This window comes from Hyla sarda, chromosome 8, assembly GCF_029499605.1.
Source record: "Hyla sarda isolate aHylSar1 chromosome 8, aHylSar1.hap1, whole genome shotgun sequence".
In the NCBI taxonomy this organism is placed as follows: domain Eukaryota; kingdom Metazoa; phylum Chordata; class Amphibia; order Anura; family Hylidae; genus Hyla; species Hyla sarda.
The window spans coordinates 119,121,544-119,265,722 of record NC_079196.1 but is presented as its reverse complement, the minus strand read 5'-3'; the positions used below and the strand labels follow the sequence as shown (position 1 = coordinate 119,265,722).

At 42.9% G+C, this 144,179-nt stretch overlaps 3 protein-coding genes and 1 long non-coding RNA gene across 5 annotated transcripts; 3 read left to right on the top strand and 1 right to left on the bottom strand.

Moving 5' to 3' along the window:
• The first annotated feature begins 3,342 nt into the window (after positions 1-3,342).
• LOC130285297 (gamma-crystallin 2) lies at positions 3,343-15,247 on the top strand. The gene is made up of 3 exons (XM_056536652.1): positions 3,343-3,428; positions 12,454-12,718; positions 14,972-15,247. Exons 1-3 carry the CDS (start codon positions 3,343-3,345, stop codon positions 15,245-15,247), a joined length of 627 nt encoding a protein of 208 aa, XP_056392627.1.
• A 20,120-nt stretch (positions 15,248-35,367) lies between these two features.
• Positions 35,368-106,764, bottom strand: LOC130284451 (uncharacterized). The gene is made up of 4 exons (XR_008847040.1): positions 106,619-106,764; positions 81,175-81,240; positions 77,608-77,718; positions 35,368-35,504 (listed from the first exon to the last, which is right to left on the bottom strand). It is a non-coding gene; the product is annotated as an uncharacterized LOC130284451 (long non-coding RNA).
• Positions 76,685-80,836, top strand: LOC130284450 (gamma-crystallin 1-like). The gene is made up of 3 exons (XM_056534803.1): positions 76,685-76,693; positions 77,254-77,496; positions 80,561-80,836. The coding sequence occupies exons 1-3, from the start codon at positions 76,685-76,687 to the stop codon at positions 80,834-80,836; spliced, it is 528 nt and encodes a 175-aa protein (XP_056390778.1).
• A 30,497-nt stretch (positions 106,765-137,261) lies between the features above and the next one.
• LOC130284142 (gamma-crystallin 1-like) lies at positions 137,262-141,101 on the top strand. 2 transcript variants are annotated; one of them, XM_056534191.1, is made up of 4 exons: positions 137,262-137,270; positions 138,906-139,152; positions 140,324-140,333; positions 140,843-141,101. In XM_056534191.1, the coding sequence occupies exons 1-4, from the start codon at positions 137,262-137,264 to the stop codon at positions 141,099-141,101; spliced, it is 525 nt and encodes a 174-aa protein (XP_056390166.1). The 2 variants fall into 2 exon arrangements, with proteins under 2 accessions (XP_056390166.1, XP_056390165.1); XM_056534190.1 differs by lacking the exon at positions 140,324-140,333 and having other exon boundaries at positions 138,906-139,148; positions 140,826-141,101.
• Positions 141,102-144,179: the final 3,078 nt, after the last annotated feature.

Here is a 144,179-nt window from a genome sequence, read left to right as displayed (position 1 = left end):
GAATCACTGGCGTAGAATACCCCTATGTCCACCCCTATGCAATCCCTAATTTAGGCCTCAAATGCGCATGGTGCTCTCACTTTGGAGCCCTGTCGTATTTCAAGGCAACAGTTTAGGGTCACATATGGGGTATGTCCGTACTTGGGAGGAATTGCCTAACAAGTTTTGGGGGGTATTTTCTGCTATTACCCTTTTTAAAAATGTAAAATTTTTGGGAAAACAAGCATTTTAGGTAAAAAAAATATATATTTTTTTACATATGCAAAAGTCGTGAAACACCTGTAGGGTATTAAGGTTCAAACTACCCCTTGTTACGTTCCCCGAGGGGTCTACTTTCCAAAATGGTATGCCATGTGTTTTTTTTGCTGTCCTGGCACCATAGGGGCTTCCTAAATGCGGCATGCCCCCAGAGCAAAATTCGCTTTCAAAAAGCCAAATGTGACTCCTTCTCTTCTGAGACCTGTAGTGCGCCAGCAGAGCACTTTTCACCCCCATATGGGGTGTTTTCTGAATCGGGAGAAATTGGGCTTCAAATTTTGGGGGGTATTTTCTGCTATTACCCTTTTTAAAAATGTAAACATTTTGGGAAAACAAGCATTTTAGGTAAAAAAATATTTTTTTTTTTACATATGCAAAAGTCGTGAAACACCTATAGGGCATTAAGGTTCACATTACCCCTTGTTACGTTCGCCAAGGGGTCTAGTTTCCAAAATGGTATGCCATGTGTTTTTTTTTGCTGTTCTGGCACCATAGGGGCTTCCTAAATGCGGCATGCCCCCAGAGCAAAATTTCCTTCAAAAAAGCCAAGTGGGACTCCTTCTCTTCTGAGACCTGTAGTGCGCCAGTGGAGCACTTTTCACCCCCATGCGAGGTGTTTGCTGTATCGGGAGAAATTGGGCTTCAACTTTTGGGGGGTATTTTCTGCTATTACCCTTTTTAAAAATGTAAAATTTTTGGGAAACCAAGCATTTTAGGTAAAATATATATATATTTTTTTTACATATGCAAAAGTCGTGAATCACCTGTAGGGTATTAAGGTTCACTTTACCCCTTGTTACGTTCCCTGAGGGGTCTAGTTTCGAAAATGGCATGCCATGTGTTTTTTTTTTGCTGTCCTGGCACCATAGGGGCTTCCTAAATGCGGCATGCCCCCCAAAAACCATTTGTCGCTCCTTCCCTTCTGAGCCCTCTACTGCGCCCGCTGAAAAATTAACATAGACATATGAGGTATGTGCTTACTCGAGAGAAATTGGGTTTCAAATACAAGTAAAAATTTTCTCCTTTTAACCCCTTGCAAAAATTCTAAAATTGGGTCTACAAGAACATGCAAGTGTAAAAAATGAAGATTTTGAATTTTCTCCTTCACCTTGCTGCTATTCCTGTGAAACACCTAAAGGGTTAATACACTTACTGAATTTCATTTTGAATACTATGGGGGTGTAGTTTTTATAATGGGGTCTTTTATGGGGTATTTCTAATATGAAGACCCTTCAAATCCACTTCAAACCTGAACTGGTCCCTGAAAAATAGCGAGTTTGAAAATTTTGTGAAAAATCGGAAAATTGCTGCTGAACTTTGAAGCCCTCTGGTGTCTTCCAAAAGTAAAAACTCATACATTTTATGATGCAAACATAAAGTAGACATATTGTATATGTGAACCCAAAAAAATATATTTTGAATATCCATTTTCCTTACAAGCAGAGAGCTTCAAAGTTAGAAAAATGCTAAATTTTCATTTTTTTCATCAAATTTTGGGATTTTTCACCAAGAAAGGATGCAAGTTACCATAAAATTTTACCACTAAGTTAAAGTAGAATATGTCACGAAAAAACAATCTCGGAATCAGAATGATAACTAAAAGCATTCCAGAGTTATTAATGTTTAAAGTGACAGTGGTCAGAATTGCAAAAAACGCTCCGGTCCTTAAGGTGTAAAATGGCCTGGTACTTAACGGGTTAATACACCGGCAGGTGTAGAACGTGTGGCATATCACTGAATTTAGCACAGAGACAGAGTAACAGGTGAAAATTGTTAAAAAGGCACTAAAGTCCACACTACTGACTTATTTCTGAACAGCAGCAGGACCCAACAGTGCAGCACCACAAAAAAAAAAAAAAAAATCCAGGAATTAAACCCTAAATTGCACTCTGTCACACAATTCTGAGCAGCAGAAGATTTGTGGAGAAAAAAAAACTCAATAAAGCTGAAAAATGAGGAGATGAGATGCTTCAGAAAGTTCAGGCAGCTTGGAGATCTGTATGAGGCAGCTGACAGCTATCTGCCCCTCTCTGCTGCAATGCTCAATAACGTGAATAGGAGGTTTAGCTATCAATGATCCTTCCCAGTGTAACAGCAAAGCACTCTGCACTCCTGTCTTTCCCTAATGCTGATGTGACTAGCAGTTGCAGTGTAACTCTGTGGTATGAGCTATTCACACACATGCAGTCCTGTCCTCTCCATCTGAGTGCATAGATGAAATGAAGTGAGGCAAGATGGCCGCCAATTATATAGGGGCTGTGACATCACAGGGGTCAGTGAACACTGATAGGCTGCATCTCACATGTGGTTCTGGGTCAGCCCGCCTAACTTCATTCCCGCCACTGTTTCCCGCCCTCCCATAATCCCCTGCCCCATGTACCCACATGTGGATCCACCATCTTAGCTCTACAATAGCCTGGAATGCTGTAAAATGGAGTTTAATGAAGCGATTCGTGCGATAGAATCGCGGCGATATTCGTATTCGTTGCGAATAGAACTTTTCATGAAATTCGTAACAAATTCGGGTTCGTCAAGTTCGATTCGCTCATCTCTAATTGATATAATACGGATATGTATATATATATATATATATATATATATATATATATATATATGTTAGCTAAAGTTATATAGTGTATTAGTTAATAAACCTTTGTATTGTTATCCCTGTGTTGGGAATTCCTTAAACCGTACAATTTACATAGGGAAACTAGAGAAGGTTGTTAACACTTGGAAAAGGAAGGAAGGCAGGAGGAATAGTATACAATATTTATATCAATATTTATATGTCCTATATTAGTATTATATGCACTCCTTATATCCTCTTTATCATTGGCGATATCCTTTATCACAGTGGTACAAAATGAGCCATCTTAGAGAAACGATCAACAGCCTCCCAGATAACTGTGCAATTGGAGGAAGACGGCAAATCGGTGATAAAATTTATGGCAATTTGGGTCCACGGACACTCAGGGACAAGCAGAAGCTGTAAGAGGCCTGACGGTTTGCTACGAGGCGTCTTGTCATGGGCACAAATTACGCAGGTGAAGCAAAATCGCGCTCCAGGTTCGGCCACCAATAATGATGGGTGATGAGCAAAGTGGATTCCTTACTCCTGGGTGGCCAGCCAATAAGGAAGTTTGTCCCCAGTTCAACTCCTTAGCCCTAAGGTGAGTGGGCACAAAAGTCTTTCCCGGGGGAACTTGCTGAAGAACGATCGGTGCTGCCGGACAGCAGGAGCGCTCATTACAGCATTTATGATTATTTTTATTTTTTGTAATGAGGGCTCATTACAAATTTTTACTCATAATTCTTGAAAGGTTTGTGGCTAAGTGTGTGCTGATAGATTAACCCCTTAACTACCAAGGACGTATATTTACGTCCTTGGCTGGCTCCCGCGATATAATGCGGGGTCACGCGGTGCCGCGTGCTATTAACCCTTTAGACGTGGCGTTCAAAGTTGAACGCCGCGTTTAAACCGAAAGTGAAAGCTGCCTGGCTGCTCAGCGGGGCTGATCGGGACTACCACAGTGAAAATGCGGTGTCCCGATCAGCTGGGACACGAGCGGAGGTCCTCTTACCTGCCTCCGGCGTGTCCCCTCGGCAATTGATTGCTCCAAGCCTGAGATGCAGGCTTGAGCAATCGACCGCCGATAACGCTGATCATTGCAAAGCTATGGCTTTGCAGTGAACAGTGCTGGCAATCAGTGTTTGCAGTGTTATAGGTCCCTATGGGAGCTATAACACTGCAAAAAAAAGTGTAAAAATAAAAGTTAAACAATGTAATTTAACCCTTTCATTAATAAAAGTTCAAATCACCCCCCTTTTCCCATAAAAAAAACACCATGTAAATAAAAATAAATATAAACACATGTGGTATCACCGCGTGCGGAAATGTCTGAACTATAAAAATACATCATTAATTAAACTGCACGGTTAATGGCGTACGCGCAAAAAAATTCTAAAAAGTCCCAAATAACGTATTTTGGGTCGCTTTTTATATCATGAAAAAATTAATAAAAAGCGATCAAAAAGTCCAATCAATAAAAAAATGGTACCGCTAAAAACTTCAGATCATGGCGCAAAAAAAAGAGCCCTCATACCGCCCCATATATAGAAAAATAAAAAAGTTATAGGGGTCAGAAGATGACAATTTTAAACGTATACATTTTTCTGCATGTAGTTATGATTTTTTACAGAAGTACAACAAAATCAAACCTATATAAGTAGGGTATCATTTTAACCGTATGGACCTACAGAATAAAGATCAAGTGTCATTTACCGAAAAATGTACTGCGTAGAAACGGAGGCCCCCAAAATTAACAAAATGGCGTTTTTCTTCAATTTCGTCACACAATGATTTTTTTTTCTGTTTCGCCATAGATTTTTTGGGTAAAATGACTGATGTCACTGCAAAGTAGAATTGGTGGTGCAAATGGTGGCCATTATATGGATTTTTAGGTGCAAAATTGAAAGGGTTATGATTTTTAAAAGGTGAGGAGGAAAAAAACGGAAGTGCAAAAACGGAAAAACCTGTGGTCCTTAAGGGGTTATTGGCATTTATCATCTGCCTAAAAATTATTTTTGTGCAAAAAATTGCATAAGTATACTCCTGCCCTACATAACCCATACTGTCAGAAATTTGTTGTTGCGCATCTTCTCCCCCATTTTCAATACTACAAAAAGTTTGTAGAAAAATCTGTAGAAAAGGGATAGGTAACAACAACAGTCTAGATACCAATGACTTAGATCAAGGTAACTAGTAGTATAAAAATTGTCTTAGCAAAGAAAAAGGAACAATTGGGGTCAAGATCTAATAGATATGGGGCAAATCACATAAATTGATAACAAAATGTATTAAAAGATGCAATAGCAGCATAATTCGTATGCACCAGAAGGGCCATTGCTGGTGGAAATACTAAGTATATACAAATAGCTTATAAAATAGTATAAAATATTATATTTAAAATAAACCATAAGGAATTAGATACAATAGATAATTAATAGCACATTTGCTTGTGTGCAAATAAATGTTCCTGTGCAAATACGCAAAAACAGTCTTTGAAGCGATGGTAGTTTATAGTAATGTCTGTACAAGTTCAATAACTTCCTTGGAGTCACTTTAAAGTATCCACAATTAAAGGGGTAGTCCAATGGTAAAAAACGTATGCCCTATCCTAAGGATAGGGGATAAGTTTCAGAACGTGGGGGGTCCAACCACTGGGGCCCCCCGCGATCTCTCTGTACGGGGCCCCAGCTCGCTGGCCAGATTGGGTGAGTGGCAAGCAAGTGCCTGTGTCTTCCCCTTACAGGAATTATATCAACACAGCAGGTCCTTTTCAGATGGACTTCCTAATTTTCATTCCCGTAACAGGTGTTCACTATTCCCCCGCACAGAACCATTTTATATCTGGCAGAGTGAGAGACAAAGACAGCCTGGCACTGCTTCTGCATACACCTTGTCAGGATCCGGACTGGTGGCTGGTGAGGACACAGGAGGTGGACCCTCTGTGCCAGAGAGGCAATGGCGCGGGTTGCACTGGAGGATCGGTTCTAAGTAGTTACTGGTGTTCACCAGAGCCCGCCGCCAAGCGGGATGGACTTGCTGCGGCGGTAACTACCAAGTCGTGCCCCCCAGTAGCGACTCGACCTCTTTGGCAGCTGAGACTGGCGCAGTACACAAGGACTAGACAGAGGCGAGTTCAGACGTAGCAGAAGGTCAAGTCAGGCAGCAATGGTTCGTAGTCAGGGGCAACAGCAGAAGCTCTGGATACACAGGCAAGGGAATACACTAAACGCTTTCTCAAGACACAAGGCCACAAGATCCGGCAAGGACAGGAAGGGGAAGTAGGTTTTTATGTGTAGAAGTGATTAGGAACTGATTGGACCAGGCACCAATTAATGGTGCACTGGCCCTTTAAATCTGAGAGACCCGGCGCACGCGCGTCCTAGAGAGCGGGGCTGCGCGCGCTGGGACTGAGCAGGAGGACGGGGCAGGTGAGATGATCGGGATCCCCGCCGGATCGCATCCCCCCCGGGGGACACAGAGAAGCGCTCCCGGTCAACGAGTCTGACCAGGGCGCTGCAAGCATGAACAGACCGCTGCGAGTGCTACGGGGGAGGAGTGGGACCCAGAGCGCTCGGCGTTACACACCTGTAGGATGTTATGTATAATGAACCCTTACTTGCAGCGTGGTTTTCTGGCAGCGAGTAGTGGTGCAAACTTGTTAATGCAAGAACTCCAAGTCCATATTATCCAATAACGTAGAAAAAGGAAATAAGTGCACTCACCACGGTAGCTGCTTTATCCATGAAGTTTATTCAAAGTCCACATCAGAGGTATGCATTGCAGGGGGACGACATGAGGAGGAGGTGAGCGTGGACTACGGACCCGTCTCGCGCTACAAGCGCTTCATAAGGCCTTATTACCATCTTGCCCCTGTGACAGAAGTTTTATTGTTCATTCCGCTTATTGTACACTTCTTTCAGGACGGACGCTAATATCCTTAAGGGCAATATTTATATTTAGTTGTCTGTTACTTCTTTTTATAGGTTCTAAAACAGCTTAGTTGCCAGTAGACATATTGTCATATTGCTAGATTCCATATTATTGCTACATATGATATTGTATAATATTCTACTGTTTCTATGACCGATCATTGTGAAACTTTTATATGCCAATACCATTTACTCTCCAAAGCTTATACTGGTGATATAATTTTTACCTATTTGTGCTTACTATATCGCACAGCGTAGGCCCCTGCGGCTGTGATTTTTTTAACTTTTATCTGAATATATCATTTTTCTTGATATTAAATCATACACTATTACCTATTGGTTTGGAAGTCTATTATTATTACCCAATTGAACCATACATCCATCCTACGCTCGTTTTTTGAGTGATACAGCTGAGGACTGAGTAATCCCTTTTTTTATCTATTTTTCTAGTAATTCTTTCTTTGGTTGTGAGAACATCTCAGTTAACCTCGCATATTTTTCAGTGAGCTACACTTATCTATATTTCTACTTATATATAACACCTGGATCTGCAATTGGTCAGACCAGGAGGTTAAAGGGGTTCTCCGGTGCTTACACATCTTTTCCCCTATCCAAAGGATAGGGGATAAGATGCCTGATCGCTCCGGGACTGATTACAGGCCTCCGCCCCCGTGTGATGTCACGCTCCGCCCCTCAATGCAAGCCTACGGAAGGGGGCGTGATAGCTGTCACGCCCCCTCCCGTAGGCTTGCATTGAGGGGCGGAGTGTGACGTCACACGGGGGCGGAAGCGTGATGTCACACACCGCCGGCCCGGTGGTCGCCTGTAATCAGTCCCGGAGCGAACATGCTCCGGGGACTGATTACAAACGGGGTGCCACGTGCATGATCCCGGGGGTCCCCAGCAGCGGGACTCCCGCAATCAGGCATTTTATCCCCTATCCATTGGATAGGGGAAAAGATGTGTAAGCAACGGAGAACCCCTTTAAGAATAAAGACTGGCATGGAAAAATATAAGGAATGGGATTGCAATTAGGTGATACATATCCTTATATATAAGGTAATATATAGTACATAACGTGTGATTTTTTATATAACACCTGGATATTTCAAGGAAAACACTATAATGTATTATTACACATAAGCAATTAGACATGAATGACATATATATAGTAAACTAGGTAGTGGGCGATGGGTGCCAAGTGAGGCTAACATCCATGTCCGATAGAAGCGCTGGTAAAACAGCCTGCCATCGATGAGTCATGGGTGGGAACCACAACAAGGAAAGATCACGTTTTATCAAGGAAACCGAATAATTTGATTTGAAAACTGGTTTTACCATCTCTTTAAAAATAAATTCTATGTAGTGCCCTGACTTTCTTTAATGATTTGTCCTGTATCTATTAGATCTTAAGCACTAGTTTTTCCTTTTTTCCAAAGAATAATAATCAGTTTATTTGGCTTCTTTAGATTATGGCTTTTGTTCAATATCATGCCAAAGCTTAACAAATTGATGCATACATGCCTTTGAAATTAAAATTTTACAGGCCAATCAGGTGGCCAAAGAAGGGTGTCATGCTTTGAAAGGAATTTAAGATTTTTTTTTATAATAATATCATTTTTAGTTTTAAAATATTCAGAAATAAGTAAAATGTTTTCAAAAATAATAATTGAAAGCAGTCATCATTTATTTCCTCTGTGAATATTACATATTTTAACGACTAACGACTTTATTGTAAGAGAATACTGCTTATTTAACAAATGAACTCAATTGATCTAGCAATTACATTTCAAATACTTTTATTTCAATTACCATTGTCTGTATTCAACACTTTTCATTCAACTGAAAAAAGCAATGCCAGCTGTGTTAGTTAAACAGTCCAGCCTATTGTTGTTTTATGTACGGTATAATGATAATGAACATGTTTTATCAAGAGAGATTACACCGCCAGAGCTTTCTTCTCTATAACCAAGGGGGATTGCTGCCAGTGTGGCCTGTTGCAAATCACTACTGTGTCTAGAAAACCAATATGTACTCTATTGTATATATTTAAATTTTAAGAAATAAAGAATAAATCACCTGAAAAACAGGAGAGTACAAGTACATCTAGTGTAATATACTCTATGGGGGGAATTCCTGGCCACAGTGCAGAGTAGAAAAATGCGCAAATTTTTTTTCGCAAGCTCTGTCGTTGCGCAAAAAATTGTTGTGCAAACTCCCACTGTACGCAACATAGTTTACACAAATCCAAGATGTCTGGGAAAAATTTTGCCCAGTTTTGCCACTCTGCACTGGCACAGGAAATTATAATTGTTTTTAAATATTCAATGTATCAATAACTGCCATCATTTTTTTTAGAACATAGCTTATTTATCATCTTTGGGTATCCAAGATGCTTGTCCTGCTATGGTATACACAGTGTCAGGTTGGATCTGTCTTCCTAACAGCCTGGTTCTGTGCTATGACAGGGATATAAAAAAAGTTAATCCTTAAGGACATTTTCACTTTTGCTTGCCTTTTAAGAGACATAACTAATTTTTTTTTTCATTAACAGGGCCATGTGAGGGCTTATTTTTTTGGATGGCCAAATGTATGCACATTTGAAATCAGTATACATAGAAGAAGAGGTTTAGTCTTTGGGGTAAAGGTTATGCATCATATAAACTGCCTTAAAAACGTAGCATTAAATAAAATGAGAAAAAGTGTTTTTTTTGCTCAAGACAAATAATATAAAAAGTAATATCCACACATTTACAAATTAGATGTTGATTCAAACCAACCTGATGTATGCAGGTTATGAATGTGTTTTACAGGGCAGCGCACACCTCAATCCCCAGCTGTCAAATCCTCAGGAGGGAGACAAAGTGCAGTCCAAACTTTTGATTTCTCTGGACAACATACCAAAAGTTCAATCATGGTACCTGAGTTTTTTTGTTTTTTTTATTCCCATGTTCCTAGGGATATGTTAAAAGTTTTGATTAGATGGGGTCTGTGTGTTAAGACCCTGATCAATCACTAGACAGGGCAAGAAGAGAATCGGTCTACCTCAAAGTTCCTTTATTGCTCTGTGGTATAGATTTATCAAAAGTAGGAGAGAGGCCAAACTGGAAACTCTGGGATCTTGTGCAAAATAGCTTGAAAAGCAATATGTTTTAAATATCTTTTTCCACAACATACCAGAGTTTCCAGCTTGGTGGAATCTTATTGATTATTATAGACAACTACACCATTCTTTCTCTACACATTTTTGCAAGCGAGACCCTTGATTGACTACAAAAGGCCTACAACATGATTTGATGTCAGCAGGCACTGAGGTCTCTATTTGAACAATAAGACTATGTTGACACTGCAAAAAAGGTGCCATCTTATAGATGGCATTGCATTTCCTAGCAGAATTTACAAAAAGAGTAGACATGTCTATTCTTTCTCCGGATGCCATAATCGGGATCGAAAATACTGCAATGTGCACAGTGCACCAGAATCCCATTGAAATATCCCTGCGGAAATCCGCTCGGAAATGCTGTCATGTGAATATAGCCTTAGGCCTTAGCAGTAAAGGTCTGCATGCCTGAACTTTAGGGCCAGGTGCATATTTTGTATAATTTTGTGGTGTGAAACATTTTGTGAATTAAAATAAGCCACTAAATTTTATTTAAAAAAAAAAAAAAGCATTAAAAGCTTTAAAGAAAAGCATTATGTCTAGATGGGGAAGATGAGAATGATTCAGATTCTAAAAAGAACACCCTGCCTACAATAAAGCATGGGACAACAGGATAATAATTCCAAACATACCACAAAGTTCACTAAGACCTGTTTTCAAAAGTTCAAGAAGATTCTGAAGTAGTTGTCACAGGCCCCTGACATGAACTCCATAAAAAATATTTGGAGGGTTTTAAAGGGGTATTCGGGCAAAAACATCTTATCCCCTAACCAAAGGATAGGAAATAAGATGTCTGATCGCAGGGGGCCCGCTGCTGTGACCCCCCGCAATCTCCCTGCAGCACTCGCATTCTATGCAGGGCTGCCTCTCCAGTTTCGGTTTCCGGGACTGGGCATATGATGTCACACCACGCCCCCTCCATTCTTGTTTATGGGAGGGGGCGTGATGGCCATCATCCCCCTCCCATAGACATGAATGGAAGGGGTGTGGCGTGACATCACGTCCCCAGTCCGGTAACCTGGATGTTCCGAAACTGGAGACCCAGCCCCGCATAGAATGCGGGTGCTGCAGGGAGATTGCGGGGGTCCCAGCAGCGGGCCCCCCGCAATCAGACATCTTATCCTCTATCCTTTGGATAGAGGATAACATGTTTTTGCCCAGAATACTCCTTTAAGAAGGTAGTTACAGAATGCAAGCTTAGGAATATTAATGTATTGGAGGAAATTGCCCGTGAGAAAACAAACATTTCTTAGGAAGCTGATGTCTAGCTATGTATTGCAGGTCATTACAACAATAGTGATAAAATAAGGCCAGGGCTACATTGACTTTTTGTAGTGCCACAGTCCACAATTTTGTGACACTACAGATTGATAAATAATTAAAGGGGTACCCACTGGAAAACATTTTTGCCAGAAAGCTAAACAGATCTGTAAATTACTTCTATTTAAAAATCTTAACCCTTCCAGTACTTATCAACTGCTATATACTACACAGGAAGTTCTTTTCTTTTTGCATTTCCTTTCTGTCTGACCACAGTGCTCGCTGCTGACGTCTCTGTTTTTTTTTTTTTTTTAACTATACAGAGCAAGATAGGTTTGCTACTACTCTGGAAAGTTCCAAAAATGGACAGAGGTGTCAGCAGAGAGCACTGTGGTCAGACAGAAAGGAAATTCAAAAAGAAAATAAATTCCTGTGGAGCAAATAGCAGCTGATAAGTACTGTAAGGATAAAGATTTTTAAACAGAAGTCATTTACAAATCTGTTTACAAAACTTTCTGGCACCAGCTAATTTAAAAAAATAATAATAATCCCGCAGAGTACCCCTTTAAGATAAATTGGTAGTGCTACGAAAGTGTAGCCCTAGTTTATTTCTAAGCCTTTCTAAGTGACATTTTGTGTTGAAGTTTGAAAAACCACTTGTTATTTTAGTTGTGTTGAGCTTTTAAAATTATTCTTCAGTTGTTTTTAGAAAGGGTCGGTTAATTTTATTTGCAATTATATGAGTGATCGCAATGTGTATTAGTCCTCAAACTTAAAAATGTTTGTGTATATATGTATATATATATATATATATATATATATATATATATATATATATATATATATATATAGTGGAAATAACAACTAGAATCTTTAAAATCTGTGTTTAATGTCAATTACCCCACCAAATAGTAAAAATAGAATGTGGAGGGAAAATTTCCCTGACAGCACAGAATTGTTTCCCTTTGTTAAATTCTGCAGATCAAGCATGGATGTGATATATATAAGAGCTACAAGGTAGTGCACTAGGTACTGGGAATAGCATTTAAAGTCCAGCTAAAATGGGAAAGGTAAAACAAAATATATTACATTTTTTAGTATGGAGCTTTTTAATAATTGTATTAAATACTAAAACTGTTAAATAATACAGATAACTAATTGTTAAATAATACAGATAAAGATACAATAGATCAGAAATGTATTTTTTAAGACTTCAGAATTTTCTGAAATAGGCAATTTTATCGTAATTGACATTATTTTATTTCATATACTTAAAGCTTTTATCTTTCCTTTACTAAGATCATCTTCTTTGAGGACAGGAACTTCCAGGGTCGCTGCTATGAATGCAGTGGCGACTGTGCCGACCTCCATTCCTACTTCAGCCGCTGTAACTCCATCCGAGTAGACAGTGGTTGCTGGATGCTGTATGAACGTCCTAACTATTTGGGTAACCAGTATTTTCTTAAGAAGGGAGAGTATCCTGACTATCAGAAATGGATGGGATTCAGCGATTCCATCAGGTCTTGTCGTGTTATACCACAGGTACATAGTATCTATTATACATCCATAAAACAGTACATGCAGTGATACTACACCCCACTACTATAAAACATGGTAACTGTCTGCTGTCACAAACAACATTTATTTTCTTCATCTGAAACAGAATCTTTCAAAAACTAAAATTCTTGGGGGGAGATAATGAAAAACTGACTAATAGTAAAACTATCTTTGTTGCCTTTAGCATCCAATCAGGGAGCAGCTTTTATTTTATCAGAGCTTGTTAAGATATGAAAACTGAGTTCTGCTTGGTTATTATAGGCAACAAAGAAAGTTTTTCTAGAGTTTGTACTCATATGAGTAGCATGCTTATGCTAGCTGTGCCTCAAAAATATATGCAGAATTCCCCCTTTTTTACTGTTGAAATAGACAAAATTGCAACCAATCACAGTGTAGCTTTGATCTTTTCACAACAATATCATATGAAAACTACACTGTGATTGGTTGCTATGGGAAATAACAACCTCTTCTTTTAGACAGTTTTATCTCCCCCTTAGTGTTACTTTGATTCATTCTCTTCTTGATTTCTATGCAATTAAGCTCTCCTTCAGAAAGCTGTCTCTTTAATGACAATAATTTGACATACTGGTTCTTAACCCTCATTAGTATAGAGCAGAATACTGGTTTGTTGGGTGAGAGGCTTTTGATGTATGTCATGAGGAATAATGTTTCTACTTGTGGAGGCTACTAGATGGAATAGTGAGTCCTGTTTGTAGTGATTCTTGTTTACCTGATAATCCCTAGTCATGTTTTTATGGCTCTTTTATGAGTTGTACATTATCTTATAGGGTAGCTACTTCTAATAGGTTGCATCAGAGTGACAACAAGATCATTTTATATCTCCTTTCCCAGGGAGCATTACCTTGTCAGACTTCCTATGCAAGCTGGCATTTTTTTACAAGGAGAAACACTACCCAACAAGACTTACATATTGAGACTTACTACTAATCGGTCTTTCCCTCTGTAAACCATCCCTTCTGGAATCTATCCTGGATGTTACAGCTAGCCTTATCTTTCTGTCAAACCAATACACCTAAAACTTTACCCTGTGCAAGCCAATGCACTGGTTGCCCATTTATTGTAGAATACGATTTGAGCTTTCTATTCTCACCCAAAAAACTCTCCATAGTGCTGCACTTTCCTAATTTCTCTATCTATTATTCTACCTGTGCTCTACATTCTACCAACAATCAGAATATTACATTCTGTCATGATCACAGCTCTAAGACTTTTCAACACCAGTTCTCTGGAATGCATTACCTGAATAATTAGAAACATTCTCAGCATTCCCAATACTTTTAGACAAGCCCTAAAAACACAATGGCCCTCATTTACTAAGAAAATCGGGTTGTAAGTCTATGTTGCTTTCTTACCCGACTGCTTTTTTTCCCCTGGTATTTATTATTATGTCGCATCCTGTTTGTCGCACGTGGGTTTTGTAGGTTTTGGTTTCCAACTCCTCTGAGCTGTCGGGAAAAAATCCACAACAATTCAACAAATTCGGGTTGGAAACCTTAATAAATACGTGGGAAAGCTCAGAAATGTCGGGTTACGCCCCTTTTTCGGGTTTGGGAGAATCCACATCGGGTCCGTCGGGAAAAAATATCGCATAGTGTCGCAGACTGGCGCACGATGTCTGCGACATGGCGCAGACAAAGATGCGCCAAAAAAAACCAACAAAAGAGGTCGGGTTTAGAATAGTAAATGAGGGCCAATGTGTATCGCCCTATTGTTTTAAAAATGATGGACCAAAAAAAGCACTGTTTACCTTTTGTGTCATCCCCATTTCTTAACCTTAACCAATTCACCATATTCTGACATGTAAGATGTGAGATTACCAGCTTTTCACAACAACATGGTTTCACAAGACTCTGTCACTAGATATGTTTGTCAATGTGTGAACATACAGTGATTGTTATGTAAGTGTAGACTTTTGAGTGTTCTGACTGCATTCCATGATATTGTATTGAAGGGCTTCTTGAAACATTGGAGCCCCAAACAAAATAAGATACAGGGACACATCTGAAGTTTAGAAGTTCTTGCAAGCAGGGCCCTCACTCTTCTTGTTTTAATGATAAATGACTTCTTACCATAACATCTCTAATTTTGTTTGAATATGTATTGTCTGAATACTTGCTGTGGTATATGTTGGCACTAAAAAATAAATAAAGATTATTATTATTTCAATTCTTATTTAAAAAAATAATATAGATATATATACATTTTCTACTATTGTAGCAAAGAGGACCTCACAAACTAAGGATTTATGAGAAAGAAGAGTTTAAAGGTCAAATGCTGGAAGTTTTAGAAGACTGTCCTTCTGTCTTGGAGCTCTTTAAAAATCATGATATCAACTCTTGTAATGTGCTTGAAGGTCACTGGATATTTTATGAGCAGCCCAACTATCAGGGAAGGCAATACTTTCTGAAACCTGGAGAATACAAGCGTTTCAGCGACTGGGGATCCCTCAATGCTAAAGTGAGTTCCTTCAGAAGAGTGCTGGATGTCTGCTAAATTGCCTGATACTGAAAAAGATGATACTACATCTTTAAAAATAATTAAAAATAAAAGCTTCTGAAACTAATAACAATGTATATGTCATTATTTATACCAATGAAGATGTACTAAAGTAGCAGTATAAGGGAAAACAAAATGTATTTTTAATTAAATGTCACACAACATTTAGGTAAAATGTCTCTAAAAAGTGGTATCCATAATGTATTAATTGCCCAATTAATAACACACTATTTCACAGTGCCAATGTAGAAAATAAAAATACCTTCTGAGACCAGATAATTAGCACAAAAGATTTTTTTTATTTTTTTTATTCAAATTACAAAATTACAATAATGCATTTCAAAAATCGCTTTTTACAGTATAAACAATCCCACCCACAACCCTGTCCCCCAACCCACTACCAGCTAGGATGCCTCATCCCATTTCTTCCACTCATTTTCAACTTTTTGACCTATCTTTTTTCCCTGATAATAAATGGCTTCAAATCTTCTCATTTGTTGAACTTCCCTCTGCCACTCAACCCAACATGGGCCCTGGGGAGCAAACCATCTCCTAAGAATAATTATTCTAGCTAATCCGAAAGCCTTAATCAGAACACTGTTCTTACACTGCACCCTAAGTCCTATCCCTAGAATGGCAGTTTTAATATCAAAGCTTATCTTAGTACCCAATTTCGTTTCTACCATCTTGTATACCCCTGTCCAAAATGAAAGCAGTTTTGGGCAGCTCCACACCATGTGTAACAAATCTGCACCTTCCATACTACATTTCGGACATTTAGAGTCAAGTCTTTTTCCTATCTTATGCAAGAACCCCGGCGTATATGGGATCCTGTGTATCAGCTTTATCATAGAAGTTTTATGGATCATATTGAGAGATGATTGGGAGATATTTATAAACACTTCCCTCCATTCTTCCCCATCAATCTGACCCTCCACTTGCTTCCATTTATCCCTACTCTTTGGAGGAAATTTTTCAATGGAAAATCTAACCAGGCCCTTATATAAGTTACCTAATACCTTTGTCGAGGAGGACCGAAGCCCAAACATAAAGTCAATTAACTTATGTCTATTTATTGCCCATCTAGGGTTGTTCTTCTCCTTCTCAAAAGCGCTTTTAATTTGTAAATATGAAAAATAATCGCTCTGACTAATACTAAATTCCCTATTGAATGTTTTCCACTCTTTTAACGTGCTTTCTATCACAAAATCTTTAACTCTAACAACCCCATTTCTTTCCCAAATAACATATTCCTTTAATTTCAGCATTTCTGGAAAATATCCATTACCCCACATTAATGTGTAGTGCATACTACCCTTGATCCCTAATAAACGTCTCGTGAATCTCCATACTTTATTAAACATATTGCAAGTGGGGATTTTTCCCCTCTCCATGTGCAAACATCTTCCCCCTTCAATTAGCTCCAAAGTGCTATCCCCCCCTAATACCTAGTTTAGAAAAGAAAACTTTTAAAACGTCATCGTCCTTTATCATGTATTCAATTTGATCCGCTATATAATATAGTTGCATATTTGGTATACCCAAACCACCACTACTCAAAGGAGGACTCAAAAATGTGTGTTTCATCCGTGTTTGTTTTCCGTCCCATAAAAAATCATTGATCTCACTCTGTATTTTATTAAAATGGTGTTCCCCTAACCATACTGGTGCTGCTCTGATCACATGCAAAACCATAGGGAAAATAATCGTCTTTATCAGAGTAATTCTTTCAGCCATATTCAAGTGCAACTTTTTCCATATTTGGATTTTATTTCTTACTTTCTGTCTCAATGGAATAATATTCAGCTGGGCAAACTCTTCTATATTTCTCGAAATCTTAATTCCTAAGTATTCCAGGGCCTCATTTTCCTGCAAGACATGTATCACTCCCTGGCAGCCCTGGCTATCACCTGACAACATTAATAATCCTGATTTATTCCAGTTTATCTGAAAGCCAGAATATTTACCAAAATCCTTTATCAAATCGATAATACTAACAAGCTTTCTACCAGGATCTGTGACAAACAATACAACATCGTCTGCATAAAGCAATATTTTCTCCTCCTCTCCCTCGACACCAAACCCATCAAACAAGCTGGAAGATCTAATCAACTGCGCGAGTGGTTCAATGGAGAGGGAGAAGAGGAGCGGTGATAGAGGGCATCCCTGCCTAGTTCCTCTCTGCAGAGTCACTACCTCCCGGGAAATAATATTATTAATATTAACTTTGGCTTTGGGGGATCTATATAGGGCCCTAAGCCCCTGCAAGAAGCCTTCTCCAAGATTCATATGTTCTATTATTTTAAAGAGGAAGCCCCACTCCACCCTGTCAAATGCTTTTTGAGCGTCAAGAGACAGGATGGAGTGGGGGCCCCCATCACCCCTTACCTGCATATTAAGAAAAACTCTTCTAATATTATTATAGATATTTCTTCCCTGCATAAATCCTTACTGTTCCTTCCCTATTAGCTTATCCATCACTCGTTGCAAGCGCCTGGCCCTTATTTTAGCTAGTATTTTCTGGTCTGTGTTTAGGAGTGAAATTGGCCTAAAATCATCCGTTACGCCACTTTCCCTACCTTTCTTAGGAATCAGTACAATAATGGCTTCAGCCATAGTTGGGGATAACTCCCCCCTACTCAAGGATTCATTATAAACCTCTAAAAGGTATGGCAGTAGCACACCCCCAAAACATTTGTAGACTTCAATGACCAGACCATCCGAGCCCGGGGCGGAGTTATGTACGAAGGACTTTAGGGCAGATTCCATTTCTCCTATACTAATACCTTCCCCCATCTTTGCCTTTTCTTCCTCACTGATACTAGAGAGCCCTATTTTCTTCAAAAAAGTGTCAATTTCATCATCTGACACTTTCCCTGGAATATAAATCCTGGTAAAATTGAGTTGCCACGCTTGCTATATCCTCCTGTTAATACATTCCCTACCCTCTTTATTTTTTATCCCAATAATAGTTTTTTTCCCCTTTCTGGTTAATAATTCCCATAAGTGTTTTATTTGGTTTACCTGTTTCAACATATTGTCTCTGTTTCCTGAAAAAAATAGCATGTTGGGCCTTCTCTAGGGCAATTTTACTGTACATGTCTTGCAGCTTTTTAAGATGGTCCCAGTTCTCCGAATTAGGATTAATGCCATATAAGCTTTCGGCTGCCACTATTTTCCCCAATATAGCATTTTCCTTCTCCTTACATTTCCTTTTAAACCTAGCGATATTCCTAATGAGAAGCCCTCTCAAAAAAGCTTTTAATGTATCCCATACTATCAGAGTATCAGTTGTGCTTTTGTTTATTTCCCAAAATTATCTAATCTCGGAGCTTACCCCCTTTGTTACGTCCTCAATTTTTAACCAATGGGGATTTATATACATACTCCTAGAGGCTTCTTGTGTCTTCACCTAGAGTTTTTGATGGATAAATTGTTAGGACCCTTTTATATAGAATATTATTGGCTAAACAGCCTTGTGAAATACCATTCAGCTTGTTAGTTTATTATATTTTTGTGCAAACCTAAAAATCATTGTTTGCCAGTTAAACATCTCTCCATGGGAATAGGGGATGTATTTCTGACAATTAGGGAAGGGAACAGCTACATGAATGATTTAGCAATTATTTGTGCACATCGAGGTTGTTTAAATTGTATATTTAAGTAGTCCTGATTGAGTTGTATATAGTCAATCAGAAATGTTGATATACACAGTCATGGCCATAAATGTTGTCACCCCTGAAATTTTTCTAGAAAATTAAGTATTTCTCACAGAAATGGATTGCAGTAACACATGTTTTGCTATACAAATGTTTATTCCCTTTGTGTGTATTGGAACTAAATCAAAAAGGGAGGGAAGAAAGCAAATTGTTGATAATGTCACACCAAACTCCAAAAATGGTCTGGACAAAATTATTGGCACCCTTAACGTAATATTTGGTTGCACACCCTTTGAAAAAAATGACTGAAATCAGTCACTTCCTATAACTATCAATCAGCTTCTTACACCTCTCAGCTGGAATGTTGGACCACTCTTCCTTTGCAAACTGCTCCAGGTCACTCTTATTGGAAGGGCACCTTTTCCCAACAGCAATTTTAAGATCTCTCCACAGGTTTTCAATGGGATTTAGATCTGGACTAATTGCTGGCCACTTCAGAACTCTCCAGCGCTTTGTTATCATCCATTTCTGGGTGCTTTTTGATGTATGTTTGGGGTAATTGTCCTGCTGGAAGACCCAAGATCACGGAAGTTAACCCAGCTTTCTGACACTGTGCTGTATAGTGCAACCCAAAATCTGTTGGTAATCCTCAGATTTCATGATGCCTTGCACACATTCAAGGCACCCAGTTCTTCATTGAACCTCCACCATACTTCACTGTAGGTACTGTGTTCTTTTCTTTGTAGGCCTCATTTCCTTTTCGGTAAACAGTAGAACAATGTGCTTTACCAAAAAGCTCTATCTTGGTCTCATCTGTCCTCAAGACATTTTCCTAGAAGGATTTTGGCTCAGTCAAGTTCATTTTTATGTCTCTCTGTCAGCAGTGGGGTCCTCCTCGGTCTCCTGCCATAGCATTTCATTTCATTTAAATATCGACAGATAGTTCACACTGACACTGATGCTCCCTGAGCCTGCAGGACAGCTTGAATATTTTTGGAACTTGTTTGGGGCTGCTTATGCACCATCCGGACTATCCTGCGTTGACACCTTTCATCAATTTTTCTCGTCCACCCACGCCCAGGGAAATTAGCTACAGTGTCTTGGGTTGCAAATTTCTTGATAACGTAGACATAGACAAATCTAGATCTCTGGAGATGGACTTGTAACCTTGAGATTGTTGATATTTTTCAACAATTTTGGTTCTCAAGTCCTCAGTCACTTCTCTTCTCCTCTTTCTGTTGTCCATGCTTAGTGTGGCACACACAGACACCCAATGCAAAGACTAAGTGAACTTCTCTCCTTTTTTATCTGCTTTCAGGTGTGATTTTTATATTGCACACACCTGTTACTTGCCCCAGGTGAGTTTAAAGGAGCATCACATGCTTGAAACAATCTTATTTTTCCACAATTTTGAAAGGATGTCAATAATTTTGTCCAGCCCATTTTTGGAGTTTGGTGTGACATTATGTCTAATTTGATTTTTTCCTCCTTTTTTTGGTTTAGTTCTAATACACACAAAGGGAATAAACATGTGTATAGCAAAACATGTGTTACCTCTTTTCTGTGAGAATTACTTAATTTTCTAAAAAAAAAATTCAGGGGTGCCAACATTAACGACCATGACTGTATATTACTTCTTAAGTTTCAGTTTTTCATTCTAGAAAATAATTTTGCCCTGTTTGTTAAATGATATGTCATGACATACACAGTGAATTCAAATAATCAGGCATAAGAAATAATCTTATGTGTTAAAGGAAATCTGTCATCAGAATCACCCACACTAAACCTTTTAAATATGCTTGAAGTGCGGGTGATCCTGATTAAAACGCTTCTTACCAGGTTAAAAATGGTTCAGCGGTTCTTCAGATATCTTCATCTTTAGTTTTCTGTTATTCCCTGGCTTGGGACTCAGTGGGAGGTCTTATCAGCTCGGACTCGGCTATACATCATCCCAGCCGGGCGGAGCGGCCGCCAGGCTCACGAATATTCATGAACTTGGTCAAGTGGGGAGGGCCGCGCATGCACCGCGTTCCGTACACCCAGAAGCGACGTTCTCCCCCCGGCTTAACTCGAGCTGCGGCCCAATACAAGTAAGAAGACGGGCCGCAGCTCGAGTTAAGCAGGGGGGAGAACGCCGCTTCCGGGTGTACGGAACGCGGTGCATGCGGTGCCCTCCCCACGTGACCTAGAAAAAGGAGTTAGACTACGATGATAAGTTCATGAATATTCATGAGCCGCTCCACCCAGCTAGGATGACTTATAGCCGAGTCCGAGCTGATAAGACCTCCCACTGAGTCCCAAGCCAGGGAATAACAGAAAACTAAAGATAAAGATATCTGAAGAACCGCTGAACCATTTTTAACTAGGTAAGAAGCGTTTTAATCAGGATCACCTGCACTACAAGCCTGTGTAACAGGTTTAGTGTGGGTGATTCTGATGACAGATTTCCTTTAAAACTAGAGATGAGCGAACATTAGAAAAATTTGATTCGGCCGATTCGCCAAATTTTTCGAAAAAACTTGGTTCAATCTGAATTTATTTGCAGCAAATCTATGTTAAAAATGGCTATTTCTGGACTACAGAGAGCCTCAATAGGGGTGTAGAACACTTTGCATTGTTCTAACACACATATGGAGTGTGCTAGGGTAGTGAAATAATACTGCTATTCAGAATGATATGCAGACTACAGGCATCACTTTTAGAATCACTGCCGCAGAGTGGCACAATGACAGAGCCTGGAAATGGCATCAGTATGAGGAGACCAAAAGGTGCTGAATGACACAGCGTGGGGGTGTTGGCAGCATGAGGAGACCATACAGTGGCTAAATGACACAGTGTGGAGTTGTTGACAGCATAAGAAGACCATATAGTGGCTGAATGACACAGCTTGGATGTGGCCGAAGCACGAGGAGACCATATAGTGGCTGAATTACACCGCGTGGAGGTGTTGGCAGCATGAGGAGACCATATAGTAGCTGAATGACACAACTTGGATGTGGCTGTAGCAAGAGGAGACCATATAGTGGCTGAATGACACAGCCTTGAGCTGGCAGCAGCTTGAGTAGACACTAGGGCTTCACAATCCCTAAGATTAAAAGATGAATTTTAAAATTTTAATTGAAGATTTATTGAAGATTTATGGCAGCACTAGTGCTACCATAAAAAATATTTAGGCTCAGGCCCAGCAGCATCAGTAAACCATATATTGGCTGAATGACACAGCCTGGAGGTGGCTGAAGCATGAGTAGACCATATAGTGCCTGAATGACACAGCCTGGAGTTGGCTGAAGCATGAGGAGAACATTGAGATTTATGATTTTGAAATTTAAATTGAGGAATTTGAAATTGATGATTTTTAAATTGAAATTTTAACTCCCTAGTTTAAGTTTCCCGGGCGCCGGCATGTGGGTACAAAGGACCAAATTTAACATGGAGTCACATGGCAGCACAATCACAGAGCCTGGAGGTGGCATCAGTATGAGGAGACCATATAATGGCTGAATGACTGCCTGGATTTTGTGGCAGCATGAAGAGTCCATATAGTGGCTGAATGGCACAGGCCGAAGGTGGCTGAAGCATGAGGATACCATATAGTGACTGAATGAGACAGCCTGAAGGTGGCAGCATCAGCAGTCCTTAAAGTGACCCTAATGCAGACACATTTCTAAAACTGGGGACCAGCACCTTAATTATGTTTTTCAGTATCCATGGGAGTACAATGAGAGAGCATGGAGGTGGTAGCATCAACATGAAGACACCATAGAGCAGCACAATTAGAGAGCCTGGAGGGGGCAGCATCAATACAAGGAGACCATATGGTGGTACAATGACAGTGCCTAGAGGTGGTAGCATAAGCATAAGGAGACCATATGGCGGCACAATGACAGAGCCCGGAGGTGGTAGCATCAGCATGAGGAGACCATATGGTTGCGCAATGACTGAGCGTGGAGGAGATAGCATTAGCATAAGGAAACCATAGAGCAGCACAATGAGAGAGCCTGGAGGTGGCAGTAGCAGCATGAGGGTCATGCTAAGTGAGGGTTGAGTCTGAGGAACCCACCGACTGTTGACTGGGGTAGTGGGATGTCACTTAGGATGAAGTAGATGACCTCTGCCTGCACCTGAAGAATTTAGGCCTCTGACACTCCACTGTGCACGTCCTGGCACTACTCTGCCTGACATACTTATTGCATATATCAGGCGAGTACAATACGTTTCCCTGTGCTTAAAACAGTATTTATCTAGAACAGCAGCAGGTGTGTACTATTAGCTGTCATTTCACAGTATATAGGCCCTTGAAAGATTAACAGGTACAAAATAGTACGCTACTTAGATGTGCGTATGTGGTACGTAATTATGAGGGCAGAAAAATGTGCTACAGTACACTTAAAAAAGTACCTGAGTACAACACCAGCCAATGAGTACTTTTGCCTGGACTATCACAGTATGTAGGTCCTTGAAAGATTAAGAGGTACAAAATAGTACACTACTTAGATGTAGGTTTGTGATAAGGTATGCACTTATGAGGGCAGAAAAATGCGGTACAGTACGCTTAAAAAAGTATTTTAGTAAAACACCAGCCGGTGATTGCTTTTACCTGGACTTTCACAGTATGTAGGCCGACGACAGATTAGCAGGTAAAAAATAGTACACTACTTAGAGATGTAGGTATGTGGTATGCACTTATGAGGGCAGAAAAATGTGCTATGGTACGCTTAAAAATACATATTTTTGTAAAACACCAGCCAGTGATTATTTTTTCCTGGACTTTCACAGTATGTAGCGACAAATGGACTTCAAAAGGTGTGGTGGGTCTTTTGCGGTGCTGACTCGGAACAGGCACATCAGGTGAGTCCATTTGTCGCTATCTACTTGGTTGGGAGGCTGCAGACCGGGCTCTAACAATCCTTACACGCTGTCCGTTGTTGTGTGTGAGCTCACACAACCACCTGGGGTAAGAGGCTTTAAAAAAAATCCTTCTACCAAAACCTACCCAGTCGGTTTTACGTTATGGAGTGCTCTCTTTTATATTTTTAGTTTTCACAGTGTATAGGCCCACGATCGTTTAGCAGGTAACAAATAGTAAACTACTTAGATGTACGTATGTGGTATGCACTTATGAGGGCAGAAAAACGCGGCACAGTACGCTTAAAAAATTAGTTGAGTAAAACACCAGCCGGTGATTACTTTTGGCTGTCCTTTCACAGTATCTAGGCCCTTGACAGATTAACAGGCACAAAATAGTACACCACTTAGATGTAGGCATGTGGTATGTACTTATGAGGGCAGAAAAATGAGCCTCTGTACACTTAAAAAAGTATATAAGTAAAAACACCAGCCGGTGAGTACTTTTACCTGGACTTTCACAGTGTCTAGGCCCTTAACAGATTATCAGGTTTAAAATAGTACACTACTTAGATGTAGGTGTGTGGTATACCCTTATGAGGGCAGAAAAATGTGCTATAGTAAGCTTAATTAACATACTGGAGTAAAAACACTAGTCAGTGAGTACTTTTACCTGTCCTTTCACAGTATGTCGGGCCTTGACAGATTAACAGGAACAAAATAGTATACCACTTAGATGTAGGTATGTGGTATGCACTTATGAGGGCAGAAAAATGTGGTACAGTATGCTTAACAAAATGTATTTTAGTAAAACAGCAGCCGGTGATTACTTTTGCCTGGACTTTCACAGTATTTAGGCCCTTGACAGATTAACAGGTACAAAATAGTAAATTTCTTAGATGTACGTATATGGTATGCACTTATGAGTGCAGAAAAATGTGGTACAGTACACTTAAAAAACTTATTTTAGTAAACCACCAGCCGGTGATTACTTTTGCCTGGACTTTCGAAGTATCTAGGCCCTTGACAGAATAACAGGTACAAAATAGTGCACTACTTAGATGTACGCATGCGGTATGCAGTTATGAGGGCAGAAAAATGCGGTACAGTACGCTTAGTAAAAACATATTTTTGCACAACACCAGCAGTAAACAACATTGCTGTAGCACAAAAAAGCTGTGTACTAAACACAAAATTGCACTCTGTCAAAGACTATTAGGTTTGTACTGCTGGGGATTATACCGTGTACAGACTAGTATAACCAGCAGATGATTTGTTGTGGAACAAAAACAGAATTGCGCAGAATTTTTTTTCCTGCCTCCTCTGAAGTTGAGGAAGCTTGTTGAAATGTATGAGGCAAAACACAGCTATCTGCCCATCTCTATAATACAATGCTGAAGAAATTGACTGGGAGGTTAATGGCTGCGGTAAAAATCCTTATTAGTGAAAAAAAACACTGCTCTCTGTCCACCAGAATGCTGATGTGACTAGTATGTGGAACGCTGCTGGAATTAGCTTTTCTGTGTAACACACACAGTGATGTCCTTCTATCTCTCTACAGTGTAATGATTGATATGATGAGCCGCAAAATGGCTGCCCAATATACAGTGCTGTGACATCACAGGGGTGACTACTGCTGATAGGTTGCATCCTGCAAGTAATTTAGGGTCATCCCGCCTACTTTCTTCCCGCCTTGCCTTCCCACCTTCCCAGCGTTCCTTGTCCCATGTACTGACATGTGGATCTGCAATTTTAGATGCCCTGGAGCCTGGACCGCAGTAAATAGAATTTAATAAAGAGATTCACGCGATAGAATCATGGTGAAAATTACATTCGTTGCAAATCGAATATTTCATGCAATTCTTAACAAATTTGGGTTCGTCAGCTTCAATTTGCTCATCTCTAGACAAAAGTATAAGAAAAGTCAAAAGTAAACAATCACAGTAGAGCTGAGTGTCTAAAATAAAGGATAAGTTATGACTGATAGCTCTGGTTAGCATATACAGTTTTACTGTTTAAAAATGTCCATAAATGAAATAAATATGAAGCCTATTTGGGTTTCTCATTGTTATAATATGGATCTCTGAGCCACAATCTGTCCTGTCTGGCTAGACTAGGGTTTTGAATATATCTGTTCTTCACTCTTAAAGGAGTACTCCGGTGGAAAACTTTTTTTTTTTAAGTGAACTGGTGCCAAAAAAGTTAAACAGATTGTAAATGACTTCTATTAAAAAATCTTAATACTTTTAATACTTTTTAGCAGCTGTATGCTACAGAAGAAATTCTTTACTTTTTGAATTTCTTTTTTGTGTTGTCCACAGTGCTCTCTGGCCCAGAGGATCCACCACCTGCTGTGACCCTTAAAGTAAGATCCGGCCATGGATCCCGCTGGGGTGCCTTTGTCAGATGTCTCAGATCTTTCAACCATCGTGGCTCAGCAGTGGCAGCAGTTAGTCCGTCAGGTGCAACAACTGAATCAACTTTCAGCCATGGTGCAAAAGCTTCTTGCAGCTCAGCAGCAACAACAGCAACAGCAGCAGCCACCTGTTCCTGAGCCTCCTCCTGTGTTTGCAGCTTCTCCCGGGACCAAACTTCATTTGTCCTTGCCTTCAAAGTATGAACGAGATCCCAAGCTGTGTAAAGGCTTTGTGACACAGTGTTCTATCCATCTAGAACTCATTGCGGATCTGTTCCCGATGGTGCGTGCTAAAGTGGCATTTGTGGTCAGTTTACTGTCTGGAAAAGCTTTAGCCTGGGCTACTCCTCTCTGGGATCGTAGAGATCTGGTCTCTTTGAACCTGTTAGCCTTCCTTGCAGAATTCCGAAATGCATTTGAAGAACCCGCGCAAGCCTCCTCTGCCGAGACGGCTCTTCTAGACCTCTGCCAAGGGAACTCCTCCGTTGGCGACTAGGCAGTTCAGTTCCGCACTCTTGCCTCTGAACTTGCTTGGAACAACGAAGCCTTGTGTGCTTCCTTTAAAAAAGGACTTTCCTCTAGAATCAAAGATGCTCTCGCTGCACGAGATTCTTTGACTAACCTCAGCGAACTTATCCATTTTAGCCACTCAAATTGATGCTTTGCCGAGAGGCAGAAATAATTAATTACCTTTGGAAAAAGTACCTGCCCGAACACAACGATTACCTTGGCTGGCACCCGTGTTCCAACATCCATCTTTACTGCCTTCTTTGCCTCCTGTTGAAGAGACTATGGAAGTGGACCATTTTCTCTTAACGCAGCAGGAAAGATCCTGTCGACGCAATGAGAATTTGTGCCTACATTGTACCAGTCCGGAGCACTATCTCAAATACTGTTCTATACGTCCTCTGCATCCGAGAGAAAGCTCTCATCTTGGACAAGTAGGAGCGGCATCCCTAGATGTGAATATTACCTCTCCTTGCTTCACCACGATGGTTCAAGTTTTTCCCTCTGCCAAGACTTCTTACATTGCTTCTGCTTTTTTGAACTCTGGTTCCACTGGCAACTTCATTGGTGCCTCCCAGGTCCATAAACACTGTCTTCCAGTGAAGCCTCTTGTTATGCCCTTCTACATTTCTTCTGTTGATGGACAAAATCTGAACTGTAAGGTGCAGTTCCGCACTGAACCCCTTGTCATGCATGTAGGGGAATTACATAAGGAAACATTTGAGTTTTATGTGCTACCACATTGTACTTCGGAGCTTCTTCTTGGTCTTCCTTGGCTTCAACATCATTCTCCACAACTTGACTGAAAATCTGGTGAAATCACTTGTTGGGGACAATATTGCCAAGATCACTGTCTTGTGCCTCCTCTTAGGCCTGCTAATAAAAGCGTAAGAGCTGATGCTCTTTCCAGATCCTCCGATGTCACAGGATTGGACTCCATGCCAAGGCATAATGTTCCTCCTATGATATCTTCTGTGCCTGTTAAACTGAGAAGTAAAGTCTTGAATTGGGGACATTAATCTTTGCCAGTTGGTCATCTTAGAAGATGGAAGACTCCGCTCCCTGGCACGGCTCACGTCATCATCCACACAGGCCCAGAGGATCCACCACCTGCCATGACCCTTACAGTTTATTTTATTATTATTAGCATTTATTTCAGATAACTGAAATTAAAAATGTATTAAACTCAAAAATTCTGATAATACAATTTTACAAAGACTACAAAAAAAAAGTAGGCGGGGAAATGCATTTTGGGTTTTAGTTTTTGGTTTTTGGCCAAGCACAGATTAAATTTTCAGTTTTGGCCCAAAATTTCCCTTCTGGTACATCCCCAGCAATAAGTGTTCTTAAGAAAAATCTTGTTCGGGGTCATTCCCAACGGAGAATCAAAAAGTACTAATTGTAACATTACCTAAACAGGGGAAGGACCCCGATGCACTACAAAATTTTCGACCAATCTCATTATTTAATGGGGACCTCAAAGTATATGCCAAAATTATATCTAATAGAATAGCTCATGTAGAAAAACAGCAGCACTCCAGGATATAAGTGAATAATGTGTGGCTTTATTCACCAAAACATCAGAGGTTGCGACGTTTCAGCCTTCTCAAAAAGCCTTTGTCAAGCAGTGATAAGTACAGGGTGTGTGATATTTATATCATACAGGTGTGATTCAATTAATGACGTCATATGTTTACAAATGAGTATCAACACAAACGCAGTGACAGTATGATCATACGTGGACAGACAAATCACAAACACTGCATATACATCAGATGTCTGCCACGTATGAAATAAGCAAATCCATAACAAACTAAAACACAATATTCATAAAGTCCATAAACGCAATGTGCATAATGGCGTGATGAGTGTACCTTCTGGTGGAGGCGGAGTCCCGGCACATGTGGCGCACACCGGAGCTAGTGGAAACGCTGTACGGGATGGTGCAATGGCGTTTGCACCGTTTCCGGTCTGAAGGCGGAAGTGACGTATGTAAACAGAAGGTCCATGTGGAGCCACTAGCGCATGCGCCCTTCTATGCCGTTTGGGCGTGCGCCATCTTGGAACCTGGCAGCACCTTGCTAACTGGTGTCATTACAAGCTTCTGTACAGCCGTTCACTGGTTATACCAGCACAACGTGGGGGTGGGGGATTACCCATTATGATGGGCGATTGTCATAGAACGGAACCCGTTCTTCTAGACTTACCCGATCTAGCGTCAGTCCCGGTGGGCAACCATCCGAGCGACAGCACATCGGTCCGCTCACTTGTATGGGTCATCCAGGCATCCACTATCCCATCTTTGTTCCTGGCTGTCTGCTTGTTGCCCGAGTATCCAAGGGTGCACAGGTATGGTGGCTTTGTTGAAAAAAGATAAAAAAGAGAGATTCCTCCGACAGCGTTCCTCTTGTCCAGTGTGTTTCTTCATGCGCCGCTCCCCATCTCCAACTATAGAAGGAAAAATATATATGATTACACACGTGAAAAGTTACAAAAAGGTACTACAGATTACATCAGGGGGTACAGAGACATCCTGTTACTTAAGTTACTGTCACGATGCCGGCTGGCAGGTAGTGGATCCTCTGTGCCAGAGAGGGATTGGCGTGGACCGTGCTAGAGGATCGGTTCTAAGTCACTACTGGTTTTCACCAGAGCCCGCCGCAAAGCGGGATGGTCTTGCTGCGGCGGTAGTGACCAGGTCGTATCCCCTAGCAACGGCTCAACCTCTCTGGCTGCTGAAGATAGGCGCGGTACAAGGGAGTAGACAGAAGCAAGGTCGGACGTAGCAGAAGGTCGGGGCAGGCAGCAAGGATCGTAGTCAGGGGCAACGGCAGAAGGTCTGGAATCACAGGCAAGGAACACACAAGGAACGCTTTCACTGGCACTAGGGCAACAAGATCCGGCGAGGGAGTGAAGGGGAAGTGAGGTGATATAGGGAAGTGCACAGGTGTAAACACTAATTGGAACCACTGCACCAATCAGCGGTGCAGTGGCCCTTTAAATCGCAAAGACCCGGCGCGCGCGCGCCCTAGGGAGCGGGGCCGCGCGCGCCGGGACAGAACTGACGGGGAGCGAGTAAGGTACGGGAGCCGGGGTGCGCATCGCGAGCGGGCGCTACCCGCATCGCGAATCGCATCCCGGCCGGAGGTAGTAACGCAGCGCCCCGGGTCCGTGGAACCGACCGGGGCGCTGCAGTGAGGGAAGTGTAGCGAGCGCTCCGGGGAGGAGCGGGGACCCGGAGCGCTCGGCGTAACAGTACCCCCCCCCTTGGGTCTCCCCCTCTTCTTGGGGCCTGAGAACCTGAGGATCAGACTTTTGTCCAGGATATTGTCCTCAGGTTCCCAGGACCTCTCTTCTGGACCACAACCCTCCCAATCCACTAAAAAAAAAGTTCTTCCCCTGACCTTTTTAGAGGCCAGAATCTCTTTGACAGAGAAGATGTCCGAGGAGCCGGAAACAGGAGTGGGAGGAACAGATTTGGGAGAAAAACGGTTGAGGATGAGAGGTTTAAGAAGAGAGACGTGAAAGGCATTAGGGATACGAAGAGAAGGAGGAAGAAGAAGTTTGTAAGAGACAGGATTAATTTGACACAAAACTTTAAAAGGACCAAGATAGCGTGGTCCCAACTTATAGCTCGGGACACGGAAACGGACATATTTAGCGGAGAGCCATACCTTGTCTCCAGGGGAAAAAATGGGAGGAGCTCTTCTTTTCTTATCTGCGAATCTCTTCATGCGAGAAGAAGCCTGTAAGAGAGAATTTTGGGTCTCTTTCCATATGGTGGAAAGATCACGAGAAATTTCATCCACAGCGGGCAGACCAGAGGGCAAGGGGGTAGGGAGGGGGGGAAGAGGGTGACGGCCGTACACCACGAAAAACGGAGATTTGGAGGAAGATTCAGAGATTCTGAAATTATACGAGAATTCGGCCCAAGGTAGAAGATCTGCCCAGTCATCCTGGCGGGAGGAAACAAAATGTCGTAAATAGTCACCCAAGATCTGGTTAATTCTCTCTACTTGTCCATTGGATTGAGGATGGTATGCAGAAGAAAAATTTAATTTAATCTTGAGTTGTTTACAGAGAGCCCTCCAGAATTTAGACACAAATTGGACGCCTCTATCCGAGACGATCTGTGTAGGCAACCCGTGAAGACGAAAAATGTGTACAAAAAATTGTTTAGCCAACTGAGGCGCTGAAGGAAGACCAGGAAGAGGGATGAAATGTGCCATTTTGGAGAATCGATCAACGACCACCCAAATAACAGTGTTGCCATGGGATGGGGGTAAGTCAGTAATAAAATCCATACCAATCAGAGACCAAGGTTGTTCGGGGACAGGTAGAGGATGAAGAAAACCAGCGGGCTTCTGGCGAGGAGTCTTATCCCGGGCACAGATAGTGCAGGCTCGTACAAAGTCCACCACATCAGTCTCTAGAGTCGGCCACCAATAGAAGCGAGAGATGAGTTGCACAGATTTCTTGATGCCCGCATGACCTGCGAGATGGGAGGAGTGACCCCATTTGAGGATCCCAAGGCGTTGGCGTGGAGAAACAAAGGTCTTTCCTGGAGGAGTTTGCCTGATGGAGGCTGGAGAAGTGGAAATCAGGCAGTCAGGAGGAATGATGTGTTGAGGAGAGAGTTCAATTTCAGAGGCATCTGAGGAACGAGAGAGAGCATCGGCCCTAATGTTTTTATCAGCAGGCCGAAAGTGAATTTCAAAATTAAATCGGGCAAAGAACAGAGACCACCTGGCCTGACGAGGATTCAGCCGTTGGGCAGACTGGAGGTAGGAGAGGTTCTTGTGATCGGTGTAAATAATAACTGGAAATCTTGATCCCTCCAGCAGATGCCTCCATTCCTCAAGTGCTAATTTAATGGCTAGAAGCTCTCGATCCCCGATGGAGTAGTTCCTCTCCGCCGGAGAGAAGGTCCTGGAAAAAAAACCACAAGTAACAGCATGCCCGGAAGAGTTTTTTTGTAGAAGGACAGCTCCAGCTCCCACTGAGGAGGCATCAACCTCCAATAGGAAGGGTTTAGATGGGTCAGGTCTGGAGAGCACGGGAGCCGAAGAAAAGGCAGACTTGAGTCGTTTAAAGGCGTCTTCCGCTTGAGGAGGCCAAGACTTGGGATCGGCATTTTTTTTTGTTAAAGCCACAATAGGAGCCACAATGGTAGAAAAATGTGGAATAAATTGCCTGTAATAATTGGCGAACCCCAAAAAACGTTGGATGGCACGGAGTCCGGAGGGGCGTGGCCAATCTAAGACGGCAGAGAGTTTATCTGGGTCCATTTGTAGTCCCTGGCCAGAGACCAAGTATCCTAGAAAAGGAAGAGATTGGCATTCAAACAGACATTTCTCTATTTTGGCATAGAGTTGATTATCACGAAGTCTCTGAAGAACCATACGGACATGCTGGCGGTGTTCTTCAAGATTGGCAGAAAAAATCAGGATATCGTCCAGATATACAACAACACAGGAGTATAGTAGATCACGAAAAATTTCATTAACAAAGTCTTGGAAGACGGCAGGGGCGTTGCATAGACCAAAGGGCATGACCAGATACTCAAAGTGTCCATCTCTGGTGTTAAATGCCGTTTTCCATTCATCCCCCTCTCTGATGCGGATGAGATTATAAGCACCTCTTAAGTCCAGTTTGGTAAAAATATGGGCACCTTGGAGACGATCAAAGAGTTCAGAGATGAGGGGTAGGGGGTAGCGGTTCTTAACCGTGATTTTATTAAGACCGCGGTAGTCAATGCAAGGACGTAGAGAGCCATCTTTTTTGGACACAAAGAAAAATCCGGCTCCGGCAGGAGAGGAGGATTTACGGATAAAGCCCTTTTTTAAATTTTCTTGGACGTATTCAGACATGGCAAGAGTCTCTGGGACGGACAGAGGATAGATTCTGCCCCGGGGTGGAGTAGTGCCCGGGAGGAGGTCAATGGGACAATCATAAGGCCTGTGAGGAGGTAGAGTCTCAGCTTGTTTTTTGCAAAAAACGTCCGCAAAGTCCATATAGGCCTTAGGGAGACCGGTTACATGAGGAAGCACAGGGACACGGCAAGGTTTACTGGGAACCGGTTTTAAGCAGTCCTTGGAACAAGAGGGCCCCCAACTCTTGATCTCCCCAGTGGACCAATCCAGGATTGGGGAATGGAGTTGAAGCCAGGGAAGTCCAAGAAGGATTTCAGAAGTGCAATTGGGGAGGACCAACAGTTCAATCCTCTCGTGATGAGATCCGATGCACATTAGAAGGGGCTCCGTGCGGAAACGTATAGTACAGTCCAATCTTTCATTGTTTACACAATTGATGTAGAGGGGTCTGGCGAGACTGGTCACCGGGATGTTGAACCTGTTGACGAGAGAGGCTAAGATGAAATTTCCTGCAGATCCAGAGTCCAAGAAGGCCACAGCAGAGAAGGAGAAGGCAGAGGCAGACATCCGCACAGGCACAGTAAGACGTGGAGAAGCAGAGTAGACATCAAGGACTGTCTCATCTTTGTGCGGAGTCAGCGGACGTCTTTCCAGGCGGGGAGGACGGATAGGACAATCCTTCAGGAAGTGTTCGGTACTAGCACAGTACAGGCAGAGATTCTCCATGCGGCGTCGTGTCCTCTCTTGGGGTGTCAGGCGAGACCGGTCGACCTGCATAGCCTCCACGGCGGGAGGCACAGGAACAGATTGCAGGGGACCAGAGGAGAGAGGAGCCGGGGAGAAGAAACGCCTCGTGCGAACAGAGTCCATATCCTGGCGGAGCTCCTGACGCCGTTCGGAAAAACGCATGTCAATGCGAGTGGCAAGATGGATGAGTTCATGTAGGTTAGCAGGGATTTCTCGTGCGGCCAGAACATCTTTAATGTTGCTGGATAGGCCTTTTTTAAAGGTCGCGCAGAGTGCCTCATTATTCCAGGATAATTCTGAAGCAAGGGTACGGAACTGTACGGCATACTCGCCAACGGAAGAATTACCCTGGACCAGGTTCAACAGGGCAGTCTCAGCAGAAGAGGCTCGGGCAGGTTCCTCAAAGACACTTCGAATTTCCGAGAAGAAGGAGTGTACAGAGGCAGTGACGGGGTCATTGCGGTCCCAGAGCGGTGTGGCCCAAGCCAGGGCTTTTCCAGACAGCAGGCTGACTACGAAAGCCACCTTAGACCTTTCAGTGGGGAACTGGTCCGACATCATCTCCAAGTGTAATGAACATTGGGAAAGAAAGCCACGGCAAAACTTAGAGTCCCCATCAAATTTATCCGGCAAGGATAGTCGTATTCCAGAAGCGGCCACTCGCTGCGGAGGAGGTACAGGAGCTGGCGGAGGAGATGATTGCTGGAGCTGTGGTAGTAACTGTTGTAGCATAACAGTCAGTTGAGACAGCTGTTGGCCTTGTTGCGCAATCTGTTGTGACTGCTGGGCGACCACCGTGGTGAGGTCAGCGACAACTGGCAGAGGAACTTCAGCGGGATCCATGGCCGGATCTACTGTCACGATGCCGGCTGGCAGGTAGTGGATCCTCTGTGCCAGAGAGGGATTGGCGTGGACCGTGCTAGAGGATCGGTTCTAAGTCACTACTGGTTTTCACCAGAGCCCGCCGCAAAGCGGGATGGTCTTGCTGCGGCGGTAGTGACCAGGTCGTATCCCCTAGCAACGGCTCAACCTCTCTGGCTGCTGAAGATAGGCGCGGTACAAGGGAGTAGACAGAAGCAAGGTCGGACGTAGCAGAAGGTCGGGGCAGGCAGCAAGGATCGTAGTCAGGGGCAACGGCAGAAGGTCTGGAATCACAGGCAAGGAACACACAAGGAACGCTTTCACTGGCACTAGGGCAACAAGATCCGGCGAGGGAGTGAAGGGGAAGTGAGGTGATATAGGGAAGTGCACAGGTGTAAACACTAATTGGAACCACTGCACCAATCAGCGGTGCAGTGGCCCTTTAAATCGCAAAGACCCGGCGCGCGCGCGCCCTAGGGAGCGGGGCCGCGCGCGCCGGGACAGAACTGACGGGGAGCGAGTAAGGTACGGGAGCCGGGGTGCGCATCGCGAGCGGGCGCTACCCGCATCGCGAATCGCATCCCGGCCGGAGGTAGTAACGCAGCGCCCCGGGTCCGTGGAACCGACCGGGGCGCTGCAGTGAGGGAAGTGTAGCGAGCGCTCCGGGGAGGAGCGGGGACCCGGAGCGCTCGGCGTAACAGTTACATCAGGAGATACCTATAGTTATTCAGGGGTTACAGATTTTATGACTAATCTTGAAGTCCATGTTGAGACCCTCTGGTTTCAGGGAATTTAAAGTATAGATCCATCTGAGCTCTCTTCTTTTCAACAGGCTCACCCTGTCACCACCTTTCTTTAGTGGAGGAATGTGATCTATCAACATAAAGTGTATGTTTTTTTTCAGTATGCCCAGCATCGTCAAAATGTTTAGCAACTGGGAGGTCCTTTCTCTTTTTCCTGATTGTGTATCTATGATGATTTATCCTAGTTTTAAAATCCCAGGTTGTCTCCCCTATATATAACAACTTACAGGGGCACCAGAGGGCATAGACCACGTAGGTAGAGTTACATGTTAGACAATGTTTTAGTATGGAGATCCCTCTTTCCTGCATATGCCATCAGCCCGGGATTTACAAAGGAGATATGAATATGAATCCAAACGGCTTCTGTGCCTTAACTTACATTTTGCTACATTGAGCGAATATCATCGCCAGCACCGCACACCCAGAGGGATGCGGACACAGCCTCGGGAGAACAGCTATGCCACAGATTTGGATTTCAGAACCAGGTATGAACAGATTTCCAATAAATATTCATTAGACTTGATCCTACTGAATCTCGAATATCTACACAAAGACATTAAAAGCACTAATGTTAAAATTACTGAATTGGAGGTTCTCCTCAAATCTACCTTACCTGATGATAAAGGGAACAAATTCCTAGAGAAGCAACACAGAGAATTCCTAGAGAAGCTATGAGCCCCATTGCCTCTTGACAAAGCCGTGTGAACGGTGAAACATGTCGAGGGGGGCTGCTATCTGATTTTAAACACAGAGGTATCTCTTCCTATCTGTATGGCACACTGCAGGTGCATACAGCAAATTAACAATTGAGCTACATCGTACTCAGTGACAATTCTACATAAGGAGAGAAAGACACCCTGATTTTTTAATCTAGTGTGTGAATTAATAAAGTTATACCTTTTTAATATATGGGAAATTAGGGAATTAGTGGATCACTGTGGTGATCTTTTGGTGAATTATTGGTGTATAACACGCAGATAGACTTAAGGCTAAAAATTTTAGCCCAAAAAATGCGTGTTATATGCCGATAAATACGGTACTAATGGAATGATCTCTGAAGTCTTTAACATTTCAAACGGAACCCGACAGCAGGGCCGGCGTTAGGGTGGGGCATCCTATGCATTTGCCTAGGGCCCCCCTCAAAAAGGGGGCCCCTGAAAAGCTTTAGGGCATTACTAACAATACTCCATTTTGCGCAAAATTGCGGTAAAATCGCAGCGCTTTCGCCATGATTTTACCGCAAATTTGTGCAAAGTGCAGTATTAAGGGCCTAAGGCACTAACACTCCTCCCCCTGTCCTGAGCATTCTGGAGGAGCGCTGCTTGCGCTCAACTTATCAGACGTCACCACGCTCAGAGGAACGCGGCAGGCAACGCTCCACTAGTAAATCCCCCTCACATCCTGCTTGCGCTCCACTGCTCGGGGGCCCGGGCAATCGCTGCCAGCACTTTTTTTTTCCTTCTACTATGTGCGGCCCTGCAGGGCTGAGGAGGCCAGGGGCTGCTGGGAGCTCCTACTGACGTGACCCTGGCACAGAAGCAAGGCAGCCTCAGCCAACCCGATCTCCAGCAATCACCTCCTGGGGTAAGGAGAGGCTTTGGGTTGGGGATGTGTATTGTATATATATGCATATGTTTTTGTATGATGTGTGTATATGTATTATGTGTGCATGATAGATTTATGTGTATGTATGATGTGTGTATGAGGTTTGTTACAGTGTATCACCCCAATAGTAAGTAGATTACATGAGGAGGAGGTTTGTTACAGTGTTTCACCCCAGTAGTAAGGTGATTACATGAGCAGGAGGTTTGTTACAGTGTGTCACCCCAGTAGTAAGGAGATTACATGAGGAGGAGGTTTGTTACAGTGTGTCACCCCAGTAGTAAGGTGATTACATGAGTAGGGGGTTTGTTACAGTGTGTCACCCCAGTAGTAAGAAGATTACATGAGGAGGAGGTTTGTTACAGTGTGTCACCCCAGTAGTAAGGAGATGACATGAGGAGGGGGTTTGTTACAGTGTGTCACCCCAGTAGTTAGGAGATTACATCAGGAGGAGGTTTGTTACAGTGTGTCACGCCAGTAGTAAGGAGATTACATGAGGAGGGGGTTTGTTACATTGTGTCTCCCCAGTAGTAAGGAGATTACATGAGGAGGGGGTTTGTTACAGTGTGTCACCCCAGTAGTATGCTAATTACATGTGAAGGGGGCTTGTTACAGTGTGTTACCCCAATAGTAAGGTGGGGTGTGTCAAAGGGCGGAGTGAAGGGGTGGCAAAATTAGCTTTTTGCTAGGGTTGCAAAAATGTCCGGGGGGGGGACAAAAAAAATGGCCCTGGCAGTATTGGTAGTATAAGTATCAGTGGCAGATCGGGGGGGGTTTCGATGGGGCAATTGCCCAACCCCCCCCCCCCCCAGATTAATTTCCCCCATCATTATTGAGGACATCCCTATGTCCCGAAAGATCTTTTCGGGACACAAGGTTTCCCCCATTAACTCTCTGCGGCCGTGCATTAGCTTTAAAAATGCAGGGGCCGCCGGGAGATAGCGGACGTCACTGACATCCCGTGCATACGCTATACTATACTGCCAACCTAATGGGGGGGAACATACTGCCAACCTAATGTGGGGGGAACTATACTGCCAACCTAATGTGAGGCGGGGGAAGGCGGGGGAAGGGGAGTGGCAACAGCTGGAGGCACAAAATGGGTCGGGTCACCGGAGGATGCACAGGTGTTTCCGGCACGGAAATTCCATTTTCTGTGTCCGCACAGAATGCATGGCTGTCTGAGACGGCGCATTCCTGTGCAGTCCTAGTGGTGGCATATTATGACGGTGTCCTCCAGTTTGCGGAATATCTGCACGGAGATTCTCCATGTGGACATTCTGTCTGTGAACTTATAGTATATGTGGGCGCTATTACTGATAGGTAGCATTGAGATCACTGTTTATCTGTTTATCTGTGTGCGGTGACTATTACTGTATAAAGAACAAGGTTACAATATAAAGTTAGGGCTACATGGCAAAAATGGGTCGCACAGTCAAAGATTGTCATGTTGTTCTCCTTGAATCGTGCTGAATCTCAGCTAATGTAAGTAAATGTGGTCACACATAGAGAAATCCAGCACAAATTAGTTCTTGCTCTTTAGGTGGTTGATTAAACCCTTAAAACAGCATCATAAAATGTATGGCTTTCTGTGACCATGTGTTTTCCTGTGACCATACATTTTATGATGCCGTTTTGTGCTGGATTTCTCTACGTGTGCGCTTACAAGTTGCTGTTGCTCAACAGCTGTCCATGCACTTCGCTCTTGCAAAGGGGGGAGCTGATCTGCACTAAATGGGATCACATTGTGACCCCAAATTGCCACAGCCACAAATTCATCCTGGATGGAATTATTACGTTTCTCATCTTGTAGTCAGAGCCATTTGTGGTTTGCAGCGCAGTCTCATTTACTCGCATTGGCCGAGATGCAGCACAATACAGGGGGCGCAACATAGTGATCATTTTTGCCCAGGGCCACACTTAGTCTAAAACCGGCCCTGCCCGACAGGGTTTTCCCCGTCCCCATTAGTTTTTATATTGTCCATAGAACCCTTAGTTCAACTTATTAGGGACATTCCAGACATATCGGGCATAAAAATTGGAATACTGACGCACACCCTATCCTTATATGCAGATTATATTATTCTAACATTATCGAATAGTTACATCAATGAAAAGAGTCTTAGATCTATTAGATAATTTTGGATTAGTTTCATATTACTCAATAAATAAAGCAAAATCACAAGCTCTCCCCATAAACCTCCCAACCGTAATTAAATCTTCACTTAAGTCCTCACATCAATTAGACTGGCAGACAACTCAAATCAAATATCTGGGAATTTGGATTACAACACCATTTGGTTTACTCTATTAAATGAACTATATACCATATATTAAACAATTACAATTAGATTTAGAACAATACAAAAACGTAGAAGTATCCTGGTTGGGGAGAATTGCTGCATTTAAAATGATGCTGTTACCAAAACTTCTTTATCTATATAGGGTTCTCCCAATCAGGATTCCAGCATCTTTCTTTAGAAAAGTTAAAATGATGATAACTAGATATATTTGTCTAAACCATAGAGTAAAATATTTTATGATGACCAAGAATAGGGCAGCAGGGGGCCTTGGCTTACCCAACATTTTTCACTACTATATAGCAACAGTAGTGAAACAAATTAAGGCCTGGTGGACACGCTCACATGATATCCACTGGGTACAGATTGAACAAACCTACATTGAGAGTAGGGACACATGCTGCTTATTCTTTTTCCCATTTTGGAATTTTGGATACATGAAAAAATAAAAGACATGACACCATTGATGGTCAATGGGATACTCTGTTGAGAGATAAGTTACAGATTAGTAGGAAACATTTCAATGGAATACAGGGACCACACTCCTTTACAATTTCTCTCATGTAAAATTAAAGATTTTAATTTACAGGGATGGATGAAAACTGGAATAGCACAAATTAAACAATTATATATAAAAAACAAGATAATATAATTTCCGGAATTACAGAGTAAATATGGTTTACTGTCAAGGGAGTTATTTGGATATCTTAGAATCAAAAATTTTGGGAAACTAGCAAACCTACTCCATGTTATTGTTCACCGATCTTGATCTCTTTCTTAACCCATTAAGGACTGAGCCCTTTTTCACCTTAAGGACTCGGCCATTTTTTGCAAATCTGACCACTGTCAATTTAAACATTAATAACTCTGGAATGCTTTTAGTTATCATTCTGATTCCGAGATTGTTTTTTCGTGACATATTCTACTTTAACTTAGTGGTAAAATTTTTTGGTAACTTGCATCCTTTCTTGGTGAAAAATCCCAAAATTTGATGAAAAATTTAGCATTTTTCTAACTTTGAAGCTCTCTGCTTGTAAGGAAAACGGATATTCCAAATAATTTTTTTTAATTCACATATACAATATGTCTACTTTATGTTTGCATCATAAAATTGATGAATTTTTACTTTTGGAAGACACCAGAGGGCTTCAAAGTTCCGCAGCAATTTTCCAATTTTTCACAAAATTTTGAAACTCGCTTTTTTTCAGGGACCAGTTCAGGTTTGAAGTGGATTTGAAGGGTCTTCATATTAGAAATACCCCATAAATGACCCCGTTATAAAAACTGCACCCCCCAAAGTATTCAAAATGACATTCAGTAAGCGTTTTAACCCTTTAGGGGTTTCACAGGAATAGCAGCAAAGTGAAGGAGAAAATTCACAATCTTCATTTTTTATACTCGCATGTTCTTGTAGACCCAATTTTTGAATTTTTGCAAGGGGTAAAAAGGAGAAAATTTTTACTTGTATTTGAAACCCAATTTCTCTCGAGTAAGCACATACCTCATATGTCTATTTTAATTGTTCGGCTGGCACAGTAGAGGGCTCAGAAGGGAAGGAGCGTCAAATGGTTTTTGGGGGGCATGTCACCTTTAGGAAGCCAATATGGTGCCAGAACAGCAAAAACTATTTTGGAAACTAGACCCCTCGGGGAACGTAACAAGGGGTAATGTGAACCTTAATACCCCACAGGTGATTCACGACTTTTACATATGTAAAAAATTTTTACCTAAAATGCTTGGTTTCCTTAAAGTTTTACATTTTTAAAAAGGGTAATAGCAGAAAATACCCCCCAAAATTTGAAGCCCAATTTCTCCCGATTCAGAAAACACCCCATATGGGGGTGAAAAGTGCTCTGCTGGTGCACTACAGGTCTCAGAAGAGAAGGAGTCACATTTGGCTTTTTTGAAAGACATTTTGCTCTGGGGGCATGCCGCATTTAGGAAGCCCCTATGGTGCCAGGACAGCAAAAAAAAAAAAAACACATGGCATACCATTTTGGAAAGTAGACCCCTCGGGGAACGTAACAAGGGGTAAAGTGAACCTTAATACCCTACAGGTGTTTCACGACTTTTGCATATGTAAAAAAAAATGAAAAAAATGTACCTAAAATGCTTGGTTTCCCAAAAAATTTACTTTTATACAAAGGGTTAAAGCAGAAAATACCCACCAAAATTTGAAGCCCAATTTCTCCCGATTCAGAAAACACCCCATATGGGGGTGAAAAGTGCTCTGTTGGCGCACGACAGGTCTCAGAAGAGGAGGAGTCACATTTGGCTTTTTGGAAGCAAATTTTGCTCTGGGGGCATGCCGCATTTAGGAAGCCCCTATGGTGCCAGGACAGAAAAAAAAAAAAAACACATGGCATACCATTTTGGAAACTAGACCCCTCGGGGAATGTAACAAGGGGTAAAGTGAACCTTAATACCCTACAGGTGTTTCACGACTTTTGCATGTGTAAAAAAAAAAAAAAATTACCTAAAATGCTTGGTTTCCCAAAAAATGTACATTTATACAAAGGGTTAAAGCAGAAAATACCCCCCAAAATTTGAAGCCCAATTTCTCCCAATTCAGAAAACACCCTATATGGGGGTGAAAAGTGCTCTATTGGCGCACTACAGGTCTCAGAAGAGGAGGAGTCACATTTGGCTTTTTGGAAGCAAATTTTGCTCTGGGGGCATGCCGCATTTAGGAAGCCCCTATGGTGCCAGGACAGAAAAAAAAAAAAACACATGGCATACCATTTTGGAAACTAGACCCCTCGGGGAATGTAACAAGGGGTAAAGTGAACCTTAATACCCTACAGGTGTTTCACGACTTTTGCATGTGTAAAAAAAAAAAAAAATTACCTAAAATGCTTGGTTTCCCAAAAAATGTACATTTATACAAAGGGTTAAAGCAGAAAATACCCCCCAAAATTTGAAGCCCAATTTCTCCCAATTCAGAAAACACCCTATATGGGGGTGAAAAGTGCTCTATTGGCGCACTACAGGTCTCAGAAGAGGAGGAGTCACATTTGGCTTTTTGGAAGCAAATTTTGCTCTGGGGGCATGCCGCATTTAGGAAGCCCCTATGGTGCCAGGACAGCAAAAAAAAAAAACACATGGCATACCATTTTGGAAACTAGAGCCCTGGGGGAATGTAATAAGGGGTTAAGTGAACCTTCATACCCCACAGGCGTTTCACGACTATTGCATATGTAAAAAAAAAAAAAAAAAAAAAATTTTTACCTAAAATGCTTCTTTTCCCAAAAATGTTACATTTTTAAAAAGGGTAATAGCAGAAAATACCCCCCAAAATTTGAAGCCCAATTTCTCCCGATTCAGAAAACACCCCATATGGGGGTGAAAAGTGCTCTGCTGGTGCACTACAGGTCTCAGAAGAGAAGGAGTCACATTTGGCTTTTTTGAAGGAAATTTTGCTCTGGGGGCATGCCGCATTTAGGAAGCCCCTATGGTGCCAGGACAGCAAAAAAAAAAAAACACATGGCATACCATTTTGGAAAGTAGACCCCTCGGGGAACGTAACAAGGGGTAAAGTGAACCTTAATACCCTACAGGTGTTTCACGACTTTTGCATATGTAAAAAAAAATAAAAAAAATGTACCTAAAATGCTTGGTTTCCCAAAAAATTTACATTTATACAAAGGGTTAAAGCAGAAAATACCCCCCAAAATTTGAAGCCCAATTTCTCCCGATTGAGAAAACACCCTATATGGGGGTGAAAAGTGCTGTATTGGCGCACTACAGGTCTCAGAAGAGGAGGAGTCACATTTGGCTTTTTGGAAGCAAATTTTGCTCTGGGGGCATGCCGCATTTAGGAAGCCCCTATGGTGCCAGGACAGCAAAAAAAAAAAAACACATGGCATACCATTTTGGAAACTAGAGCCCTCGGGGAATGTAATAAGGGGTTAAGTGAACCTTCATACCCCACAGGCGTTTCACGACTATTGCATATGTAAAAAAAAAAAAAAAAAAATTTTTTACCTAAAAAGCTTCTTTTCCCAAAAATGTTACATTTTTAAAAAGGGTAAAAGCAGAAAATACCCCCCAAAATTTGTAACACAATTTCTCCCGAGTACGGCGATACCCCATATGTGAGCCTTAACTGTTGCCTTGAAATACGACAGGGCTCCAAAGTGAGAGCGCCATGCGCATTTGAGGCCTAAATTAGGGATTGCATAGGGGTGGACATAGGGGAATTCTACGCCAGTGATTCCCAAACAGGGTGCCTCCAGCTGTTGTAAAACTCCCAGCATGCCTGGACAGTCAACGGCTGTCCGACAATACTGGGAGTTGTTGTTTTGCAACAGCTGGAGGCTCCGTTTTGGAAACCGTGGCGTACTGTCACGATTCGGCTAGCTGGTTGTGGATCCTCTGTGTCAGCGAGGGATTGGCGTGGACCGTGCCGGTGGATCGGTTCTAAGATGCTACAGGTATTCACCAGAGCCCGCCACAAAGCGGGATGGTCTTGCTGCGGCGGTAGCAACCAGGTCGTATCCACTGGCAACAACTCAACCTCGCTGACTGCTGAGAAGGTGTGGGACAAAAGGACTAGGCAGAGACAAGGTCAGACGTAGCAGAAGGTCGGGGCAGGCGGCAAGGTTCGTAGTCAGGGGCAACGGCAGGAGGTCTGGAACACAGGCTAGGAACATACAAGGAAACGCTTTCACTGGCACAATGGCAACAAGATCCAGAAAGGAAGTGCAGGGGAAGTGAGGTAATATAGCCAGGGAGCAGGTGGAAGCTAATTAGGCTAATTGGGCCAGGCACCAATCATTGGTGCACTGGCCCTTTAAATCTTAAAGAGCTGGCGCGCGCGCGCCCTAAGGAGCGGAGCCGCGCACGCCAGGACATGACAACCGGGGGCCGGGACAGGTAAGTGACTTGGGATGCGATTCGCGAGTGGGCGCGTCCCGCTATGCGAATCGCATCCCCGCCGGCAATGTCAGTGCAGCGCTCCCGGTCAGCGGGTCTGACCAGGGCGCTGCAGAGAGAGGAACGCCGCGAGCGCTCCGGGGAGGAGCAGGGACCCGGTGCGCTCGGCGTAACAGTACCCCCCCCCCCTTAGGTCTCCCCCTTCTTTTGTCCGGCAATTGCTTCACATGGGACGAGGACACTGGGAGCGATTGCAAGGTTTCCTCAAAGGCAGGCAGTTTAGCAGGAGTGGGAATGGGGAGGGAGGGCAGATGGTGAAGCTTGGCACGGGGCAGGGTGTCACCAGGACGGGGGCTATGCGGAGGCACGGCACAGTCCAGATAGGCCTTGGGCTAGGAGACTAGGCACAGGAGGAGACACTGAGGCCCGACAGACGGGACTGGGAGCAGAGATGAGGCATCTCTTACGGCAAGCAGGGCCCCAATTCTTGATCTCCCCGGTGGTCCAGTCAAGGGTGGGAGAATGATGCTGGAGCCAGGGCAGACCGAGGAGGACTTCAGAAGTACAGTTGGGAAGAACGAACAATTCGATCTTTTCGTGATGGGCTCCAATGCACATTAAGAGAGGTTCTGTGCGGTAACGCACAGTACAGTCCAACTTAAATCCGTTGACGGAAGAAATGTAGAGCGGCTTGACGAGACGGGTCACCAGGATGCAGAACTTATTCACCAAAGAGTCCAGAATAAAATTTCCAGAAGCACCAGAGTCCAAGCAGGCCACGGCTGAGAAGGAGGAGTTGGCCGAAGGAAAAATCCGCACGGGCACAGTGAGACGTGGAGAAGCAGATTTCGTACCAAGAGACGCCACACCCACGTGAGCTGGGTGCGTGCGTTTCCCAGACGTGGAGGGCGAATAGGGCAATCCACCAAGAAGTGTTCGGTACTGGCACAGTACAGACAAAGATTTTCTTCCCTACGGCGAGTCCTCTCTTCCTGGGTCAGGCGAGACCGATCCACTTGCATAGCCTCCTCGGCGGGAGGCACAGGTGTAGATTGCAAAGGATACTGTGGGAGAGGTGCCCAGAGATCAATGTCTTTTTCCTGGCGGAGTTCCTGGTGTCTCTCAGAAAAACGCATGTCAATGCGGGTGGCCAAATGCATAAGTTCTTGCAGGTTGGCAGGAATCTCTCGTGCGGCCAGCACATCCTTGATGTTACTGGATAGGCCTTTTTTAAAGGTCGCCCAGAGAGCCTCGTTATTCCAAGATAATTCGGAAGCGAGAGTAAGAAATCGGATGGCGTACTCGCCTACTGAAGAATTACCCTGGACCAGGTTCAGCAGGGCAGTCTCGGCAGAAGAAGCTCGGGCTGGTTCCTCGAAGACACTACGGACTTCAGCGAAGAAGGACTGGACTGTGGCTGTGGCAGCATCATTGCGGTCCCAGAGCGGTGCGGCCCAAGACAAGGCCTTTCCAGAAAGAAGGCTCACTACGAACGCCACCTCAGACCGTTCTGTAGGAAATAGGTCCGACAACATCTCCATATGCAGGGAACATTGAGACAAAAATCCACGGCAGAGTCCCCATCAAATTTGTCCGGCAGGGACAAGCGGAGGCTAGGAGTGGCCAGTCGCTGCGGAGGAGGTGCAGGAGCTGGCGGAGGAGATGGTTGCTGCTGTAGCAGTGGCAGAAGTTGCTGTAACGTGGCGGTCAACTGCGACAGCTGCTGTCCTTGTTGGGCAATTTGCTGCAATTGCTGAGCGACCACCGTGGTAAGGTCAGCGAGACTTGGCAGCGGCACCTCAGCGGGATCCATCTACTGTCACGATTCGGCTAGCTGGTTGTGGATCCTCTGTGTCAGCGAGGGATTGGCGTGGACCGTGCCGGTGGACCGGTTCTAAGATGCTACAGGTATTCACCAGAGCCCGCCGCAAAGCGGGATGGTCTTGCTGCGGCGGTAGCAACCAGGTCGTATCCACTGGCAACGGCTCAACCTCGCTGACTGCTGAGAAGGCGTGGGACGAAAGGACTAGGCAGAGACAAGGTCAGACGTAGCAGAAGGTCGGGGCAGGCGGCAAGGTTCGTAGTCAGGGGCAACGGCAGGAGGTCTGGAACACAGGCTAGGAACAAGGAAACGCTTTCACTGGCACAATGGCAACAAGATCCGGAAAGGAAGTGCAGGGGAAGTGAGGTAATATAGCCAGGGAGCAGGTGGAAGCTAATTAGGCTAATTGGGCCAGGCACCAATCATTGGTGCACTGGCCCTTTAAATCTTAAAGAGCTGGCGCGCGCGCCCGAAGGAGCGGAGCCGCGCGCGCCAGGACATGACAGCCGGGGGCCGGGACAGGTAAGTGACTTGGGATGCGATTCGCGAGCGGGCGCGTCCCGCTATGCGAATCGCATCCCCGCCGGCAATGTCAGTGCAGCGCTCCCGGGCAGCGGGTCTGACCGGGGCGCTGCAGAGAGAGGAACGCCGCAAGCGCTCCGGGGAGGAGCAGGGACCCAGAGCGCTCGGCGTAAAACGTACCAGACGTTTTTCATTTTTATTGGGGAGGGGGGCTGTGTAGGGGTAAGTAGTGTTTTTTACTTTTTATTTTATTTTTTGTGGTAGTGTAGTATTTTTAGGGTAGAGTCGCACGGGCGGGGGTTCACAGTAATTTCTCGCTGGCAGTTTGAGCTGTTGCAGAAAATTTGCTGCAGCTCAAACTTGCAGCCAGATACTTACTGTAATCCTCTGCCCATGTGAGTGTACCCTGTACATTCACATTGGGGGGGACATCCAGCTGTTGCAAAACTACAACTCCCAGCATGCGCTGACAGACTGTACATGCTGAGAGTTTTAGTTTTGCAACAGCTGGAGGCACACTGGTTATGTATCACTGAGTTTGTGACCTTACTCAGTGTTTCAAAACCAGTGTGCCTCCAGCTGTTGCAAAACTACAACTCCCAGCATGTATGGTGCATGGTGTAAGGTGACTGCTGGGAGTTGTAGTTTGCAACAGCTGGAGGCACACCGGTCGTGAAACAGTGAGTTAGGTAAAAAAAAAAAAATGGGTTTCACAACTAGTGTGCCTTCAGCTGTTGCAAAACTACAACTCTCAGCAGTCACCGACAGCCAACGGGCATGCTGGGAGTTGTAGTTATGCAACCAGCAGATGCACCACTACAACTCGCAGGATGCACTTTAGCTGTTTGTGCAAGCTGGGAGTTGTAGTTATACAACAGCTGAAGGTACACTTTTCCATAGAAAAAATGTGCCTCCAGCTGTTGCAAAACCATAAGTCCCAGCATGCCCATAAGGGAATGTTGGGAGTTGTGGTGGTCTGCCTCCTGCTGTTGCATAACTACAGCTCCCAGCATGCCCTTTTTGCATGCTGGGAGCTGTTGCTAAGCAACAGCAGGAGGCTGTAACTCACCTCCTGCTGCTGCTCCATCGCAGGACTGTCCCGCCGCCGCCGCTCCTGGGGCCCCGATCCCAACATGGACGCCGGGTATCGGGGTCCCCAGCACCAGTGCCACCTCACTCCTGCAGGCTCTGGCTGTTCGGGGCCGTCAGAGACGGCCCCGAACAGCCAGTAATTCCGGGTCACCGGGTCACTGGAGACCCGATCGACCCGGAATCGCCGCAGATCGCTGGACTGAATTGTGACCCCCCTGGGCAATATGCCGGGATGCCTGCTGAACGATTTCAGCAGGCATCCGGCTCCGGTCCCCAACCGGCTAGCGGTGGAGACCGGAATTCCCACGGGCGCATGGATAAACCCTGCGTCCTTAAGGACTCGGAATGCAGGGCGTATCCATACGCCCTGCGTCCTTAAGAGGTTAAAGAACATAACATCAAAAGGAATAGGACAAATCTATGATGTAATGGATAATCGTTCTAAGTTCCAACATGTGGGCCATATTTGGCATGGGAAAGAGATCTTTCTCAAACATATACAGAGCAGGAATGGACCTATGCGTTCAAGCTAGCCCACTCATTATTGACAGCAGTTCCACAAATAGAAGCTATAGTTAAAACAAATCTAAGGTGGTATTACTCCCCAGATAGGCTCCATAAGATGTCCTCGGTGAATTCCGGAAAATGTTGGCGAAATTGCGGGGAGACAGGTTCCCTTATACATATCTTATGGCAATGCCCGAGGGCACAAGATTATTGGCATAGAGTAGAATTACTATTAGAAAACATCACCCACTTCTCAAGCAGATTGACACCTCAAAAAGCGTTGTTATTGATACAAACCTAAACATATCCAGTAAAGTGATTTTTAGTATGTAAGATTCTAGTAGTGGCAAATCTAGTTCTGTGCAGATATTGGAAGCAAGCGGAGCTCCCTGAAGAGAATGAAATAATAAACACGATACAACATTGCTATAAACTAGAGGAAATAATAGCGATCAGAAATAATCAGAGTATACCTTTTTATAAAAAATGGGAATTATGGAGAACATATAGGGGAGAAATAGGAAGTTAAAAATAAATAGGAAATATCGAGTTAGCATATTAAAGATAAGAAAAGGATATTGAAATAGGGGGCACCACGGAGTGAGAGATAGATAAATATGTAATAATTGGCGGGTGGAAGGGTACAAATATAAATGTACGAAAGTATGTCATGATTTAACCCCTTAAGGACACATGACGTTCTCATACGTCCCCATTTCCGAGTCCTTAACCCCTTAACGACGCAGGACGTATATTTACGTCCTGCGCCGACTCCCGCGATATGAAGCGGGATCGCGCCGCGATCCCGCATCATATCGCGTGGGTCCCGGCGCTAATCAACGGCCGGGACCCGCGGCTAATACCACACATCGCCGATCGCGGCGATGTGCGGTATTAACCCTTTAGAAGCGGCGGTCAAAGCTGACCGCCGCTTCTAAAGTGAAACTGAAAGTATCCCGGCTGCTCAGTCGGGCTGTTCGGGACCGCCGCGGTGAAATCGTGGCGTCCCGAACAGCTGATCGGACACCGGGAGGGCTCTTACCTGCCTCCTCGGTGTCCGATCGGCGAATGACTGCTCCGTGCCTGAGATCCAGGCAGGAGCAGTCAAGCGCCGATAATGCTGATCACAGGCGTGTTAATACACGCCTGTGATCAGGATGAGAGATTAGTGTGTGCAGTGTTATAGGTCCCTATGGGACCTATAACACTGCAAAAAAAAAGTTAAAAAAAAGTGTTAATAAAGGTCATTTAACCCCTTCCCTAATAAAAGTTTGAATCACCCCCCTTTTCCCATAAAAAAAATAAAACAGTGTAAAAAAAAATTAAAATAAACATATGTGGTATCGCCGCATGCGTAAATGTCCGAACTATAAAAATATATCATTAATTAAGCCGTACGGTCAATGGCGTATGCACAAAAAAATTCCAAAGTCCCAAAAAGCGTATTTTGGTAACTTTTTATAACATTAAAAAATGAATAAAAAGTGATCAAAAAGTCAGATCAAAACAAAAATCATACCAATAAAAACTTCAGATCACGGCGCAAAAAATGAGTCCTCATACCGCCCCGTACGTGGAAAAATAAAAAAGTTATAGGGGTCAGAAGATAACATTTTTAAACGTATAAATTTTCCTGCATGTAGTTATGATTTTTTCCAGAAGTGCGACAAAATCAAACCTATATAAGTAGGGTATCATTTTAACCGTATGGACCTACAGAATAATGATAATGTGTCATTTTTACCGAAATATGCACTGCGTAGAAACGGAAGCCCCCAAAATTTACAAAATGTCTTTTTTTTTCGATTTTGTCGCACAATGATTCTTTTTTCCGTTTCGCCGTGCATTTTTGGGTAAAATGACTAATGTCACTGCAAAGTAGAATTGGCGACGCAAAAAATAAGCCATAATATGGATTTTTAGGTAGAAAATTGAAAGGGTTATGATTTTTAAAAGGTAAGGAGGAAAAAACGAAAGTGCAAAAACGGAAAAACCCTGAGTCCTTAAGGGGTTAAGGAAGAGTATGAGAACGTCATGTGCTTTCCCGGCCCCCCGCAGCCATCTGGAGCGGAGCCGGTGCCCGATGCCTGCTGAAATAGTTCAGCAGGCATCGCGGCATATCGCTCAGGGGGGTCATGATGACAATTGTACAATTCAGCCCAGCGATCTGCGGTGCATTCCGGGTCTCCAGTGACCCGGTGACCCGGAATTACTGGCTGAGCGGGGCCGTCTCTGACGGCCCCGAACAGCCATAGCCAGCAGGGGAGAGGTGGCACTGGTGCCACCTCACGATCGCCCTGATTCGTCGGCTGGTTTACCGGCCGACCAATCAGGGCACCTGCTGCGGGTGTCACTCCCGCAACCCGCTCCGCCCCTCTTCCGGAGGACGTGAGCGGGTGCGGGAAGAAGACCACGGGAGCTGGGGACCCCGATCCCTGGCGTCCCTCTTGGGATCGGGGCCCCAGGAGCGTCGGCGGCGGCGAGGGACTGACCTGCAGCGTGGATCATCAGTTGGGTGAGTGACAGCCTCCTGCTGTTGCTTAGCAACAGCTCCCAGCATGCAAAAAGGACATGCTGGGAGCTGTAGTTATGCAACAGCAGGAGGCAGACCACCTTAACTCCCAGCATTCCCTTATGGGCATGCTGGGACTTATAGTTTTGCAACAGCTGGAGGCACATTTTTTCTATGGAAAAGTGTACCTTCAGCTGTTGTATAACTACAACTCCCAGCTTGCACAATCAGCTAAAGTTCATGCTGGGAGTTGTAGTGGTGCATCTGCTGGTTGCATAACTACAACTCCCAGCATGCCCGTTAGCTGTCAGTGACTGCTGAGAGTTGTATTTTTGCAACAGCTGAAGGCACACTGGTTGTGAAACACAGAGTTTTTTTTACTTAACTCAGTGTTTCACGACCGGTGTGCCTCCAGCTGTTGCAAACTACAACTCCCAGCATGCACTGGATATGCTGGGAGTTGTAGTTTTGCAACAGCTGGAGGCACACTGGTTGTGAAACACTGAGTTAAGTAGCAAACCAGTGTGTCTCCAGCTGTTGCATAACTACAATCCCCAGCATTCCCAGCCAAAGTAGTATGCCTCCAGCTGTTGCAAATCTACAACTCCCAGCATGCACTGATAGACCATACATGCTGGGAGTTGTAGTTTTGCAACAGCTGGATGTCCCCCCCCCCCAATGTGAACGTACAGGGTACACTCACATGGGCGGAGGTTTACAGTAAGTATCCGGCTGCAAGTTTGAGCTGCGGAAAATTTTCTGCCGCAGCTCAAACTGCCAGCGATAAACTACGGTGAAGCCCCGCCCGTGCAACTATACCCTAAAAACACTACACTACACTACACTAACACAAAATGAAATAAAAAGTAAAAAACACTACATATACACATACCCCTACACAGCCCCCTTCCCCTCCCCCCCAATAAAAATGACAAACGTCTGGTACGCCACTGTTTCCAAAACAGAGCCTCCAGCTGTCGCAAAACAATTACTCCCAGTATTGCTGGACAGCCACTGACTGTCCAGGCATGCTGGGAGTTTTACAACAGCTGGAGGCACCCTGTTTGGGAATCGCTGGCGTAGAATACCCCTATGTCCACCCCTATGCAAGTCCCTAATTTAGGCCTTAAATGCGCATGGCGCTCTCACTCTGGAGCCCTGTCGTATTTCAAGGCAACAGTTTAGGGTCACATATGGGGTATCGCCGTACTCGGGAGAAATTGTGTTACAAATTTTGGGGGGTATTTTCTGCTATTACCTTTTTTAAAAATGTTAAATTTTTGGGAAACCAAGCATTTTAGGTAATTTTTTTTTTTTTTTTTTTTACATATGCAAAAGTCGTGAAACACCTGTGGGGTATTAAGGTTCACTTTACCGCTTGTTACATTCCCCAAGGGGTCTAGTTTCCAAGATGGTATGCCATGTGTTTTTTTTTTTTTTTTTGCTGTCCTGGCACCATAGGGGCTTCCTAAATGCATCATGCCTCCAGAGCTAAATTTGCTTTCAAAAAGCCAAATGTGACTCCTTATCTTCTGAGACCTGTAGTGCTCCAGGAGAGCACTTTTCACCCCCATATGGGGTGTTTTCTGAATTGGGAGAAATTGGGCTTCAAATTTTGGGAGTTATTTTCTGCTATTACCCTTTTTAAAAATGTACAATTTTTGGGAAACCAAGCATTTTAGGTAAAATTTTTTTTATTTTTTTTACATATGCAAAAGTCGTGAATCACCTTTGGGGTATCAAGGTTCACTTTACCCCTTGTTATGTTCCTCGAGGGGTCTAGTTTCCAAAATGGTATGCCATGTGTTTTTTTTTTTTTTGGCTGTTCTGGCTTCCTAAAGGTGAAATGCCCCCCAAAAACCATTTGTCGCTCCTTCCCTTCTGAGCCCTCTATTGAGCCTGCCGAACAATTAACATAAACATATGAGGTATGTGCTTACCTGAGAGAAATTGGGTTTCAAATACCAGTAAAATTTTTCTAATTTTTACCCCTTGCAAAAATTGGGTCTACAAGAACATGCGAGGGTAAAAAATGAAGATTTTGAATTTTCTCCTTCACTTTGCTGCTATTCCTGTGAAACACCTAAAGGGTTAAAACGCTGACTGAATGTAATTTTGAATACTTTGGGGGGTGCCGTTTTTATAATGGGGTCATTTGTGGGGTATTTCTAATATGAAGACCCTTCAAATCCACTTCAAACCTGAACTGGTCCCTGAAAAAATAGTGAGTTTGAAAATTCTGTGAAAAATTTGAAAATTGATGCTGAACTTTGAAGCCCTCTGGTGTCTTCCAAAAGTAAAAACTCATAAATTTTATGATGCAAACATAAAGTAGACATATTGTATTTGTGAATAAAATAAAATGTATTTGGAATATCCATTTTTCTTACAAGCAGAGAGCTTCAAAGTTTTCATCAAATTTTGGAATTTTTCACCAAGAAAGGATGCAATTTACCACAAAAAATTACCACTATGTTAAAGTAGAATATGTCACGAAAAAACATTCTTGGAATCAGAATGATATGTAAAAGCATTCCAGAGTTATTAATGTTTAAAGTGACAGTGGTCAGATGTTCAAAAAACGCTCTGGTCCTAAGGTGTAAAATTGCCTGGTCCTTAAGGGGTTAATGCACATGAAATATGTATGGTTAATTATATACAATGAAAAATATTAATAAAAAGATATTTAAAAAATTAAAAAAAAGAAAGATCTTGTTCAGCCCATGAGAATGGCTTCATAGGAAAATAAAACTTACACCCTTGAATCCCATTAACCCCAATAACATAAAGGATGGAAATGTAAAGTGTATGTTCACAAATGCCAGAAGTCTAGCAAATAAAATGGGGGAGCTTGAGGCCTTAATACTGGAGGAACATATTGATATAGTTGGGGTCACTGAGAAATGGCTGGACTCCTTGCATGACTGGGCTGTCAATCTTCAGGGGTTTACATTGTTTCGCAAGGATAGAATGAACAGAAAAGGTGGTGGAGTCTGTCTGTATGTAAGAAGTGGTATGAAAGTCAGTGTGTACGATGCCATAGTGTGTGATGATTTTGAGGAGGTGGAATCACTGTGGGTAGAATTACAAAAGGAGGGAAATACTGAAAAAAATTATATTTGGGGTAATCTACAGACCCACTAATATCACTGAAGAGATAGAAGTTCGGCTTCATAAACAAATAGAGAGGGCCGCCCGGGCAGGTACAGTGGTAATAATGGGAGATTTTAACTATCCAGATATAGATTGGGGTCCGGGGTTGGCTAAAACTACAAAGGGGCGACAATTCCTAAATTTATTGCAGGATAATTTTATGGGCCAGTTTGTGGAGGACCCAACAAGAAGTGATGCCTTGTTGGATCTGATCATTTCCAACAACGCAGAGCTGGTTGGTAATGTAACTGTGCGGGAAAACCTTGGTAATAGCGACCACAATATAGTTACTTTTGACTTAAAATGTAGAAAACAAAGACAAGCGGGGAAGGCAAAAACATATAACTTTAAAAAGGCAAACTTCCCTGGGCTGAGATCTGCACTACAGGACATAGACTGGGGGGAGGTGTTGTCAAATACTGATACAGAAGGTAAATGGGACATCTTTAAATCAACTCTAAATAACTATACATCTAAATATATACCAAAGGGGAACAAATATAAACGATTAAAACTAAATCCTACATGGCTGACACATGATGTTAAAAGAGCAATAAACAACAAAAAAATAGCCTTCAAAAAATACAAATCTGATGGGTCAGCGATAACATTTAAACAGTACAAAGAGCTTAATAAAATCTGTAAAAATGTAATAAAAACAGCAAAAATTCAAAACGAGAGACAGGTGGCCAAAGAAAGCAAAACTAATCCTAAATATTTTTTTAGATATATAAATGCAAAAAAAACAAGGACAGAGCATGTAGGACCCCTTAATAATGATAATGGGGAGGTTGTCACAGGCGATCAAGAGAAAGCGGAGCTACTGAATGGGTTCTTTAGTTCTGTCTACACTATGGAAAAAGGAGCTGACATTGGCCAGGTCAGTGCTGGTAACACATCATGTAATGTTCTGAACTGGCTTAATGTAGAGATGGTACAAGGTAAGTTAAGTGATATAAATGTAAGCAAATCCCCAGGGCCGGATGGACTACACCCAAGAGTTCTTAGAGAGGTAAGTTCAGTAATATCTGTACCCCTGTTCATGATATTTAGAGATTCTCTGGTGTCTGGTATTGTGCCAAGGGACTGGCGCAAGGCGAATGTGGTGCCAATCTTGAAAAAGGGCTCTAGGTCTTCCCCAGGAAACTATAGACCGGTAAGTTTAACGTGCATTGTGGGTAAATTGTTTGAAGGACTTATAAGGGATTACATACAGGAATACATAGGGGATAATTGTATTATAAGTGATAGCCAGCATGGGTTTACTAAGGATAGAAGTTGTCAAACCAATCTAATTTGCTTTTATGAAGAGGTGAGTAGAAGCCTTGACAGAGGAATGGCTGTGGATATAGTGTTTCTTGATTTTGCTAAAGCGTTTGATACTGTCCCTCATAGACGTCTGACAGGTAAGTTGAGGTCTTTGGGTTTGGAAATTTTAGTTTGTAACTGGATTGAACACTGGCTCATGGATTGTACCCAGAGAGTGGTGGTCAATGATTCGTACTCTGATTGGTCCCCGGTTATTAGTGGTGTACCCCAAGGTTCAGTACTGGGCCCGCTGTTGTTTAATTTATTTATCAATGATATAGAGGATGGTATTAACAGCTCTGTTTCTATCTTTGCAGATGACACCAAGCTTTGTAGCACGGTACAGTCTATAGAGGATGTGCAAAAGTTACAAGATGACTTGGATAGACTAAGTGTCTGGGCATCCACTTGGCAAATGAGGTTCAATGTGGATAAATGTAAAGTTGTGCATCTGGGTAATAATAACCTGCATGCGTCATATGTCTTAGGGGGGATTAAACTGTCAGAGTCACTGGTAGAGAAGGATCTGGGTGTACTTGTAGATAACAGACGACAGAATAGCATGCAATGTCAGGCTGCTGCTTCCAAAGCCGGCAGGATATTGTCATGTATCAAAAGAGGCATGGACTCAAGGGACAGGGACATAATACTCCCCCTTTATAAAGCATTGGTACGGCCTCACCTGGAATATGCTGTTCAGTTTTGAGCACCTGTCCATAAAAGGGACACTGCAGAGTTGGAAAGGGTGCAGAGACGCGCGACTAAACTAATATGGGGCATGGAACATCTTAGCTATGAGGAGCGATTAAAGGAGTTACAATTGTTTAGTCTTGAGAAGAGACGTTCAAGGGGGATATGATAAACGTATATAAGTATATTAATGGCCCATACAAAAAATATGGAGAAAAACTGTTCCAGGTTAAACCCCCCCAAAGGACGAGGGGGCACTCCCTCCGTCTGGAGAAGAAAAAGTTTAGTCTCAAGGGGCGACACGCCTTCTTTACCGTGAGGACTGTGAATTTATGGAACGGTCTACCTCAGGAACTGGTCACAGCAGGAACAATTAACAGCTTTAAAACAGGATTAGATACATTCATGGAACAAAATAACATTAATGCTTATGAAGAAATATAAAATCCAATCCCTTCCCCAATATCACGCCACACCCCTACCCCTTAATTCCCTGGTTGAACTTGATGGACGTATGTCTTTTTTCGACCGTACTAACTATGTAACTATGTAAGAATGCATGACCTCATGTTAAATGCATGTTGCTTCAGTATCTCCACATAATGATGCTACCCCACAATGTCATCCATATTGTGAAGTGCACCAGTTCCTCCTGCATCAAAACATCCCACTAAAGTGATTCATTACAGTCTTTGGCTTGCAAACCTCCCATTATTTCTCCAGGGTCATTATGGTCAAACAGTTATATTTTTGCTTCACCATACCAGTGGACATTTCTATGAAAACGAAGCTCTTTGTCCCCATGTGAATTAAACTGTAATATGACTTTTATGGTGGTTTTGGAGCAGGCTTCCTCTTTGTTGAGTGGCCTTTCAGGGATAATTGCAAGTAATCTGCCACTGTAAAAGTACCCTGACCCCTTTAGGACACATCCCATTTTCATTTTTTTCTCATATTTCATCCTCATCTTCTAAGAAGCATTACTCTTTTATTTTTCTATTCACAGACCCATTTGAAGGCTTGTTTGTTACGTGACCAATTGTTCTTTGTAATGACATCACAAATTTCTGCATAGAAATGTATAACAAAGCCAAAAAAATATGATTTGTGAAGTGTAATTAAAAAGAAAGGAAAAATTTAGCAATTTTTGGGGTGGGGGTGGGGGGGTTCCTTTTTACACAGTGCACTTTACAGTAAAACTGACATTTATTCTATAGGTCAATATAAATGAAACCTATGTTTACATGGATTTCTATTATTATACTGCTATTTTTTTTACAAACTTTTCAACAAAATATTTTTTCTAATTTTTTTTCTAAATTGCTTTATTCTTGCCCTTATAACTTTCTTATTTTTCTGTAAAAGCCACTGTATGAGGGCTAATTTTTTTGCACCGAGATCTGAAGTTTTTATCGGTACCACATTTGCGTTATTGTGTTTTTTCTAAATCACTTCTATTACTTTTTTGGGGGGGATTTAATGTGACCAAAAAGCTGCAATTTTTTATTTTATTTTTTTACATTTACTTGGTTCACCGTATGAGACAGTCTAATAAGTTTTTATCGAACGTTTTTAACACATTAAAGATAAAATTCCTTTTCCCTTAGCCATTTTCCCGACCTCCTTTCCTGGACAATGGAAGATAGACTGGAGAGCATCACTTATGGTTACCATGGTTAAGTTTTTTGACTAGGACATCATAAACATTAGTGACACCAATCAGCCATGACTACACCTATCAGCCATGACTACACCATTCAGCCATGACTACATAAAATAATAATATTAAAGATAAATATGACAAATTGACAGGGCAGGAGATTCACCTCAGAGAATTATACACTCATGTTCCTCCGTCCCTCCAACCTATTGACCTATAAGGCAACTTTTTAAAGCCAAAGACTGTTTATTCTGGCATTATACTCTGACAATGATGGGAAATCAGGTTTTCTCCATTGGTATGCTATTATTTTGTGTGCCTGGTACAGAAGGCTTAGAACAACAAGCTGATGGTTGTTCATCACAGATAAAGGTATAAAAAGGTTAGAGGTATATCGAGAACACAAGTCGACTAATCTAGTTCTAGCCTACAGTTTTGGATAGGATAGACATAATTTCCAATACAATGCATTCCAAAAGTCTTTAAACCCTCTCACTTTTTTTTTTTTTTTTTTTTACATTTTTAAGCTTTCCCCTATTATTCTACACTCAGTAAACCATAACAACAGCATGTTAAATGTATTTACTTATTTATTTATTTATTTAAATTAAATAACAAAAATATTGTATTTACATAAATGAGTATTGGAGGACTTTTGGCAGTGACTACAGTCTTCAGTCTTCTTAGGTATGATGCCACAAGATTGGCACACCTGGATTTTCTGTCATTCTTCTTTGCAAATCATCTCAAGCTCTGTTAGTTTGGATGGGGAACGTAAGTGGTCTGCCATTTTTAAATCTCTCCAGAGATGTTCATTGGGTTAGGACTCTGGATGGGCCACTCAAGGTTGTCCCTAACTTACTCCTGTGTTGTCTGGGTTGTGTGCTTAGGGTCATAGTGGGAGATTTATCAAAACCTAATTCCCTGGACTTAATGTCCCCTCTCATTCCCTGGACGTGATGTCCCCTCTCATTCGCTCGACTTGATGTAGTGATGTAGTGAAGTCTCTACATCCTATTCTATCCATACCTACCCAGTACATCCTGAATCTCCTGATGTTTATCTGTTGTACAATGAAGAAAGATGTTGATCCAGCAATTCCATAAAACATAGGCTTTATTTGTATCCAAAGTTAAAATGTTGCAACAAACAAAGCACACGTCTCACCACCTAGCCAGTGTTACACTGCAAACATGGAAACACGTGATCATGGGTGCGCATGCGCCCGAAACGCGTCCATGTTTGTAGTGTAACACTGGCTAGGCGGTGAGACATGTGTGCTATGTTTGTTGCAACATTTTAACTTTGGATACAAATAAAGCCTATGTTTTATGGAATTGCTGGATCAACATCTTTCTTCATTGTACTACGCATCAGGCTGGGCCAAGCCGGAGATCAGTGCAAGACCAGTGGGAGGTGAGCTGAAAATTTATTTTATGTTTATCTGTTACCTTATTATATTATATAATATTATATATATATATATATATATATATATATATATATATATATATATTGCCCTCGTCTGTGTATCAAACAGTAGTTATATTCATATATCTCTCACGTCATGGGTATATACAGCACTGATGAATAGGGAGATTGTTTGAATCTTCACCTTTTTATCCACTTAAAATATAGTGAAAAAAGTAGAAAAAAATAATATATATATACACAAAAAATTGTATAAAAAAATTGTGCATATAATATCAGGCCACCAATAATAGTGCTGATAAAAGGTGCATATTACGTCATTATTCAAGCTCATTTATACGCTGAGCATGCATTTATTTATGAACTGTGTGTGACAAGAGCGCTTCTGTTGTTCAGTTAGTCGATTCCTATGCCTATAGATAGTACATGTATATGGAAATGTCCAGCGAAATATTCCTAGGGCATAGTGCACATTTATACTTTCCTATACTATATGTGCATAGTAGGGTACATAGGATCTTGCACATTAGCTTTCCTTAGTATCCTCATTCACTGACCTCAGTGCACATACTGCGGTTTGCAAGTTAATTCAAAGTCCATGTGCATTAGCGTTAGTTCACATGTAAAGTCTTGCACATTAATCAGCCTCAGTGATCATGTTGCAATTTGCCGATCAGTTTCATTCCATATGCAATGGCATTAATTCTTATGAACATAGCGTGCAGTAACTATACTGAAAAATCTGATGTCCAGGACTTGCTTAAGCATCTGCATGCTCAGCCTGTGCAATAGTCCTCGCTGTCAGTTCACTTAAAGGGGTACTCTGGCACTTAGACATCTTATCCCCTATCCAAAGGATAGGGGATAAGATGCCTGATCGCGGGGATCCCGCTGGTGGAGGACCCCCGTGATCTTGCACGCAGCACCCCAGTTAAAATCAGTCCCCGGTCACGCCTCCGCCCTCTTGTGACGTCACACTCCACCCCTCAATGCAAGGCTATGGGAGGGGGCATGACAGCTGCGTAACTGGGGTGCTGCGTGCAAGATAACAGGGGTCCCCAGCGGCGGGACCCCTGCTATCAGGCATCTTATCCCCTATCCTTTGGACCACATTTTCAAAGAGCTTTGTGCAGTGGTTTACACTGTTCATGTCAGATTTGTAAAAGTGGGTGTGTCCACGTATATTGTCTGCTTTACATGATATTATCAAAGGGGTGAGAGTCCAGTTTAAATAAAAAAATTCACACCAGCTTTTTGTAGAAATCCCCTTTTTTCTTTTTGTAGAAATCACAGAAATGGTTGTAATTTTATTGTTTTCTTCTCATTTTAGATACGTGAATGCGGTGGACTATGTCAGATTCGGCAGATTGCGATGATGAACAGCGTTTTTTTAAATGTCAATAAAAGGGTTAACAAGGGCTGTGGGGGACTGTTTTTTTAATAAAACCTTTTTTTCAATATGTTGTGTTTTTTATAATTGAATTTTCAGGCTTAGTAGTGGAATCCGTCTTGTAGATAGAATCCACTACTATGCCAGGGCTTAGCGTTAGCCCCAATTATTACACTGGTACCCACCACCACAGAGCTGTCGGGAAGAGCCGGTACCAACAGGCCCGGAGCATCAATAACTGGCACTCCTGTGCCTAGGCGGTAACAGGCTGGAGTTATTTAGGCTGGGGAGAGCAAGTAACAATGGTGCTCGCCCACCCTGGTAATGTCAGGCTGTTGCTGCGTGGTTGGTATCTGGCTGATACAGAAAAAATGGGGAATGGGGGATGCTTAATAAATGTGGATTGCAGTGGGTCTCAGCAGAATTACCTGCTGCGTCCTGCACTTCAGCCCCTAGACTATAACTCCCATCATGGGTGGATTCTGTCCATGATGGGAGTAGTAGTCCTAAAAATCCAGCAGCCGGGGGGCTCTCTGCTGACATCGTGACACAGTACTCCCGTGGAAAACTTTTTTTTTTAATCAACTGGTGCCAGAAAGTTAAACAGTTTTGTAAATTACTTCTATTAAAAAATCTTAATCCTTCCAGCACTTATTAGCTGCTGAATACTACAGAGGAAATTCTTTTCTTTTTGGAACACAGAGCTCTGTGCTAACATCATGACCACTGTGCTCTCTGCTGACATCTCTGTTCATTTTAGGAACTGTCCAGAACAACATATGTTTTCTATGGGAATTTTCTCCTACTATGGACAGTTCTTAAAATGGACATAGGTGTCAGCAGAGAGCACAGTGGTCATGATGTTAGCACAGAGCTCTGTGTTCTAAAAAGAAAATAATTTCCTCTGTAGTATTCAGCGAGGACTATTGCACAGGCTGAGCACGCAGATGCTGAAGCAAGTCCGGGACTTAAGGTTCTTCAGTATAGTCACTGCACGCCATGTTCATAAGAATTAATGCTATTGCATATGGAATGAAACTGATTGGCAAATTGCAACATGTGCACTGAGGTTATGTCATGCGGACACTGAGACTGATTAATATGCAGAACTTTATATGTGAACTAATGCTAATTCACATGGACTATGGTGCACTGAGGTCAGTGAATGAGGACACTAAGGCAAGCTAATGTGCAGGATCCTATATACACTACTATGCACATATGGTATAGGAATGATTTGCTGAATATTTCCATAAACAGTGACTATCCATGTGCAAAGGAATAGACTAACTGAACAACATATGCCTGTGTGAATTGTGACATAAACAGGAACGCTCTTGTCACATAGTTCATAAATCAATGCACGCTCAGCCTGTGAATGTGCACCTTATATCAGCACTAATATAGTGACCTGATATTATATGCACAATTTTTTGATACACTTTTTTGTATATATATTTTTCTACTTTTTTTTCACTATATTTCCGTTTAAGTGGATAAAAACAAAAGTGAAGTTTTAAACAATCTCACTATTCATGAGTGATATATGGTGGCCCAGTACAGGAGTTGCCCTCCTGTACCCTTTTCTGTCCTGTGTGGCAGACTCTATTTCAGTGCCCCCTAAGTCCACCTCCATTCTACAGACTCTAAATGGTTAACAGTGTCTTATGTTATTTATTAATTCATCTTTCTGATGTTAATGTGCCTTTAAATGTTGTTGCCAAGTCCCATGTAACCATTGAAGGTGTCAGTGACCAGGTGACTTGTGGGTGACCTATAGGACCCCTCCAAATTGCTCCCTTATAAACCAAGGGAGGAGCTAGCTGAGCTACAGTACAGACCTTACTAGTACTAGACCTTGCTGAGCTACAGTACAGTCAAGACCTGAGAGTGTCTGGTTTCCTGAGGGAGACTGAGGCCCAATCACGCAGCCACACTTCCATCAACTGTGTACCCCTTCAGGTTAAAGTCAAAACCTGGTAAGCAACCACAGGGGAGAAGTCTAATCAGTCATAGTCAAGTCTATCAAGTCTGCTAAAGTCAGCGTGGGTCTGCATCATTCAGTCCAAATCCACTATAAGTCCCAGCCAGCCCTCAAGTCTCCTTAAGTCACTGGTCATCTCCTTCGGCCTAACTGAGCTGTAAAGACTATACCATCTGTCTGCATCAGTAAAGCTGTTATTCCGCAACCTTGCATCGGAGGGATTATTACCTCACGCCTGGCCCAGGAACCAGCAGCCACACCTCGGGTGCTGTAGAGGATACCAACTCCCTAGCATCACAAAGACAAGGGGTTAATGCCATCTGCCCCTAAGGTAATAACATCTGCCCTTTCATCGCACCCTCACCACAACTTTTGGCATCACGAACAGGATACAAGTGTGCGCCTTATGCGAAAAGTACCACCCCAGTCTGAACTCTGTCCAGCATTGCAGAGAAAACTGCACATCCGTGCGATAGAAATTGCGCCAGAAAGTGTACAGGACTTTGTCAGTGAAACTTGTATGTTGAGAGGCACTGGTGAAATAGAGGGGGATGTGAAGAAACATTTTTTGTCTGCCATTGTGAACCTGAAAGGGCTAATCTGGTTTAGCGATTCCCACACACGTGAGAGGTCGCAGCTCCACCCACGTCAGTCCACAGCGGTCACGCCTCTTCAACTCAGCGATAAGGAACCGAAAGGACTGACCTGTGTTGCACAGGGGAAGACTTTCCTGACTGGACCCAAGCAGGAAGTTCCCTCGGCGCAGCCATCTTGGAAGTTCCAGTTGCTGGATTCGTCTCCGGCTGTTGTCTACAAAGTCAGCGCTGCACTGCAATTCCTGAAAGCATCACCGATCATCGATACAGAGTCTCTGGTACCCATGTCTGTTGCCCTTATCTCGGTGTTGTCCATAAGTCTGGTTATTAAAGGGGTTATCCAGGAAAAAACACACACACACACATATATATATATATATATATATATATATATATATATATATATATAAATATATATATATATCAACTGGCTCCAGAAAGTTAATCAGATTTGTAAATTACTTCTCATCAAGAGGAAACAAACATTGGCACCAGAACCTTGCATATATGGCTATGCAATACACTCGTACTAGGTGGGGAGCAATCAGATGTGTTCTGACCAGCTGTTGGCACTCGCGGTGCTAGCATTTATGCAGTATAGAGTAATAATCCAAACTCGCGGTGCTAGCGTTTATGCAGTATAGAGCAATAATCCAAACTTCTCAAAAAATGAAAACGCTGCACTCACCAGGAATTTCGACCATAGTGTCTTCTTTCTTCATAAGGATAAAAGACGCCAGCAGGTATAGCGGGAGAGCGGGTAGACAGACATGCGGGGGGAGTGTCTACCCGCTCTCCTGCTATACCTGCTGGTGTCTTTAATCCTTATGAATAAAGAAGACACTATGGTTGGAATTCCTGGTGAGTGCAGCATTTTCATTTTTGAGAAGTTTAGATTTGTAAATTACTTCTATGAAAAAATCTTAATCCTTTCAGTACTCATCAGCTGCTGAAATTGAGTTGTCATTTTCTGTCTAAGTGCTCTCTGATGACACCTGTCTCGGGAACTGTCCTGATGAGTAGACTCAAATCACCATAGCAAACCTCTTCTACTCTGTGCAGTTCCTGAGACAAGCAGAGATGTCAGCAGAGAGCACTGTTGCAAGACAGAAAAGAACAACTCAACTTCAGCAGCTGTTAATTATTGGAAGGATTATGATTTTTTAATAGAAGCAATTTACTTTCTGGAGCCAATTGAGATAAAAAAAAAGTTTTTTCTTGGAATACCCATTTAAGTCTTCTGTCACCGGGTACCTGCAAAATATTGGGGGAGTGTCTGCTGTTATTATCCCCATCATATTACAGAAGCCACTGCAGCACCACCTCATCAGCTCTCTTAAAGGGGAAGGCACCTCATCTTTCTTAAAGTGACAGCGAACTCAAAAATCCACAAGATGTCTAAACCAAGAACCACAGATCAAGGGGCCAGCACAACTTCATCTCCAGCGGCAAGCCTGCCCCCTTGTCCAGCAGCTAGCGTCCTGCTGATAGGGATGACCCTTATGTTTCTAATGACTGATCAATATATTAATATTAAAATCCCATTGCTGCTGGAAAACTATCTGTTCCCTTACCCATTAACCCAGATCCATCAGAATGCTAAATGTAAAACATTTCATCTTATCGCTTTGCCTGTAACTAAGAAACCTTGGGATGGAGACTCTGAATACAGGACGTCTAAACAATGGACTTTGTGGAAAGATGAAGAAATCTCAAGCTAGAAGTCTTGCAAGATAAAGACTTATGCTACGCCACAAATGACTAATCAGCACATAGAATGACGCATAGTTTTATCCTTCAACCCATATACTCAGAATATTATCTGCTTGTGACTCTGGACCAAGGCCTTGCCATGACGCCATGCAAAGACTAAACATATGAGCAGAGAACTTTTTCCAAGAAATTAATGGACACTGGATATGCTAATATATACGGAAGCAATGTTTGAACAACCAATCAAACTGTAACATATTTATTGTGATGTCATAATCAATCCTCCTACTTTGCACAATGTTAAAACCAACTGTTTCTTCATGAATTAAAGCAGAACTCCCCGGGGTACCGAGGAGGGAACCCATACCAACCTGGCCTGGTGTGAATTCTCTTACATCGGAAATTAGTATAGCGGTAGTGACACAGATTAACCCATCCTTAACAGTTGGTGGCAGCGCAGGATGGCGGAACCACGCTTGAGGGAACATACGAATCTTGTGGAGCGGCACTTTGAGCCACCCATCATTAACCCACGGGGAGTGATCAACCCCACGAAAACACGGTAAGTCTGCTGATTTTTATAAATCTGTAGCCTTGCTTGTGTTTTTGGGTAGTTTTTGTGGGAAGTCTGGATAGCCTAAGTTGACCCTCTAGGATCTAACTCTTAGCAACAGAGATTTTCCCACTGTGTTGTTCTCTAGTTTTTTAGTCGCTTGTGATTGACTGCCGCTTTAAATAGGCTCAGAAGGTAAAAGCTGATTTTTCCTTTGCCCAAGTTTGCAGGCCTATAAAAACTATTTTTTTCTCGATTCCTTGAGCTGTAAATTCCTTATCTGAGAAGCAGATATGGTGTGCTGTGACAAGGTAAGATCCATTTCATAATGTAAACAGGAGAATTATTTAACAGTGAGAAAGATTCATTTAGATTTTTGAGTCTTTAAAAAAAATCTATTTTTTTCCCCTTTCCTGGTTCGGATTTAATTTAATTTTTGATTTTTTAATTTTATGGATTAGGCTGAGGTAGATAAGTGACATATATTTTTGAGTTCTAGGTTCTCTAATATCTTTTTCTGCATGTGTACACAATATCTTTTATGGATATCAGACATTGGACCGTAACTTTTACTGGTATTGGAGAACGCCATTACTAAGTATCTTTGTCGCACGGGAGCAAGGAATTGCTCTGGTATCTTTTGTATTGAACTGTTAATGCTTAAACAGCATTATTAAGTATCTTCTGTCGCATGGGAGCAAGAAGTGGCTCTGGTATCTTTTTTTGGACTGGTAATGCATAAGAGTAGCAGATTATAGTGGCATCATACAAACGGTGGTTGTCACGTTGACACCCTTTTTTTGTTTGATGTTTTAATATCAAATTTTTTTTGGCCAATCCACTGATCCATTTTTTTTTTTGGGTGATTGAACTGTGTCAAGGGAAGGATGTATGGCTGTGTGAGAAGTGTGTCTATGTTGTAATTTAAGTTGTTGAGTAGGATTAATTTCCTTAGTGTCCCCTAAAGAATGTTGCTTGGTGGATTTGTTATATGGTGGTTTGAGTGGACAAATTGCTGGGGGTTATGAAACCCTCTTGGGTACTGCGAATGCCTGCTCCTGGCTCATCCTGTGTCTTTCAGGAATTACTTGCCTCACTGACGCTTCTGGCATTGGCCCTTTAATTTTTGAATGTTTAGAAGTAGCTAAATACATGGTTAATGCAAATTTCTTCATCTTTAGTGAAGGGGTTATGAAACCCTCTTGGGCACTGCAAATTCTTCCTCCTCCTGTGTCTTTCAGGAACTTCTTACCTCACTGATGCTTCTTGCCTTGGGCCTTTAAATTTTGGAAGTTTAGCAGTAGAATTCTTCTTTCATGGCAAATAATTGCAATCCTCGATCCCTATCACGAACAGGGTTGAGCGGGTTACCCGCACTTGTCGGTGAAGGATAGACACACGCTGGTCCGTTCAGTGTAGCGCACATGCAGCCCTGGACATCTGAGGGCATCACACACCTGTTATTGCTCGATCTCGCGATTGATCGTGCAATGTAAGGGGTTATGAAAGCCTCTTGGGTACTGCTGATGCCTACTCCTGACTGCTCATGTGTCTTTAATCCTGGGCCTTTAATTTTAGGATTTGTGAAATAGATACATGCATGCTTAATTAAAATTTCAACATTTATGGTGCAATGTATGGGGTTATTAAACCCTCTTGGGAACTGTTTTTTTCAAATTTTCTGATAATTTTCTCAGTAATAAACTTGAATTTTCCAGAATAATAACCATTGGTGTACTGGTTGTTGTGTGTGAATTTTTTAATTAAAATTTTCAAAAATAATACGGAGATGGATAAACTCTGCTTCTTTATTTCAGGATATAAACAGAAACTACAAAGCGCTCCGTAGTGTAATAGAATCGGGGTGAGAAAAATATCACAAAGGTTGATATGAAAATTGCTCACCCTGTAGGTTGTGCTCCCAGGCAGGCACAACACTGATGTGAACTTGTAAGGTATCACCACCATGCAGCCGATCCCTCCACCATAGCTTGGTGTCCAATATTGCAATACTTCAGCCTCCAACCACACAGGGATTCCACAAGGCACAATAGTTGAATAGCAACACTAGCCACAAGGGCACTCAAGCAAAAGTGAGATATGAGTAATATAATTTATTATAGAACAACACGTTTCAACGTCAGAACCAGCGTCTTCCTCATGTTCACAACAATAGAATGACCAAAGTGCATTTATATAGGGAAAAGGATAACAAGCTTGATGAATTAATTAACTTACATACTGCTCTGGAGACACGGGATCTGACAGGGCGGAAGCATCACGGAGGTCACAGAGTGAGAAGAGGTCACACCAAAACAACATAGGTAAGTGAAAAATACCAAATATTGATAGAAATAAATGATACACAAAAATATATACAGATATCAATAATAATAATCAGAATACAAAAAATAAAAAATAGAAATAAATAAAACCTGCCAACGGATCACTAATAGGGATCAGAAGGTATATGCTTATACTGTATTCTCTATTGTCTCATTAAGCCTGTCCGGATACAAACATTTTAACTTAAATATCCAGTAGGACTCTTTGTTAATAAGTTTTATGGAATCAGTCCCTAGTATCTGGTGGGATGATGTCTATTATAACTAATTTTAAGTCCTGCATTATAGAGTCTTCTAGACTCTTGGATATGCGCTTGTTTTTAAACAAAGGTACACACATGAGCCCTGTGGGGGATTGTTGGATTTGATCCTTCGTACCCACACGATGGGGTCCGGGACACTCAAAGTTTGCTTTAAATTTCTAATAAAAAAATCTGACATTTTGTGATAAATTTATATGTGTGTATATATAAATTTTATATACTGTATATGTAAAATGCCCATTTAGGATTAAGACTCCACATTTCTGTTACTTGTCCACTCCTCCCCCATCTGCTCTCCCCCATCTGCTCTCTCTCATATCACCCCTCCCATCGTGTGAAGACTTTGAACAAAGAGAGGCCTGCGAAAAAGTTCAGGAAGTTGAGAGACACGAGGACAAGGCACATCCCCCATGCTATTTGCTCACTCCCTATATGCTAGAACATCCCACTAACTTATGTTAATGACAAAGGGGATATAAACTTGAACAATTTGAAATAAAAGCTCAGTGGAAAGCACACAGAGAACGCAGAAGCATATGAAATCGACAATGGCTCTGTCTGATTTATTTCTCTATGCTTCGGTATATGCATTCTATATACGGATTTGGCCGGGAGTAAGAACACTGAGATAAGCCACCACAGATGTCGCCCAACATGGGGCCTGGTCTATAGGCCTCATGTGTAAGTCGCAATGCCCAGACCCGACGGATTGAACAAAGGCGGACACAGATGGGATTTGATCAACTCCAGGTATACGGTAGGACATACTTGTACCTTGTCAAAAGTACCCATGTCTCCCCTTTGTTTTGTTTTACTGGTCTAGACGACTTATACGTGACCTACCAGAGAAGAGACATTTAATAATTCTCGTCCAGAGGCAATTACCCATGTATCTGTCACAAAGTATCTACTGCCCGAGTGTGTATGAAATGTGAGTGAGTGAGTAAGCAGGATCCTGTTGGAGAGGAGTTGATTGCGTCAGCCAGGGAGAATTGCATTTTTGGGGTATGAGGTCTCTTGGGGGATTTCCAGGGACTCCCAAAAGTTACAGATTCTCAGGACTCTTTCCTTGGTCGCCTGGGAGGATTGGGTTTTTGGGGTGAGCTGATGATCCGAAGAGAGGGTATCAGTGGAATTTTGGCGCAGGATGCCGATTAAACGGGCCTATGTCCTTTGGGGGAATTGACTTTTGGGGTAGACTGTCATCTAAGACAGTGTGTCTTATAATAACATATTTCCAGGGACTCCCCAAAAGTAACATACCCTCGGGACCATGTCCCATTATAACTGATTGAATATGTGTTATGTTTTGTTTTTCTAATGTGTCCATGGATTATTGTTAAATTAGCTAATTTAGACGAAGAGGGGGAAAAACTTCACTTCTAATATTAGATCTAATGTATTAATGTTTTAAAGATATCTCCTAAAAGTAAGGGTTTTTTGAGAGGGCTTTAGTTGGCAACAGCTGGGGGCACCCCAGAGCTTGTTGGTTTCTGGTGGGTATGAGACAGAGGGGGCTATAGCTGCAAGGAGGGGGCTGTGGAATGTGCAGAAGTAACCTGACCTCACTGATGGAATTGCATATGGAGAGGAAGTGGGGGAAGGGAATTGCATGGAGTTGTGTAGAAAGAAATGAAGTTTTGATGGAAAGCATGTGGTGAGTTCAAAATGGAATTGATAAATATTAAGGCAGTTGCAAGTTTGAAATATATTGATGGTTGATAGGATAAGAAGGTTAATATATATATATATATATATATATATATGTATATATAGCAGTGTAATATACAGTTATATATAACAGCGTGATTCTTGAGAACAATTGTGATTTGACTTAGTTATGTTGCAGACCTCTGAATGGATATAGATAGGCAAAAGAATGTGAGGCGAATAGATAAGCATAAGGTGTTGGCTGAAAGCATGATGCCAATAATTAGGTATTGAAGTTAACACCGATGTTCAGACATACATTTGTTTATAATCTAGTGATAGGATAGTGAGAATTATCATATCTTCAATTAAGAGTGCCTTTGTATTAAGATGGGGGGGTGTGTGAAAATTTAACTGTCTGTATAATACTATTATTATGGAGCTAAGAATCCCTTATGGAGTGACACCCTAATACTAATCCCTAAAATTATAACCCAGATTTTACCTTTCTTCGTACCATGTTTTTTCTCTCTTTTTCTCTCTCTCTTTCTGGAGATAGCCATGAGGCTGCTAGACTCTGCCACATGCTTACTCCAATGGGGGCAGCCATGTTACCACCCTCAGAAGTGAAGTTCCTCCCCCAGCAGCCATTTTAGCTCATCCAATTAGTTCCCACCTCCACTCCCTGGCAGCCATTTTAACACACCTAATCTAGTGAAACATGTATGATAAATTAGGAATACATGGAGTATGACCAGTGAATGGTTTCTTCTGGTGAAGCTGTATATGTACATGTTAATGTCATAATGAACGTATTTGATGATATTTTATTAATCTCTTAATAAGTTTGTTTTCATAGTGCAAGATGGATAAAAAAGACGGAAAATAAATTTATAAGGAAATGCAATTAACTGTGTGATTATATTAAAAGAGTAACGAGAGAAGTGTGGCCAAGGAGAAAAAAATAAAATGTAAAATAAATTAAAAAGTGATCACTATTTAATTAATGAATATTACTTTAACCCCTTAAGGATCGGGGGTTTTTCCGTTTTTGCATTTTCGTTTTTTGCTCCTTGCCTTTAAAAAATCATAACTCTTTCAATTTTGCACCTGAAAATCCACATGATGGCTTATTTTTTGTGCCACCGATTCTACTTTGTAATGACGTCAGTCATTGTGCCGAAAAATCTATGGTGAAACGACAAAAAAAAATCATTGTGCGACAAAATTGAAAAGAAAAACGCAGTTTTGTAACTTTTGGGGGCTTCCGTCTCTACGTAGTAAATTTTTCGGTAAAAATGACGCCTGATGTTTATTCTGTAGGTCCATACAGTTAAAATGATACCCTACTTATATAGGTTTGATTTTGTCGTACTTCTGGAAAAAATCATGACTTCATGCAGGAAAATGAATACGTTTAAAATTGTCATTTCTGACCCCTATAACTTTTTTTATTTTTCCATGTATGGAGCGGTATGAGGGCTCATTTTTTTGCGCCATGATCTGAAGTTTTTAACGGTACCATTTTTGCATTGCTAGGACTTATTGATGCACTATTTTGACTTTGGAATTTTTTTGCGCGCACGCCATTGACCGTGCGGTTTAATTAACAATATATTTTTATAATTCGGACATTTTTGCACGTGGCGATACCATATATGTTTATTTTTATTTACACTGTGTTTTTTTTATGGGAAAAGGGGGGTGATTCAAACTTTCAATAGGGAAGGGGTTAAATGATATTTATTCACTATTTTTTTTCACTTTTTATTTTGCAGTGTTATAGCTCCCATAGGGACCTGTAGCACTGCACACACTGATCTTTATCATTGATCACTGGTTTCTCATAAGAAACCAGTGATCGATGATTCTGCCGCTTGACTGCTCATGCCTGGATTTCAGGCACTGAGCAGTCATTCGGCGATCGGACAGCGAGGAGGCAGGTAGGGACCCTCCTGCTGTCCTGTAAGCTGTTTGGGATGCCACAATTTCTCCACGGCTATCCCGAACAGCCCACTGAGCTAACCGGCATGGTTTTAGTTTCACTTTAGACGCGGCGTTCAACTTTGAACGCCACGTCTAAAGGGTTAATGCCGCGCGCTATTAGCCATGGGTCCCGGCCGTTGTTAGAGGCCGGGCCCGACCCACTATGACGCGGGGCCATGCCGTGGCCCCGCGTTATAGATCGGGAGCGGACACCTGACGTTCCAGTACGTCATGTGTCCTTAAGGAGTTAAGCTTTTAAAATCAGCTAATGGTTTATTGATTATAAATAATGCGCATTGAAGATGATTTTTCCCAATTTTTGAAAGAGCTCTGTATATTTTTATTCATTTACATTTTGTTTTTGGTGAGAATGTGGGCCCTGTGTGTGTGTTGTATGTTGAGTATTTGTAAATGTTGGTATTGTTACATGTTACATGTGTATGGTATGTCTCCATGTAGGCACTGATTGCTCAAAACATTTTTGAGGAATGACCAAACAGAAAGGAAGACAAAAAGCCAGACTCAAAGGGGTGGTGACCAGTGACATAGAGGAGTGAGAGGAGAAAGGTGGAGCTTATGGGAAGATTGACAGAACAGCCTTGGTTAACCCCTTAAGGACTCAGGATTTTTCAGTTTTTGCACTTTCGTTTTTTTCCTCCTTACCTTTTAAAAATCATAACCCTTTCAATTTTCCACCTAAAAATCCATATTATGGCTTATTTTTTGCATCACCAATTCTACTTTGCAGTGACATTATTCATTTTACCCAAAAATGCATGGCGAAACGGAAAAAAAAATAATTGTGCGACAAAATCGAAGAAAAAAAATGCCATTTTGTAAATTTTGGGGGCTTCCGTTTCTACGCAGTGCATATTTCGGTAAAAATGACACCTTATCATTATTTTGTAGGTCCATACGGTTAAAATGATATCCTACTTATATAGGTTTAATTTTGTCGCACTTCTGGAAAAAATCATAACTACATGCAGGAAAATTTATACGTTTAAAAATGTCATCTTCTGACCCCTATAACTTTTTTATTTTTCCATGTACAGGGCGGTATGAGGACTTATTTTTTGCGCCTTGATCTGAAGTTTTTATCGGTATGATTTTTGTTTTGATCGGACTTTTTGATCACTTTTTATTCCTTTTTTAATGGTATGAAAAGTGACCAAAAATGCGCTTTTTTTGACTTTGGAATTTTTTTGCGCGTACGCCATTGACCGAACGGTTTAATTAATGATATATTTTTATAGTTCGGACATTTACACACGCGGCGATACCACATATGTTTATTTATTTATTTTTTTTACACTGTTTTATTTTTTTTATGGGAAAAGGGGGGTGATTCAAACTTTTATTAGGGAAGGGGTTAAATGACCTTTATTAACACTTTTTTTTTTGAATTTTTTTGCAGTGTTATAGGTCCCATAGGGACCTATAACACTGCACACACTGATCTTTTACACAGATCACAGGCGTGTATTAACACGCCTGTGATCAGTGTTATCGGTGCATGACTGCTCCTGCCTGGATCTCAGGCACGGAGCAGTTATTCGCCGATCGGACACCGAGGAGGATTTCACCACGGCGGTCCCGAACAGCCCGACTGAGCAGCCGGGTCACTTTCACTTTCACTTTAGAAGCAGCGGTCAGCTTTGACCGCCGCTTCTAAAGGGTTCATACCGCACATTGCCGCGATCGGCGATGTGTGGTATTAGCCGCGGGTGAGCGCCGGGACCGACGCAATATGATGCGCCCCGCTTCATATCGCGGGAGCCGGCGCAGGACCTAAATATTCGTCCTGCGTCGTTAAGGGGTTAAATGAAACACAGTCACATTAAATTGAAGGAACTATAAATCTACTGTGATATACCTATACATTCTACATTGTATTTATTTGAATAACATCAATTTTAAGTGGATAACTTCATAATGATATTTAGTGTAATACGAAGATGCTGATTGTCTTGAACTTATAAGGTTAAAAAAATAAATAAAATTAAGAGCCATGATAGGATATCAGAGAATCCATGGTTGATGCTGAGTTATAAATGCAAGTTTGTTCCAAGTAATGTAAAGATGTAATACATAAAGCATATGGTGACCACACACAGCATGAAGTTCTACTGCAATAAACCCCTCGATCTGAGCTGGTGGTTCAGAGAAGCAGAGTTGAAGGTATTCACTGAGATCTGTAAGATATCTGAAGATATGACACAATGAGTACGGGTACCCTTTAATTACCGTCCACAAGTATGGGCCTACTGAAGTAAAAGTACTGAGCCACGCGGCTAAAAGCAAAAGTGAAAGTTGCCGGCTAGCTCAGTCGGGCTGTTCGGGATAGCCGCTGCTAATCGCGGCATCCCGAACAGCTTACAGGACAGCCTGCCTCCTCGCTGTCCGATCGCCGAATGACTGCTCAGTGTGGCAGAATCGTTGATCACTGGTTTCTTATGAGAAACCAGTGATCAATGATGAAAATCAGTGTGTGCAGTGTTATAGGTCCCTATGGGACCTATAACACTTAAAAAAAAAGTGAAAAAAAAAGTGAATAAAGATCATTTAACTCCTCCCCTATTAAAAGTTTAAATCACCCCCCTTTTCCAATAAAAACATATATGGTATCACCGCGTGCGGAAATGTCCGAATTATAAAAATATATCATTAATTAAACCGCTCGGTCAATGGCGTGCGCGCAAAAAAATTTCAAAGTTCAAAATAGTGCATTTTTGGTCACTTTTTATATAATTTAAAAATGAATAAAAAGCGATCAATAAGTCCTATCAATGCAAAAATGGTACCATTAAAAACTTCAGATCATGGCGCAAAAAATGAGCCCTCAAACCGCCCCATACACGGAAAAATAAAAAAGTTATAGGGGTCAGAAGATGACAATTTTAAACGTATTAATTTTCCTGCATGTAGTTATGATTTTTTCCAGAAGTCCAACAAAATCAAACCTATATAAGTAGGGTATCATTTTAATCATATGGACCTACAGAATAAAGATAAGGTGTCATTTTTACCGAAAAATGTACTACGTAGAAACGGAAGCCCCCAAATTTACAAAACGGCGTTTTTTTTTAAATTTTGTCGCACAATTATTTTTTTTTCCATTTCACCGTAGATTTTTGGGCAAAATGACTGATGTCATTACAAAGTAGAATTGGTGGCGCAAAAAATAAGCCATCATATGGATTTTTAGGTGCAAAATTGAAAGAGTTATGATTTTTTAAAGGCAAGGAGCAAAAAACGAAAATGCAAAAACGGAAAACCCCCCGGTCCTTAAGGGGTTAAGGTCAGGCCGAACAACTAAGAGCCACATCCGCTAAAATATTAGGAAAATGGGGGGTATATAAGATGTTTGGGAGACTTGTTGCGCATATATCTCAGCCAATATACGATCGGTAAGATAATTATACTTATAATTCTAATAATCTTGCTTTGTTGTGTGTTGTGTTTAGCCTTGCCTAAAGAAGAAGTTTGGGACGACCATTGAGAATGCTACGCCAGTGATGACAAATGAGGACTTTGAGATTACGAATGAAGCCTATACCCCATTACAGAGCTTCAATGTCATGTATAACACCAGTGACCCATAGGGACAGCATCTGACTCCATATGTGTAAAGTCTGAGGCTAAGGGGGTCCATGGATAAGCCATGGGTTGTCTAAAGTACAGTGAAACGTTCGAGAAAACACATTGGGGCAGATGAGTTAGGATGATGGAAATTAGGGAAAGGGAAAATGGTAATTTTAGGGGGGACTGTGATAGATTTATATGTGTGTATATATACATTTTATATACTGTATATGTAAAATGCCCATTTAGGGTGAAGACTCCACATTTCTGTTACTTGTCCACTCCTCCCTCATCTGCTCTCCCCCCCATCTGCTCTCTCTCATATCACCCCTCCCATCGTGTGAAGACTTTGAACAAAGAGAGGCCTGCAAAAAAGTTCAGGAAGTTGAGAGACACGAGGACAAGGCACATCCCCCATGCTATTTGCTCACTCCCTACATGCTAGAACATCCCACTAGTGAGGGTGGGAACTTTTTTTAATGACAAAGATGATATAAACTTGAACGATTTTAAATAAAAGCTCAGTGGAAAGCACACAGAGAATGCAGAAGCATATCAAACCAACAATGGCTCTGTCTGATTTATTTCTCTATGCTTCAGTACATACATTTTGTATATGGATTTGTCCGGGAGTAAGATAGCTACAAGAACACTGAGATAAGCCACAACAATTCCAATGGTCTCCTCATGCATCAGCCAACTTCAGGCTGTGTAATTCAGGCAAAATATGGTTTACTGATGGCGCTGCTGGGCCTGGGTCTGGGAATTTCAAATTTTCTCATCGGTAGCTCCCGCTATCCAAAATCTTTTTCAAAAATTTAAAAAAATGTTGTGTTTTTTTGGGGGGAATTGTGAAGCCCTGGTGTGTACTTGTGCATCAGCCAACTCCAGGCTGTGTCATTCAGGCAATATATGGTATACTGATGGCGCTGCTTGGCCTGGGTCTGGGAATTTCAAATGTTCTCATAGGTAGCACCCGTTATCCAAAATCTTTGGTTTAAATTTCTAAATTCATCTTTTAATCTTAGGGATTGTGAAGTCCTAGTGCCTACTCATGCTGCTGGCAACTCCAGGCTGTGTCATTCAGCCACTATATGGTCTCCTCATGCTGCCAACACCTCCATGCTGTGTCATTCAGCCACTATATGGTGTCCACATGCTTCAGCCTCATCCAAGCTGTGTCATTCAGCCACTATATGGTGTCCTCATGCTGCCAACACCTCCACGCTGTGCCATTCAGCCACTATATGGTATCCTCATGCTGCCAACACCTCCACGCTGTGTCATTCAGTCACTATATGGTCTCCTCACACTGATCCTCGCTCTGTCATTGTGCTGCTCTGTGGCAGTGATTCTAAAAGTGATGCCGGTAATCTGCATGTTATTCTGAATAACAGTATTATTTCACTACCCCAGAACACTCCATATGCATTTTAGAACACAGCAAAGTGTTCTATACCCCTATTGAGGCTGTCTGTAGGCTAGAAATAGCCTTTTTTAATATAGATTTGTTGCGAAAAAATTTGTATCGAAACAAACTTTTTCGGAAAATTCAGCAAATTGTCCGAATCAAATTTTTCAAAAGTTTGCTCATCTCTAATATTAATTGCTGTGTGTTGAGTTATTTCAGCTATTATACAGGCTGTGCACTCACTTCTTTACATTGCAGCAGTGTCATTGTTTCAGTGTTGTAACATGAAAAGATATAATAAAATATTTTCAAAAATGTGAGGAGTATAACTTACACAAAAATGTATACTGTATAAAAATAGGAACTTCAGAAAGTACAGCTTTTCTGACAAAAATAAATAAATAATAAAAATAATAAAAATTGTACAGCTACATTAAGCAAAAAATTGTATATTATACAAACACAAAAAACAATACCCTTTAACAGGTCCAAAAATGTGAACAGGGCTTATTTCTGTCCAGTAGTCTCTTCTGCAACACTGATGTCTCTGTCATTGTTTCAGCTCACTGGAAAAATACCTTTATCTAACACATAGTGGACAAACAAAAACACTAATAACAGACGCAATAAACAATGTTAACATAGTATACATCATCCTTACTCTGCAGAAAAACTTGTTTGGTTTAGGCAGTTTTGGCAGTCTGCACTACATATATAAGACTGCTGCCAGGCCACCTGAAAGCGTACACTAAAGACAACCTATGAACATTAAAATGGGAAAGGTATGTTTTTTTTCAATATATGTGCTTCTTAAACTGGTCCTCTTTTTATACATGTGATATATAGACAGGAGCCATTACAAAAATAGAGTTGACATGGCAGAAAAAGGTTTCTGCTACAGATTCCCACCATATTATATAATTTCACACTATACGTTGTAATGCATACCATCAAATCTTCAGTTTTTTTAACGCTACAATGCAATGACCAACTAATGGCTTGTTTAAACACGAAAAAAAATAATCCAAAAACTGCAGTGATAAGTAAAAAAAAAACGTAAAAAAAACACATCAAAATCTGCACCAAAATCTGTATAGCAGAATCCTTGCTAATTTCAAGTTTGTCAGAGAAGCTTTTGCATGTGTGAACATACCCTTATATATAGTCTGACACTGTGAGAATCAGGTTACTATGTTGTCTTTTTCTGCTAAAAATCTTCAATGTTTCTAATAATAAAAAAAAAGATTTAATAAAAAATTTAAAAATATATTTTTTAAAGAATATTGACTAGTGAATGACTGATTGTGATCCCGTTGAGATAAAATTGTTGCTTATCTTCTAGATAATTTTTTACGAAGACCGTGACTTTCAAGGACGTTCCCATGAATGCACTAGTGATCACCACGATTTACAGCCTTATCTGAGCAGATGTAATTCAGTTCGAGTTTTGAATGGTTGCTGGATGATTTATGAACGTCCAGGTTACACAGGATTTCAGTACTATCTTAAACAGGGGGATTACACAGACTACCAAAACTGGATGGGATTTAGTGACGCCATTAAATCATGTCAAATGATTCCTCAGGTATGATGCTCATATTTATTACATTGCAATAGCTGAGGTAGGAATTAAATAGCATTTTACACACTTTCCTCCAGCCAATAAGACATGCAGAATGTTTGCAGCAGCACTTACGGGCAGGAATTTCTTTCCTCTTCACTCAAAGCTTGTTCATCTGTTAAGAATTATTACTTTGATATTCTACTTGTGTGTCACTTTCCTAAATGTAAAGTCCTGTACAATATGCTGGAAAAATATAAATAAAGATTATTAGTGTCACAATTTCTGATTTTAACTATCATTATACAGCTATAGTCCAGATGAAACCTTTGTTTCATGCAAATTATGAAATCGAGTCTCAATACACAGGAGTTTAACTAGAGAGGGCTCCCAGGTCACTCCAATACATTAGACCCCCCAAACAAAACCATAGGCATGTACTTACCTCTCCCTACTGTTAGGGCATTGTAAGTGATACAGCAACCAATGTCCTGGGTGAAGACCATGTATGTGCCATCATGAATAGTGTCTAGACACTCGGTCAAAAAATGGCATCTTGGCTTATAATCCTGAACCTTGTGTGAAGGACTTAGTGCCCTGAAGAACCTGATGTACCAGGGGGGGGGGGGGGGGGGGGGGTTGTGTGCTACCTGAACTATGAAGCCCACTGCCACTAGATATTAGACACAACTAATTTTATAGTATTATGGTGACTTGGATAATTCAAGCATATTTTTCTCCTTTGAAGCCTATTTGAATACATCTGCAATGGGTAAAAAAAAACAAGCTTTGATGCACTATTGCTCTGTAGAAGAGATCTGTGCAGTGACCTTTGACAAAGATTATGTTTTAAATAGGTCATACTATGTGCATACAATGTGTATTTTTAATGGAATAACCAGGGTTATATTGGTCTGTTGCTCTCTAACTGAAAATTTTAAGAAGAAAAAAACATGGCTACAAATAAAAAGTTAAATTTTTGTTGTTCATAATCTGATGCAGAGTTCACACTGAATTTTATTCTGTGGATGTTATGATACTGATTTTCTGCTATGCGTCGTTTGAATCTGGATAAGAGCAGATACAAAAAAAGAACTGGAGATGTTCAAATGTAATTGGGAAAACAATGGAAGTCCTCAAATATTAGATTTATTGGATTGACTATCTTCCCAAAGTGTCAAAATATTCTGCATTTGGCTAACAGTAAATGGAATTCAAAGTTGTGTCCTTTGTCATGCATATTGTTACCCTGTTGGATCTGTTACCTGTTATGCTTGTTCATATCACTAACCCGAGAAGTTCACTCAGCAGGATATTCAATTCTATGCAACAGTTGCTTTAATTTCAGGTAGCTTCAGTTCTTTGTTGTATATATGTTTTGCTTATTTATTTATTTAATGTTATTCAGGATTAGATGTCTTCCAAAACCAGCATCACATCTGTTCTTAGGTTGTGTGTGGTTTTGCAGCTCAGTTTTACTCAAATATAATTAGTTATAATATTACATACAACCTGGTGACAGGTGTGCTGCTGTTTTGGAGAGAAATTAGCTATAGTTTATGCCTGGATATCCCCTTTAAGAAATTTTTTGTCAGCTCTTCTGACATGTCTGGTTTAGAAGATATCTTTATACCTAATAAAATAACAGTTTTGGAGTATCTTTTGTACAATTCTTCTGCTATGTCTCCATCTGAGTGTAAATATGTCTCTTGTCAATGTGCCACTATACATTCTTAAATTGTTAAAGGGGTACTCCAATGGAAAACATTTTTTTCTATATCAACTGGTGCCAGAAAGTTAAACAGATCTGTAAATTACTTCTATTTAAAAATCTTAATCCTTCCAGTACTTATCAGCTGCTTTATACTCCACAGGAAGTGGTTTTCTTTGTGAATTTCCTTTTTGTCTGACCACAGTGCTCTCTGCTGACACCGCTGTCCATTTAGGAACTGCCCAGAGTAGGAGCAAATCCCCATAGCAAACCAATCTTGCTCTGCACAGTTCCTAACATGGACAGATGTGTCAGCAGAGAGCACTTGTGGTCAGACAGAAAAGAAATTCAAAAACAAAAGAACTTCCTTTGAAGCATACAGCAGCTGATAAGTACTGGAAGGGTTGCAATTTTTAAATATAAGTAATTTAAATATAAGTAACTTTCTGGCACCAGATAATGTAGAATTTTTTTTTTCCAGTGGAGTATTCCTTTAATGCTGACTGAGCAGTGTCTGAGGGTGGATTATGAGAAATTTACAAATAACCTATGATCACTTTCATGCTGCCTGGACCATGAGTGATCTGGGTGGTCACTGTCAGCTCCTCTCTGCCCCACCAGCCTTGATTGATAGATCTCTTCCTGTCTGAATATAGGAAAAGATGCACAAATAAAGGCCAATGGAGCAGACAGAAGTTACCAATAACTGTCCCAATGATTCATCAGGCAGCACACGGTTTATCAGGGAATAGAAAAACAGAGATAAGATCTTCTAAAAAAATGCACCACCTCTGTCCTTGGGTATTATAACTTGACTAAATCAGTCCTTCTTCCCAGTCTTGAAGATAAAAAAAAAAAATCCAACATGGTTACAGCACTGGTAAAACGTTCATTTATCCATTAAAATTCACATAGTACAAAATAAGGTGTAATCCAACATTTTTGAGGTAAAGAACCTCCCTTACATTGAACATATGTTGGATTGCACCTTATTTTGTACTATGCAGATTTTAATGGATTAAAATAAATGGACATTTTACCAGTGCTGTGACCACGTTGGATTATAACTTGGCTACTTTCACTTCAGTAGAACTGAGCTGCAATACCACATACAACCTGTAGATAGGTGTCGTACAGTTTTTTGAAGAAATCAGCTATGTTTAAATTCAATGCTTTCCCAAAGAGTCACAGAGTAAATACAAATTAACATATTTGTATTTCTATAATTTTTATATTTCCTAATTGTACATATTTACAAACTTTAGGCCATTTTTAAAGTTTTAGCATTCAAGAATGTACTATTCTAGAGAAAGCATCTCTTTATGTGGCAAATTTGTAAAACTTGCATTCTTTTTATACATTTTTCTTTATTTTAAGCATTATGGACCTTACAGAATTAGACTGCATGAAAGAGACAACTTGAGAGGTGAGATGAAGGAGTTCACAGAAGATTGTCCACATGTTTATGAAAAGTTTAATCACCATGACATTCACTCCTGCAATGTACTGGAAGGCTACTGGATATTTTATGAGCAGCCCAACTATCGGGGTCGCCAGTACTACTTGATGCCTGGGGAATATAAGAGGTTCAGTGACTGGGGTGCCATGAACGCCAGAGTGAGCTCTTTCCGTAAAGTAATACATTGCTTTTAGCTTTTTCAATTTTATAAAAAAAATAAAGTATATTTATCACATAATGCATGAAATTATATGTTTTAATGTCCTAATAACAATAAAGTATATATATATATATATATATATATATATATATATATATATATATATATATTATTCCTTTGTGGGCAGGGCTGGTTTTAGACAAAGTGTGGACCTGGGCAAAATTGTTGGGTCCCTAAATGCTTAAATATTGTACCAACAACACTGTCACAGTCAAAACAGAAAGTAGGTCTTCAAGCACAAGCCCCAAGACATGTCCCATCTACACACACAAGGCATATGTCCTACCTATGTACACAAGACATATGTCCTACCTATGCACACAAGGTATTTGTCACATCACGGCTTGTCACATCACGGTTTGCTGATCCATTATAAGTCTGGAACAGTGAGACAAAAATTGCTTAAGTACCAGTGAAACTTTAAATAAAACAAATAACAGTGTGCTAGTGGTGTAAAGAATATAATAATAAAATATTAAAGGGGTACTCTGCCCTTAGACATCTTATCCCCTATGAAAAGGATAGGGGATAAGATGTCTGATCGTGGGGGTCCAGCTTCTGGCTGTGCAGCTCCAGGCATTCTAAATATTATGTTTAGAACGTTTGGTGCGGCGGCTGTGATCATGATGTCATGCCACGCCCCCTCCATTCCTCTGTGGCGGCCATCATGCCCCCTCCCATAGACATGAATTGAGGGTGCATGTTGTGACATGATGACCACAGCTGCTCTCACCAAGCATTCTGAACATAATGTTTAGAATGCCGGGTGCTGCACAGAGATTGTGGGGGGTCCCAGAGGCTAAACCCCCATGATCAGACACTTTTTTTTCCCTATCCTTCCCTACAATAACTGGCTGGTGTAGACTTCATTGGGTTGTGCAGGGACATTCATTTTTGCCCCAACCTGACAGCAGGCACGGAGGAAAGCTGCTGTTCACTAGGCAAGTAACCATAGCAACCACCGGATGCCTGTCAGGTTCTATACATGGTTTTCTTTAAAAAAAAAAAATAGGACATATGCACAATGGGCTCCAGGTGTCAGGCAGTTTCCTCATCAGTTGTGTCATTCATCATTGTCCCTCCATGTGTTATGTCAGAAACCTCAATATACTTGACAAAAGAAAAAAAAAACAATTTAAGAATACACTATACAGGGGTGTATGGTGGTATATGTGTTTCTAGTATGGGACAAAAAGATGGTAATGATTACAGTGTAGTTACATCATGAAAGAATCTCCAACCAAGTCTTGTCTCCATTGCCAAAATTAACTTATTCCCTATCCACAGGATATGGCATAAGTAGCTGATCGTGGGGTGTCCGACCACTGGGACCTGGGAATCTCTAGAGCGGGCAAAGCTCTCAGTGAGGAGAGTGTGAGCTCCATTCATTTCTATGGGAGTGCAGAAGAGTTCTAAGTACAGCACTAGGTATAAGGAGGATGGTGAAAGGGGAATGGTCCTAGTGATGGCACTTCTCCAGAGTAAAAAGATTTATTCCAAGATAACTGGCATAAAACAAGTAAGATAGCACATCCAACGTGTTTCGGGTCCGGACCGGACCCTTTCTTAAATGCTATTTATCTTGGAATAAATATTTTTACTCTGGAGAAACACCATCACTGGGATCATTTGTCTATCACCGTCCTCCTTATACAGTGTATAACCGAAGCTCCTGAAGCTATCAGGTCTGCCCAGGGCTGCTGACCAATGGCCATTTAACTACATGCTGATCTAGGTGTTGTGCTTCTAGTGCAACAGCCTTTGTTAAGTGCAAATTGTTTAATTTTTTGTCTTCCTGAGCTGATATTGCGATAATGCACTAGGACTGCACCCGGATTGTTTTCTTTTTATTTCAATAGAGTATAGCACTCTGGTTTCATTGGCGCTCTCATTGAAATTCATGAAGTGTGTTCCGTCTACTGGTCACATGCTCTTCACGGAGCAGGTCGGGGTCGTACAGAGATCACGGGGGGGATCAGCTACTTATAAATAAATTTTGACTGGCGTTCTTCTTTAAATACACATACACAGTTGAAAGCCACACTTGTTGGTGATTCTGGAACATCTGTCATGAATCCCTTGACCAGGCCCCACTGTTCGTCAGACTCCACACTAGTCACTTGTCACTATGGTAGGGATGCAACTTGCACATCTGGTGCCCTGGTACTTCACACATTTTTGGTAAAATGGGTGCACAAATTTTCACATTACATACATTTTAAAAGCACACTTTACTCACAATACACTTACTTTTTCACCATTTTGAAGGCAGAAGAAGTACTATGGCCTCCCAGTGGCTACAGACTTCACCAGCTACTGTACAGTGACTACAGTAAGCTTTGGGAATACAGAGACTTCTTAAAGGACAACTGTCAGGATCTTTTGTTAAAGGGGTACTCCGGTGAAAAGCTTTTTTTTTATCAACTGGTGCCAGAAAGTTAAACAGATTTGTAAATTACTTCTATTAAAAAATCTTAATCCTTCCTGTACTTATTAGCTGCTGAATACTACAGCAGAAATTCTTTTCTTTTTGAAACAAAGAGCTGTCTGCTGACATCATGAGCACAGTGCTCTCTGCTGACATCTCTGTCCATTTTAGGAACTGTCCAGAACAGCATATGTTTTCTATGGGGATTTCCTTTTACTCTGGACAATTCCTAAAATGCACAGAGGTGTCAGCAGAGAGCACTGTGCTCATGATGTCAGCAGACAGCTCTGTGTTTCTAACGGAAAATAATTTCCACTGTAGTATTCAGCAGCTAATAAGTACAGGAAGAGTTAAGATTTTTTAGTAGTAAAAGTAGTAGTAGAAGTAATTTACAAATCTGTTTAACTTTCTGGCACCAGTTGATTTAAAAAAACAACAACACGTTTTTCACCCGAGTACCCCTTTGCCCCTTAAGGACCAAGGGCGTACAGGTACGCCTTTGCTCCCTGGTACTTAAGGACCAAAGGTGTACCTGTGCGCCTGTGGGAATTTTGGTCCCTGCCGCGCGCCGGGCGGGGACCGGACGGGGGTGACTGCTGATATCTATCAGCATGCACCCTGCACAAATGCCCAGGGGGGTCATCAGACCAACCCATGTCGGCAATCACCACAAATTGCAAGTGAATTCACACTTGCAATTTGTGGCTATTCTGGGTCATACGGGTCTATGGTGACCCGGTGACCCGGAATATAAGGGGGATCGCAGTTGTCCAAGACACCCACGATCCCCCTTGAAGGGATAGGAGTGAGGTGGCAGAGGTGCCACCCCTCCTATCCCTGCTATTGGTGGTCTAGACACGACCACCAATAGCAGATCGGGGGTGGGGGGGTTTACTTTAGGTTTCCCTGTTCTGCCCACCCACAATAGGCGGGGCAGAACAGAGAAACAGCAGAGGACCGGTGTCGACGTCCACTTACCCCGCGGGCGAAGCTGCAGGCGATGATCGGTGGAGGAGATCGGAGTCCGGCGATGTCGTGCGGCTGGCTCCCTGGATCCGACGGAAACAGGTAAGTTGCCTAGCAACATCTGGAGGGTACAGTTTGAGACCACTATACAGTGGTTTCCAAACTGTAACCCTCAAGATGTTGCAAAACTACAACTCCCAGCATGACCAGACAGCTGTTTGGGCATGCAGGGATTTGTAGTTTTGCAACAGCTGGAGGGCCACAGTTTGGAGATCACTGGCAGTGATCTCTAACTGTGGCCCTCCAGATGCTGCAAAACTGCAACTCCTACCATGCCCAAACAGCAGTTTGCTGTCTGGGCATACTGGGATTTGTAGTTTTGCAACAGCTGGAGGTCCACAGTTTTGAGATCTCTAAATTGCACCCCTCCAGATGTTGCAAAACTGCAAATCCCAGCATGCCCAAACAGCAAACAGCTGTCTCGGCATGCTTGGAGTTGTAGTTGTGTACCTCCAGCCAGGGGCGTACCTAGAGCATTTGGCACCCGGGGCGGACCCTTTGTTTGGCACCCCCCCCCCCCCCACACACACACACGCACCCCCCCTTAATTACACCCCCTCTCTCCCCCCTGGAGCGGACTGACAACACTCGGGGCCCCCGGACCAAAAAAAAGGCAAGGGCCCCTGCTAGGCTCTGCAGCTCATCAATCTTCTGCCATGCCCCTATTCCACCCAAATCCCACACAGAATAAACTAAAATTTATATATGTAAGAAACACTTTAACGTAGGTAAATTTCCATTACCAAAATTTGTAACGCAATTTCTCCTGAGTACGGAAATACCCCATGTGTGGGTGTAAAATGCTCTGTGGGTGCCCAACAAGGCTCAGGAGTGAGAGCACACTATGTACATTTGAGGCCTAAATTGGTGACTTGCACAGGGGTGGCTGATTTTACAGCGGTTCTGACATAAACGCAAAAAAATAAATAGCCACATGTGACCCCATTTTGGAAACTACACCCCTCATGGAATGTAACAAGGGGTATAGTGAGCCTTAACACCCCACAGGTGTTTGAAGAATTTTCATTAAAGTTGGATGGGAAAATGAAAAAAACTTTTTTTTTTCACTAAAATGCTGGTGTTACCCTACATTTTTCATTTTCACAAGGGAAAATAGGAATAAAGCCCCCCAAAATTTGTAGCCCCATTTCTTCTGAGTATGTGGATCCATATGTGGATGTAAATTGCTCTGTGAGCGAACTACAATGCTCAGAAGAGAAGGAGCGCCATTGGGATTTTGAAGAGAAAATTTGTCTGGAATTGAAGGCCATGTGTGTTTACAAAGCCCCCATGGTACTAGAACAGTGGGGGGGGGGGGGGCACATGTGACCCCATTTTGGAAACTACACCCCTCATGTAATGTAATAAGGGGTGCAGTGAGCATATATGCCCCACAGGGGTCTGACAGATTTTTGGAACAGTGGTCCGTGAAAATGAAAATTGAAATTTTTCATTTGCTCAGCCCACTGTTCCAAACATCTGTCAAACGCCAGTGGGGTGTAAATGCTCACTGCACCCCTTATTAAATTCTGTGAGGGGTGTAGTTTCCAAAATGGGGTCACATGTGGGGGGGTCCACTGTTCTGGCACCACGGGGGTCTTTGTAAACACACATGGCCCCTGACTTCCATTCCAAACAAATTCCCTTTTCAAAAGCTTAATGGCGCTCCTTCTCTTCTGAGCATTGTAGTGCACCAGCAGAGCACTTGACGTCCACACATGGGGTATTTTCATACTCAGAAGAAATGGGGTTACACATTTTGGGGCTAATTTTCTCCTATTACCCATTGTAAAAATGTAAAATTTGGGGGAAAAAACTGCATTTTAGTGAATTTTTTTTTCTTTTAATCCGACTTTAAGGCTGCATTCACATCACAATTTCTCCAATTTCTCCATTCGACCTGAGTACACGATTTTTATAACTTAAAATCGTATGAAATCGTATATAAAGTCGGATCCATTGACCTCCATAAAAAAATCGGATCCATTACACACATCCGATTTGATCCGCATCCGATTTCACACGATTTTTGTTCAGGTCTGAAATCATGGTCAACCCCGATTTCAGACCCGAACAAAAATCGTGAGAAATCGGATGCGGATCAAATCGGATGTGTGTAATGGATCTGATTTTTTAATGGAGGTCTTTGGATCCATCTTTATATACGATTTCATACGATTTTAAGTTATAAACATTGTGTACTCAGGTCGGATGGAGAAATCGTGATGTGAATGCAGCCTTAACAAAACGTCGTGAAGTATCTGTGAGGTGTTAAGGCTCCCTATACTCCTTGTTACATTCCTTGAGGGGTGTAGTTTCCAAAATAGTATGCCATTTTTTTGCTGTTCTGGCACCATAGGGGCTTCCTAAATGTGACATGCCCCCCAAAAACCATATCAGAAAAACTCACTCTCCAAAATCACATTGTCGCTCCTTCCCTTCTGAGCCCTCTACAGCGCCTGCCAAACACTTGACATACACATATGAGATATTTCCATACTCGAGAGAAATTGGGTTACAAATTTTGAGAGGATTTTCTCCTTTTACCTCTTGTAAAAATTGAAAAACTGCGTCTACAAGAACATGCGACTGTAAAAAATGAAGATTTTGAATTTTCTCCTTCACTTTGCTGCTATTCCTGTGAAACACCTAAAGGGTTAACACACTTACTGAATGTCATTTTGAAAAAAGTGAATAAAGATCATTTAACCCCTTTCCTAATAAAAGTTTGAATCACCCCCCCCCCTTTTCCCATTTAAAAAAAAAATTTGTGTAAATAAAAATAAACATATGTGGTACTGCCACGTGCGAAAATGTCCGAGTTATAAAAATATATCGTTAATTAAACCATATGTTCAATGGCGTACGCACAAAAAAATTCCAAAGTCCAAGATAGTGTATTTTTGGTCACTTTTTAAATCATGAAAACATTAATAAAAATCGATCAATAAGCCCTATCAATGCAAAAATGGTACCGCTAAAAACGTCAGATTATGGTGCAAAAAATGAGCCCATACTGCTCCATAAGTGGAAAAATAAAAAAAGTTATAGGGATCAGAAAATGACAATTTTAAATGTATACATTTTTCTGCATGTAGTTATGATTTTTTCCAGAAGTACGACAAAATCAAACCTACATAAGTAGGGTATCATTTTAATTGTATGGACCTACAGAATAAAGAGAAGGTGTCATATTTACTGGAAAATGTACTGTGTAGAAACGGAAGCCCCCAAAACTTATAAAATGTTTTTTATTTTATTTTGTCTCACAATAATTTTTTTTCCATTTCACCGTAGATTTTTGGGTTAAATGACTGACGTCAATACAAACTAGAATTGGTGATGCAAAAAATAAGCCATCATATGGATTTTTAGGTGCGAAATTGAAAGAGTTATGATTTTTTAAAGGTAAGGAGGAAAAAACGAAAATGCAAAAACGGAAAAACCCTGGGTCCTTAAAGGGGTATTCAACCCCTGGACATCTTATCCCCTATCCAAAGGATAGGGGATAAGATGTATGAACGCAGAAGTCCCGCTGCTGGGGACCCCCGCAATATAGCATGCGGCACCTACCTGTTTCTTGTCCGGAAGCGCTGGAGGGTCTGGGTCCCGACCACGGGAACGGAAGTCTGTGACGTCACGACTCCGCCCCCGTGTGACATCACGCCCCGTCCCCTCAATGCAAGTCTATGGATAGGGGATAAAATGTCTAGGGGCAGGGTACCTTTAAGGGGCTAATATATACCCCATCTTTCCCAAATAAAAAACGTAAATAAAAAATATACATATTTGGTATTGCCATGTGCAGAATTGTCAGAGCTATTAAAAAGGCTGTCTCCTTACTTTTTCCAACTCCTTCGGCCTGTTTGCATTGGCCAGAGGTAGCAAGGACAGCCAAAAGCAGCCAAAACTATTTGCTTTACTCTTAAATGAGCAAATTACATAGCCCCGCTAGCCATACTGTTTACATAATGTCTAATTCACTGTAACGGGTCACGGCAGGTGGTGGATCCTCTGGGCCTGTGTGGATGATGACGTGAGCCGTGCCAGGGAGCGGAGTCTAAGGTGCAGCTGGTTTTCACCAGAGCCCGCCACAAAGCGGGATGGTCTTGCTGCGGCAGACGGCACCCAGGTCGCTACCCCTGGCCCGACTTGTCCACAGAGGTAGCTGGGATGTGGCATGGCACAAAAGGAAACTGGCAAGACGTGGTCAAGGTAGCAGTAGATCAGGGCAGGTGGCACAGGTGTCAAGTCAAGTAACGGAATAGGGAAATTAACACAGATATCAGGAACACTGTATGCGTTCACTAGGGCTCAAGGCAACAATGATCCGTCAGGGAACAAAGGGAGGAACTGATAGTTATAACAAGAGCACAGTTGAATACACTTAATTAAATGAGTACTGGTCCTTTAAAGGTAAGAGCTCCGGCGCGCGCGCCCTAGGAGGCAGGGGCACACGCGCCGGGGCTGTGGGAACAGAAAGACCAGGAAGGTGAGTGACGGGCTGGGATTCATATGCGGGCACGTCCGTCCCGCGATGCGAATCCCAGCCCCGTCGGCAGTGGGGACATGACAATTGAGTGCTCACGGCCAGTGTGTCTGTCCGGAGCGCAGATGTTACAGTACCCCCCCCCCCCCCTTTGGCCTCCCCCTCTTGGAATTCAGAAAGTTCCCCACTACATGAGACATTCCAAAAATGGATCATGGGTTACTGAGTCACTATCATCGGGGACATTTTTACGCTGCCTCAAATGCGCAGCGCTCTCTCTCCACCTGAGCGGGGTGCGCATTTGAGGCAACAGGTTAGGGATGGCCACACACATCACATTCCCAGAATGATGATTCAGGGCATAGGGTTTGGGGTGGGCATATTTTTTAGCTTTGGCTATGCTCTGGGTCATCATTCTGTGAACATAACCTGTTTTATGATTTTATGTCCCACTGTGCCCCATTTTAGTAATTTACCCCATGTAACATTCCTTGAGGGGGGATCCTGCTGTTCTGCCTCCTTAGGCAGCTATGTAGAAGCTCAAGGCCCCCGACTGTGCTCCTGCTCTTCTGTGAACGGTGTGCATCCCCACAGAGCTGTTTATGCCCAGATATTAGGTATGTCCTTACTCCAAAGAAATGTACTTACAAATTAATGGTGACATTTCTCCTTTTACCACTTGTGAAAATGAAAAATTTGAGGTAACCTCAGTATTTTAGTGTAAAAAAAAAAATGTTTCCTTTTCACATCCCACTTTAATGAACATTTATCAAACACCTGTAGGGTGTTAAGGCTCACTGTACCCCTTATTACATGCCTTGAGGGGTGTAGTTTCCATAACAGTATGCCATGTGTTCTTTTTTTTGCTGTTCTGGCACCATAGGGGCTTCCTAAATGCGACATGCCCCCCCATTTCAGCAAAATTAGCAAATGTGACTCCTTCTCTTCTGAGCATTGTAGTGCGCCCGCAGTGCACTTGATGTCCACACATGGGGTATTTACATACTCAGAGGAGATGGGGTTACAAATTGGTACACATCCAACTTTAACAAAAAGTCGTCAAACACCTAAGGCTCACTGTACCCCTTGTTACGTTCCTTGAGGGGTGAAGTCTACAAAATAGCATGCCACGTGGAGGGTTTTTTGCTGTTCTGGCACCATAGGGGCTTCCTAAATGCGACATGCCCCCCAAAACCATTGCAGCTAAATTTGCTTTCCAAAAGACAAATGTGTGTTCTCTTCTGAGCATTGTAGTGCGCCCGCAGTGCACTTGACGTCCACATATGGGGTATATCCATTCTCAGAAGAGATGGGGTTACAAATTTTGGGGGGCATTTTCTCTTATTACCCCTTTTAAAATGTAAAATATTGGGGGGCGTGGCCAGCCATGTACGAGGTTGGACGCTGATCCTCAGAGCTCTGTCTCCAAGGCTTGTAAACTGAGGGGATTTACCAGTTTTTATGGGAGCCAGATGACCTCCCCAGCAACCTGTGGTCCCCATATGGAACTTTTTCAGCCTGCTACAAGAGCACCACGACCCCTCGGACCCCATACCCGGACAGTCCAAGATGGCACTGGATCCTCCAGGAGATGAACGCTCTGCTCCGACACCTCCTATCACCCGACAGAGCGTGGCGCACGGAGGTGCTATGTCACAGAAGACCGGCTTACCAGCTCCACTGGACTTACCGGCACGCACCCCAGCACACAAGGTCTCTTCCCAGTGCCAAGAAGCTGATCACGGCTCTGCGGAGGAACCGCCGTCACAGCCCGGCTCCACGGCGGCTGATGAGAGGGAGCCGCGGACCCGTGCTACACCACCGGCACACACAACAACGGTGTGCTTGCAGCAGCTGTCTTCCCCTCCTGCTCCGGCAAAGTGAACCGAGGTGAAGTTGTCCTGCACATTCTCTCCTGCACTGCCCCTGGTAGGTGTTGGACCGCAGCCCCTGTGGGACCCTTCGCGACCCCACACCCCTGCAATACTTGGGCCGGGAGCCACTTCACCCTCGCAGAACTTCCCCTCTCTCCTCAGAAGCCAGGATGTTCACTCCCCCTCCCAGTCAGCACTCTTCATGCAGGCCCGGATTCTGGGACTAGGGGATTCCCTCCTATGGGCTCTCTTCTTGGAACCCGCCTAGCTCTGTTTTGGGGAGACAATGACTCCATCTCCTCCTCCCCTCTCATTAGCCCACCCAGCGCCTCGGCTGCCATGACCGCTGCCCGTCCGGCACAGGTCCCACTTGCTGAAAATGCCTCAACTCTTCCTCAGTCATGCCACCTCTCCTGCCTTACACCTGATAAGGGAGACTCCCTGACCTCCTCCTTGCCACCTCCGGACCCGGCCGTCACCCTTTTAAAAGGTGACCCGGAGCTTCCGGCACTGCTTTCGCTCCTCCCTACAAAGAGTGACATGTCTGCCATGGCTCTAGATCTGAAATATGCCTGGCGACAGGATCTTCAACCAGTGAAGCAAGATGTGGCGAATCTCCAGGACAGAGTTCAGGCCCTTGAGGACTTTCGGACCTCGGTCCTTGATTCCATACCAGCAGTGAGGTCTGACCTGCCCAGTCCTCTCCTCCATACAGCAATCCCTGGCAGCAATCGACATTGAGAATACGAACCGGCGCAACAATATTTGCATACACGGTCTTCCAGAGGCCACCCAGACCAGAGAACTGCTTCCTACTGTTGTCGGTATCTTCAATATGCTCTTAGGCTGCCCGCCAGATGCTCACATCGAGATCGACAGGGCCCATAGGGCACTTAGGCGGCCGAGCACTGACCCGACCCGCCTGAAAGACGTTATCTGCAGGGTCCACCAGTACTCCCTGAAGGAACAAATCATGCTTAAGGTATGACAAAGTGTAGATCTGGACTTTGATGGGGCCACTCTACGTTTGTATCCAGACCTATCACACTGCACTCTACGACAAAGGGCTCTTCTACGCCCCCTGCTGCGGATCCTGCAAGAACGCCAAATCCCATATCGCTGGGGATTCCCCTTTGCACTGCACGTTCACAACGGAGACACTAGGGCCTCGCTCAGAGTGCCTGAAGACCTCCCCACGTTCCTCTCCACTCTTGGTTTACCCTCCATGACCCTTGCGGACTGGCAAGACTTCTTGATGGATCCCTACGCCACTTTCCCAGTATCCGGCTCATCACAAGGGGCCTCCACTAGACAGCCCAATCCAGGATGGCCGATGCCACAGCGTCCGCGGAGGCCCCGCAAGCAATTGGCGGGCCCGCCCTCAGAACAGTGAACTGTTTTTCTCTGAACTGTTATACTTTCTCAGGTTAACTGTATTTTGTCCTAGGTGCAGGATTACTGCCAATGCTGATTGCCTTGCATCTTGGACTCGCCCCTCGCTCTGTGATTCTTCATGGACTTGTTCCAGTATGTTACCTAGCTTTGGGTGTTCAGCCTCTCAGATGTTTATTTCTATGGGAACTGCCTAATGTCTCACCTGGGTTCCCTACATGGTTATTGTTACCTGTATCCCTGCCCCCTCCCCCCCCCCCTCTTACAGTTGACCATCCTAACCTGGCCTGACCCACTCAATTTGGTGGTGACCGTGGCAGCTGTCTACGCTCCCAACCATGCCCAGGTTCTCTTCCTCATACAGACACTAGAGACCCTTTCTACATTTGCGGCGTTATTCAGTGACCCCCAAGCTCTGGTGAGAGTCAATGGCTCTCTCTCTTCCTCGATCCCCATCCGTAACGGCACACGACAGGGATGCCCGCTCTCCCCCTCCTCTATGTGCTTTGTATGGAGCATCTATTAATTGCGCTCCAAAGGAATCCAGACATTGAGGGGTTTAACTTAGGGGCAACGTGCATCTTTGCTCTGCGTTTGCGGATGATCTTCTTCTGTACCTCACCTCTCCCCACACGTCATTGCCAGCGGTCCTACAGACTCTTCAGATTTATTCCCACTTTAGTAATCATAAGATAAACATGTCCAAAAGTGTGGCACTAGGCCTCTCCACCCCTTTGACACTCCCCTTGAGAAGTCTTCTAACTGGGATGGTACTACGCCCCTATGACGATATAGTTCCCTCCCACCTTCGCAGTCTGGTTAGGCACATGCAATACCACCAACTTAACCATTTTGTAATGACCACGGGCCGGACATTAAACTTGACTAGACCCCTTCTCCCCTTCGAGAAGCTGTGTACCACTTCCTCCCAGGCACCCAAGGCGGTTTCTCAACTCTATAGTCTCCTCTTGGGAAAAGCAAACCAGTGCCTGCCGGCGTTTGTGAAGGCCTGGGAGGAGGAGCTACACACCTCTTTTGCCCCATCGAATTGGTCAGCAGCCTTACTTAAATGCCACAAATTCTCCATTTCCTGTAGAGTCCAAGAAACAATTTATAAATTACTGTCCAGAAGGTATTGAGTCCCCATGTTGCTACATAAAATGTATCCGTCTGTATCTGATCTCTGCTGGCATTGTGGATGGCACCAAGACTCGTATATGGTAGCCCTGCCCGGTGCTTCAACCATTTTGGTCAGACGTGACCTCTCGCATCACTACAGTTACTGGAATGACCTAACCCAACGACCCGAAAGTCCTCCTATTGTCGATCATGCCTGCGGCTAGGAAATCACCATCAAAAAAGTTAGCTCAATTTATGCTCATGGCCGCAAGGACTGTGATCCTGAGGCATTGGAAGGACTAACTTCTCCCCACTTTCTCTGAATGGTACCATGAGATTCTTTTCACCTGTCGTATGGAGGAGCTCATGGCTGACTCCTCAGGCCGGAGTGAAGCATATGTGGCAACCTTAGCTGACCTTCATTGAAACCCCGCTTTACAGAGAGGGGTGATCCTTTCAGCCCTGCCCCCCCCCCTTATAGTTGACCTCTTCTCTGGACCTGTCCCACAATATAGCCAGAGGCCGATGCCCAATGGAGATCGTAGTAGTGATGGCAGACAACTGGCGACCCAGGAGTTGTTCTTCATTGTTTCCTTTCGCTTTCTTTTTCTCTCTCCCCCTCCTCCCCTCCCTTTTTCTTCCCTTCCCTTCTTCCCCTCCGATGTCTTCTCAGTCCTCCCCTTCCATGCTCCCCCCTCCTCATTTCGACTCTCCTCTCTCTCCACCCAAATGGTTTCCAGTGCAGCTTTATTGATGCATGATGCTTTGCTCTTTGGATTTATTGACCTACTGTGTTGACTTACATTTGTTCTTTTTAATTCTGCGATGGTTATTGCTCCTTTAGTTCCTGTAATGATGATGTACGAGCTGTTGTTCATTTTCAGTATGTGATGTGCTACACTGGACCCTTTGTTCTGCTGTTTATTTACAATAAAACATGTTTATGCATTTAAAAAAAATTTAAATTTGGTGGGACATCAGCATTTTAGTTAAAAAAAATTACACACCCAACTTTAAAGAAAAGTCGTCAAACACCTGTGGGGCGATAAGGGTCACTGCACCCCTTGTTATGTTCCTTGAGGGGTGTAGTTTCCAAAATAGTTTGCCATGTGTTTTTCTTTTGCTGTTCTGGCACCATAGGGGCTTCCTAAATGCGACATGCCCCCAAAAACCATTTCAGCTAAATTTGCTTTCCAAAAGCCAAATGTGACTCCTTCTCTTCTGAGCATTGTAGTGCGCCAGCAGAGCACTTGACATCCACACATAGGGTATTTCCATACTCAGAAGAAATGGGGTTACAAATTTTGGGGAGCATTTTCTCCTATTACCCCTTGTAAAAATGTAAAATTTGGGGGAAAACCAGCATTTTAGTGAAAAAAAATAATTTACACATAAAACTTTAACAAAAAGTTGTCAAACACCTGTGGGGTGTTAAGGCTCACTGTACCCCTTGTTACATTCCTGGGGGGGTGTAGTTTCCAAAATAGTATGCCATGTGGAGGGTATTTTTGCTGTTCTGGCACCATAGGGGCTTCTTAAATGTGACATGCCCCCCAAAAACCATTTCAGAAAAACTCACTCTCCAAAATCCCACTGTCGCTCCTTCCCTTTCTGAGCCTTGTAGTGCACCCACAGAGCACTTGACATACACATACGAGGTATTTCTTTACTTGAGAGAAATTGCGTTACAAATTCTCTCCTTTTATTCAAAATCTGGGTCTACAAGAACATGCAAGTGTAAAACCTGAAGATTTTGAATTTTCTCCTTCAATTTGCATCCAGCCGGAAGGCAGATGTTACATTCCCATTGACTTTACTCCCATTAAGTAAAAAATATGGTAATTATGCATGGTGCTTAGATCAAAGGATAGGGGATAAGATGCCTGATCGTGGGAGTCCCGCCGCTGGGGACGCCCGTGATCATGCAAGTGGTACCCCGTTTGTAATCAGTCCCCGGAACGTGTTCACTCCGTTTCTGATTGCGGGCGATCACCCCCTCCCGTAGGCTTGCATTGAGGGGCGGAGCATGATGTCACACGGGGGCGGAGGCGTGACGTCACATGCCGCCGGCCCGGTGGTCACACGTTATCAGACCCGGAGCGAACACGCTCCGGTGACTGATTACAAACGGGGTGCCACATGCATGATCATGGGCGTCCCCAACTGCGGGACTCCCGCGATCAGGCATCTTATCTCCTATCCTTTGGATAAGGGATTAGATGTGTAAGCACCGGAGAATCCCTTTAAGGGTTTAATAAACCACCTAAAGAGCAAGAATTGATTTGTGCTGGATTTCTCTGTGTGACCACATTTACTTACATTAGTTGAGATTCAGCACCATTCAAGGTGAACAACAGGGCAAAATGACTGTGCAACCCATTTTTGCCACTTAGCCCTAACCTTATATTTTTACCTTGTTCTTTATACAGTAATAGTCACTGCACACAGATAAACAGTGATCTCAATGCTACCTATCAGTAATAGCGCCCACATATACTATAAGGCTCAGTTCACAGACAGAATATCCACCTGGAGAATCTCCATGCAGATATTCCACAAACTGCAGGACACCGACATAATATGCTGGCACTAGGACTGCACAGGAATGCACCGTCTCATAGACACCCATGCATTCTGTGCGGTCACAGAAAAGGGATTTTCCATGCTGGAAACACCTGTGGATCCACCGGTGACCCGACCCATTTTGTGCTACCAGCTGTTGCCACCCCCCTTCTCCTTCCTCACCCGCCCCTGGCCTGCTGAAAATGTTCAGAATGCTGGGGCAGTGGACGCAGCATAGTTCCCCCCCCATAAAAAGTTGGCAGCACAGTTCCCCCACATTAGTTTTGCAGTATAGTTCCCCCACATTAGTTTGGCAGTATAGTTCCCCCACATTAGGTTTGGCAGTATAGTTCCCCCCAACATTAGGTTGGCAGTATAGTTCCCCCCACATTAGGTTGTAGTTCCCCCACATTAAGTTGGCAGTATAGTTCCCCCACCTTAGGTTGGCAGTATAGTTCACCACCTTAGGTTGGCAGTATAATTCCCCCACCTTAGGTTGGCAGCGTAGTTCCCCCACCTTAGGTTGGCAGTTTAGTTCCCCGACCTTAGGTTGGCAGTATAGTTCCCCCACATTAGGTTGGCAGTTTAGTCGCCCAACATTAGGTTGGCAGTTTAGTACCCCCACATTAGGTTGGCAGAATAGTTCCCCCACATTAGGTTGGCAGAATAGTTCCCCCCACATTAGCTTGACAGTATGTTCCCCCACATTATGCTGGCAGTATATTCCCCCACAGACATACAGCCTGCATCCATATGCAGTGTATGGCTTGAGGCTGTATGTCTATGTATTGCCCTGCTTCAGTGCTCCGACCACTGCTCCTCCTGGCTTATAGACCACAGCAGTAGGTCCCAGGGACCGGAGGAGCAGTGGTCGGAGTACTGAAGATGAAGTGCCGCTGGCAACTTACCATGCTGGCCAGCGGGCTATCTCCTGCTCGATGCTCCGCGCCTCCGTACCTATGGGCGCACGCACGGGATGTCAGTACGCCCCCCTTCCTGGATACTGCCAAGGCCATCTTTAAATTTGATTGGACACACTGTAACAAACCTCCTCCTCATGTAATATCCTTACAACTGGGGTGACACAATGTAACAAACCTCATCATGTAATCTCCTTACTACTGGGGTGACACACTGTAACAAACCTCCTCCTCATGTAGTCTCCTTACTACTGGGGTGAAACATTGTAACAAACCCCCTCCTCATGTAATCTCCTTACTACTGGGGTGACACACTGTAACATAGCCACTCCTCATGTAATCTCCTTACTACAGGGGTGACACACTGTAACAAACCTTCTCCTCATGTAAACTCCTTACTACTGGGGTGACACACTGTAACAAACCTTCTCCTCATGTAATCTCCTTACTACTGGGGTGACACACTGTAACAAACCTCCTCATGTAATCTTCTTAGTACTGGGGTGACACACTGTAACAAACCTACTCCTCTTGTAATCTCCTTACTACTGGGGTGACACACTGTAACAAAACTCCGCCTCATGTAATCTCCTTACTACTGGGGTGACACACTGTAACAAACCTCATCCTCGTGTAATCTCCTTACTACTGGGGTGACACACTGTAACAAACCTACTCCTCTTGTAATCTCCTTACTACTGGGGTGACACTCTGTAACAAAACTCTGCCTCATGTAATCTCCTTACTACTGGGGTGACACACTGTAACAAACCCCCTCCTCATGTAATCTCCTTACTACTGGGATGACACACTGTAACAAACCTACTCCTCATGTAATCTCCTTACTACTGGGGTGACATATTGTAACAGACCTGCTCCACATGTAATCTCCTTACTACTGGGGTGACACACTGTAACAAACCTCATATACACATAATACATACATACATCATAGACACACATCTACACACATACACACATCATGCATACACATAAATCTATCATGCACACATAATACATATACACACATCATACAAAATCATACACATACATATACAATACACATCCCCAACCCAAAGCCTCTCCTTACCCCCAGGAGATGATTGCTGGAGATCGGGTTGGCTGAGGTTGCCTTGCTTCTGCGCGTCAGCAGGGGCTCCCAGCAGCCCCTGGCCTCCTCAGCCCTGTAGGACCGCAGATAGTAGAAGTAAAAAAAAATAAGTGCTGGCAGCGATCGCCCGGGGCCCCGAGCAGTGGAGCGCAAGCAGGATGTGCTCTCCTCCGAGCGTGGTGACGTCTGATAAGTGAAGCGCAAGCAGTGCTCTTCCAGAATGCTCAGGACAGGGGGAGGAGTGTTAGTGCCTTAGGCCCTGAATACTGCATTTTGCACAAATTTGCGTTAAAATTTTACCACGATTTTGCAAAAAAAGGAGTTTTGTTAGTAATGCCCTAAAGCTTTTCAGGGGCCCCCTTTTGGATGGGGGCCCTAGGCAATTGCCTAGGATGCCCCGCCCTAATGCCAGCCCTGAGTAGAGGAGACTGTAAAGTCTCTCCCCAACTAGAAAGCCCGGACCCCAACGGCTTTGCCAACCATTACTATAAACACTTTAACCCCTTAAGCACCAGGCCCATTTTGGCCTTAAAGGGTAGCTCCCACCATCCTATTTTTTTTTTGCTAGCCCGTTCCTTCCTCTCCCCCCCCCCGCCCCGCATAACCCGTTCCCTCATTACACTTGCAGTTACTGCAGAGTCTGGCAACGGGCGTGCAGGGACAGCGGCGGCGACGAGGCGGCGGAGGGGATGTGCGGGAGGAGTAGCCTCCCAGCCAGTGGCCGGGGAGCCAATGTGCTCGCTCCCGCCTGTCTGATTGACAGGCAGGGAGCGAGTGCAGCCTAACTGAAAAAGGACTGATTGCCACTCCAAAATCAGTCCTTTTTCAGTGGCCGGTTTTTAAATGTAAATTAAACCTTTTTAATGAAAAAAATAAAAATAAAAGTATATTAGAGATATGTTGTAGTAGATAAGTACTACAACATATCAAAAAATAAAGTTGGTCACAGTGCCCATTTAAGGACCAGACTGATTTTATTTTTGCATTTTTGTTTTTTCCTCCTCGCCTTCTAAAAATCATAACTCTCTTATATTTCCATCCACAGACCCATGTGAGGGCTTGATTTTTGCAACACCAATTGTACTTTGTAATTACATCACTTATTTTACCATAAAATGTACGGCACAACCAAACAAATATTATTTATGTGGGAACATTGAAAAGAAAACCGCAATTTAGAAAATTTTGGAAGGTTTTGTTTTCACGCTGTACACTTTCTGGTAAAAATGACATGTTTTCTTTATACTGTGGGTCAATACGATTAAAATGATACCCATGATTATATGCTTTTCTATAATTGTACCGCTTAAAAAAAATATCAAACCATTTTAACAAAATTTGTATGTTTGAAATTGCCCTATTTTGACTACCTATAACTTTTTCATTTTTCCGTATATGGGGCGATAGGTTAGGTTTTACTTTTAATTAATTTTTTATTAATTTTTTGGGGAATAAAATGGGACAAAAAAGCAACAATTTTGGACTTTTTTTTATTTTATTTACGTTTACACTGTTCACCGTACGGTATGATTAACAATATATTTTAATAGTTCAGACTTTTATGCACGTGGCGATACCATATATGTGTATTCATTATTATTTTTACGCTTTTTGGGGGGTAAAATGGGAAAAACTGATGTTTTACTTTTTTAATGGGGGAGTGGATTTTTCAATTTTTTTAACTTTTTTATTTTAAATTTTTAAACTTTTTTTTTTTTACACTTTTTATGTCCCCATAGGGGACTATTCATTGCAACCAGTTGATTGCTAATGTGGTGTCCCGGTACCGCATTTTATACGGTACCTATGTATGTGTGGGTCCCCATAGCCAGAGTCCCTAGGACGTAGGGATCCCTCTTGTGTAGCCTACCCCTTGTCGCCTCTATTCCAACTAATAGCCTAGTAATTTATGTAAGGTTGATGTAAATATAGTAATATATATGTAAATAAATAGTTAATTACCTATTCCATAGCGTTGCAGGACCTGCGGGTCACGTGACTAGGTAAACTCTATGGTATTCTGCTTAAGGACCTTTGGAGGCACTGTGACGTAAGCAATCCCATTACACTGTGTACTGGTGAGTGACAGATGTTCGGACCAATCGGATTCACCCCGCCCCCTGCCCATATAAGGGATCGGCGGCCATCTTTTCTCTCTCTTGTTCCTGAGCTGTCAAACGAGAAGGATCTGCGCAGCAACTATCGCAGTGGGTTAGGCCCGAGCCTTGCGGCAACGGCTGAGTAATTCAGAATAGAGAGTGTATCAATCCCCAGACACTCTGAAGCATCACCGGACCTAATATAACCCCTAAATCCGGACGGATCTGCAAATATCTACCCTAAATTCAGAGACTTTCTAAATAGCTCAAGGTCCGCAACAACTGTCAGTCACTAAGCAATATAAGGACTGTTTGCATGAGACTGTTACTGTATCTTGGATGTGTCGCAAGCACTGAAGTAAAGTTTTCAAGTTCAAGTTCAATCTCTTTGTCGACCTTTAGTCATTTCATGCACCTATCGTTACTGGGAAGGGCATTACCTCAGCATACCAGCCCTCAGCCTAGCGTCACGAACTATAGGGTTAACATTAACCCCTCATATACCGGTACCATACCACCACTACCATACACCCCCCAAGGGCTACCACAAAGCCTTTTTGGTGTTCCACAAACAGGATTCGGGTGTGTGCCTACCATTGCCACTATTGAAAGTGTACCCCCCCAGAAAGCGAACTTTATTCATGTGTTGCTGTGTACAAGAACGGTGCTTGTGGGGCACCATACAAGGGGGCCAAGAGAAAAGTAAGGGGGGGAGGTGAAGATTTGTCTACAGTTGAAATGTGTAAACTGCGCAATGAGTTCATGCTGCAATCCTCTGGTCCGGTCGGCACAGATGGAGCTGAACTGCTGCCGGAAAAGCGCGCAAAGAAAGCCCATGCTGCGCCACGCCCCGCCCCTGGGCGTGGACGCCAAGTTGCTGTATCCCAGCCGAAAGGGAACTCAGAGATGCAGGAGTCATTTCTGGAGGGACCGGAAGTCGGGGCTGCACCATTAGCGTCCTTCCTGCCCAGCGCCATTTTGGAGAAGCCCACTATAAAAGATGCCACGCAGAGCAAACTCTTCAGTCTGCAGAGAGAGACGGAGAGTACAGACATGGCGGGGAGCAGCATTCCACGTGGTCAAGTTGGCAAAATGGCGCCGGAAACACGGAAAGTTGTGGCAGTCACAGCTCAACTTTTTCAAGAGCTTGCTGACTGTCTGCAGCAGTTGTCATTAGATGAAGAGGGGGCCTGCAATCTTCCCCCACTGCCTGATGATGACGACGATTGGCCAGAGACATCTCCAGCGAACAGTGCAGGGACACCTGGAGGTGCGTCACCGGTGAGATTGTCCCCTCACCACAAAACCTGGGGCTCGTGGGCCGAGATCCCTTCGGAGAAGTCTGCTGTGAGTACCCCTCCAGAGGTGGCCTATTCTTCCTCCTCCAGCCCTGAGGTTAATCCTCGATCAAGCTTGCCAAGTGCACGACCATGCTCACCAAAATTGCCGCAATGGGTGTTCGGAGATGAGCCGGAGCTGATCGAGTACATGCACAGAGTACTTCAACCATTACCTGGGAAGCCACTCCCACCAATCCCAACTGCAGAAAGGGAAAGGGCCCGTTAAGAAGCCGAGCTGGCCGAATTGATGGAAAAGTTAAAGGCCAGATATAAACAACTCTACGCTCCAAAGCACGTACATTTGCCTTATGAAGAAAGAGTGTGGTATCAAGAAAATACCAAAGAAATTGAGGCATTGTTCATCCGTAAATGGGATCACTCCCGAGAAGGGGAGGAGCCATTAGAAAGGAGAAGAGAAACTGTAGCCAAGTTCGACAAGGTCAGAGGTTATGGGACATTCCTTGACTGCCACACTGGGCAGACCATCCTCGTAAACCGGCGAGCAGTGCAAAGGCCATATCTCCTTAAGAAGTTCTACACCTTGGAGGTGGGTGAAATTGTGGAGTACACCCCTGTCCAAAGCCTTCGTGGAGAATGGACTGCAGCAATCACAAGACCAACAGCCCCAACACAGCTTCCCTTCAAGTATTTCCCGTCGACGGATTGGGAGTCCGATCCCTTCAACTTGAGGCCGACGAGGTCTGCTCCTAAAGCCTCCACCAGCGTACCCAAGGAGGAGGAGCCTAAATAGTCAAGTTCATCATCTTCCATGAACAGTAAAGAGTCAAGTTCATCATCTTCTTCATACTGTCGAGAGTCAAGTTCTGCACAGGGTGAAGAAAACAGGCCAAAGTTGAGGCCACCCAAGTCGGTACCTAGACCCTCTCGGAGCAGTGAGAGTTTGTCTAACCCTGGGGTACCCACAGATGTACCAAGGCCCTCTTGGAGCAGTGAGAGTTTGCCAGTTCCTAAGGTACCAACAGAAGGGTGATGGGTTGCTCCTAATTTGGAGATGGTGCTCAAGCCCTACTGCCCCATTGTGATCCCGGCCAGTAAGCCTATAACCCCTTCTCAAGTTGCTTTCCACCACTCTATCCTCACCAATGTGGTGTGGCAAAGCTATGTTAAGTCTAATCCTGCCCCTGATGTTGGCAGATATAGGGGAACCAAGAGAGGCACTACAAGAGTGAAGAACATCTTCTAAAGAGACTCTAAAGTAATGTCATATTGTTTTTCTGTCTAACCATTTTGTCTTACAGTAACCAAGTTCAAGAAAAGTGTCTAGCAGGACTGTGCTAAGTTTGTTTCAGTTTAAAGTTCAGCAACGTAACCATTAAGCTTGTGCCTGACTATTAAAGAGTACCTGTCATCAACAAAAACTTTTAATATGTTGTTCATAATCATTAATGAAGAGATATTGTAATATATCTTCATTAAAAAATATTAATATTTATACCAGTTTTTTCATTTGATACTTTTGGCCACTAGGGGTCTCTCTTCTATGCCTGGTCTGCAGGTAGCTTCCTATGCTTTTCATAGTAAGTGTACAGCTTTTAGGACTAATGCTGACAGCGTTCTGGTCCTTCCACCGGAAGTTCAGTAATCTCAGCTCACTGTGAGCTACAAGCCTGTGAGCTGAGAGTACTGAACTTCCGGTGGAAGGACCAGAACCCTTTCAGCATTAGTCCTAAAAGCTGTACACTTACTATGAAAATCATAAGATGCTGCTTGCAGACCAGGCATAGAAGAGAGACCCCCTAGTGGCCAAAAGTATAAAATGAAAAAACTGTTATAAATATTAATATTTTTTAATGAAGATATATTACAATATCTCTTCATTAATGATTATGAACAACATATTAAAAGTTTTTGTTGATGACAGGTACTCTTTAAGTCAAGAGACTCCTAGCCTGTAGGAGATTCATCAAGGACTGTACCCGGCTGAGTTGTGGTTAAGGCCGTGTTCACTTTTCAATTGAACTCCTAGTGTAGGTAGACTGCTGATCCTTACACGCCAATTTGTATATTGCATTGAACTCTTAGTGTAGGACTGCTGATCCTTACGCGTCTGCTTTATGTATATACTAGCAGCATCATAAGAACTCTTATGATAAATGTTGCACTTATCGGGTGACTGCACCTGAAACATGTTGGAGTGTTGATAAATGTATAGTAAATATGTATATGGTTCTGTACACAGAAAGATATCCTTGTATCTGTGTACATAAATAGTAAGTAAGGTTTGTACATAGAAAAAAAATAGTCTAATGTCTATGTACACAAAAGCAAGTCAGAGCTGTACACAGAAAATATTGACGTACTGCACGTGTACACTCAACATTAAAAACACAACAAATTCTTGTATATATAAATGTATAAAATGCTAGGTGTTTAGTAGGTAACTTCACAAGGGACACCTCGGCTCCTCCGAGGGTAGTATTATTGCTGTCGCCCATCGCTTGCACCTGACTCAACAAAAATAGTAGGGAGGATTCACTCTTAAAATAGTACTTGCACTCATAGTACCCTAGATTACTCACTTAAATGTACTACTTTAAATTTTTCTAGTACATACATCAAAATAAATATCTCACTTAAAGAAAACACTTAGGAATTGTGGCTTATTGATACCCAATTCCTGGCACTGTTAGGTACACTTATTCTTTTCTTTATTTCAATGCGTGTGTGTGATGCTCTGCCTGGCCAGTAGGTACTCTTGCAAATACAAAAAGAAACATGTAATTCTAAGAATAACCTAGTAGATTGTTTTGAAAGTGCTCTAGGGATTAGTAGCGTGTAGCCGATAGACCCTATCAGCCAACCTAACTGTGACCTAGCTTCCGGCTAGCCAGTATACCTTTCGTGTACTAACTAACAGGTAGCTTATTGTTGGCAAATAGAATGTGTGAGATAATACAAATGCCTAGTCAGCTGAAGCTAACTGTATAGAAAGCTGTACTAATGTCTAGTTAGCCTTATGTATAGAAGTATGTGCTAATGTTCGGTTTAGCCTCATAAAAATGTATAGAGAGCTGTCTTAGAAGCTAGCAACTACATGTCAGATAGCTGCCTAATTGTCTAGTAAGCTTCAAATGTATAATAAGTTTGATAAAGTTGTATAGGAAGCTAGAGACTAACGAATAGATAGCTTCTTTAAATGTCTAGACAGCATAAAATGTCTAGATAGCATTTAAATGTTTAGATAGATTTCTAATTGCCTAAACCAGATACTAGGAAAGGTATCAAAATAATGTAAATGTGTTTATTCTACTTAGGATGTATAGCAAAAGTACAGATGATCCTGTTCTATAGCATCCTGTTCTAGTCCTAGTCCCCTCTGTCTCAGGGGACAGACATCGAGGCCGACTTATCTTAAGTAAGGGGGTCTGTGGTGTCCCGGTACCACATCTTATACGGTACCTATGTATTTGTGGGTCCCCATAGCCAGAGTCCCTAGGACGTAGGGATCTTTCTTGTGTAGCCTACCCCTTGCTGCCTCTATTCCAACTAATAGCCTAGTAATTTATGTAAGGTTGATGTAAATATAGTAATATATATGTAAATAAATAGTTAATTACCTATTCCATAGCGTTGCAGGACCTGCGGGTCACGTGACTAGGTAAACTCTATGGTATTCTGCTTAAGGACCTTTGGAGGCCCTGACGTAAGCAATCCTTACTCTGTGTAATGGTGAGTGACAGATGTTCGGACCAATCGGATTCACCCCGCCCCCTGCCCATATAAGGGAGCGGCGTCCATCTTTTCTCTCTCTTGTTCCTGGGCTGTCAAACGAGAAGGATCTGCACAGCAACTATCGCAGTGAGTTTGGCCCGAGCCTTGCGGCAACGGCTGAGTAATTCAGAATAGAGAGTGTATCAATCATCAGACACTCTGTAGCATCACCAGACCTAATATAACCCCTAAATCCGGACGGATCTGCAAATATCTACCCTAAATTCAAAGACTTTCTAAATAGCTCAAGGTCCGCAACAACTGTCAGTCACTAAGCAATATAAGGACTGTTTGCATGAGACTGTTACTGTATCTTGGATGTGTCGCAAGCACTGAAGTAAAGTTTTCAAGTTCAAGTTCAATCTCTTTGTGGACCTTTAGTCATTTCATGCACCTATCGTTACTGGGAAGGGCGGCGATAGGCCGGAGCATTACCTCAGCATACCAGCCCTCAGCCTGGCGTCACGAACTATAGGGTTAACATTAACCCCTCATATACTGGTACCATACCACTACTACTATACACCCCCCAAGGGCTACCACACTAATACTGTACAGTTCTATGTATAGGACACAGCACTGCTCAGTATTATCGGGGATCTTCTGCTCTGGTCTGCTCGATCTCAGACCAGAGCAGAAGACTCTGGGAGACGGTCGGAGCCAGGCGAGGGGACCTCGGGCCGCCATGCTGGATGATCGGATCCCCGCGGCAGTGCCGCGGGCGATCCGATCATCCGTTCAAAGTACAGCAATGCCGCATATGCCGTGATCTGTATTGATTACAGCATCGGAGGGGTTAATGGCGGAAATCCGCGCGATCGCCGATGTCAACCATTACCGGCGGGTCCCTGGCTGCTCCGGTGCTCGCGATCATGTCGGCGCGTAACTGTACATCATGGTGCATTAAGTACCACGTCACCATGACGTACATTTACGTTCATTGTCGTTAAGGGGTTAAATCAATTATATCCCCCCATCTGCAAAAATCACCCTGGGTTCCCTCCCCAAGGAAAATATGCAAGCCCTAATTATCACCCTGCCCAAACCTGGTAAACCCCCAGATAGACCCCACATTTTAGGCCAATTTCCCTCCTAAACCAGGATTTGAAGATTTATGCCAAAATCCTAGCCACTCGTTTAGCAAAAATTCTCCCATCCATTGTGCATGCTGACCAAGCTAGTTTTGTTCCCACATGTCAAACCTACTATTATACTAGATGTTCTACCATGTTCACACCCACAAAATTTCTATGTTGGTCCTGGCTTTGGATGCCGAAAAGGCGTACGACCGGCTTCGCTGGTCGTTCGCCTTCTTGGTACTCTGATAGATGGGTTTCCGGGGCATTGGGGCATTATATAGCACTCCCACTGCATGCACTTTTGTAAACGGAGTTCTCTCTGATGAGTTTGCCCTTACTAAAAGGCTGCACCCCTCATTTTCATATTGGCCATGGAGCCACTGGCTCAGGCGATTAGAAATGACCCTTGTATCTCTGGGATGGCAGTGGGGGGTAGGCCCAGGGCCGGATTAAGAGGATCATGGGCCTGGTGCTGAAGATTTTGATGGGCCTTTTTATCGAAATATATAAAATGAAAAAGCAACACAAAGCAATTTTGTTTAACACAAATAAAGCGCATCCAGCACGTTATGCACATTAAATTACCAGGATAGATGAATATATGTTAGTGTCCAAAAATTGCTGAGTTGCCCATAGCAACCAATCAGATCGCTTCTTTTATCTGATGTTACTAGGAGGATGTTAAACACTGCTGGACTGCGCTTTTCCCTGCTGTAACACACACAGGCTCTGCGTCCTATGATCCTTCTGCAGTGTAATATAATGAAGTGACTGGCCGCAAGATGGCTGCCGATTATATAGGGCTGTGACATCACAGGGGTGACTGGCTGCTGATAGGCTGCATCCTGCATGTGATTCAGGGTCATCCCGCCTACTTCTCTTCCCGCCTTCCCAGCATTCCTTGCCCCATATACTGACATGTGGATCCGCCATTTTAGATGCCCTGGAGGCTGCACCACAGTAAATGGAGTTTAATGAAGTGATTTGCGCAATAGAATCGCAGCGATCGTATATTTTCTGAAATTCGTAATGAATTCTGGATCATCAGCTCTGATTTGCTCATCTCTAGACATAACTCTTACTTTTCTACCTACAGACTCATGGTGCCTGTTTTTTTGTGTCACCAATTATACTTTGCAATGACAAACAAACAAATATTTGTGGGACAAACTTGAATAAGAATGCAATTTTGGGGGCTTTCTACACAGAGCACTTTTTGCAAACAGTCCCACATTGGGGGAGATTTATCAAAACCTGTGAAGAAGAGTGGTGCAGTTGCCCATAGCAACCAATCAGATCGCTTCTTTAATTTTTCAGATCCTTTTTAAAAAATGAAAGAAGCGATCTGATTGGTTGCTATGGGCAACTGCACCACTACCCTACACAGGTTTTGATAAGTCTCTCCCATTAGCTTTATTTTGTAGGTCCATACGATTACAACAATTCCCAAATTGGGCCATTGACCATGCAGATTACTCAACATTATAAGCTGCGATACCACTTTTTTTTAATTTTATTTTTTTATAAAAAATGTTTCTTTGAAAAATTAGAAAAGGGAGGTCATTCAACTTTTATTAGGGAAAGGGTTAATTCAATTTTATTATTACTTTTTTTTCGCAGGAAGGGGTCAAGCACACCTGTCTATAACTTCTAGGCCAATCTGTCTATAATAGCTGTGCTATTATAAGCAGATATGCCATTCAGGAGCATAAAAAAGCTAGGTGAGAATTTATCACCTAGCTTTTCTGTGCTCCTGAATGCCATTGCTGCTTATAGCCTATAAGGATAACTTACTATAAATTATAGGCAAATCTGTCTATATTAGCTTAACTAATATAAGCAGAAATGGCACTAAGGAGCACAGAAAAGCTGGGTGACAATTTCTCTCTTAGAGTTTTCATGCTTCTGAATGGCATACCTGCTTATAATAGCTCAGTTATTATAGGATTTACCTATAGCCTTTAGTCAAATCTGTCTAAAATAGCTGAGCTATTATAAGCAGATATGCCATTCAGGAGAATGAAAAAGCTAGGTGAGAAATTGTCACCTAGCTTTTCTGGGCTCCTGAATGGCATATCTGCTTACCATAGAATAGACAGATATGACAGAAAGGTTATAGGTAAATCTATTTATAATAGCTGAGCTATGATAAGCACCATTGCCATTCAGGTACACAGAAAAGCTAGGTGACAATTTCTCACCTAGTTTTCCATGCTCCTGAATGGCATGTCTGCCTATAAAACTGAGCTTTTATAGGCAGGCATGCCATTCAGGAGCATGGAAAAGCTAGGTGAGAAATTGTCACCAAGCTTTTCTATGTACCTGAATTGCAAGTCAGTTCATGACTGATGGTGGTACCTTTTTGGGGGACTTCAGAAGCAGGGAACAATGACCGCCGGCGGGACCTCAGCCGCTGTCACACAGTAAAATTTTTTGACGGGCGTGGGCCAGGCAGGAAAGCAGCACATACCATCCTCTTTCTGACAGGGGGGAGGAGCGTCCTACGATACCGTGACGTGAGTCACGCTAGTCAGGAGGTTACCCAGCCCATGTGACCACCCAGGCAGGAGCCGACTGACAACACTCAGGGCCCTCGGACCAAATAAAGCAAGGGCCCCCTGTGAGGCTCCACCTATGGCCACATCTCTGCCACACCCCTATCCCATCCAAATGCCTCCTAATGCCTCAACCTACACACAAAATAAAAGAAAAGAAAATATATAACAAGTTAAAATAGGTAAGATAATTTTCCATGACCAAGAATACCAGTATACAAGGAGGAAATATATACATCACACAAGAATACCAGTATACAAGGAGGAAATATATACATCACACAAGAATACCAGTATACAAGGAGGAAATATATACATCACACAAGAATACCAGTATACAAGGAGGAAATATATACATCACACAATAACTTGATAATACCGCCATACTGTACTGAATAAAACCACTATACACAGACCAGTATTCCCCCCCCCCCACACAGTGCCCATATAGCAAAAGTTACCAGCTGTACACAGGGTCTGTATACCATATAAGTGATTATATACCAGACCAGGGCTGCCATCACAAATGTTGGGGCCCCTTACACAACTCAAGGCCCCCTCTGCCTACTAACTTCCACATTATCTATAAAAAAATATATTTGAAAACACAGGACAAGAAAAACAAGAGCCCTTTAGTTTAATGAGGAAGGAAAGAGGAATATACCCGGACCCCAGTGACAGTATATACCCGGACCCCAGTGACAGTATATACCCGGACCCCAGTGACAGTATATACCCGGACCCCAGTGACAGTATATACCCGGACCCCAGTGGCAGTATATACCCGGACCCCAGTGGCAGTATATACCCGGACCCCAGTGGCAGTATATGCCCGGACCCCAGTGGCAGTATATGCCCGGACCCCAGTGGCAGTATATGCCCGGACCCCAGTGGCAGTATATGCCCGGACCCCAGTGGCAGTATATGCCCGGACCCCAGTGGCAGTATATGCCCGGACCCCAATGACAGTATACACCCGGACCCCAGTGACAGTATATACCCAGACGGCATAGACAGTATATACCCAGACCCCATAGACAGTATATACCCGGACCCCAGTGACAGTATATGCCCCTGCCCATCAGGACTATCCACTATGTGGGGCAGAAGAGCAGCCGGTGCCCTGGGGAGAGTACACTGTATCACTGGGTACACTGGTATATTGGGTACACTGGTATATTGGGTACACTGTATCACTGGGTACACTGGTATATTGGGTACACTGGTATACTGGGTACAATGGTATATTGGAAACACAGATATAATATAGATATTAGATACATAGATAGATCAGTGTTTCCTAACCTGGGTGCCTCCAGCTGTTGCTAAACTATAACTTTCAGCATGCCTGGACAGCCAAACGCATGCTGGGAGTTATAGTTTTGCAACAGCTGGAGGCACCATGGTCAGGAAACACTGAGATATAAGATAGAAATGAGATAGATAGATAGCTAGATAGATAGATAGGAGATAGATATGAGATAGATATGAGATAGATAGATAGATAGATAGATATGAGATAGATAGATAGATAGATAGATAGATAGACAGATATGAGATAGATAGATAGATATGATATAGATATGAGATAGATAGATAGATATGAGATAGATAGATAGATATGATATAGATATGAGATAGATATGAGATAGATAGATATAGATATGAGATAGATAGATAGATATGAGATAGATAGATATGAGATAGATAGATAGATATGAGATAGATAGATAGATAGATAGATAGATAGATAGGAGATAGATAGATAGATAAAGTGTTGCAAAACTACAACTCCCAGCATGTCTGGACAGCCAAAGGCATGCTGGGAGTTGTATTTTTAAAACTGCTGGAGGCACCCTAGTCAGGAAACATTAAGAAATTGCCCATTTAACTCCCACCGACCCCCCCCCCCAAACAGCAATTTGCCCCTCAACCTTTTCCTCCCGGAAAATTACCTGTTGTATGGGGGGCCGCAGCGGTGGGCAGGGGAAGTCTTCCTGTTCACCTTCAGCGCGGGTGGGTGATGTAGTCAGCAATGGAGCAGGAAGCAAAGAACCTGCCTGCTCCAATAGGGCTGCAGCCTGCACACAGAGGAGTGTGGGGGGAGGGGGAGGAGCATCCCTCGGCTCTCTTCCCAGAGATTCATTGCGGCCACGGCCCCTGCACTCACCTTAAAGGGCCGTAGGCTAACTATTTATAAAAAGAAAACAGTGCTGCAGCGGCCTGCAGTGACCCAGGGCCCTAAGTAAGAAGAAGGGCCGGCCTGGGACAGTGCAGGGCCGGCCCTCTTTTTCTGTTATTATATTTATCGTGGGTGCCGGGCGGCCTATGCGGGCCGTCTGTGCAAGCCACTGGGCCTATTTCCATGTAGGGGCCTGGAGCGGCAGCTCCATCCGCCCCTACGTTAATCCGGCCCTGGGTAGGCCCCACGTCATATCTCTGTATGCTGACAATGTGTTCCTCTCACTGACTAATCCCCAACAATCTGTTGAAGCAGTGATGGACCACATTACCCAATACGGCCAACTTAAAAGAAATCTGTCATCAGAATCACCCGCACCAAACCTGTTACACAGGCTTGTAGTGCGGGTGATCCTGATTAAAACACTCCTTACCTGGTTAAAAATGGTTCAGCGTTTCTTCAGATATCTATATTTTTAGTTTTCTGTTATTCCCTGGCTTGGGACTCAGTGGGAGGTATTATCATCTGGGACTCGGCCACACGTCATTCTAGCTGGGCGGAGCTGCCGCCCGGCTCATGAATCTTCATGAACCTATCCTCCTGGTCTAATTCTTCTTTCTCGGTCTGGTGTGGAGGGCCGCGCATGCGCCGCGTTTCGTACACCCGGAAGCGGCGTTCTCCCCCCCGGCTTCACTCAAGCTGCGGCCCTATACAAGTAAGAAGACGGGCTGCATAAGTGAAAAGCCGGGGATGGGAGGAAGGGAGGGACGGAGGGTGTATATATTCACAAACAGACTGAGAAAGAAGAATTAGACCAGGAGGATAAGTTCATGAATATTCATGAGCCGGGCGGCAGCTCCGCTCAGCTAGAATGACGTGTGGCCGAGTCACAGATGATCAGATGATAACACCTCCCACTGAGTCCCAAGCCAGGGAATAACAGAAAACTAAAAATATAGATATCTTAAGAAGCGCTGAACCATTTTTAACCAGGTAAGGAGCGTTGTAATCAGGATCACCCGCACTACAAGCCTGTGTAACAGGTTTAGTGCGGGTGATTCTGATGACAGATTTCCTTTAATTCTTCCAAAATCCAAGCCTTTCCTATCCATATACCTGATATATTAGTGTTGAGGCTTCGTGATACCTACCCCATTTGATTGACAGACTCGCAGTATAGGCTATTTAGGTACCCAACTAGTGCACTCTCCTTCCGCACTGTATAAACTAAATTATGAGTCCCTGTTGTTGACCATTGAAAGAGAACTTGGTGTTTTATCTAAACATGAAATATCATGGATCATGGGACGTATTGCATCCTTCAAGATGTTCATTTTACCTTGGTTACGGTAATTGTACCTGACTCTGCCAGTGGCCCTTCCCTCCTAAGTTTTTCTCCCAAGCCGAGACCCTACTCTCCCAATTTGTGTGGAATGATAAACAGCCTAGTGTAGCGCACACTATCCTAACTAAATACCGAAAATATGGTGGACTGGCTTTACAAGACCTGAGATTGTACTATATAGCCACTTTAGTATCCATGCTTAGAGTTTGGTCTCAAGCTTCCATGGATATCCCTTGGATCCAACTGGAGTCTTCTTAGATTCACCCGTACTCAATGAAGGACCTAATACACTTGCCTTTCAGGCATCTACCTCCCCATAAGAACCTAAGCCCAACAATATCAGCGGCTCTACAGGCTTGGTCTACATACCATACATTGGCTAATTCTTAAAGTGAGCTCCCTCACCTTTTCTTTCATTGTGCTCTACTTCAATTCACTGACCTCTCAGGCTGGGCTGGTGGTGGGATTTCTAGTGTCGGGGAGCTTCTTGATATTAATGTTTGGCAGCCATTTCAGTTGATTTGGGACCGGTTTCATTTCCCATCCACAGACTTTTACAGGTATCTTCAGGTCTGACACCTCCTGCAACGACTGCAACATCAGGGCTATGTAGGGATAATCTAACCATTCTCCCTAACCATTCTACCTATCTAACAAATCCAAGGGACTGAAATTCCTATATGGCTCTATTTTACAAGCTACTCATTATACTAAACCACACCCTCTTACCAGCTGGAAAAAGGAGTTGGGATCTTCTATCATGGATAAAGATTGGATGGGAGCATTTAAAATGATGCATAGATACTTTGGTTGGTATTATAGACCTGACCTGTTATCCTACATGTATAGTTCAGCCTCTAATAGATGTTGGAGGAACTGTGGATGCAAGAGGACTTTAATTTATCTTTTGCGGGAATGCCCGATTGTTCTGCCATATTGGAATATCTGTAGACAGCTATTGCTTCAAATCTTACCGACTGCAATTGATTGGTCCCCCCAGATGGTATTGCTGTTTGTAGACATAGATTCCCTCCCGACATACTACAGGGCATTAGTGTGTGTATTCTGTGTCACTGCCAGGCTACTACTACTGAGCAGATGGAAAACTGCTGACATTCCTGAGATGGGTGAATTAGTCTTGACATTTAATCTTACATATTCCTGCGAACGCATTATTGCATTAGGTAATGGATCATTTACTACCTTTCAAAAAAAAAAAAAAAAGTGGCATTATTGGTCCATTTCCTCACACTTCACTCTACCCTGAATCCTTGATCAGTCTTTTCAGCGGAGGACCCACCTGGGAGGCCATTATAATTGCTTAGCCCACCCCCACCACAGGCTATACAACTCTCCACTAGACACATTAGCGAGATCCTATAATGTCTCCACAATCAGATGTAACACATGCTATTCTATAGCTATGTTGTACCTTTTCCACAGTCCCTATAGGCAATGACTGCATATCCACCTAATATTGCATCGTTGATGTCATAATTAGATCTCACTAGGCATGTTACGTTATATGTATTATGTATCTATATGCTTTTCAACACTTCTGACTTTGTTTTGCTTGTCAGTTATACTGTAAATGTTGTTCACTAGTGATGTCGCGAACATAAAATGTTCGCGAACTTCCGGAAATGTTCGTGAACCGGCGAACTGGGCAAATCGCCATTGACTTCAATGGGCAGGCACATTTTTAAACCCACAGGGACTCTTTCTGGCCACAATAGTGATTTAAAAGTTGTTTCAAGGGGACTAATATCTGGACTGTGGCATGCTGGAGGGGGATCCATGGCAAAACTCCCATGGAAAATTACATAGTTGATGCAGAGTCTGGTTTTAATCCATAAAGGGCATAAATCACCTATTATTCCTAAATTCTTTGGAATAACGTGCTTTTGCCCCCTTTAGGCAGCACAAAGAGGCCCCCCTTTAGGCATCACATAGTTAGATCCCCCCTTTAGGAAGCACATAGATTCCCCCATATTAGGCAGCACATAGTTAGAGCCCCCCTTTAGGCAGCACACAGGTAGAGCCTCCCTTTAGGCAGCACATAGAGCCCTCTTGTTACGCCGAGCGCTCCAGGTCCCCGTTCCTCCCCGGAGCGCTGGCAGCCTTTACCTTGTCGCAGTGTCCCGGTCAGACCCGCTGACCGAGAGCGCTGCGTTAGTGTCTCTGGCGGGGATGCGACCCGCGATGAGGATGCGCCCGCTCGCGGTTCGCATCCCAGCCTTCTTACCCGACCTCCTGTTCCCCGTTTGTTCAGTCCCGGTGCGCGGCCCCGCTCCCTAGGGCGCGAGTGCGCCGGCTCTCTGCGATTTAAAGGTCCAGTGCGCCGCTGATTGGCGCCTGGCCCAATTAGTACTTTCACCTGTGCCTTAGCCTTTATTACCTCACTTCCCCTTCCCAGCAATGCCGGATCTTGTTGCCATTGTGCCAGTGAAAGTGTTCCTTTTATGTCCCAAGCCAGTGTTCCAGACCTTCTGCCGTTGCCCCTGACTACGATCCATGCTGCCTGCCCTGACCTTCTGCTACGTCCGACCTTGCTCTTGCCTAATCCCTTGTACCGCGCCTATCTCAGTCGTCAGTCGAGGTTGAGTCGCTATCGGGTGGAACGACCTGTGGGTTACCTGCCGCATCCTGCTTTGCGGCGGGCTCTGGTGAATACCAGTAACCCCTTAGACTCCGTTCCCCTGGTACGGCCCACGGCATCACCCCACTGACACAGAGGATCCACCACCAGTATCCTCACAGTATCCGGATCCTGACAGTAGATCCGGCCATGGATCCCGCTGAGGTCCCGCTGCCAATTGTCGCTGACCTTACCACGGTGGTCACCCAGCAGTCTCAACAGATAGCGCAACAAGGACATCAGCTGTCCCAACTGACAGTTATGCTGCAACAACTTTTGCCACAGCTTCAGCAACCATCTCCTCCGCCAGCTCCTGCACCTCCTCCGCAGCGAGTGGCCGCTTCCAGCCTCCGCTTGTCTCTGCCGGACAAATTTGATGGGGACTCTAAACTATGCCGTGGTTTTCTCTTGCAATGTTCCCTGCATTTGGAGATGATGTCGGACCAATTTCCCACAGAACGGTCAAAGGTGGCTTTCGTGGTTAGTCTCCTGTCTGAGAAGGCCTTGTCATGGGCCACACTGCTCTGGGACCGCAATGATCCTGTCACTGCCACTGTTCAGTCCTTCTTCGCTGAGGTTCATAGTGTCTTCGAGGAACCAGCCCGAGCCTCTTCTGCCGAAACTGCCTTGTTGAACCTTGTCCAAGGAAATTCTTCTACGCCATCCAATTTTGTACCCTCGCCTCTGAATTATCTTGGAACAATGAGGCCCTCTGCGAAACCTTCAAAAAAGTCCTATCCAGCAACATCAAGGATGTGCTGGCCGCACGAGAAATTCCTGCCAACCTGCATGAACTTATCCATTTGGCCACCCGCATCGACATGCGTTTTTCCGAAAGACGCCAGGAGCTCCGTCAGGATATGGACTTTGTTCACACCAGGCGATTTCTCTGCCCGGCTCCTCTCTTCTCAAGTCCACTGCAATCTGTTCCTGCGCCTTCTGCCGTGGAGGCTATGCAAGTAGACCGGTCTCGCCTGACCCTACAAGAGAGGACACGCCGCCACAATGAGAACACTTCCTGAAGGATTGTCCTATCCGTCCTCCGCGTCAGGAAAGACGCAATCCGATTCCGCACAAAGGTGAGACAGCTCTAGGTGTGAACTCTGCTTCTCCACGTCTTACTGTGCCTGTGCGGATTTCTTCTTCTGCTCACTCCTCCTTCTCAGCTGTGGCCTTCTTGGATTCAGGCTCTGCAGGAAATTTTATTTTGGCTTCTTTCATTAATAGGTTCAACATCCCAGTGACCAGTCTCGTCAGACCACTCTACATCGCTTCAGTTAATGGAGAAAAATTGGACTGTACTGTGCGTTACCGCACAGAACCCGTTAATGTGCATTGGACTACATCACGAAAAAATTGAATTTCTGGTCCTCCCCAACTGCACTTCTGAATTTCTCCTCGGCTTACCTTGGCTCCAACGTCATTCTCCCACCCTTGACTGGACCACCGGAGAGATCAAAAGCTGGGGTTCTTCTTGCCTCAAAAAATGCCTCACGTCTGCTCCCAGCTCCGTCAGTCAAACCCCTGTGGCTCCTCCTATACCAGGTCTTCCCAAGGCCTATCAGGACTATGCCGATGTTTTTTGCAAAAAACAAGCAGAGACTTTGTCACCTCACAGGCCTTATGAGTGCCCTATTGACCTCCTTCCTGGTACTACTCCACCCCGGGGCAGGATCTATCCTCTGTCCGCTCCTGAGACTCAAGCCATGTCGGACTATATCCAAGAAAATTTAAAGAGGGGATTCATCCGCAAGTCTTCATCCCATGCCGGAGCGGGGTTCTTCTTTGTCTCGAAAAAAGACGGGTTCCTTACTGCCGTGCATTGATTACCGGGGTTTAAATAAAATCACTATCAAAAACCGCTATCCCCTGCCTCTTATTTCAGAACTCTTTGACCACCTTCGTGGCGCTAACATCTTCACCAAATTGGACTTAAGAGGTGCATATAATCTCATCCGCATCAGAAAAGGGGATGAGTGGAAAACTGCATTTAATACCAGAGACGGACATTTTGAATATCTGGTTATGCCCTTTGGGCTCTGCAACGCCCCCGCTGTCTTCCAGGACTTCGTGAATGAAATATTTCGGGATTTGTTATATACCTGTGTTGTGGTTTACCTGGACAACATTTAGATTTTTTCCTCTAGCCTCGAAGAACACCGCCGCCATGTACGCCTAGTGCTCCAGAGACTCAGTTAAAATGAATTATATGCCTAGATGGAGAAATGTCTCGTTGAAAGTCAATCTCTTCCCTTTGTAGGATATCTAGTCTCTGGCCAAGGACTTCAAATGGACCGAGACAAACTGTCAGCCGTTTTAGATTGGCCACACCCCTCTGGACTCCGAGCTATCCAACGCTTCTTGGGATTTGCCAATTACTACTGACAGTTTATTCCGCATTTTTCCACCATTGTGGCTCCGATTGTGGCCCTAACCAAGAAGAATGCCAACCCTAAGTCCTGGCCTCCCCAAGCGGATGTGGCATTCAATCGCCTCAAAACTGCCTTCGCTTCTGCTCCCGTACTCTCCAGACCTGATCCATCAAAACCCTTCTTGCTGGAAGTGGACGCCTCCTCGGTTGGAGCCGGAGCCGTACTCCTGCAAAAAAACTCTACCGGACATAACATTACTTGTGGTTTCTTTTCTAAAACCTTCTCTCCGGCGGAAAAAAAATTATCCATTGGTGATCGTGAACTTCTGGCCATTAAACTAGCCCTCGAAGAATGGAGGCACCTGCTGGAGGGTTCCAAACACCCGATTGTCATCTACACGGATCACAAGAATCTCTTATATCTCCCGTCTGCCCAACGTCTGAACCCACGCCAGGCTAGGTGGTCGTTGTTTTTTGGCCGTTTTAACTTCGAGATTCATTTTCGCCCTGCTGACAAAAACATCAGGGCTGACGCCCTTTCTCGTTCCTCTGATGCTTCCGAAGCGGAAGCCCCCCTGCAACACATTGTACCTCCTGAGTGTCTGATCTCCTCTGCTCCAGCTTCTGTCAGACAAACACCTCCTGGAAAGACTTTCGTTCCTCCACGCCAGCGCCTCAAGATCCTCAGGTGGGGACACTCCTCGCACCTCACCGGTCATGCTGGCGTCAAGAAGTCCATCCAACTCATCTCTCGTTTATATTGGTGGTCTACCCTGGAGGCAGATGTCACTGATTTCGTTCGGGCCTGTACAGTTTGTGCCCGGGACAAGACTCCTCGCCAGAAGCCTGCCGGTCTCCTTCATCCTTTGCCTGTTCCTGAGCTACCATGGTCTCAAATTGCCATGGATTTTATTACGGATCTGCCTTTATCCCATGGCAACACAGTCATCTGGGTGGTCGTTGATCGTTTCTCCAAGATGGCACATTTTATTCCACTTCCAGGCCTTCCTTCAGCGCCACAGTTGGCGAAGCAATTTTTTGTGCACATTTTTCGCCTTCCCGGGCTTCCCACGCATATCGTCTCGGATAGAGGCGTTCAATTTGTATCGAAATTTTGGAGAGCTTTCTGTAATCAATTAAAAATCTAATTAAATTTCTCCTCCTAGAGAGAGTTAACCAGATCCTTGGTGACTATTTGCGACATTTTGTTTCCTCCCGCCAGGACGATTGGGTCGATCTTCTACCCTGGGCTACAATTTCAAGGACTTTGAATCCTCCGCCAAATCCCCGTTCTTTGTGGTGTACGGCCGTCACCCTCTGCCCCCCCTCCCCACTCCCACTTCTTCTGGATTGCCTGCTGTTGATGAAGTTACCCGGGACTTCTCCACCATCTGGAAGGAAACTCAAAAATCCCTCTTACTGACCTCATCCCGGATGAAGAAGCATGCCGACAAAAAGAGAAGAACTCCTCCGGTCTTTGCTCCTGGAGACAAAGTGTGGCTCTCTGCCAAGTATATCCGCTTCCGTGTCCCCAGTTATAAGCTGGGACCACGTTATCTTGGACCCTTTAAAATCAAGAGTCAAATCAATCCTGTCTCCTACAAACTTCTTCTTCCCTCTTCTCTCTGTATTCCTAATGCTTTTCATGTTTCTCTCCTTAAACCGCTTGTCCTTAACCGCTTCTCTCCCAAGGTTGTCGCTCCAGCTCCTGTCTCTGGCTCCTCCGATGTCTTCACTGTTAAAGAGATTCTCGCTTCTAAGACAGTCAGAGGTAAAAAAAAAAAATTCTCGCAGATTGGGAGAATTGTGGACCTGAGGAGAGATCTTGGGAACCCGAGGATAATATCCTCGACAAGGATCTCATTCGCAAGTTCTCGGGTTCCAAAAAGAGGGGGAGACCCAAGGGGGGGTATTGTTACGCCGAGCACTCCGGGTCCCCGCTCCTCCCCGGAGCGCTCGCAGCGTTTACCTTGTTGCAGCATCCCAGTCAGACCCGCTGACCGGGAGCACTGTGCGGGGATGGCGGGGATGCGACCCGCGATGCGGGATGCGCCCGCTCGCGGTTCGCATCCCAGCCTTCTTACCCGACCTGTTCCCCGTTTGTTCAGTCCCGGCGCGCACGTCCCCGCTCCCTAGGGCGCGCGCGCACCGGCTCTCTGCAATTTAAAGGGCCAGTGAGCCGCTGATTGGCGCCTGGCCCAATTAGTACATTCACCTGTGCCTTAGCCTTTATTACCTCACTTCCCCTTCCCAGCATCGCCGGATCTTGTTGCCCTTGTGCCAGTCAAAGCGTTCCTTGTATGTCCCAAGCCAGTGTTCCAGACCTTCTGCCGTTGCCCCTGACTACGATCCTTGCTGCCTGCCCCTTTAGGCAGCACATAGTTAGATCCCCCCTTTAGGCAGCACATAGATTCCCCCATATTAGGCAGCACATAGTTAGAGCCCCCCTTTAGGCAGCACATAGGTAGAGCCTCCCTTTAGGCAGCACATATAGCCCCCTATAGGCAGCACATAGTTAGATTCCCCCTTTAGGCAGCACATAGTTAGAGCCCCCCTTTAGGCAGCACCTAGTTACATCCCCCCTTTAGGTAGCACATAGATTCCCCCATATTAGGTAGCGCATAGTTAGAGCCGCCCTTTAAGCAGCACATAGGTAGAGCCTCCCTTTAGGCAGCACATAGAGCCCCGTTTAGGCAGCACATAGTTAGATCCCCCTTTAGGCAGCACATAGATTCCCCCATGTTAGGCAGCACATAGTTAGAGCCCCCTTAAGGCAGCACGTATTTAGATCCCCCCTTTAGGCAGCACATAGATTCCCCCATATTAGGCAGCACATAGTTAGAGCCCCCCTTTAGGCAGCACATAGATTCCCCCATATTAGGCAGCACATAGTTAGAGCCCCCCTTTAGGCAGCACATAGGTAGAGCCTCCCTTTAGGCAGCACATATAGCCCCCTATAGGCAGCACATAGTTAGATTCCCCCTTTAGGCATCACATAGTTAGATCCCCCCTTTAGGCAGCACATAGATTCCCCCATGTTAGGCAGCACATAGTTAGAGCCCCCCTTTAGGCAGCACCTAGTTAGATCCCCCCTTTAGGTAGCACATAGATTCCCCCATATTAGGTAGCGCATAGTTAGAGCCGCCCTTTAAGCAGCACATAGGTAGAGCCTCCCTTTAGGCAGCACATAGAGCCCCCTTTAGGCAGCACATAGTTAGATCCCCCTTTAGGCAGCACATAGATTCCCCCATGTTAGGCAGCACATAGTTAGAGCCCCCTTAAGGCAGCACGTATTTAGATCCCCCCTTTAGGCAGCACATAGATTCCCCCATATTAGGCAGCACATAGTTAGAGCCCCCCTTTAGGCAGCACATGGATTCCCCCATATTAGGCAACACATAGTTAGAGCCCCCCTTTAGGCAGCACATAGTGGGATTTGAACCCAAGGCCCCAGCGCTGCAAGTCAGCAGTTAGTTGCTTGAAGAAACTTAAGTTTTACACTGGAGTACCCCTTTTAACCAGCGGTTCCCTCCCAACCAGGGTGCCTCCAGCTGTTGCAAGACACATGGACTGATATTTGAGCCCTAAAAAGGGCTTTTTTGGGTGCTGTCCTTAAAGCAGATATCAGACTAGTGCTTTAGGAGTAAAGTGGACCCTGAATACACCACCTAGCAGCAACTTAGCTATCGCTTTCCCTATTAAAGCAGGAGCAGCTTCTCTGTCCCTCCACTTTCTAAGCCTGCAGCATGCCGAATGAAGGTAAAATGGCGTCCGTGCAGGAGGTAGGAGGGTCTGGAAGGGAGGGACTGCTGCTGATTGGCTGTAATGTGTCTGCTGACTCTAACTCACAGGGTCAAAGTTTACCGCAATGTTAAAGTATAGGGGCGAATCGAACTTCACATATGTTCGCCCCGGCGATGCGAACACGACCATGCTAAGTTCGCCGGTAACTGTTCGCCGGGGAAACAATTCGCGACATCTCTATTGTGCACATCTGTTTACGGCTGTGTCCGGTGTTGTTTTGTATACTTTGAAAAAAAGTCTCTAATAAAAACCATTGAAACGAGTATGGGTAAATTGTCTTGTATGATGTTTTTGATTAGTGTGAACTGATTAGAAAAAAATGTGGAGAATACCACTGGATTTTTAGCGGGAACCCCTTTGTTACTTAGATTTTGGTCGATTTGTGAATTTGTATGTGATGCTGAGTGTCTGGTATTGTCCTCCAGATATAAATATTCTGATCTGGGTTTGGATCTGGCAATGATCTCCACTCTGGAAATAATGACATGTGATTGCCCCTGTTTAGAAGCTTCTCTCTAATGATAGCACATTCCTGATCAAACAAGGTGTCAGTGGAGCAAGAACGTCGTGCTCTTATGAATTCTCAAAACAGGGCAGATTCTGAATAGTGTGACGTTCATGGCTACTATTGGCGTGTAATAGGGGATTGCCAAAAATAGGTTTTCTATGCAATTTAGTTTCCAACTTCATGTTTTCCCTATCGATAAACAAATGGATGTTCAAAAAATCCATGTCATATTTACTGTAACTCAAAGTAAACTGTAAATTATCATTATTGTGATTAAGATATTGTTCAAATTGAGTTATGACCTGCTTCTCCAGGGACCCCCGCTACACACCACCAGTATGTCATCTATATAGCGACCATACCAGGTGATGTGGCGGAGAAAGGGGTTATCCGGGGTGTGGATGGATCTTTCCTCCCACCAGGTCATGTATGGGTTTGCCAATGAGGGCGAGGATTTAGCCCCCATTGGACAACCACATACCTGGAGAAGGAAAGATCCATCAAACAAAAAATAATATGTGTCAAAAGAAAACCAGTTACATCCAGAATACATTTCTGCTAAATAGGGGAATAATTGCTATAACGTTATAAATGATGTTAAAATGCAAAAATTCCCCTATCATGTGGTATTACACTGTACGGTGAAGTTACGTTGCAGGACACCAAGGTCAAATCATGATCCCACTTGAGATCTTGTAATGCTGTTAATAAATCCTAGTTGTTTCTGATATAGGCTGATGTCCTAACGGCAAGAGGTTGGAGGAGGCTATGCAACCAGGTAGATAGGCGTTCACATGCTGAACCAATCCCCGACACTATCTGGATGGAGGAAGAAAAGTCCCCTTGTGTGTTTAGGACAAACAGTGGAAGGTAGGACAAATGGGTTGCAAAACATATTAAAAATGTATCATCTTATTATCCCAGATGCCCAAACATAAACCATCATCCAAAATTTTGGACAATTTCCTCTGTACTGTAAGTGTGGGATCAACCTCTAAAATGCTGTAGGTGGTAGTGTCCCTTAGCATTTTCCAAACTCCCTGTCCAATATCACCACTGAGCCACCCTTGTCTGACATTCTAATTATAATATCACTATATTGTTCTAGATCCTTGATGGTCGTTTTGTCGCTATGGGTGATATTGGAACAGGGGGGAGATGCACTGGTGCTAGTGCGTTCTAACTCCAATAATTCTTCCTCAAACCTATACTGGCCCATCAGCAAGTAAATTTATCCCCTCTCTCGCCACAGGCAGCCATATAAAGTACATGTGTACGTAGCCCTTGGTATAGTCTACACATCAAAACAGTACTATGAACATTGGAACACAAGTAACACCATTTAAGTGTGAAACGTGCAATAGTTAGGACTGTGGATAATCTTCTTCAGGTATAGTAAAGTTATTAGTTATCTGTTCATTTAATTAATGGTAAATCTTATAGATTTTTTCCAACACATTCCGGATATGCTTATACAATATCGGATGGATCTGATAAATTCTTTTTATTTTTTTATTTTTTAAAGAAGTGTATCTAAACTGAGGGATAATTTCTAAATAATTTGTATGATTCTGTTCTATTTATTTCTATATTGTTCTTTTGGCTGTGTTTGTAACCTATTGGCCAATTCTGTTTTGTGAAAAAAAAATCTTGAAAAATTCTATTAAAAATTATTTGAACCTCAAACCTATACTGGCAAATATCCATACAAGGTACTCTTGAATTTACTGGATTAATGAATTAATTGGTGGTGATTTTTGGTGGATAATAGGTTCCCCATGTCAAATTTTAAATCATTTAGCTCCAAAACTGCCACCTGATCCCTCAGGGAAAAATGAAGTGGCACATCTGCACTAACCAATTCATTCAAATCTTGAATGTCTAAATCATAGTCACTATGGACATATGTTTGTTCAATCTCCAAAAAATGTATCTTAACTGGGAGGGAACAGATTAACCGATTAACGTCCCAAAGTGTCTGGTACATATCAATTTTTTTTGCTGGGAACAAAGTTCAAACCGCATAATAGGACATTTCTTGTTCTTTAGAGATGATCTTGGCAGACATATTCAAAACCGTAAACTGGTTGCAATTGGTTACTTGTTCCAGGCATTGCGGGTGTAATTTCTGTCCCGATCTGTATTTCCTCCTTTGGAAACGCCTGCCTGCTCTTCTGGTTCTTTTCTTTTTCCTCTTTTGCTCGTCAGTTTTTTTCATTTTCTGTTCTGTTTGCAGCCGCCCCAGTTTTTTGGCAGAGCACTCTGTTGTGCAGCACTTGAGGAATCCAGCTTAGAATCAGAGTCTGAGAACTCTTGAGATGAATCCTTTGACTCGCCTTCTGAAGAGGAAAAGATAACATGCATATCAGTGCGTTTTCCATATGACTTTTTAAGAATGGATTTTTGCTTTTTATGTTGCATCCATGTATATACTTTCTTCTGTTTCATTTTGGTTATACATTCCTCCAACTTGTTAAGGTTAGATTTAATTTTGTCATTCATGACGTTAAACTTTAAGCATTGTCGAAGGGATTCCTGTATGTGCTCCACCTTTACTTGTATCTCACACAGAATGCATTCCTCATGTTTTACAATGATTTTTATTATTTTGAATGAACACTCTGACTCTGGTGCTTCCTACCATTCCAGTAAATAGTCTTCATCATAGTCTAAGGTAGGCAAAGCCTCAGACCCCTAGGGATCATTTTTCTGTCAAGATAATTTTGGAGGGTTGTTGAATCCCACCATATTTTCAGTTGGTCTGACATCAGAGTCTCTAATTCGGACATTAGATCATGTAACCCGTGTCCTTGTGTGCCCTCTTTAGAGGCTTCAACATTAATGAAAAGATTCAGAGCTTTGTTAGTACACTCTGTGATCCGAAGGGTTTAAAAACAAGATAGGTCAGGTGCAGTGTCCATGTTAATGGTATTTCATATATTATATCCCAGGTAATCATGCAGTTTTATATTAGTATGTTTTATTAATTCCCAGTTATTATTTATTGGCAAAATTGCTCACGGAGAAAAGTATTTGGATCAGAGTATATCATTTAGGGAGTAAAACTCAACTGCAAAGTTGCTATATTCAAAGCATGAAAAAGGAAAAAGTCCACTCCAGCATAAAGACTCACGATTCCCCTCTGGAACAGGTGCTGTCAGGACGTTGCTGCCGCAAACAAGGTAGATAGGAAAGAAAGCTTCACTCACTGAAGAGCATAGAGTCCTCAGCACTTCTTGACACCGATATGTGTAAAAAGAACTTTATTCTTTCTTCTTTAAAAACATGATGGGGGTACAAAATAGGTGAAATCAGACCAACGCTCTTGGTTTGAAAGACTTTCAGCCAGCTTCTAAGTAGTGACAACATGCCGTAGTTCTTAGGACGCACTTGGTCACTGAAGCTCATATAAGCATACTATGCGTGTGGTAAATTAAGCCTCTGATGATTATAAATTATTCCATTAATGCTGTAGATTACCCATGTCAGATATAATCAAGGTCACATCTGAGGTTACTGAATACCCATTCACATATTTATTTGAAAATTATCATTAGTCCTAGATTCTCACTAGTAAATATACAGTATGTATTCATTTGTTACATTGGATGCTCTCTAGTAGAAATGCTAGAGAGTTACCTGCTAAAACATTTGTGATAATGGATTACCCTCACAACTTAACTAACCAATATAAGGGCATGGTACCCTTACAATGGCAATAGCAACCTCTAACCACGATACTAGCTAGTATGTCTGTTAGTTACATTAGATAGTATAAATATAAGTTACTGTCACGATTCGGCAGGCTGGATGTGGATTCTCTGTGTCAGCGAGGGATTGGCGTGGACCATGTCGGTGGACCGATTCTAAGTTGCTACTGGTTTTCACCAAAGCCCGCCACAAAGCGGGATGGTCTTGCTGCGGCGGTAGTATCCACTGGCAACGGCTCAACCTCGCTGACTGCTGAGAAGGCGTGGAACAGAAGGACTAGGCAGAGGCAAGGTCAGACGTAGCAGAAGGTCTGGATAGGCCTTTTTTAAAGGTCGCGCAGAGAGCCTCGTTATTCCAAGATAATTCGGAAGCGAGAGTACGAAATTGGATGGCGTACTCGCCTACTGAAGAATTACCCTGGACCAGGTTCAGCAGGGCAGTCTTGGCAGAAGAAGCTCGGGCTGGTTCCTCGAAAACACTACGGACTTCAGTGAAGAAGGACTGGACAGTGGCTGTGGCAGGATCATTGCGGTTCCAGAGCGGTGTGGCCCAAGACAAAGCCTTTCCAGAAAGAAGACTCACTAGGAACGCCACCTTAGACCGTTCTGTAGGAAATTGGTCCGACAACATCTCCATATGTAGGGAACATTGAGACAAGAAGCCACGGCAGAGTCGGGAGTCCCCATCAAATTTGTCCGGCAGGGACAAGCGGAGGCTAGGAGCGGCCACTCGCTGCGGAGGAGGTGCAGGCGGAGGAGATGGTTGCTGCTGTAGCAGTGGCAAAAGTTGCTGTAATGTGGCGGTCAACTGCGACAGCTGCTGTCCTTGTTGGGCAATTTGCTGCGATTTCTGGGCGACCACCGTGGGTAGGTCAGCGAGACTTGGCAGCGGCACCTCAGCGGCATCCATGGCCGGATCTACTGTTACGATTCGGCAGGCTGGATGTGGATCCTCTGTGTCAGCGAGGGATTGGCGTGGACCGTGTCGGTGGACCGGTTCTAAGTTGCTACTAGTTTTCACCAGAGCCCGCCGCAAAGCGGTATGGTCTTGCTGCGGCGGTAGCAACCAGGTCGTATCCACCGGCAACGGCTCAACCTCGCTGACTGCTGAGAAGGCGTGGGACAGAAGGACTAGGCAGAGGCAAGGTCAGACGTAGCAGAAGGTCGGGGCAGGCGGCAAGGTTCGTAGTCAATGTGGATAGCAGAAGATCTGGAACACAGGCTTTGGACAACACTAAACGCTTTCACTGGCACAAGGCAACAAGATCCGGCAAGGGAGTGCAGGGGAAGTGAGGTAATATAGCCAGGGAGCAGGTGGAAGCTAATTAAGCTGATTGGGCCAGGCACCAATCATTGGTGCACTGACCCTTTAAATCTTAGAGAGCTGGCGCGCGCGCGCCCTAAGGAGCGGAGCCGCACGCGCCAGGACATGACTGCCGGGGGCCGGGACAGGTGAGTGACTTGGGATGCGATTCGCGAGCGGGCGCGTCCCGCTATGCGAATCGCATCCCCGCCGGCAGTGTCAGTGCAGCGCTCCCGGTCAGCGGGTCTGACCGGGGCGCTGCAGAGAGAGGAACGTCGCGAGCGCTCCGGGGAGGAGCAGGGACCCGGAGCGCTCGGCGTAACAGTTACCTTCTGGAAAAATTATGAAATTTCAACACATCACCCTCATCGACTAGCCAATATGAGGGCTTGGTACCATTACAGTAGTAATAGCACCCTCATAACATGCCATCCTGTGTATATATATATATATATATAGGCAAGAAGGCGCCTTCTTGTCTGTATGATCCCTTGGACCCAGGACCGGGGTCCCTGAGACTGTCTGCACCCACTTACTATGGGCTTGGGAGTGCTGCTCTTCAACAAAGTATATATATATATATATATATATATATATATATATATATATAAATATATATATATATATATATATATATATATATATATATATATATATATAATAGAACAAAGAGAGCGGCACTCCAGTGTAGGTGAAACCCAGTGAGGGTGTTTTATTCACACATCTGCAAAAGGCGCGGCGTTTCATCAATAGAACCTTTCTCAAGTTCAATATTAAGTGAAAACACAGCATACTTATAGGCCCCTCAATTACAAATGCAGATGAGGGGAGTGTCACACCATAGTGACGTCATATAATACAAAAATGTCACTCACAGTAATCAATAAATATACATTCATTGAATTAAATGCTTACTTGACTAAAACAAAGGGGATCATGGATAAGTTTAAACAAGAACAGGAAGATAATGAATGAAAAAAATGGCATCAAGACCAGGAAGATTATAAGACGAGACAAGTCTACAACTGGCAGTATATGGACTCCCAGGAGAAGAGACAGCGTGGATCTAAGACCTCACATTCGACCAAGAAACAGAGAAATCCAAGGGACAAGACACAAGAGCGTTTTTTTAGGAGGAGGAGAGAACTCGACCAACGACGGAGGCGGAGAAGAGTCAGAAGGGGCGGCCGTAGATGGATCTAACAGCAGAAAGCCGTCAACTACGAGGAGCAACTGAGGGGCCAGGACGGCACAAAACAAGACTTAGTGGTAAATATTTCCTCATATACACTTTCCCCCATAGAGGCTAAATTACTTAACCGTGGTTTGTCGTTTTGTCCCAACACTGACATAGACTGGTTACAATTACATGTGGATTTGGCGGCTCTATATAGAAATGTTGAGTTGAAAATTTGGTTTCCTACCAATAATGTGAGCAACACAACTTATGGTAAGGATAGTAGGTACCAAAACCTTACAACGATATAGAGCTCTTGGTGATAATAATTGAGTTTGAAGCACCACTTAGTTTAAACACCATTCGAGTTAGATTAAAACATAGCTTTTACTGATGTTAGTAAAAAATAATAATAATGAGGGGTACACACATGAATTGGGGGCATAAGGAAAAAAGAGGTACAGGTGAAACCCTATTCTAAGCGTCCCTAATCAAATCTACTCCTAATATAAGTGTGGAAATAGAAAAGGAGCAATATAGAGGGGGGTAGTACAATACAATCTTGAAATTGTGGTAAATCTCTTTTACCTACGCGTTTCGCCCTCCTTAATGAAGGGGGGACTCATCAGGGATAAGAGAACCACAAAACATAAATGATATAAATGAGTGTACCTGATAAGACATATACAATAAAGTGATCAATAATATGATAAAGGGTAACAGAAATTAGCAGGCGTCTTAGAGAGGAAGTCTGTGTCAGTCTTAGTCAGAGATATGTCTTAGAAATATAGTGCAATTTACATAAAGGATGATGCAGATATAGTGAACATATATATCCAATATGTAATACAGATGCATTAATAATACACATCCACTATAGAAGTTGATGGCTTCAGAGGGTATTACACAAATTATAGCCTGTATTGTGCATACAAAAGGTAACAGCCGCACTGTTGATGAAAAAGAGAGAGAGAAAATCTCACTTAGAAAAATTATATTCATGGGTGGAAATTAATAATATTACTCATAAAATGTTTAGAGGGCTTACCCAAAATTGGATATTGCACAACAGGCTGCCAGATATATTATTCATATAACCACATACATGACCACAGATTCCTACAGAAGGCAATAATTAGATGAAAAATAGAAAGAATTACAGATGAACCCCCATTAGATGTCAAGAGAACACTGTGTTTAACAAGGATCTATATACGGCTCACCTGGATAGTAGGCCAGAGTGTGGTTAGATGTGTGGCACATCCAGTATAAACAGATGTACGTTAGTCTAGAGTTCTAGATCACTAGATCAAGACAAGAACATGGCATAACTACAATGTATAGTGAGCTTTTATAAAGAATAAGCCAGTTAGGTACAAACAAGCAACAGTTCAAAAGAAAATCCTACCTGAGATATTTATGGTAGGAAGAACTACACCTGATGCTGGTGATAGAATTGTGCTCTATGGCGGTGTGGTATCCCGCACTATAAAGTAAAATCCAGCATGGATTTAATAAAGAATACTGGCAAAAGGATGTACCAAGGAAAAAGAAATATATATATTTGCAAACCTGATAGTGATGCCGTGTAGGAGAATCTGGATGTGCCACAAGGACGCCGCATACTGTCTTGGTAGGCGCTCAGGTTTAAATACCCTGCCCGGATGTTAATAGGCAGTGTTGTTTCCGGTCGTATGGAACGCATACTGCGTTCCACATACACACAGAAAAGGCGCAGATAGCTAGACCGGAAATAGGCGCAAGTGGCCGAACCGGAAGTTGACGAATATCGTCACTTCCGGGGCCGTGGAGCGCAGTATGCGTTCCACAGCCTTATGTACTTCCGGTACATAATGTTTGGAACGCAAAGCGTTCCACATTAGCAGAAATAGATCAAATCATTCTATATATATGTAGAAAGTTATTGGCTTAGATGGAAACATCCTGGGCATACAGTATGTATGCGATATACACAGTCAGGCGGAAAAAGGAGAAAGTATAAAAGGGGAACAAACTAATAGACAATATATCAAAAAGAATAAGCCACAAAGAGCCTGCATTACTGTAAGATAAACCAGATATGTTAGAGCGAGAAAGTTTTTCAGATACTTGTCGTGATAGACCTGGAGTAAGTAAAAAAAAGGCTGTTCAAATGAATGAGGTAAATGATAGACAGTCATTGAGTCCAGAAGGTGTAACTGTATGGAGGCGATAGATCCATCTGGCCTCCGTTTGTAAAAGTAATTTGTCCACGTCACCTCCTCTAGTATCTAGTTTAACGGTTTCTATCATCTGAAATCGAATTTGGAGGGGGGCACTGGCATGAAACCTATGCATATGATTCGCCAAGGTTTTGTCGCGTTTATTTTTAATATCCCCCACATGTTCAAGGATGCGCCTCCTAAATTCCCTATGTGTTTTACCCACATAGCCTTTAGGGCAATTACATGTGGCTAGGTATACCACATTATTGGTCTTACAGTTAGCATAGTGGAAGTTTTTGAAGGTCTTATTATCCGTACCGGAAGTACATAAGGCTGTGGAACGCATACTGCGCTCCACGGCCCCGGAAGTCAACTTCCGGTTCGGCCACTTGCGCCTATTTCCGGTCTAGCTATCTGCGCCTTTTCTGTGTGTATGTGGAACGCAGTATGCGTTCCATACGACCGGAAACAACACTGCCTATTAACATCCGGGCAGGGTATTTAAACCTGAGCGCCTACCAAGACAGTATGCGGCGTCCTTGTGGCACATCCAGATTCTCCTACACGGCATCACTATCAGGTTTGCAAATATATATATTTCTTTTTCCTTGGTACATCCTTTTGCCAGTATTCTTTATTAAATCCATGCTGGATTTTACTTTATAGTGTGGGATACCACACCGCCATAGAGCACAATTCTATCACCAGCATCAGGTGTAGTTCTTCCTACCATAAATATCTCAGGTAGGATTTTCTTTTGAACTGTTGCTTGTTTGTACCTAACTGGCTTATTCTTTATAAAAGCTCACTATACATTGTAGTTATGCCATGTTCTTGTCTTGATCTAGTGATCTAGAACTCTAGACTAACGTACATCTGTTTATACTGGATGTGCCACACATCTAACTGCACTCTGGCCTACTATCCAGGTGAGCCGTATATAGATCCTTGTTAAACACAGTGTTCTCTTGACGTCTAATGGGGGTTCATCTGTAATTCTTTCTATTTTTCATCTAATTATTGCCTTCTGTAGGAATCTGTGGTCATGTATGTGGTTATATGAATAATATATCTGGCAGCCTGTTGTGCAATATCCAATTTTGGGTAAGCCCTCTAAACATTTTATGAGTAATATTATTAATTTCCACCCATGAATATAATTTTTCTAAGTGAGATTTTCTCTCTCTCTTTTTCATCAACAGTGCGGCTGTTACCTTTTGTATGCACAATACAGGCTATAATTTGTGTAATACCCTCTGAAGCCATCAACTTCTATAGTGGATGTGTATTATTAATGCATCTGTATTACATATTGGATATATATGTTCACTATATCTGCATCATCCTTTATGTAAATTGCACTATATTTCTAAGACATATCTCTGACTAAGACTGACACAGACTTCCTCTCTAAGACGCCTGCTAATTTCTGTTACCCTTTATCATATTATTGATCACTTTATTGTATATGTCTTATCAGGTACACTCATTTATATCATTTATGTTTTGTGGTTCTCTTATCCCTGATGAGTCCCCCCTTCATTAAGGAGGGCGAAACGCGTAGGTAAAAGAGATTTACCACAATTTCAAGATTGTATTGTACTACCCCCCTCTATATTGCTTCTTTTCTATTTCCACACTTATATTAGGAGTAGATTTGATTAGGGACGCTTAGAATAGGGTTTCACCTGTACCCCTTTTTTCCTTATGCCCCCAATTCATGTGTGTACCCCTCATTATTATTATTTTTTACTAACATCAGTAAAAGCTATGTTTTAATCTAACTCAATAATGTGAGCACCCCAATTGGGACCAGGAGTGAGTTATCCCTTCATAAGTGGGGTTTGTGTAATAAGAATGAGTTCCTGTTATTAATTCTCACAATGTGGATACATTTGTAGATTTGGTTAATAAGGATGTTGAGTGCTTAAGGGACAAACAGAAGGGTAGATTGAAGTGAGGACACCATAACCTTTCCATTGAGGAGAAGGTTGCCTTAGAACAGTTGGTCCATAATGACGATATAGTGATAAAACCCGCGGACAAGGGGGGAGCTATCGTCATTATGGACCGTGACATGTACATGGATGAGTTATACAGTCAAGTGCATGACTCAGCGGTATATCTATGTGTCAGTACTGACCCAAAACCCATGATTAAAAAAAGATTGAAAATCCTGGTAGATCATGCTTTGGCAGTTGAGGTGATAGATGAGGAGTTGCATACGTTTCTATTACCATCTCATCCTATTACTCCTATCATCTATACGCTCCCCAAAATACATAAAAATATGGAACGACCCCTGGGACGACCTATTGTGCCATGATTCGATCCTGAGCCCCTCTGCTATTTTCATTGATAAGATACTACGTGAATTTGCCATTGGAGCTAAGTCCTATATACAGGACACTTCTGACTTCCTGAAAAAGATTGCTGATGTTACGGTCCCTGATGAAGCCATTCTAGTCTCCTTTGATGTCACTAGTCTATATACTAGCATCAATCATGAGAGGGGACTGGATTGTGTCACCAGAGCCTTAGACACAACTGAATACTCAAGTCAATGCAGGGAGTTCACGATAGGCTTAGTTGAGATTATATTAACCTGTAACTATTTCCTGTTCAACAACAAGTATTATATTCAATTAAGAGGTACAGCTATGGGGTCCAATATGGCCCCCACCTATGCCAATATGGTGATGGCTGACTTGGAGGAGTCAGCCATCTATGTATCTCCCCATCTCAGTCTAGTACTGAAGTGGTGGAGATACATTGATGACATTTTTGTCATCTGGATCGGCAGTGAGGAACAACTATTGGAATTTTTTCGGTTTTTAAACCAAATTGATGAGGACATTAAATTTACGAAGGTATAGTCAAGGAAAGGTTTACAATTTCTCGATACCTGGGTGTATGTGGTAAGGAATAAGTCAAGAACAGATCTCCATGTGAAAAACACTGACCGCAACAGTCAACTGCACTTTGACAGTTTACACCCAAGGAAGATGGTTGTTCCTTACCTTATAATCAGTTCTTGCGGGTGAGGAGAATTGTTGATGATTCTTCCAACCTGGAGAAAAGGTTGGACAATATGAGTTACAAATTTATGGAGAAGGGGTACCCCAAAAAGTTAATACATGAACAGAGGTGCAAAGCTGCTAGCATGGATAGATGTGAGTTACTCAATCCTACACCCAGGTCCAGTAAACAAAACCGTATACCCTTTATATCCACTTACAATGTGTATAGTGTGGACATTGAGTACATTTTACATAGACACTGGTCGATCATTTCACACACATTTAGCAATATCCCCGAATTAAGTGTTCCCCCATTGTATCCTACAGAAGGGTTGCCAACTTGAAAGATAGGTTGGTAAAGTCAGACATCACCCTTAGGAAACTCGACTTATCTTCACAGCTGAAACCAGGGTGCTATCCCTGTCTAGGATGTGAAAGCTGCAATTTGATGTTGAAGGGTGACAGTTTTATTCACCCTTTAACACAAGAAAAGTACAAAATCAGACAACATTTGACATATAGGACTGAGTTTGCAATATACGTAATACGTTGCCCCTGCATTTTATTATATGTCGGGAAACAACGAATGAGGTGAGAATAAGGCTGAACAACCATACATCATCAATAAGTACAAAGAAGGTAGAATTACCAATACCTCGTCATTCTTTGGAACAAGGTCACAAGATTAGTAAGCTCAGATTCAGTATCCTGGAACATGTCCCGATCCCCAGAAGAGGGGGGAACAGAACGAGGATACTGAAACAGAGGGAAATATTGTGGATACATAGATTGGACACATTAAGCCTTAAGCCCTAAAGGCTTAAATATTGACTTTCCATTAAGGGTATTCTCATGAGTTTGATATGTTAGTTGGAGCTGTACTTGGATCTTCTCTTCTCTCTCTTCCATACCACCATGTTTTACTTTGACAGTTCATTAGTAGTAGAAGTTTTTTCTGTAATTTTGAGGTATATAATACCTGTATTTTTATATGTAAATATTTTCACGAGGTAACACTATTTTTTCACTTACTGATACACAGCATGAGGTCCGGTTGAAGATGGGCGAGTCACTCATCTGGGGCAAAGACCAGCAATATTTTTTTTTCTCTTTGAACATTACCAATGTGTTCATCCTTTCTCTTTTATGAGGGGAGCTTTAGAACTCCCAAAGTGTTATATGGGTGTCCACATGGGTACAATTGAATGCAGCTAAAGAGCATAACCAGTTAATGTATCTTGGAATAATCTTTTTCAACATTTTATTTTGTAAAATAAAAATCCTGGAAATACAGTGTGAGGTCAAATGCTTACTACACATTTCTTTGGGAATGTAGTTTCTAAAAGAGGGTATTTTGAGGGTGCATCTTATGTTTTGGAACCTCAGGCCCTCTTCAAACCTTAAATAGTGCCTGAAAAAGCTTTAAGCTGGTCCCTAAAAAAAACTGTGTTGGACTTCTAACATCCTAAAAAAAATAGAAGAGCTAAAAATTACTAACTTTCCACTGGATGCAAAAAGTGGTGTAAAAGGGGCCTAACATAAATGGTGGATATCAGCGATCACACTGATGCCCTCCAAAAATCCTATAAATGCTGTGACCAATAATGATTACAGCATCTATAATAATAGAGGGGCTTACAGAGACTTAACTGACCACCCATGGCACGAATGTGAGGGTCTGATAATTCCAAGATGGTTCACTCATCAGCTGCACAGCCATCTCCTGCAGTCTTCTCCCCTGGTCTATCTTCTGGTTGACAAAAAATGTAGATTGCAGATAATACATATCAGTGCTATGCCTATGTATAGCACTGAACAGTATTAGCAATCAAAGCATTGCTATAAATAGTCCTCTTTGGGGATACAAAAAATGTAAAAGAAAAGTTAAAAAGTTTTCATAAATGTGAATAAGCTCCTCCCCAATAAAAATTAACCCCCCCCTCCCTCTTTTCCCGCATGTGGAAATGTCATAACTATTAAAATATAATGTTAATGATCCTGAACAGTGAACGGTGTAAACATAAAGTAATACCAAAGTCCGAAATTTTGATCACTTCACAACCCATAAAAAGGGAATAAAAAGTGGTCAAAAAGTCACATATGTGCAATAGTGGTACTGAAATAAACTACAGATCACAGTGAAAAAAAATTAAACAGCCCCATACTGAAAAAAGGGGGGGTCAGGATAAGGATACATATGTTTTTTAACCCCTTAAGGACGCAGACAATTTTATTTTTGCGTTTCCGTTTTTTCCTCCTCGCCTTAAAAAAATCATAACTCTTTTATATTTTCATCCACAGACTAGTATGAGGGCTTGTTTTTGCGCGACCAGTTGTCAGTTGTAATGCCATCACTAAATTTACCATAAAATGTATGGCGCAACCAAAAAAATACTATTTGTGTGATGAAATTAAAAAGAAAACAGCAATTTTGCTGATTTTGGAAGGTTTCTTTTTCACGCCGTACAATTTACGGTAAAAATGGCATGTGTTCTTTATTCTTTGGGTCAATATGATTAAAACGATACCCATGATAACATACTTTTCTATTACTGTTGTGCTTAAAAAAAATCGCAAACTTTTTAACCAAATTAGTACATTTGAAATCCCCCTATTTTGAAGACCTATAACTTTTTCACTTTTCCGTATCAGCGGTGGTATGAGGGCTAATTTTTTGGGCCGTGATCTGCACTTGTTATTGATTCCATATTTGCTTATATAGATCTTTTAATCCATTTTTTTATAAATTTTTTGGGGAATAAAATGTTACAAAAAAAGCATCTATTTTGGACTTTTTTTATTTTTACGTTCACACCGTTCACCGTACGGTATCATCGACATTTTATTTTAATAGTTCAGATATTTACACACGCGGAGATACCAAATATGTATATAAAATATTTTTTTTAACACTTTTGGGGGAAATGGGACAATTTACGTTTTTATTGGGGGATTGGGTTTTTCAAAATTTTTAAACTTTTTTTTAACTTTTTTAACTTTTATTTTTACACTTTAATAGTCCCCATAGGGGACTATTTATAGCAATCAATCGATTGCTAATACTGTTCAGTGCTATGTATAGGACATAGCACTGATCAGAATTATCGGTCATCTTCTGCTCTGGTCTGCGGGAAGGCAGATAAGAGCAGAAGACGCTGGGAAGGCAGCGAAGCCAGGGAAGGGGACCTCTGTCTGCCGTGCTGGACGATTGGATAGCCGCGGCAGCGCTGCGGGCGATCGATCATTCATTTTAGTGACCGCAATGCGGCAGATGCTGTGATCTGTATTGATCACGGCATCTGAGGGGTTAATGGCGGACACCCGCGGGATCGAGGATGTCCGCCATTATGGGCGGGTCCCTGGCTACGATCAGCAACTGGGATCTGCCGCACATGATCGGGGCATCGCTCCGATGCTCGCGGTTTTGCTTAGGACGTAAATGTACGTCCTGGTGCGTTAAATACCACCTCACCAGGACATACATTTATGTCCTGCGTCGTTAAGAGGTTAAAGCAGTACAATAATAGAAAAGCATGTAACATGGCAATCATTTTACTCATATTGAGCCAAAGAATAGAAATAACATGTCATTTTTTTTTACCATAAAGTGTAGTGTGTTAACAAAAAACCATTCAAGTTGAAAGATTGTGTTTTTTTCTCAATTTCCCACCACAAATAATATTTATTTGGTTGCACTGTAAATTTTATAGTAAAATAAAAATTGTCATTACAAAATGCAATTGGTCTAGCAAAAAAATAACCCTTATATGGGTCTGTGAATTTGTCCTTAGGGGGTTGAAAGAATTTCAGATTCATTTTAATAAGTTTAAACATTAAAGAGTTATTTCTTGTGTGGCAGGAAGGGGTTAATGCTCATATGGTCTCTGGTCTCTAATGGAGACTTCAGGCAGTCATAATTTCATCATATAACTCTTTGCATGTAATTTGAAGCTTTGTCTCAACCATACGATTAAAACAGATCTCTGGGCCCTAAAATAAAATAGGCCCTAAAATTTTAAAATTGATCAGCACAGATTTCTGGACATATATAGATGTTTAAAAGGTTGGATAGTCACTGAAAAGAATGACTTTTGTATTAATGCATATACGGTTTTAAAAACAGCTGAAACTGCTAAAAAATGAAGCTGTTTTTTGAGACAGGCATCCTCTGCATATTTTTCTTGCTCTTCATGTTCAATTGGCTTTGTATTCATTGTAGGGAAAAAGACTATGTCAGCACAAGTTTAAGTCCTGCATTATCCGACTGCATACAGTTTCTTTATTAAACCCTACAGCAGCTATTCACATTCAAATTCTGTAGGCTCAAAAAGAAACCAATAAGCACTATATAAAGGAACATTCGGTTAGTAATTTGTTGCACTTTGGTTTAGGACCTCATCAATAAATCATCATGGGAAAGGTGAGTTATATTAATATGTAAAATAATTTATTATTGCATGTAGACTTTATTTTTGCTCTAAATTTGTCTCTAAGTTTGTTGCAATTACTTTTTTGTGACCTTTCAAGTAGATGCTTTTCTTGTGGTTTTGTAGGTATATCATAATTTAGTTGGTTTTCAAGTTGTAAGCCACAAATCTAGCTGGCTTGCAAAACTAACTGTGGATGGCATTTGTGAAGAGTCGCACATTTTGGTGCAATGGACTAAAAAGTTGGAAGCAGGGGGAGCATATAGAGTTATTTCCTGAACTGTTATTTCCATAAAACATGTAATTGGGCCATATTTATCAGATGTGACTACTTAATAGATTTGGTGCACATACACATTAACACCATACAAAAAGGTAGAAAAAAAAAATCATCCATACCCACATTATTAGAATTTTGCATAATTTGGGGTTAGCTACACATCAGTTGTATATTTGTAAATTGAAACTATTATTTCAGGTGACTTTTCAGAATGGGCTGTGTGTACCTGAGGAAATCACGGTACACTATTGTTGCCCATGATATCGTGTATCTGCTTTTACCAGCAGTTTTAAACCTCTGAAGGCTCCATCTCTAATTGTCATTTTTTTTCTGAGCTTAGTTCCAGAGTACAAGTGAATATGTCCTTATTGCACCTCTACAGTCTGCCAATTTTATACCAAGGCATAGAGAGTTCCAAATTCTATACTAAGCTGACAGAAAATGTCCCATCAGATCATGGTTCGGTAGACTCTATATACATTCATACTAGAATTGGTATGGCTTCTATGTGCTGCCATAAAGACTGTGTCTGTTTGCAGTTTTTTCTGCTAAACATAGTAGAGGTTAAGCTCCTTCAGCTTTCAACTACTCATAAATTTTGACTCAGAAAAACTGCATCAAAAACTGCATGTGTAATCCCAGTCTAAGGGTATATTCATGCATACAGTATTCTGCACATCAAATATGCACAGGATATTACTGTACATGTGATGCTAATGCTAATCCTAATGCTATATATTTTAGTTATATTGTTTGAAGTGCAATGCAAATTTCTTCTTTGTCTCAAATATATTTGAAAATTGAACTAACACGTCTAGCTACTTCCAAAATCATTAATAATGTGTCCCCAAAATAAAACTTTAACATACTTTTAACAGTTTTTGATATTTACTACATTTATGAGTTTTCTATGTATCCTTGTATTGCATTCTTTCCTGTGTTACTTGCATTTTCTCTGTAATTAAATTTTTAATAGTTAATTTATTTTTTGAGCAAAGGTGTGAAGAAATTACTTAAAGTTTTGTTATTGATAGGTTAAAGGGGTTTACCCATCTCGAAAGATTATTGCCTTAGATGGCGCTACACGCATGGTGTGCTTCATTCATTATAAGGGACAGTTTTCATAAATTTTATGATTAGTGGGGGTACCAGTGTTCAGACCCCTACTGATCAGCTTATTATCACCTATCCTATGAATAGGGGATAACATTTGGTGATAGGACGTCCTCCTTAGTTTACAATGAAAATGGTTTTGCATATAACAAAACAATCAAGTATTATTGAAAAACATACATACTGTTAAATGATTAAAAAAAATAATAATACTGTGCTGCTCTTCTTACTCTAGATCATCTTTTATGAGGACAGGAACTTTCAGGGGCGATCTTATGAGTGCAGCTCTGACTGTTCTGAACTTAACTCATACTTCAGTCGCTGCAATTCCATCCGTGTAGAAAATGGAAACTGGATGCTGTATGAGCACCCCAACTATAGGGGGAATCAGTACTTCCTGAAAAGAGGAGAATATCCTGACTTTTCTCATTGGACAAGCCACAATGACTCAATTAGGTCTTGTCGCATAATTCCACAAGTAAGTTTACAATATAAATATTGCATGGTATTTTACACATTCTCTCTGCTCAGAAATAACTGTTTTTAAAATGTGATAAGACAATATTATAATATATATTATGGAATCTATTCTATAATAAAGAAAATAATATTGTTTCAGAAATAGAGCAGAATGACAAAAAAAAAACACTTTAGCGTCCTACTTGACTTAACCCCTTAAAGACATGCGCCGTAAATGTACGACACTGCATAGCGCAACTTAGGCACAGCACCTCAGGAGCTGTGCTTGCTTCATTTGTGGCTGGTCCAGGTGGCTGTCAGCAGCCGCGGACCCTCTGGTAATGGTGGACATCAGTGATTGCGCGGATGTCTGCCTTTAACCCCTCAGATGCCGTGATCAATACAGATCACGACATCTGCAGCAGTGTGGCACTTAAAATGGCTGATCTGATCGCCAGCTGCACTACTGCGGGGATTAGATCAGCCAAGATGGCAGATGGAGGTCCCTCACCTGCCTCCGTACATCTTCCCAGGGTCTTCTGCACTGATCTGCCTTCCAGCAGACCAGAGCAGCAGATCGCCAATTATACTGATCAGTGTTATGCCCTATGCATAACACTGAACAGTATTAGCAATCTAATGATTGCTATAAATAGTCCCCTATGGGGACTAAAAAAGTTTAAAATAAATGTAAAAAAAAAGGAAAAAAAATTTGAAAAAGCCCCTCTCCCAATAAAGTTTGAAATTACCCCTTTTCCCATATTAACCTCTTAAGGACGCAGGGCGTCCCGGCGGCTAAAGAAAGCCAGGACCCAGGGCTAATAGCGATTTTTTTTCCCGTTTCACCATGGATATTTTGGTAAAATGACTAACATCACTGCAAAGTAGAATTGGTGGTGCAAAAAAAATAAGCCATAATAGGGAATTTTAGGTGCAAAATTTAAAGGGTTATAATTTTTAGAAGATGATGAGGGAAAAATGAAAATGCAAAAACGGAAAAACCCTGAGTCCCTAAGGGGTTAATACAAAAAAGCCTAAAAAAACATAATAATAATAATAATAATAATAATAATAATAATTACAAAATACAACTGGTTCCGCAAAAAACAAGCCCTCATATGGGTCTGTGATTGAAAATAGAAAAGAGTTATGGATTTTAGAAGACAAGAAGGAAAAAACAAAAATTCAAAAAAGTGTCCTTAAGGTCAAAATGGTCTGCGTCCTTAAGGGGTTAATCTATTACATACAAGCATTGCCGGTTTTTCCTACCTAGTCCTTGTGGGGGAGGAAAAGCAACAAAGAAGGAAGCTTTTGTCCTCATATCCTGACCCTATATCCCATCCTCAAATCCTGTCCTCATATCCCGACCTCATATACCGACCTCATATGCCGTCCTTATATCTGAACCTCATATCTTGTCCTCATATCCCGTCCTTCAATCCCAACCTTTTATCCCAACCTCATATCCCGTCTCCATATCCGGTCCTCATATCCCAACCTCATATCCTGACCTCATATCCTGTCCTTACATCCCGACTACAATCAAAGATGTATAGCTAGTAGAAATGTAATAGTACACCATAGTCAGCACAATGGCCTCTAGAAACCACATTTTCTGCTGCATGATTTGAGTAATGAGGCACTTAAGAATAGAGAAATCATAAATAATAAACAAATGCATTCTTATTCTTTTAAGCACCGTGGTACATTCAGAATCAGGATTTATGAAAAAGAAGACTTTAATGGTGCAATGTTGGAGTTTACTGAAGATTGTCCTCATGTACATGAAGAATTTAGATATCCTGATATACACTCCTGCAATGTTCTGGAAGGTCATTGGATCTTTTATGAAGAGCCAAACTACAGGGGACGTCAGTATTACCTGAGACCTGGAGAGTACAGGAGACACAACGACTGGGGAGCCATTAACTCTAGGGTTGGATCCTTTAGACGTGTTCAAGAGTTCTACTGAGTATGAGGCTCTACATCGCTCTCTAGCTATTAATAAACATTTCAACAACAAAACAGTTTTTGCTGTTTCTTTCATGCTCTCTTATTAAAGGTCTATCAGGCTAGGTTTCCACTTGTTTTTTTTTTTTTTTAACACAAAAAATAAATAAATAAAACGCCAGCAAAAATGCCAGCAAAACTGCCACAGCTTTTTTCAGCGTTTTGGCAGTTTTTCTGGGTTTTTTTTTCTGGCGTTTTTCCTGGTGTGTGGAAGCCAATTTTGTACCCTGTGGCAGTTTTCTCACTGTCTTCAGGTACCACTCTTTGGGTCGGATGTTGAGCACCCGGTCCACAAAGTGTAAGGAGATGAGGAGTGATGTATAGCATCACTACTCACCTCCCCCGGCCGTATAGTATACAGGGGTGCATAGTGTACCTGTGTATACTATACAGCAGCCCGGAATCCTGTCACCAGACTGACAGGACTCCCTGCTCCTTTAGCCCCTGTGGGCGGTATACAGTATAAATACAGCTATCTATAGATAGCTGTATATAGTGTATATAGAAGCCGACGTCCACTTACCTCCCTTGCTCCTGTCCTGGCCGGGTCAGTATAGCTCCGCCCCTAGTGATGACATCATTAAAGGGCGGAGTAACAGACGGGAGACAGGCTAGTAAGGGTTTGAAGCTCTGTTCACCTTGTCCATTTTGTATAATGTGAACAGACCTTACTCGCAGTGCCCTTCAGATCCGTGTATGCAGGGGATTACAGCAGATTTGATGGATTATGGCGGATGAACTGGATTTTTATTTTATTTTAATAAAATGGTTAACGAGGACTGTGGGGGAGTGTTTTTTAAAATAAAATATATTTTCCAATGTGTCGTCTTTTTTTATTTTTATTGAATTTTCAGGCTTAGTAGTTGAAGCCGGTCTTATTGATGGAATCCATTAATAAGCTAACACTAACCCCCAATTAAAGTCGGTACCAACAGACCCAGAGCGTAAAAATGGCACTCCTGGGCCTAGGTGGTAACAGGCTGGCATTATTTAGGCTGGGGAGCGCCAGTAACAATGGTCGTCGCCCACCCTGGTAATGTCAGGCTGTTGCTGCTTGGTTGGTATCTGGCTGAGAATAAAAATATGGGGAACCCTATTTATTTTTATTTATTTATAAAAAAAAAACCATATAGGGTTCCCCGTCTTTTTATTTTCAGCCAGAAACCAAGCAAGCAGCAACAGCCTGACGTTACCAGGGTGGGCGAGGACCATTGTTACTGGTGCTCTCCAGCCTAAATAATTCCAGCCTGTCACCAACTAGGCCCAGGAGCGCCATTTTTACACTCCGGGCCTGTTGGTACCATCTCTTCCCTGCCCCCCTGTGGCGGTGGGTACCTGGGTAATAATTGGGGGTTAGCGCTGGTTGTTTTTGGGGCTAACACTAAGCTGTGTATTCCGTCAATAAGACCGGTTTCCACTGCTAAGCCTGAAAATTCAATAAAAAAAAAAAAGATGACACATTGGAAAAATTATTTTATTTTAAAAAACACTCCCCCACAGCCCTTGTTAACCATTTTATTAAAAAGGGAAAAAATCCAGTTCATCCACCGCAATTCATTGAATCTGCCGTAATCCTCTGAATACATGGATCTGAAAAGAGAAGAAAAAACTCCCCACACAATATTGGTTAGTACATTTTTGGCACTGTCCGCTGGGGAGAGCACCCATATTGCAATGTCTTCCCAAACAGGGAGCCTACAATTGTTGCAAAACTACAACTCCCAGCATGCCCAGACAGCCTTGGTAGTTTAGCAACAGCTGGAGTCTCCCTATCTGGGAGGACACTGCCAGAAGGGTCTGTTCACATTATACAAAACGGACAATGTGAACAGAGCCTCAGATCCTTACTAGCCTGGCTCTCATCTGTAGCTCTGCCCCCTAATGACATCATCACTAGGAGGCGAAGCTACACGGAGCAGTGTAAGTTAACTCTTTCCTTACTGGGCTGGTGCATAGCGCACAGCTCAGCAAGGGGTTAAGTGAGCCAGCAATGTGTATACTGTATACACATTGCAGGCTCACTGTAAGTTCTTGCTTGGCAGTAGATATAAGATGTATATCTACTGCTCAGCATCAGCTGTTCTCCCGGCTTTGTAGCCGTGGGCACAGCTGAGTCCCGACATTCACTTCAGGAGGATTGCAGCAGGTGTCAGGAGGAGTGACATGCGCTGTGATCTGTCCCTTACTGCAAGTACTACTGCTCCCAACATAGAGCACACTCTATATGAATAGGTGTATATATACGGCAGTGCAGGGGACCATAGAAGAGCGGCCATACTGTAGAGCATTTTTCTGCCCTCATCAGTGCATACTACATACCTACATTTAAGTAGTGTACTATTTTGTACCTGTTAATCTGTCAAGAGCCTACATACTTTGAAAGGACAGCCAAAAGTAATCACCGGCTGGTGTTTTAAAGAAATCACAGAGTTTTTAGGCGTATTGTAGCGCATTTGTCTGCCCTCATAAGTGCATACCACATGTTTACATCTAAGTAGTGTACTATTTTGTACTTTTTAATCTGTCAAGGGCCTAGATATTGTGAAAGGACAGACAATAGTACACACCTGCTGCTGTTCTAGACAAATACTGTTGTAAGCGTAGTGAAGCGTATTGTACTCCCCTCACATACGCAATAAGTATGTCAGGCAGAGTAGTGCCAGGACATGCTCAGAGGAGTGGCAGAGGCCTAAATCATCAGACGCAGGCAGAGATCACAGCAGAGTAGGGGTGTGTGACAGCCGGAGTCGCAGCGAGAGGTCTGAGCTCCCGGTGTCAGCTAGCAGTCGTGTCGCGACCAGCAACCCAGCAGCCATGATTGATCGGTTCACTCGGTCATCCATTTCATTCCAAGTGTGGTTCACTCAGTCATCCACTTCATCCCAAGTGACATCCGACACCCCCAGTCAACAGTCGGTGGGTTCCTCAGACTCAACCCTCAGTTGGCATGGCCCTCATGCTGCTGTTGCCACCTCCAGGCTCTGTGATTGTGCTGCTCTAAGGTCTCCTCATGTTAATGCTTCCACCTCCAGGCTCTGCC

Bases quoted from the DNA above. Each gene is read 5' to 3' on its own strand.
- LOC130285297 (XM_056536652.1), top strand. From the start codon at position 3,343: ATGGGTGATGAGCAAAGTGGATTCCTTACTCCTGGGTGGCCAGCCAAT. The intron at 3,429-12,453 runs GTGAGTGGGCAC...ATATACTTAAAG, and splicing joins TTCAACTCCTTAGCCCTAAG to CTTTTATCTTTCCTTTACTA. The intron at 12,719-14,971 runs GTACATAGTATC...CTACTATTGTAG, and splicing joins CTTGTCGTGTTATACCACAG to CAAAGAGGACCTCACAAACT.
- LOC130284450 (XM_056534803.1), top strand. The intron at 77,497-80,560 runs GTATGATGCTCA...CTTTATTTTAAG, and splicing joins CATGTCAAATGATTCCTCAG to CATTATGGACCTTACAGAAT.
- LOC130284142 (XM_056534190.1), top strand. The intron at 139,149-140,825 runs GTAAGTTTACAA...TATTCTTTTAAG, and splicing joins CTTGTCGCATAATTCCACAA to CACCGTGGTACATTCAGAAT.